The sequence below is a fragment of the Micropterus salmoides genome, unplaced genomic scaffold (assembly GCF_014851395.1).
Source record: "Micropterus salmoides isolate LMB-PRFRI ecotype aquatic unplaced genomic scaffold, ASM1485139v1 Ms_hic_scaffold_3, whole genome shotgun sequence".
Classification (NCBI taxonomy): domain Eukaryota; kingdom Metazoa; phylum Chordata; class Actinopteri; order Centrarchiformes; family Centrarchidae; genus Micropterus; species Micropterus salmoides.
The window spans coordinates 38,449,771-38,591,632 of NW_024042261.1; the positions used below are offsets into that span (position 1 = coordinate 38,449,771).

Consider the following 141,862-nt stretch of genomic DNA (forward strand, 5'->3'; position numbering starts at 1 on the left):
TTGTCTCTGTACTGGTTTTACTAGATCTTAGCGCTGATACCATTGACCATCAGACACTATTGCAGAGACTGGATAAGCTGCTTTAAGTCCTATTTACATTACATTACATTTAAGGGACTTACAATTGCTATACATGTCAGAGGTTGCACGCCTCTGGAGCAACTAGATCTTGTTCAGGGACACATTGGTAGATGGGTCACAGTGGGGAATTGAACCCGGGTCTCTCACACCAAAGGCAGGCATCTTATCCATGTCCTTGTCCACCCCCTATTTATCAGATCGATTTCAGTTTGTACATGTTAACGATGAGTCCTCCATGTGGGGAGCATGTTGAAATGCTATATTATGCCATCTTTATTTAAGATATCAGGGGCAGCGTATTCTGATAGACTAATGATGATTTAAAAAAAAAATTTTTTGATGTTACTGACGATCAGCCACTTTCTTGACGGCATTCCCAACAGCAAGGTTGCACAGATTTATGGGCGTGGAAACAAACCAACCTTGTGGGTCATACGCATGCGGAGAGCCGCTAAGTAGCGCATCTCGATAGGTAGCAGAAATCGACAGAACACCGGCAATACAGGAGCACTAGGCGCATTTGATGGCGCTCATATAAAGATAGACTTTTTTAATCTTTCATTTATTAATGTGTAGCCTATATCATAATGTATTATCTTGAAAATTCTTTATTGTTAAATGTGTGTTGAATATAAACTCCTCTTAGGAATTTCACCATTCAATGTGAATTTATCTGAGAATATTCTTAAATAATAATAATAATAATCCTTATTTGTAGACTTTTCAAAAACAAGTTACAAAGTGCTTTAACAAGTGTAAAGACAATAATACAAAAAAAAAAAACAATACAAGATAAAAGCATGAAAACATTGAAAAGACTAAAATACATAAGGAAATGTCTTCTGTGATTGGTCCTTAGCGACATCGTCATCCAAACCCTGTTTGCGGCACAGCAAAGTGTCGTGAATCAGCAGACTGACACTTAAGATTTAGTCCTACACTTCACTCAAATTGATGCTTGATAACTAACTTTTATGCTTTGAGCCAAGAATTTTTTTACTCTTAAGTCAGTTCTTAGCAGCGTTCGTATGAGTCATTCTGAGAAGCTTGATAAATACGGGCCGAGGTTTCTTGAGGATGGAGGTGACAGCTGCAAGTACAAAATGAGGAACAGTGGATTCATTTGATCATGACACCAGTTCCATATTAAACATGTACTGTAAAGTAATTAGCAGAGGCTTCCTCCGCGGTTTTCTCCCATGAACTCCATTCTTGTTTAGTGTTTGACGTATCGTAGAGTCGTCAACAGAGATGTTAGCATGTTCCAGAGATTTCTGAGAGTCTCCAGCTGACACTCTCAGATGCTTCTTAACCTCATAGAGGTTTTTTAACCCTTTCCAGCTTCATGCGAGTCAACAATTCTTAATCTCAGTTATTCTGAGAGCTCTTTTGTTTGAGGCGTGGTTCACATCAGGCAATGAGAAAAGCAAAATTTAAATTTGTGTGTTTTTTCAAAGGCGAGGCAGCTCTAGCCAACACCTCCAATCTCTTGTCATCGATTGGCTCCAATTAGCTTTTGGAGAAGTCATTAGCCGAGGGGTTCACATCCTGTTTCTTACCCTGCGCTGTGAATGTTTACAGGCTGTGTTCAATAAAAACATATAATTGTATGTGTGGTTTTAGTTTAAGCAGACTGTGTTTGTTGTTGTTGGGATTTAGATGAAGATCAGATCACATTTTATAACCAACTGCAGAAATCCAGGGAATTCCAAACAGTTCACTTAGTTTTTCCATAATCAAAACTAGACAAAATCAGAGTAACTAAATGAACATGAGCAAATGTACCAATTACTGTTTTAATGGAAAATCATGTGTCATGCTGTTTCGAGTCTGTCTGTGGTCCCCAGTGTTTTGGGGTGCATCCCCCTTTCCCTGTGTTCATGCCTTACTTGGTGCTTTACCTGCCTGCTGTGGTCCAGGACCCTCCCCTGCATTTTCTCCGTCTTCCTTGGATTCTCCAGCCCGGCCATGTGTTCATTCCACTACTCCTTTGTTTACAATAAAATTAGCGCTGGGCAATGATTTAAAAATGTAATGTAATGCAGAAGTGCAGTAACGTGATTTGCAAACACTTTATAAATAATGTGCTTTTCCCAGCAGTATTCCCTTTACACAGTAGCAATAAAATATTTCTGGTGAATCTACTTCAGCTAATCCATCTGTCAGCTTCCTTGGGTCAAACCAAAACCGACCGATGAACCGTCCTCATTGTTGTATATTTCTAGCAGGTGGTTACCATAGTAACATTAGCCCGGGGGTCAGGTGTCTAATTATTTTGGTCAAAACTTCAGTCAGTCTTTTTTTTTGTGAAACAGTCAAACTTGCGTTAGACTAGTTTATGAGCAAGTCTAAAATAGCTTTGTATGTTTGTAGCATCTTATCACCAAAGCAGGTTCCTCGTACTTGTATAACACTACTCGGCAATAAAAGCCCCTTCTGATAGGCTACAGCTGTGTAGCGGAGTGCTTTTCTCCTGATCACCAGAGGAGTGATTCGCTGTGGCCTTCGATCGCTTGTCTTACTTTTGTTTATCTGCTTCTCCCACACGCTGCATCCAACGTAGTCTGCCGAAACCTCCCTCCACTGCTGGTTTGCAGGCTGATCAACGTGATCCGCGGTTTGACTGGATGTGTATTCAGAGCCAGTGAGCAACGGACTTTCAAAATAATAAAAAACACGATGAAATATTGTTTTATGACAAGAAGTTGTAATATTTCTATAATAAAGTGAAAAATTTGAGAGAATTAAGTTGCAATATTACAAAAAACATGAGATTTCAGGAATAAGAAAACTGAAAATTTTACACTGCAAAAACTAAAACTTAGTCAGATTTTCTTAATTGAAGGCAAAATATACTTGTTTTTTGTCTGACAAGATATTTCTTCCTGCCAGGCGGTTTTTATGTTGGAGAATTTCACTTGTTTCAAGTTTTTTGGCCTTAACTAGCAAGTGAAATATTCTTGTTCTGTTGGCAGATAAAAAAAATTAACAATAGCAGAACAGTTATTGTAAAAAGTTGTATAAGAGTAACGTTTTATTTTATGAAATAAAATCATAATATTTTAAGAATAGTCAAGATTTTACAAACATTTTTGATGGTAATACTTGACAGATTAATAAGCAACTGCTTCTGCTCTTTATGTTTCAACAATTAATTTTCTTCCAGTTGATGAAAATGGAAGAACTTTCTGATAATGAACAAATACAAATCCACGTTTTGAAGTTTAATTCAGTTTTATTGAACCACATTAACAGCAAACTGAACACATTTAACTAACTCTACATGGAGCTGATCGATCCTTCAACACAACATGAACATAAATATCTTTTATCGCAGTATAAAAATAAATAACCACCACAGAGCGTGGAAGCAAAACTTCAACATTCAGCTAAACATCAAAAACACAAAGCTGATTTTCTGATTGATTAAAGAAACATGTATGGAAGTTCATTAACCACAAAACTGTTGAACAGAAAAACAAATGTAAAATCCCATCTGAGTGAGGACGGAATAATGATTGTCATCAATCTATTAATATTGATTATCTTTAAATGTCTTGTTTTAGTCACACCAACAGTCCAAAAACCAAAACTAATTATCAAAAGTGTTGCAGAATGATTTTCTGTCAGTCGACCAATGAATTATTCTTCTAATAGTTTCAACTCCAATAAGTTTAATGAGCTGAAAAGAAAAGACTTTAGGACATTAAAGCAAGGAACATTTTGACAACATACATAAATGTCTCATTATAACAACTTAATATTTAATAACGTGGAACATTTATTTGTGTAGTGAGACATTTATGATGTAACAAGGTAAAATTAGGTCACAACATAACGTTTTTTTTCTCAAAACTAAATTATTTCTTTGTAGTAATGATGAGAAAAATGAAAAGCATCTTGTTAAAATTAAGAAATTTTCTCATCTGTGGCAGCAACAGGCCGCCGTACATTTGTTTTGTTGCCCGAGTCATTTTGTCGTTAATTAACTTCCGTATAAAGTGAATTTATTTCAAGTCTCACTTAATTTCCATGAAAATACTTTTGTAAATACTTCACAGTAGTTGCTGCAGCATCTGTCCTGATAACCAATCACAACGAGAGGACACTACTCTTTGGTTGGACTCGTTTACCCATCATGCTCTCTGCTGTACGGTAACAAAGGAAGGACACACTTCAGACCTGCAACTAAATAGTTCGTAGTTTAATCTCTAACATGATCTTTATCGACACCACAGAGTGAAGCGGCGGCGGCTGCTCTAATTCGTCTACAACACACAACAGGATGTGACATCATCAACAGGAGGTACAAGGCAGGCGGAGCTAGACGCAGCGGCGAATCAGGTTGTTCCTCTCGGGCTCCAGGAACTCGTCCAGGAGGGCGGCCGTGATCCTCCCGAGCTCGTCCTCCAGACCGGACGCCGCGCTGCAACACAGACACACCGATGATGTCCTTCATGTGAAAGGAGAGGCGTAGCCACGGTAACGCCATTTCATCATCAGCATCACACTGTCATTAAGAGGTTGGTCGGATTTCTGACCAACAAAGGAAAACGAAAAAAGAAGAGAAGGGGTAGGAGGAGGAGGAGAAGGGGGAGAAGAAGAAGAAGGAGGGGTAGGGGGGGGAGGAGGAGGAGGAGGAGGAGGGAGAGGAAGGAAATGGGGTAGGGGGAGGAGATGGAGGGAGGGGGAGGAGAAGAAGAAGGGAGAAGGAGGAGGAGAAGAAGGGGTAAGGGGAGGAGATGGAGGGGGGGGGGAGAAGAAGCGGTAGGGAGGAGATGGAGGGGGGGGGAGAGAAGCGGTAGGGAGGAGATGGAGGGGGGGGGGGAGAAGCGGTAGGGAGGAGATGGAGGGGGAGATGGAGGGGAGGGACGAGGAGGAGAAGGAGGGAGATGGAAGGGAAGGGACGAGGAGGAGAAGGAGGGGTAGGAGGAGGAGAAGGATGGGTAGGGGGAGGAGGAGGAGGAGAAGGAGGGGGAGGAGATGGGGGGAGGAGGAAGAGACGGAGGGGTAGGGGGAGGAGGAGGAGAAGGAGGGGGAGGAGATGGGGGGAGGAGGAAGAGACGGAGGGGTAGGGGGAGGAGGAGGAGAAGGAGGGGGAGGAGAAGGAGGGGGAGGAGATGGGGGGGGGGGGGGGGGGAGGAGGAGACGGGGGGGGAGGGGGAGGAGGAGGAGAAGGAGGGGGAGGAGATAGGGGGAGGAGGAGGAGAAGGAGGGGGAGGAGATAGGGGGAGGAGGAGGAGAAGGAGGGGGAGGAGATAGGGGGAGGAGGAAGAGACGGAGGGGTAGGGGGAGGAGAAGGAGGGGGAGGAGGAAGAGACGGAGGGGTAGGGGGAGGAGAAGGAGGGGGAGGGGGAGGAGAAGGAGGGGTAGGGGGAGGAAGAGACAGAGGGGGAGGAGGAGGAAATGGAGAAGGAGGGGTAGGGGGAGGAGATGGGGGGAGGAGGAAGAGACAGAGGGAGAGGAAGAGGAAATGGAGAAGGAGAGGAGGGAGGAGGAGGGGGACGAGGTATTTCTGCTCCTCCTCTCGGGTGTTCTGACCTCACTGATCTCGACTGAACTCTAAATAATAAATGTTTTACTCCTTCTCTCTTTGACAGCAGGTGCAGGAGGCTCACCTGGTCCCCGGGGCGGCGCAGTACTCGGTGTAGTATTTGATTTTGGGTTCGGTGCCGCTGGTTCTCAGCGTGGCCACGACGCCGTTCTGTAGACTGAAGGTGATCATGTGACTGCTCCTCGTCACAGGAAGTACCTCCACAGGAAACACACAGACGGGCACATATTACTCAAGGACTAAATAAAGTTTGATCCCTGACTTTGCTCATGTGTTACTGAACCAAACCGTCTTACAGATCTGAGGTCGGGCTGGCTGCTGTCGTATCCTGTGGTGGCGTCTCTGACGTGGACGATCCGGACGCCGCCGCACGTCTTCGGGTACGATCCTTCGCCGTCAAAGTTTCTGATCCGGCTGAAGATCTTCTGGATGGTGGGGGGGTCGTTACAGACCACGTAGGAGGTTTTAGACACGTGATATCCATACCTGGAGACAGGAAGTCACAATAGAAACTATCAGAATAAGAAGAAACATCTTCACACGTAAAATAATTACTTTCTGCTTTTCAAGAAAAAGAAGTCTCAGCGCTGTATTTCTGAAAAATCTACATCCAACCTCAGCTTTAAAGTCCTGGAATGTTTCAAGGACCTCTAAAACCTCCTGAAGGACCGTCTAACCTAAGGACTACATGAACATCACAGACTCCGGTGGCCGCTGCCCTCTAGTGGTGGAAAAGATGAAGAACAGCCTGCAGCTGACTTTTGTAAATGTGATTTTAAAAATGATTATAAAGGTTTTAAAAGGTAATTAAACAGGATGAAACTCAACCTTTCAAATCTTCAGTATGTTTACATACATACACTGAACAAAATTATAAATGCAACCCTTTTGTTTTTGCCCCCATTCATCCTGAGCTGAACTCAAAGAACGAAGACTTTCTCTCTGTACACAAAAGGCCTGTTTCTCTCAAATATTGTTCAGAAAACTCTCAAAATCTGTTAGTGAGGACTTCTCAGCCGAGATAATCCATCCACCTCACAGGTGTGGCATATCGAGATGCTGATCAGACAGCATGGGGATTGCACAGGTGTGCCTTAGGCTGGCCACAATAAAAGGCCATTCCAAAATGTGCAGTTTCCCTGTCTTGGGGGGTCCGAAAACCAGTCAGTATCTGGTGTGACCGCCATTTACCTCATGCAGTGCAACACATGTCCTTCACATAGAGTTGATCAGGTTGTTGATTGTGGCCTGTGGACTGTTGGTCCACTCCTCTTCAATGGCTGTGCGAAGTTGCAGTCAGGTCGAGACCCTGATGAGCATGCAGATGAGCTTCCCTGAGACGGTTCCTGACAGTTTGTGCAGAAATTCTTTGGTTATGCAAACCGACTGTTGCAGCAGCTGTCCGGGCGGCTGTTCTCAGACCATCTCGGAGGTGAAGACGCTGGATGTGGAGGTCCTGGGCTGGTGTGGTTACATGTGCTCTGCGGTTGTGAGGCCGGTTGGATGTACTGCCAAATTCTCTGAAACGCCTTTGGAGACGGCTTATGGTAGAGAAATGAACATTCAATTCACGGGCAACAGCTCTGTTGGACATTCCTGCCGTCAGCATGCCAACTGCACGCTCCCTCAAAACATGCAACATCTGTGGCTTTGTGCTGTGTGATGCAACTGCACATTTTGGTGTGGCCTTTTATTGTGGCCAGCCTAAGGCCTTTTATTGTGGCCAGCCTAAGGCACAGCTGTGTAATCCCCATGCTGTCTGATCAGCATCTTGATAATGCCACACCTGTGAGGTGGATGGATTATCTCGGCAAAGGAGAAGTGCTCACTAACACAGATTTTGACAGATTTGTGAACAATATTAGAGAGAAATAGGCCTTTTGTGTACATAGAGAAAGTCTTAGATCTTTGAGTTCAGCTCATTATGAATGGGGGCAAAAACAAAAGGGCTGCATTTATAATTTTGTTCAGTGCATATAATTACAGTTTAGTCTCATGTCAACACAGTTAATTATTTTTACCACTCAGCTCAATACTTTTCATTTTGCTGATAATACTTACTGTAGTTAAGTATTTTCACGGTGTAAAGTAGTGAGTGTACAGCTTGTTTAACAGTGTAAATTTGCTGTCCTCTCAAAATAACACATCACCATTAATGTCTAAACCACTGGCAACAAAAGTGAGTACTCCCCTAAGTGTCATTTCTTTAGTGTTGTCACATATAAAGATATGATAAATTATTTACTAAAATGTGAGGGGTGTACTCACTTCTGTGAGATACTGTACTTTTACCTAAAGGATCTGAATACTTCTTCCACCTCAGATCATTTCCATCTCTTGCTCCCACATCCAGAACTTAATTTCTAACCCTCTGCTGACATGAAAACGTACGTCTGGTAGATGTTGTGCAGTTGCTGGTTCAGACTCAGGTTCTTATTTTGGAGGTAAGCGGCCATTTCAGCCACGACGGCCGCCGAGCTCACGCCGTCTTTCTCAGGGACCAAATTGCCGCACAGGAAACCTGAAGACGTCAAACACAAACACGTTTTTGTACAGTTTAACATCTCTTCGCTCTGCTGTTGTACGTTTCTGTTTGTCAAATCTGAAATCACATAAACCAGAAAATGTCTTCATTCCAGAAGGGATCAACTGGAACCTTCCAAATATCTAATATCTCGATTGTATCCTTTATTTCTTGTGTGCATTAATCTGAAATAGTTTTACTGTTCTTTTTATCACTTGACATGAATAAGGTGAGAAAGTGTCTTGGTTCTAGGTTCATTCATCCACTTTTCTAAAAAATCTAAGATATATTGTTGGTTGTTGATTTGATTTATGCCTTTTTATTACTCGTGACATTAAGAGTCTGATGTTTCCTAGTTAGTTTTTCAAATTTCTCTTCTGCTGAAGTCGACATTTATGTACAGTTTAACTGCTGTTCTGCTTGTTGAAAAATAAAATTGATGTGATTTTTACTTCTGTTGGTTAAATAAAGGTCCTAACCTTCAAGTCTGCACTGAGGGTTTACATCAGAAAGACTCTTAGAGCCAATCAGCTGACAGGATGATTGAGGAGTTTCTCTTTAAATAAAAATCAGTAAATAATCAACTTGGTTACCGATCGACTCCTCGAAGGCAAATATGACCGTGTTTCCTGTTTTGGAAAGTTCATGTATTCTGTTCCCGATCCATTTAAACCCAGGAAGAGTTTCCTGTTGAACAAGGACAGACAGGAGACCATCATCATCATCACCATCACCATCATCATCATCATCATCATCATAAAACGGACAGAATGATTAGTCCTGTTTCATTATCCTGATTTCCATTTTTAAACCCTCGGACCTCAAAGTGGAATCCCTCGATGCGAGCGAAGGCCTGCAGGATCTTAGACGACACGGTGGTGGCCAACATGAACACCTTCTGAACGTCTGCAGGATCTGGATGAGCCTCCTTCCAATTAAAGAACATCCACCAACCCAACAGGGCCGCCAGCTCATTACCCGTGAACACCTTCCAACCGCACCTGTAAATAGAAAAATACACGTCAACTACTCCCGGTAAGACCGGCAGATACAGGACAGGTCAACTACTCCCGGTAAGACCGGCAGATACAGGGCAGGTCAACTACTCCCCGGTAAGACCGGCAGATACAGGTAAACTACTCCCGCAACAAAAATGTCAGTTACCCGTCAGACTTCTCTGCGACAGCCAAACGGTCAGCATCAGGATCCGTTGCCAGAACGATTCGAGCGTTTTCCTCCTCGGCCAGATTAAGAGAAAGCTCCTGGAGAACACACAGAAAACAAAAATAATAAAATACTGACCATTAGAAATCAATTTGGAGAACTGCAATCTGTGTCTTACCAGCACTGACTCTCCCTCCTCGGGGTTGGGGCAACGGACGGTGGAGAAGTTGGGATCAGGGTCTTTCTGCTCAGGGACGGGGATCGGCGGAGCGAAGCCAAAGGAGTGGAAGGCCTGCTGGACAAAGGTGTGTCCGACACCGTGGAACGATGAGTGGACAAACTTCAATGGACAACTTCTGTTCAGATCCCTGTGAGACACATCAGAAGGTGGTGAACTTCTCACAATACATTAATTTGGAGGTTCGGTCCAAAGCAACGTATAAAAAGTGCATTCAAACTCAACATAAACAAGCTGGATGTCAAAGGTTTGAAGTGCAGCCCTCCCAAATGAACAGAACTACATCACAAGTGCTGGAAGTGCTAGCTTGAGGTGTCGAGGATTAGTGCTACGGCATAAAATATGCAGTGACTCTGTAATTCCTCTCACTGCCCTGTAGACCCTGTATCCTGTAGAGCTCCAGACGTCTGGGGGACAGCTCCTGAGATCCGTGGACAAGCTCCAGAGGTAGAAGGACTAGCTTGCGAGGACCAACTGTATAAGTCTATCACCCAGAGGTCTGGGTGCTGGTTGCAGTGTTCTGCATGCTAATCGCAGAGTCCTGGGTGCTAGTTGCAGAGTCCTGGGTGCTAGTCGCAGAGTCCTGGGTGCTAGTCGCAGAGTCCTGGGTGCTAGTCGCAGAGTCCTGGGTGCTAGTTGCAGAGTCCTGGGTGCTAGTTGCAGAGTCCTGGGTGCTGGTTGCAGAGTCCTGGGTGCTAGTTGCAGAGTTCTGGTTGCAGAGTCCTGGGTGCTAGTTGCAGAGTTCTAGTTGCAGAGTTCTAGTTGCAGAGTTCTGCATGCTAATCGCAGAGTTCTGCATGCTAGCTACAGAGGTGAGGGGACTCGCTTCCTTCTCTTACCTGTGGAAGCAGAGGGAGGTGAGCTCGTCCATGTAGCAACTGCCGATTTGTGCCAGGGGGTCGGTCCTCAGGGAGCAGCTCTCCACCAGCTCCTCATCCCAACAGGAGGCGCTCCATGGCTCCAGCTGCTCCTCGATACTCCGCAGGATCTCCTTGTCGTGAGGTGAGGAGATCTGAGCGCCGTTACACCAATACACCTGCAGAGGGGAATAAAGATACAGACCCGAGGCCTCTTATCAGTAAACGTCAGGAGGAATTTTGAAATTCACACAAGAAGAAATTGATTAACTTGAGTGTACAATTATGGTGAATTTAGACGCACTACTGGCCACGAGAGTCTCCCAGAGGGATTTAAATTTGGTGTAAAACTGAAACAGACAAACTGAACCTGTTTTTTTATAAACAGCTGCAATCGAAATGATTCAACCCTCATAACACAAGTGGGCAGTATATCGACTTGTTAGGGTATATTGATATATTTTCAAATGAGATATAGGATGAAAAATACACCGTTTATATTGATATAGTTGATGTTGCATTAAAATACACAAGCCGTTTCTTCTGTAAAGCTTCTCTCTCCCTCAGCGCGCAATCAAATTTACAGGTAAGAGACCATATTTTATTGCCAAAATATAACAGCACCTCATGTCTCTTAATTGCATCCTCATCTCCTTCACTTCGCGTCTTTTCCTTGTGTCATAATGCCCCCCCCCCACGGAGAGACCCAAGGAGGAGAGAAGAAACTGAAATATGTTTTTATAAATGAAGCGTTATAAAATCGGTGTTTCACCTGCACATGAAGAACAACCTGCATTTATACTGTGTCCTGCTCAGAGGCACAGGACCATTAATATTTATATTATAAATTATTTATTGATATTCAGATTGTGAATTCATTATTTAATAATCTTATCCTCTTACATATAATCTTTTATGTATGTTCTACTATTATTATTATTATTACTACTACTATTATTGTTACGTCTTATAGATATATGTATTGTGTTTTTTTATCCTTAACCTTTCCTCTCCTGTACTCCTTATGAGATTGTTTTGGTGTTTTCCTCTCTTGTTGTTCCTCTCCTCTCCTGGAATGTTCATTCAAGGCCGAGAGAGGATCTCTGTTCCCCAAAACATAGAAACCTAGACTGTGTAAATGATGATGCAGCCCTTTGCTCTGGGCCAAAGTTGGTTGTGCTCCTTTTGTTCTTCAGAGCTACAGTGAAAAACAGGTTTTAACCAGACAGTGGCAGAAAAGCGGAGGAAGAAGGAGAGCTGTACTTCCTGTCCGGTGTTTCCCAGCAGCCTGACTCGCGCTGCTTTCTCACCTTGTATCCGTTGTCTTCTTTAGGATTATGTGAGGCGGTGATCATCACTCCGGCCGCCGCTCCCAGCTTCTTCACGGCGTACGGCTGAAACAAACACACAGGTAGTAATGAAATGCTGCCGGCGTGGGCTCGGGGCAGCTGACTGCAGCAGGAAGTGATGCGCTAGTGCTTCCTCACCACGTACGGCGTCGGCACAAACGTGGAGAAAAGATGAACAGGAACGTCTCTGCTGAGCATCACGGCCGCCGTCAGCTTCGCCAAACTGAAGCACACAAACACAAAGAAAACCGAACTGATGGTTTTATATTCAGGAAAACAGCTTCCCAAAGTGTCCGACTGTAACGAGTGCCGTCAGCACCGATTCATGATCACCGTGTGTTCATGGTTACCGCTGACTGCTGCAGCCGCTCTCCTCCTGCCCTCTGGTGTCAAAACCCACAACCACTCCTCTGCTGCTGAAGTCTGCAAAATACCTGGACAGGTACGAATATAAACCCTGAAGACAGACACAGAATAGAGATTTAAAAAACAGAGGAAAAGGACTGTGCTGTGGGATCAATACAAAAACTAACGATTATCATTATCGGCACAGAAGGACATCAAAAGAAAACCCGTTCCATGTGCTGACAGTAAAATAAACACGAGCAGCACAAAATGGCTCATAAAACGAGATTTGCAGAACCGTCGAGACGACAGGAAACGATGGAGAGACGATGCAACAAAAAGGTGCAGTCCGGATTCCACCGGGTCGCATCTTCACCGCAGAGACTGAACTTTCAGGGTCGTGCAGCGATTAAAGTTCGTACCTGAAGCACTGATTCAATTCGATTTTATTTATATAGCGGCAAATCAGAACAACAGTTATCTCAGAGCGCTTTTCATAAAAGAGCAGGTCTAGACCGAACTCTGTGATGATATTTACAGAAACCCAACAGGTCCCACCAAGAGCAGCACTTCCTGCTTTCCCTTCCGCCTGCAGGAGGATTTTCAGATCGTAACCAACTTTAGAAACTGCAAACGACAGATTTAACCGATGTTTCATATTTTAATGTTAAGAACACTCACCAGACGGTTCAGTCCAGACAAGGGTTGGGTGTCTTTTAAAATTTTACAATACCAGTACCCATTAAGTGATCCAGATACTAATACTTCAATTTTATCGTTTTAGTTACATTTTTCATACTTTTGTTAGGCACATACGGGAAAGAAGAGCCGTATTACTTTCTCTTTCTTTCGGTCCGTTGTTGTTGTTTGTTTGGCTGCAATGTAAAAACCACACAAAGTGTCATTTTTTCCCCACAATCTGTTTACAAAAAGTATTGAATGAATGATGTTTTGATGCTGGTCTGTTTCGGTCGATACCTTAAAAAGGTATCGCTACTCGATACCCATCCCTAGTCCAGACGCAGAACCGCACATTTGGCGTTGGCCTTAAACTGCGTCAGAGTGGCGGTTCCGGAGACGTTGGGATCTCACAGAATCTCGCGGGATCAAAACGTGACTTCAGACACAAACAAACATGGAGGCAGACTGCCGTCGTCAGCTGGTCGACCGTTTATACACTTTATAATGTGAGCAGATTCACAAACTACAGGATCAGGACCAGCCGCGGGTCAATAAAGTCCTGAGATGGTCGGTAGGCGACTCGGCCCAGTTATCCTCTTGTGTGGCATCATCTGCAGAAATATTGATTATTATTATTACGATATAACGTTTGGTCTCCGATACATCGTTCCTACGATTAACACAAGTTACAGTTTAGAGCTGCCGCTTTTCATCATCGATGATTCTGCGGATTATTTGTTCGATTGTTTGTTCTGTCTGAAAGAACGTCCCAACGTGACGAGCAAAGTCCGTCTCCGGAGAAGCGGATGAAGATGACGGAAACAACAAATCGATTCTAAAATTAGCTGCTAATTAACTTGAGTTGATCGACTAATTGATTAATGGACAAACAGTTGCAGCTCTATCACAGTTAGTCCAGCAGAGCAGCGACACTTTCTACAATATAAAAATTACAAAATCAAATCTATGAATACAAATATCACTAATTATATTATTATTTTTCCCGGGAAATGTTCCTAATCAAAAACAACCTGCCGACCGTCTGTGAGCTGGACTGAACTCGTGATACTGAAGCGGTTCTGATCTGGTCTGACCTGTGTGGACTGGATGACGGTGAGGTCGTTAATCCGGTTGAATCCGGCGCCCATCGGCGCTCTGAGTCCCGCCGTGCCGAAGCTCATCCTGCTGCAGAGCCTCGTCCTCAGCTCGTCCACACGACCCGCCGCCACCAGAGACTCCACCTGAGCCCGAGTCCAGCGGTTCTGCAGGAGAGGAAACCCATCAGAGCCTGATCTCCCTTCATCAGCTGCTTCTATAAAACATTTAAACCCATCATTTGTTGACAGATTTACGTCTTCAGCAGGAACCAATGGGCTCGCAGCTGAGAGCCTCAGACAGGAAGTCAGACAGGGTGCTGGTTTGAGTCTGAACATGAGGTTTAATGACGATAAGAAAAATACAGATTAAACCCAAACTGATAGTTTAAAGAATGAATCCCTAGATGGTCTGAGCAGCTGGAAAAAAGAAAACTTCAACAACCATCAACAACAAGACATTGAGGTTGAAATAAGAAAAGTAAAATGTGTTAAAATTATTTGCATCGGTGCTTCGTTTTAATCCATGTAACTATACAGCGCACTGTTTCGCATGGGACATTTATTACCGTCGCACGTCGCGCCTACGCTGTGTGAACACGACGCGATGATGATGCCGCTGTTTGCAAAGTGGAGGAAGAGAGAAAATAGGAGGGACGAAGAAGAAAGTGTCTTAAGTCTGGGATCATTTCAAGCTAAAAGAAAACAACAACTCTGTAATGTCACAGTCGCCTCGGCAACAGCACGACGGTGTAATAATACGCCACCGCCAAGCAAAAGTACTTCTTAAACAATGAAACGAAGCTTCGAGTACTAAAATCATCGTTTGCTGCAACAAAAACCCAAATGAAGAAGTGTTGAAACAGTCGAAAGTTCATTCAGTTCTGAAAATCTGAATCCTATCAGACGGGGGGCCGTGGTCCAACGCGTGTCAGTTTAGGGGTCCTTGATGTAAAAAAGTGACTTTTAGATGTTTATTACAGAAACTGTGACCGAAACAGTCGTCCGTTCTGTCACTGCGTTACTTTTTTATTATTGTTTGTTTGAGAAGAGACAAATCTAATTTAAATTTAATCGTACCCGGGTTGGCCACAGGTTAGTTTGCATCGGCAGTCCCTTTGCCACATGTTGTTAAGGCTTCCTAAAATGATGTGTTTCACTAATGGATGGAAATGGAGTGAAAATAAATGATTCCCCTTTTTTACTGGGGACCCCCTGGATCCTCCTCAAGGACCCCTGGGGTTCCCCCGGACCCCACTTTGACAACCACTGCTCTACACGCCTCAGGTGTTTTCTCAGATTCAGACTGAACGACGTGAGACGAACGTTAAAACTTTCCTTTTATAGAGACAACAACTCACGGAGTGATTCAGAAAACATGATATTTATATATTACTTCATAATACTCGTGTTGACCGTATTCCTGATGCCTGTCTTATGGATTTTGGACAGGAGGACCGTGAAGCAGCAGGTTTCCAGATTAGAGTGGAGAAGAGACGGCCCGCTGAGCGTCTGTCTGGATCTTTTCCAGACTGCTGACATTTCCTAGCGGAGGTCAGCAGCAGCCGTGGCCTTTAAACACCACACAGCCCCGAGGTCACGGAGGTGTGCGTGTCAGCACGTCGAACACGTTTCATGTTTTCACATCAGAAGCTTCGGCCTCCACCTGGACTCTAACAAACAGCTGATCAGAGTCAGTTTACCCAGAGTTCAATCTTGTGCGTGAGTGGGGGGAAGAAAGAAGCCGTCACCGGTGGAGCTCCGATGGGATGATTCGCCATGGCAACGGGTTAACAAAAAAGGCCCGGGCGAAGAGATGCTGACTGTGCACATTTATCTTTAAAGAATCAGAGCAGGCGTCAACAAGTCAACTCAATAAAGCAGACGTACATTTAATAAATGATGAAAGAGCAGGAAACTGAGTGGGTGTTTATTTTAAATATATCTGTGGAGCTTTAATCATCGCTCAAAGACTCAAAGACAATCTGATCCAGCAGTGACGTGTTCGGTGATCTGAGGTTAAAAGAAAGGAGATTATAATTTTGGCTCAGCAGCGTTCGGCGGTTTATTTCAGCTGCTTCTTGTAGTTCATTCAGATCCTCCCTCTCTGACAGCGGCTGCACCCTGATGCTGCTCCCTCTGTTATATAAACATATATTATGTGCATTATTTCAGGAGTTATGGCGCACATCTGTCAGGTGTCGGCGTTATTAAAACGGGCCGTGGATCACGTCAATATCTTCCTGTTTCCCGTCTGAAATCTGTAACTGCTCCGGTATATTGATGGATATTTTATTTCCAATTCAATGACCCAGAACGTCAGCTGTCAGCCAATCACAGGGGAACTTTGTGAACCCTGACGTTTAACAGCTGCCTTGGTCATCAGTATGTTAAACAATAAGTCTTTATTTTCTTTTATATATCAGGATTGGCTCTGAACTTATGTTTGTTTTCTTTTGGTCTGTCTTTTAAATGTTTGTAAAATGCTTTGTGTATTTGCTATATTAATAAATGTCCCTTAGAGCTGCAACTATTAGTCTTTTAATTGGATTTGTTGTCAACTGTTAAATTCAATAAATTAAATTAAATGAATCCCTTAGAGACCTTTTCAAAGGAATGATGATTCCAGCTTCTTCAAAGTGAATATTTTCCGGTTTCCTCTGTGACTCCAGCTTGGGGAAACTTTTCAGGACAATTGATCCATTAATCGAGAAAATATTCGATAGATTAAATCGATCATTACTAAAAATAATGTTTAGCTGCAGCCTTGTTTTGCAGGACAGAAGGTCCACATGAGTCTGAGTTTACAAAATACATAAAGCACATCAGGGTGGACTCAGTGGGCGGTGAAGCCAGCGGGATGGTTGGGTGTTGGATCTGAACATCCAGCTGGTTCAAAGGAAAATATTTTACCTGGACGTTGAAAGAAGGCTGGTTGGCTGAAGGCATTTATATAAGCACATCATTAAAACACGAGTTACACCAACTGTGCAGGCATTTTTTTCTGGCTACTCGCCACCTATAAAGCAAAACAGCTGAGTCATGCTGCAGTTTAATCGCCTGATAACCCACATTGCTGATCTCCATCACGACCCAGAGAGCCGCTGGTGCTCCGCACTGCGGGCAGCACTGCCTCAGTCACCCCGGTGCCACCCCGCTGACCAACACACCTTTGCATCGACACTCAGAACTCCCATTTAAAACCCCGCAACTTTTAGATTTTCTTGCATCCTGACCAAATTCATTAAAATGATAAGCACGATTTGGTATATTTTCTTAAGTAGTTTGTTCCAGTGAAACACTCGGCATACATAACTTCAACCCAGACGCCCCTGTTTTAAATAAATGTCCTTTTTTTCTACCTGCTGCGCCAGCTCACAAAGTTTCTGTTTAGTGAAATAAAGGGCTATTTTAGTACGTAAATTATGCGCCGATTTAACCATTAATCATAATTATACATAATATACATGATCTTAAACAAGTATAACTACATCTGTCTACAAACACGCAACTGCGTTTTAAAATGCTAAATTTTTAAGGGAAGTTTTGTGTGACGTTCCCGTAACGCACCACCGACCGGGGCTTAAGTCCCCGGCTGCCTAAACATCACGCTGCGACAGACGGACCGACGCTCACCTGGTCCCAGATCAGCCACTGGTGCACCGCTTTGTCCAGCCGCGGGTCGCCGGTGCTCTGACACCGCAAGTTGGCGTTCAGGTCCCCGTTAAGTCCGTTATCGTCTCCCATGCTGACAGACAGAGCCGGGCTAGCTAATACACCTGCAGCAGGGCCATTTGACTGTCGGGTAAAGTAGCGAACAGCTAGCAGGCAGCCGGCTGCCGTGTGACGTGCTGCGGCGTTAGCTGATCGGCTCCTGGACACACATCTCCGGCTGGCGGTGAACTTACACTGTCGCACCGAGGCTAATGTTTGCCACACGCTAAACCTGCACTACAGACTCAGGGAGCCGACAGCAGCCAGCTAACCTGAAGCTAACAAAGAGTGTTACTCTGTAAAGATACTCAGAACTATTAAAACTCCAAACACGCAAAGTTCCGAGGCGCCACCAAACACGACATCCGGTCTACTTCTAAAAATAAAAGCATTTTCGTCTTTGGAAGAATTAAAAGCATTTAATAGTTTTATAATTCACGTGTTAACATTGATTCTGACCTGTAATATCTGATTACAGCAGACATTACGAACACTAATAAACGTTTGTCCTTCAAAAATTAAAATTGATGTGCTCAAATTTCAAGAACTTGATGCCCAACTTCCGGTCAAGCTAGCTTAACTTACAGTGAGTTAACCACGTTCAGGCCCCCAAAACAAACATAAAACCTGCATTGATTGAGGTTTTTGTCCAAAAATGACATGTTATCAGCTTATAAAGTGGTTGTGGCTAACATGATGAAGGTGAGTCCAGTGTTTTCTCTCTGTTAGCTTTGTGTTCTGTCTCCACCTGCTCCTGAGGGAAACATCTGGCTCTTTAGCTGCTAAATGCTCCAGTATGTTCACCAGCTGCTCTCTAAGTTTGTCTTTTGGATTAAAGTGCTATATAAATTCAGCAATTTAGCATTTAATCAGACTAGAATAGATCTAGTTTTAAATAGTAACCACGCAGAAAGCTCCAGGTCTAAAAAGTGAAGCCTTAAACCTGCATCCTCTCCTGCAGCCAGCAGGGGGCGACTTAAACCTGCGTCCTCTCCTGCAGCCAGCAGGGGGCGACTTAAACCTGCGTCCTCTCCTGCAGCCAGCAGGGGGCGACTCCACCGGCTGCAGAAAGAAGTGTGATTGTCTAGAAGTCTCTGAGAAAATGTTGCTACTTGTCAGCTGATTTATTCCCTCAGTAAACACTTTCCTGATGAGTTTATGGTCTCAGTCATTAGTTTCAAGTCTTCTTCAACACAGCATGATGTTCATTTAATAAATTATGGTCCTGTTTAGAGGAAAATAGACCATAAAGCAGGGGAGGCTTTAGGGCGGGGCTACAAACAGATTGAGAAAGCTTATCCGGAGTCGTCTGCTCATTTATCAGTACGTTTTGTTTTAATCCAGCTAATATCCCAGTTAACGTAATTTACAGATGCACCTTGCTAACCAAGCTAGCCAGCTCCTCCCTCTCGTCCAAATATGGTCACATCTGGTTCCAAAAACGCCAAACTGGAGGCTTCAAAACGGTAGTCCACAAACCAACGGGTGACGTCACGGCGGTTACGTCCACTTCTTTTATACGTCTACTGTCTAAACCGGATTTCTTAAATGTAGGCTGTTGAATCCATGTTTTAATGTTTTTTGAACAGGTGTAGAAAGAGAAAAGTACAGGTGAGGCATTGTGCTGTTAGTGGTAGTTATAAAGTGTTGTTTTCATCACCCTGAAATATTCATGATGATGTAATTAGAGTATTTTTAATGGAAAATTAAGGGGATAATTAATGGATTGTAATATAATGAGGTATTTGTGTGATTGCTTTTTGTGTAGTTTAAATGGTTTTTAATGGGCATTAAAATACCCTTAATTTTTACCCCTAAAGGCCTTAGTTTTTTTGTTGTTAAGATGTAAATGAGGGATACTTTTTGAGTGTTTATCTGTTGTATATCCATTGATGTATGTATTCATGTATTGGATAATGTATCCATTAATTAACCCCAAATTTGGGTGTAACCCTGTGAAATTAACCAAGTGACAAAATCAACCCCGAATCTGAACCTTAAATGAAAAAGAAAGGTAATTTAAAGGAGCAGTGTGCAGGATTTAGAGGCATCTAGTGGTGAAATGGCAAACTGCAAACAATTGGTTTGTCTGCTCCAGGCTACTGTAGCAACATGGCGATGCAACATGGAAGAGGACCCGCTGCTTCTACGTAACCAAACACCAGGATTCTTATTTTAAGGTGATGGTACACTACGGAAAACACACACTGCTGCCAATAGAGCCACCTAAATCCTACACGCTGATCCTTTAAAAGGTGATCCGTACACTGTAAAAGGCTTTTTAACCAATAAGATACAACATGTAAATCAGACAGATCTGGCTTAATGCATCCTAGAACTCTCTCTGTTCTGGACACAGAAGATGAAACTGACAAAAAAAAGTGTTCAAAAAGAACATGCGACATGTTTTAATCTATTTAATCTATAAAGTCAGTTTCTACGCTGATGATTCTCCACTGTCCTGATCAGTTTCAGGTGTTCGTCCATCTATCAGCTGACAGCTGAACTGATCTGTAAAGGCGTCCAGCAGGTGAGGGATGGTTTCCTCCACGCTGACGTCCCTCTGCAGCTCGGCGCTCACGGACGTCACTCCTTTACCTTCGATACCACATGGTATGATGTGGCTGAACCACGACATATCGGTGTTACAGTTCAGAGCCAAGCCATGAGACGTGATGTAGCGACCACAGTGGATTCCTAGAATAACATCAATACAGAGATCTCTGTTTCTAAAAGGTTGAAATGCAAACTGAATGTTTACTAACAACATGAAGTTACTGATAGCAGTAATCAAAACTACTTTACAAAACACATCAGGCCTCATGCAAGAACAACTCTTTCAAACTGATTTGTTCTTAAGCAGAACGTACAAGGGATTTGGAAGAATTGCTTGTATTCAATAATTTTATCTTCAGCAGTGATCCGGACCTGCATTCCAGCCATGTAAGTTTGACTCGTGATGACTTAATCTAATGAAAGGTTAGAGACTTTATCCTGTCAGTTTGTCTCTTTACAAAGACAAGTGTTGCAGTATGAGAGCACATCCTGTGGGAAACACTGAGGAAAAAGCATATTTTGACTATTTTAATTTATGCAATGGTATAAAAAGGCAAAATAAATGGTAAAAATGTGAATGGATTTTTTTCGGTATTCAGCAAATTTTTTCATTAAATTCGGTTTCGGCTTCAGGCTACAATTCTCATTTCAGTGCATCCCTAACCGAAATCCACTCAAATAAACAGGAATAACTAAATTAAAAGAAAGAAAAACTCATTTTGTTTAATAATATGTACTTTCTGCAGGTGTCTGTGCAGGTGAGCATCATCTGTTATAACACCTGGTCATTTTCGAATCGGGCGAAATTTCTGCCAAATCGGTTGCTGTTTGCTGATCAGTTTAACGACATTGTGATTTATTTCCTAAATGATCAACAATCTGGCTCTCGAACAATCAGTTGGAAATGTTGGTCGTCCGTCTGCAGTTTGAACAGTTCTACGGTTTCCCAACATGGCTGCTGTCCAAAGATCTGTTTAAAGCTGCAGTGAGCTTGTTTTAATGTTACTGCCGTAGTATTTTATTATACACGAATCAGTCCAACTTTGTACGCCGGTATGAAAAAACCTGACAGAGCAAATCAAGAAGTTTACAAAAGAAGTACAGAAATGCTCCTGCATGAGGCCCAGTGACAGAGAAGTCGTACCGATGGCACAGATCTTGTTGTCCCCGACCCAGACTCCGGTGTGGGGAGATGTCGACGCCTCGATACCAAACCTGCTGCAGACGGAGATGATGGTCTTCTCCAGCTCACAGACGTACCAGCGAACACTCTGCGGGACCAGATCAGACATGAAGACGCGTCCGCTCACATTAACAACAATAAAATCAAGAATAAATCAGGTCAGACCTTCTTGAAGCTGCTCAGGTTGAGGATCGGGTAGCAGACCAGCTGTCCCGGCCCGTGGAAGGTAATGAGTCCTCCTCGGTTGGTGCGGTGGACATCAGCCCCCAGCAGGCGTAGGCGGTCCAGCAGGGGGGCAGGGTAAGGTTTGTGCCGGATCCCGGTTGTGTAGACGGGCGGGTGCTGACACAGCAACAGAGCGTGAGCAGGACCGGACCGGTGCCGATCCACATAGACCTGTTGCAGCCGCAGAGCCTCCTGGTAGGAGACCAGGCCCAGACGGACCACCTCCACCACCGGCCTGCCGCCCTGCATCAGGACTTGAACCAGGACACAACACCCTGACATTAAAACACAAACCTTCAATTCAATCAGGAGTTTGTTGCCCTAATAGTAACATGAAGTGACCAGTTAGAGGTCTACGATTTGGACGGTTGGTCAACACCCCTTGGCGTTGTTATTCAACGTTTAGAAGTTAGTTAGTGCGCGTCTGTTAGCAATCTATTCAAGCTTCTATTTTTTGTGAAGGAACCAGCATGAAAGAGGAGATTTTCCCCTGTTTGGAAACACTTTGAGCTGATCTCACCTAATAAGGTATTTACATAACGTAGCGTAATATAAATAACAAATTGGAGAAAGACTGGAGAACCTCCTAAATGTATATCTTTTCTCCAGGGATGCACCGAATGTTCGGCCATCGAAATTAATCTGCTGAAAATAACAAAACAAGCACTTTTGGTGTTCGACCTAATCAGTTAAAAGACCGAAACATGTCGGCAGTGTGGAAGCATTTTAAAGAGGTGGTATTACGCTCATATTCACAGGTTTACATGGTTTAATTTTCAAAAAACCCCATATTTCTGTCCTACTGCACATTGCTGCAGCTCCTCTTTTCACCCTGTGTTGAAGGCTTCGTTTTAGCTATGGAGTGATGCATCTTGTCTCTAAATGATCTTTGTTGGGAGTTGCACATGCTCAGTTCCTAGTTAAGGACTACTAGCCAATCAGAAGCAGAGAAGGGCGGGTCAGCGAGAAGCCGGTAAACAGCTCGGGTTCAGCCGTACTTGTTGCCGACCAGCTCGGCAACATGGACTGGAGCGAGAGTTTCAGAGCGGTGAGTTATTAATCTGTATCCATAAAGTTTTAACTGAGCTCTGTCTCTACATCACAGGAACAACTTTATGTCCACTGACTGCCTGGAGGGTAGCTAGTGTTTGGAAGGGAGAGGAGAGCTGTGTGCTGCAGCTCGCTGTTTTTCCACTGGTGTTTATGAAACGTATTTTCATTATGACGTCACAAGAAAGGGAAGCGGCTGGACTACAAACCAGCTGTTTTCAGGCAGTTCAGAGCAGAGTTTCTGTGGGAGATGGGAACTCCCTTTGGGCTTTTTCACTTTGCAAACCTATTACATGCACAAAAAAAGATACAACTCAATAAAGAAGAGGGAAAAAGCCAAAAACCATAATACCACCTCTTTAAAGTGTCTGAGCCGTTTGCAGACGCTGTTCTGCTGAACTGTCTCCCTGCACATCCGCTCCATCTGTGGCTGACTTCTTAGATAAGAACCGCTTTGAGTGTTTCTGTCACTTGTCTGTGAGAAGGAGATTAAGCTAGCCGCACCTACATTCGGAGTGCACGCGTATTCCAGCCTTTATGGTAAGTGAACCGGCCCAGAGCGAGCCGACAGGCAGGTTAGAGACTTTATCTCTTTACAAAGACAAGTGTTGCAGTATGAGAGTCCTGCCTGAAGAGTAATTTATATAGACATAATTTATGTATTGGCATCACAAACATCATTCATTCATTTATTCAGTTCAAAGCTTCGCACACCAGAGCCATGGGGTCATTATAATCACGCTGCCTGTTTTTATTTATTGTCCACTTGGTGGCACACTAGAGCAAATGAAGCAAATGAGTGAACCAACTGGATGGAAAGATTCAGTGCTTCATGAAGCTTCATCTCGCCATCACTAGTTAAAATAACTACATCATATACGTCAGTTAACTTAAAATAAAATAAAAACATTCAATGTTGGTTTTTCCTTTCACATGGGAAACAAAGACCGGTCTCCTGGTTAAAAGTCCTGTTTTGTGGCCCACCGTCCAACCGCCTCCTTCCTCTGACTTTACTGTTAAATATCATAGACTGTAGATAAAATAAAAACTAAACACCAAAACATTGATTTGACGCCATCTCTGATCTCTTCACCATCATGTGACCCTTAAAAACCTTTAATTAATCCTCATTTTGCCTCTTTAAATGCACAAATACCTTAATCTTACTTGAGGCCTTTTTAAGATTCAGGGATTTCGGTTTACACGCTCTGATATATTTCCATCGGGAGTTGAGGCAGAGCAGCCGGAGGACGTCAGAGGGAAAACCAGGAAAGATTTTCTCCATAAAATTTGGGCCAGTTTTACCAAAATCTGTAAATATAGTTGTTTTCCGCCTTCTCCTCTTTTCCATTTTAGTGAGTTTCGGGTGCCAGTGCTCCTGTAAATTAATCTACATCCGTCCACAACCTGGAGGAGGAACTACGCTAAATTAAATAAAAAGCATAATGTTAATATATTAATATGTGTGTAGGTTACAATTTATCTGGCTAGTCTGCCTAATTCAACTGTTTGATAAATAAAACCATTTTCTGATATTTCACCACTGTGGTTGAGCTTCCACCAGGGCTGATGTTTGTGTATTCATTATAATTTCAGATAATAGTATACTATAAAACTGACCACTAGTATAATTCCAGTTACAGCAGGTTATTTTTTGTGGGTTGTTTTCATTCATTAAATCCTTGTGCAAGAAAAATGGTGGTGAGTCTCTAATTTGTTAATGTTAACGACTAACTGGTCAATAATCCTGCTTCAGTCCATGAAGCAGGATTTCTGACACAGAAATAAATGAGTTAAATTATTACTTATTCATATTTGTGTCATCTTCCTATATATATATATATATATATATATATATATATATATATATATACACACACACACATATGCAGGCTGTATCAAGATATTTAGGTTATAAATTAGGTTTTTCCTTTAAAAACTACAGATAATCCTTTAAAAATACGTTATATTACAATTACTAATATATCCATGCATCACTCCGTTACAGTCCCATTAAAAAGCCTCACCTGCATCATTACTAAAGGGTAAATTTATTAAGTTTACAGGTAACATATATATAAATAGATTAGGCTCAGTAAACGGATTCAACACTACAGCTCAGACTTAAATTACAGCTTCGTTTCTAAATCTGTTTCAGTTCAGGTGTTTTATTACCTTTTCCCCTCAGATGTCACGAGTCCTCCTCTACCTGCTGCTCTCTGCGCGCCGCCATTGTTGTTATTCGCTTCTTCCTCGAAGGTGGATTTCCGGTCTTTTTTCCTCACTCGGCTGCCATCTGCCGACCGGAAAACAAACCCTTAATTTAAAACCTAAATTAATTAATAGTATTCATCATAAATTAATAAGCCCCGTTTCCACGCTTACTTTGATTGGATTTATATTTTATTAATTTGATTTTCAAAATATTGTATTATGTGTAAACTTTTATTTATTTTTATTTTTTTCATGGTTCCCACTCGTCCTGGAAAACCTGGAAGACAGTTGACCATCTTTGCAGTAAAGTGTCCTGGAAAATCTTGTGTTATCCTGTGAAATTATTTTAACATTATGTTGCGCCAGCGTTGTTAGTCTGGTCACATGGTAGCAAAGGGTACATTTTACATTCACTTGTCAAGCACACAAGAACACAAAGGGCTCTTCAAAAGAATAAAAGAAAAATCTAGGGGAATATTATAAAAATGTGTATTTATAATAAGGAAACAGAGCATTAAAACAAGGCTAGATCAGTTTGTCACAGATAAGTCAAAGCCACAGACTGCACGTCTTTATATTCTTCAGCAGAGAGCAACACATTAGAAATATTAGTGTTATTAAATATTATATTGATGCTGATGTGATTCTGTTTGTCACACCAGCTAGATCATCACTGAAAATGATCTGTAGAAAAGAGCAGGAACTCTAATATAATATTTGTTTTGTTTTTTCAGTGAACTGTTCAATTATCTGGACGGAATAATGATGTTTGTGTTCGTTGATAAAATTCATTTGATTCGTTTTACTTTAAAACGGCCGTTCACAGGTGTCGTAAACGCAGCACTAAATACATAGGACATTGGTAAGCATCCGAATTTCCCGCTTGTCCTGAACGGAGCACGACTGACACATCCAGCACGGATGTGGGCGGGGCTAGATGTCCCGCCGGCCGCAGCCAGGACGAGTTGTCTCGGCGGCGGCAGGGCGGGGTTTGTTTTGAGAGCGGACCGGAGAGAGAAGACTCACCAGGGAAGATGGCGACCGCAGGGTCCGCCGAACGGCCGGGTAGACCGGCCAGCACAGCCGCCGGCAGGTACCGGTCCGGGCCCGGAGCTGGGTGCGGCTCCGGGTCCAGTCCGCCGGAGAACGAGACGAAGAAGTGCTCGGCGTGCGCGGAGGGGCAGTCCGGCGGCAGCCCGCCGAGCGGACACCCGGCCTGTCCCCTCTGCCGAGCCCAGAGACACTCCGGCAGCGAAGAGCGGCTCCGGAGGAGGAGTGACCCCGAGAGGAGCAGCAGCAGGCCGGGCAGGAGGAGCTGCGACAGCCGGAGAGGTCGGTGTGTTTACCGGGGAAACTACAGCTAACAGTCCGCTGTAGCAGCGCCGCCGCTGGGTGTTTGTTTTACAAACCAACCGCAAGAAAAACACAACCAGAGTTTACCAGCTTTTAGTCTGACTTTATTCTAACTTTAATGTTAACAGCTGAGGCCTGAAGAGTTTCCAATCGTCTGACAGGTAAAACTGACTGACTCCGATTCAGTCTACAGAAAATATAATGTGAACAGCTGGGTTAAGATAAGTTTTAGTCATATTATGGACTTTAGAAAGGCAGAATTAAAATGTGTTTTATTCTCGTATAGTTTGGTGAGAAGCAGAAACTGACCTCCAGTCAGCTGAGTTTGGGTACAGACCATTGAGAATATCATAAAAACAGGCGGGACATGGTTCACCAGCATGTTTACAGACCTGTTTCATTCATTTAAATGTGTAGACGTTGCAGGCAGCAGGTATAAACCGGGTTATTCTGTGGTTTTTGGTCAAATGTGTAACCAGGTCTGGTGTCAGAGGACTTGTCCGGACTTGTACAGCTGCAGGAAGTGCAGATACAGTACTACAGTACTACTACCTGTTGCATCATTTAGTCTCTACATTTTCTTAAATTATACTTTAACATTTTAAATCATTCACCAGTTAGGGTCTCCTGAATCCTTGTTATCCGTAGTGAACATAATCATTACTTTAGACAAGAGTTGGTGATATAATCACACAGACCACTCTGGGTGTATCAATAAATCAATAATCAGGACTGTGTTATGGTAATATTGGATTGTTATATCATTTGTGCATCACTGTGATGAAGAACTTTGATCTGCAGGTATTTAATTCACTAAATGAACCAAAAGAAAAGACGTGTCAGCTTATTTTATCTACAAACTCTCAATTGTTTTTCCCGAAAATTAATTCTAACATTAAATAAATGATTATACAGACAGTGATAGAAGATTTTATTCATCCACTCCTGATTTCCATGTCTGTGTTTATTTAAAATTTTATTTAAATGTTAACAAATGTAAAACGATCAGTTAAAAAGCCTCTCGTGTTCAGGTTGTGAACAGTTTGCGTCGGCTGCTGTTGTTACTCAGCAGGAAGTGACTCTGTCGTTTTGTCTCTGCAGAGTTCTTTGTCTCGCCTGCTCTCATCCCAAAGTGTTCAGACGTTCCATCGGGACAGACCGGCAAACACAAGGTGAGTTACAGACAGGGCGGGTCAGTGAACGCAGCACGAGGAGCTTGTTCTCAGACTCACTCTCCGTTTCAGCCGTTTGAGGACCGAGAGGAGGCGAAGAGGAGGAACTCTCTGACCTGTAAAGACGAAGCAGTCCGACACGTCGAGGAGCCGGTGAGTGTAACGGAGTAAAGTGATGTGAACAGTAAAGTTAAAGTGACGTATTAACACCTTCACAACCTAAAAACCTCCAGAGCACTTGATTCTTCGCTCGGCCAAAAAGGTTGTGAACTGCAGAATTTGCAAACGTTGACCTCTTGTGGCCTAGAAGCAGCTCATTCGGAGAGGAGGCTCTCTGGATGATGAAGACTCGTCTTAACGTTAAAGCCGTGTTACTTCACGTTATGAGCTGTAACGTTTTCTATACAGTTTCCCTCAGTCAGTGAATCGTTAATGGCAGTTAACGTAGCAAGTAATTATTATACTAGGGGTGTAACGGTACACAGAAATCTCGGTTCGGTACGTACCTCGGTTTTTAAGTCACGGTTCGGTGTATTTTCGGTACAGAGAGGGGAAAAAATGCAAACCTTAAATTGCTGCTGGTTTATTATGAACTTTTGTAAACATGCACATTAGTTTAAAATTTTTTAAACAAACTTCCAAATTACACATAATAAATAAATAAATAAATTATATAAAAGAAAAAAGAATAAGAAATTAAAACTGTTGCAAACTACTAACAGGTTCTCTGCTAAATAACATATTCTCAAAACAACACCACATATAGCTGATAAAATATAATAAAATATATAATAATATGGATTACAGTGCAGCATTCTGGTTATTTTATCCCGTCTATGAGCAGGATCAGTCCAGCCTGGAGGCCTGCTCAGGAGTCTAAAGTCTGTTTAAAAGCTGAAAGGCGTTTGCACTCTGCTCGTTTTGTTGCAGTGACGTTCTCCTTCGTGTGACACCATTAGTGAGTTAACAAGTTTGACGTGTTGCCAGAAACAAACCCGATGACTGCTGGGAAATGTCGGCCCGCTGCTGTCGTCTCACCGACTTGTCCGTGGTTGTATTTCACTAAGAAACCAAGTGTTCAGACAGAAGACCTTAACAATAAGGGAGGGTCTTCTCTGCACTGGCCGTGATGCTCAAGTCACTAGTTAGTGAGGGGCGGGGCTAAAGCGGCTGCTTATGTAGCGCCGCAAGGTGGAGATTTAGTCCGCCACTTAATATGTCCGTCTGGAAACTTGGAATTTACGTATATTCCACACACAAAACAAGCCTAATATTTAACGTTAAAGACTGCATTCTGAAAGTCCTGTACCGAAACGGTCCGGTACGAATACGTGTACCGTTAACGGTCCTGTTCACTTTACAGATGTGCCCTGACTTTACAATCATAAACGATGCATCGCTCATAGCGACGTTCCCAGCTGGAGAACGTGTTGCTGCTGAGTGCGCAATATCAGACAACACCGGACAGTTTCATACTTTCTTAAGAAATAAGAAAAGAAAACAGTTCTCCGGTCTGTGCGTGAGAGTTTTTGGCTGTGGGGAAATATCAACCTTTGAAACGCTGTCTACTGCAAAATCATTATTGTTGGTCCCCTCTTGTAAATTCGGCAGATGTGACACATGACGTTGTTCCTTTCTTTGTATAAATGTAGTGTCACTTTGTCCCGGCGTGTTGCAGTACCGTCACTAGACAGCAGATCAGCTGAGTGCTCGCACAGCGCTGAACATACAGTTATTTCTTACTGTATTTACCTGTTCGGTCCATGAAAGAACCTGATTTCAGTGGAACTTTCTGTTGCTGCATCAGAAACGTTCATTAAAAGATGTATTTTTGAAAGCAGTATTCATTTGATTGTCTTGTCTGTTACTTAGCATCTAAACCAACCTCAAGTTTAATTTAAAAGCTGATGACTTAAATGAGAGGCATTGTGTAATTTTGCGATTCATAATCCGAACAGTCGATTATTCGTTTCAGTCAAAATAGTCTCTAGTTTCAGCCCTAACAGAAAATGAAACCATGAAACTTCCCTGGTTGATGACTCACATTAAGACAATAATCTTTTTTATTACAGGTTTTCTGAAATGTTATGTTTAAATATGCAAATGAGTCAGTATCTAATGAAATATGCACTAATTTGCATCTGTTTAAAAAACTGAGTCAATTTCAAAAATATTTTTTTAATTTTGTTTGGATTTTGGATTTCCCTTTTTATTTCTTAAATCAGAAAATAATGTCAAAAAAGGCATAAAAAAACTGTTCTATAATTTAGGCTGTGAATTATATATGAACAAACCCCTCTGTGAAAACCTCCGGAATAAAGTCAGGAATGAAACTGGGAAAAAAACAGCCATTAAAGATATTTATTGTAAAATTCTGCACATTTTTATTGAAGATTTATATTTACAGAGCCAACATCAAGTCAAACTGAACAACAAAAATATAGAACATCAAAACACTGAGTGACAGCATGTCTGAACAGTCACTCATACAGAGCCACTCGCATAAACCTAAAGCAGGAAGTGTCAAAGGACGCCACGTGACACGTTTAAACTAATCATGCTGTCAGAAATCGACACTAGCCAATCAGATTTCGGTGTGCAGGAGAGAGAGAGAGCTTTCCAACGGTACCGGTAATCACACGGTGCAGACAGCGTAAGCGGGAGGACATGTAGCGTTAAAAAGCGAACTTTTAGGAGAATAACTGCAGGAAAATAAACTACCGAATAAGGCTGGACAATTAATCCTCCTTTAATTCACTGATTTATAGAGAGCCTATGTCCCTCCCCTTCCGGTGGACCACCATGGGATCTTATTTCGGAAAAATATTGTACGGTAGTCAATGGTGAGGGACAACAAATATTTTGATCCCGTTTGAATTGTGCCCTGAATTGTGAATTACACACATGATGTTTGTCAATTTAAAAGATACATATTAAAGTCAAGAAAGTTTCAGTTTGATGTAAAACTTTTTAGGTATAAGACTTTGAAAATACGTAATTACATAGACCACAAACCCAAAAGTCGCGTATGTGACGTCATAACTGTCTCTCTCAATGACTGAAGCTAACGTTTCTAAAGCTAACGTCAAAAAACTTGCGTGAGAGGATGATATGATAAAAGGACTGAGAGTCGTTGGATTAAACCCATTAAGTGAGGTATATTTCTGCATGGAACACAGCTTAGTAATCCAGCTAGTAGCAAACAAGCAACGAACGTTAGCTTAGCATTACCGCGCTAACATGTTTATGACGTATACTGTGTGAGACGAGAGATGTAGTTTGTTGAACAGTTTTCACACAAAACGACATGTAACTTTACTGTTTTACGACAAAATGCGACTTGACTTGCAAAATTATATTTTAAATTGACCAACTTCATATGTGTAATTCAAGGATCAATTCTAACGGGATAAAAAGATAAGTTGTCTCTCGCAATTCACTACCGTACATAATTTTTCTAAAATAAGCTCACATGACCTGGAAGTGGAAGTGAGTGACTTAGGCTCTCTATACTAACTTTAAAACTTTTAACTTTACTTTTAACAAAGATTTTTGCTTTGGAACTATATAAAATAAAAGCAAGTACTAAAAGCACAACTGTACACTAACAGTGTCTATTTAGAATAATAAAGCAACAGTCCCTTTCATACTGCTGCTGTGTTTAAAAGTGCTTAAAGGTTTTAGGCAATAACTCAGTGGAGAATGTTTTGTAGGCGACATCACGAGCCAGATGTTCCTTGATGTACCTTAAACCATTCGTCATTACTAATAACTTTTTAAAGCTGGGTCTCCGACATTGCCAGCGTTGTGTTGGACAGATTTGTGCTGCGGTGTTTATGAGAGTGAGAGAGAGGGACGAGCGAGAGGATGTGCTACAGCGCTGATCTGCAATCATTTTAAATAGGCCTAGTAAAATAAAATAGAAACAAAATCAGTATGTGGCAGTCAGCGTTGATATTCAAAATCCAAAAGAAACATCTCGTAATTAGCTCAGTAATGACATGCACTATTTTAGCTAACGTAACATAAATAAATATTTTTAGCGCCTTTTGCGTTCCGTCAACATTACGTTATCAATTACCATTCTAGGGTACTGCCCTAGAATGGTTTTAATCCTACCTGTCAAATGGGAAGTTTTGCGTGTCTGTAAACAACTATGTCTCTTCATTCTGTCCAGTTAAATATGGTGTGCCTCAGGGGTCAGTCTTAGGACCCATTTTGTTTTCCTTGTATCTGCTTCCCCTTGGACATATTTTCCATAAACATGGCATTTCTTTTCATATTTATGCTGATGACACACAAATATACTTACTTATACTTATAAGTACTCAGATCCACAGACCCTGGAATGCTGAGTTCAACTGCCTTTGTGAAGTAAAAAAAATGGATGTCAAATAATTTCCTCCAGCTGAACTCAGACAAAACAGAAATCCTGGTCATCGGGTCCCAGCAGATGGCAAATGAAATAGTGCCATCTGCTGGCTCCCTAGTAAATTACATTAAGAACCTTGGTGTTTGGTTTGATAGTAATTTAAATTTCGAGCAGCACACCACAAAGCTTGTTCAATCATGTTTTTATTAACTTAGAAATATAGCAAAAATTTGATCTATGTTAACTTTTAAGGACACCGAGACCATTTTACACACCTTCATCTCATCACGCCTTGATTATTGCAACAGCCTTTTCACCTGTTTAACCCAAAAATCTATTGATCGACTCCAGACTGTCCAGAACTCAGCTGCCAGTCTTTTAACCAGAACAAAGAAATATGACCACATTACTCCTATTTTAGCTTCATTACACTGGCTCCCAGTATGTTTTAGAATTGACTTTAAAATTCTATTGATCACTTTTAAAGCTCTTCATGGCCTCTCGCCTTGTTATATTTCTGACCTTTTAGTCCCATACGCACCAGCACGTACCTTGAGATCCTCGGGCAGAGGTCTGTTGTCTGTTCCAGAGTCTCGACTGAAAACTAAAGGGGACAGAGCGTTTGCTGTCAGGGCCCCGAGGCTCTGGAACAGCCTGCCCGAGGAAATCAGGTCGGCTGAGTCAGTGAACTCTTTTAAGTCCCTTCTTAAAACATACTTTTATAGGAGAGCCTTTCCCGATCTTATTTGACTTTATTTTATCCCTTTTATTTTATTGTATTTTACTAATTTTATATTTATCTGTATTTTAGTCTTTTCAATGTTTTCTTGCTTTTATCTTGTATTGTTTTTGTATTATTGTCTTTACACTTGTTAAAGCACTTTGTAACTTGTTTTTGAAAAGTGCTCTACAAATAAAGATAATTATAATAATAATATAATAATAAACATTTAAATAATAATTTTTAGACATTTGTTAATCGATTCATAATCTTGTAGTGTACATAGTGTAGTGCTCTCTGGGTGTTTTGTGTTTTTGAATCTGAGGCTCTCACTGAAAGCCGGGAGCTCAGATATCTGGAATCAAACTGATATCACGTGTTTTCCCGTAGACACTCAGCTGTCCGTTTGTATGTGAATGTGTTCGGTCTGCAGCAGCTCACATGTTTGGGTTTTTTTAAACCGTTCTCAGGGAGTTCTGTCTGACTCAGAGAACGAGGAGCCGATCAGCAGGAGGATCAGAAACATCTCGGCCTTCATCAGGAAAACCAAAACCTCCGCCGCCTTCACTGGGTGAGCAGGACCGACGCACAGGCTCAGAAGTTCTACTCGCTGACAGTAGCTGTGGAGCCGTGTGGTGACCTCTGACCTGTGTGTTTTTCTTCTTCAGTGGTTCCCAGAGGAGTCAGAGCTGCACTGACTCGGTGGAGGACAGAGGAGGGAAGCTGAAAGTCGTCACCCAGCCGGCCCTGATGGACAGAGTACGACCTGTGGTGCTTATATGTATTACAGTTATACCACAAACAGAACCTCAGTCCAGCCACTATTTTGACAGACTTTTTACAGCCATCGAGATCCTCATGAGACATTTTTACACAAACCTTTAGGTGTATAATGTCCTCAGAGTCAGTATCCTTAACAATAGGCAGCAGCTTTCCGTATGTGCACACAGCTGCTATGTTAACTTCATACTCATGTGATCCACCATTTGAAAGCTAAACTCCTCGTGATTCAACCAATGCAAACCATTTCAAGATACGATCACCACAGCGGGTCCAATCAGCGCTTTTGTCAGACCAGCCAGTACAAGCAAAAGTGACGCGACTCATCTATGAAGCCTCAAAGTAACTTAATCCACCAATCGATTATATTCCAACAAAACTGGTCTTGTTACGTTGTCAAAGGTCCAGATAATCCAACCCAGTAAAAACATTTAGTCCAAAACACATTATTCCATCAGTAAATCCCCAGGGACGGCTGCCGCACCGCTTCATGTTTGCCAGCAGACGCGGCTCGTTTGTCATTATAACCGTAATAACTCTGATTTGAATGTAAACAACTACGATAGCTTGTATTCCGCCGCTGAACTCTGACCTTTCGAGTGACAATACCGACCCAATAGGAGCTCCCATGTCCCTTTCACAGCCTACAACAGCCAACGAGAGCCCGCGCTGTAAGATTCTGCAAATAACGATATCCAGCTTTAAGTAGGAAGTTCATGATCTACCAGCAAAATAACATGTGTGCGTCGAGCTGCCGGCTGATACGGAGCGACGCAGCAGCAGCCGCCTGCCGCTAAGGGGTGGGGCTGTTATACGCTGTAAATACGCTAAGACATACCCTTAGAAAAACCTGTGGAAAATAGTCATTTTTCATGGTATTGGTATGAAATTTAAACTAGGACTAGGTAATGCATTATGCTGTGGTCCTACAGTTTCCAGCTAATAAGTCCCAGCTGTAGTTGTCTGCATACATTTGTTAGCAAACACTTTCAAGCGGGAACAAATTATACACACATTATACTTAAACTTATATTAATCAATTCCAGTAGCACTTCAGTAGCACAATCATTCTGACATTGAGGTTAGACACTCCAGAGTGTTATCTTTCAGAGAAGCCCAAAACCAGGAATATGCTCCAAATGGTTCAAGAACTAGATTTACTTTGGATCTGCCTTGAAGAGGTGCTTTGCATGAATTGTACAGGAATGTTAATAGGTTAATACCTTTCCCTCAAACTGCTGAATATATGGTGAAAACCAAAATGTGGTTTCTTCTTAAAGGATACGTTTGGTATTTTTAACCTGTCTGTTTCTCTCTCTTCCTTCACTTTGCATCAGCGCCCTCGAATCACGTCGTTATGTGTCAGACTGTCAGACCAGGTTTCTGACATCATCATTGGAAAGGATCCCTACGAGGGACTCCCGGTGACCCCCTTATTATTATTAAGAGGAAACTGAAAAGGGAAAAGTTGTTGCAGAAAGACGCCGGTGGAAACGAGGCAGAGGGGTCTGTTGCTCCGGTGTTTCCCATTAATTAATGAGACCATGGCGGCCCGCCACAGTCTTAATTTGCACCGCTGTAGTTTCAAAATGAACCGAAAATACTGCCGTGAGCTTCCTCTTCATGTTACGCTGTACGAGAACCACATACAACATGGTTTTCAAAATAAGGCGTCTATACAGGATGGAAATAAGATGTAAATGCTCCGTATTTGTATAGCGCCTTTCTAGTCTTTTCGACCACTCACAGCGCTTTCACACTACATCTGCATTCAGCATACACTGAGCCTAAGTGCTCAAACGGAAACTAACATTCACAGGGGCAATTTGGGGGTTCAGTATCTTGCCCAAGGACACTTCGACACGCAACCACAGGGAGCGCACCGCAACCACACCGGCGAACTTCCGATTAACAGCCAACCCACTCTACCTACTGAGCCACAGTAGGCTCAGTAGTGAACTGGATTATATTCACAGAACGTATAAAACATATTACATGTGTCCATTAAAATTTGATTTAATTTAGGGTTGCTGGAAAAACATTAAATAAAATAAACTTGTTGACTTTTGCAACCATTTAAAGCTCTACAATGGGTTTGTGATTAAATAGTTTACTAGAGCACAACATTGTGTACAAGTGTGCAAAGTTCTTCGTAGAAAGCCTCTTAATTTGCACCAAATGAATGCATTTAACATTAAAATGCCGGGAGATGCCAAGAGGGTCCTCCCACCAAAGTCTCCAAAATCCTGTGGGAAACACTGCCTTACCCTCATTTCCACCGGTGTTTCCTTTTTTGTACCTACAAACCAGGTTTAAAAGTACTGAGATGACCCTTTATCATGACAGATTTCATGTATCCAGCCTTAAACATTCAACGGGCTGTTTTTAGGAGCGAGAAATCTTCTTTGGTTCACGTATACGATTTAACATGTCATTGTTAAAGGGCAGGTTCTGTCTATATCCATATGAATGTAGAAACAGGTCTTTGGTGCTGTAAGTTTTGCTCCTGTTCAAACCGGACTTAAACAGATCTCTTCTCAAAATGTTTGCAGTGGAAGTGATGGAGAACAAAATCCACAGCTCTTGTTCGGTGTAAAAATATTTTCTAAAGTTGATCAAAAATGAATGTGAGGCTACAACAGAAGCTTTATATTCCACGCACCCCCAGGTCTTTCTATCATCTTAAACGCTCGCCTCTCTCTCTCTCTTCTTGTTTTTTAAACTTTATTTCTGTTCGTCTCCTCTCCGTCAGGTTGGTATCAGTCACAGCTACACTGCAGGAATCCTCCTCTCCTCTGAGAACAGCCGCTCGGTCTCGGCTCCCATCACCGCCCCGGACCGGAGGCTCACCTGGCGAGCTGTCCTCTCATCATCGTCCACACCTCTGGGCCTCCCTCCGCCCCGACCCGAGCGCTCCATCAGCCCCGAGAGCAACGACAGCATCTCCGAAGAACTCAACCACTTCAAACCTATCGTCTGCTCGCCGTGCACGCCGCCCAAACGTCTACCGGACGGCCGTCTGATGGAGCCCACCATCGTAAAGTCCACACCCAGGAATCTGACCCGCGGCCTGCAGAAGGCCACCACCTACGAGGCCAGTCCTGCCGTCCTGCAGAAGTGGAGGCAGATTGAACTCGACCGCCAGAGCCTGAAAGTGAACTCCAAGGCGACGCTCACGAGTCCCGTCAGCGAGCTCCACAACAAGACCGTCGGGAGGGAGGACAGTGGCGTGGGGGCCACAAAGAATCATCAATCCCCGGCAGGGCGGGATGGAGACGGAGTGAAGGCCATCAACAAGAGGAGGCTGCTGTTCGACCCTTCAGCCGCAGACACGGACAACTTCCAGAAACAGTCCGTAAAGATCCGGGTCCCTGCGATCCGCTACAGCAGCAACGCGACTTTCGGAGGAAGTTCAGACTTTGAGCCGTCAGTCGGCACTCCCGAATCCTGCAGCGGAGGATCCATTTTTAGTCGAAAACAGTCCTTCTCACCGTACACTAAGAACTCTGGTTTCCAGTCGTGTAAACTAGTGCCAAAGGACTCGCAGAGTCCAAGGAAGGAGTCCGACAGTAGCCTCCACAACCAATCTACCTCAAGGAGGGGCAAGAAGAGGGAACAGAAGACCAAACACCTGGACTCGGACCGGGACTCGGACCTAAAGAGGAGCCGGTCTGCCAGCCAGGAGGCTTTCGACGAGCGGTACATCCGTCAGATCCAGCAGGAGCGCCAGGACCGAGCACTCGCCCTGAAGCTGCAGAGACAGTTCGACCTGGAGAACCAGACCGTCAACCGCAGGAGGAGCCCCGACACGTACTTCCTGCGGTCCTGGATGTCCAATCAGAACCGCCGGAGGCGCGGCCTGAGGCGATCTCGACGAATCAACAAGAAGCACTAGGGAGTCGTCTGCTGACTCGGCACAAAGACTGCCAGGAAGAGGATCATATATGCAAAGTGACGACAGGTGAAGGTTTGATGAATGTTTTTTCATGACCGTCGTTTCAAACGGCAAACTGTAAAGACAGTCAGTGAAACGCTGAACACTTCTTCCAAACATTGTCTGATTTTCACATCTTTTCACCAGCAAATCACGGTCCATCAATGAAGACATCGCATCTGTGGAGGACAACAGATGGATGTTTGACTTTACTTTGAACGTTTATTAGATTTGACCAGTCAAATCAAAGCCATAAATGCTGTATAAAATCGACATCTGATGAACTTGTCATCGGGTCCCTGTTGGCCATCAGCAGACCCACAAACAGTCTTGTGCTGCAGGAACACTACCTGGCCCAGGTTTTCTGTGTGTCGCTTGGATTGTGTTAATTAATTATATGAACTAAAAAAAAATAAAGCTCTTAAAGCTGCTGAAACAGTGACAGTGTTATTGTGGACAGACAGTTGAGAGGCGTGATGACCCATTGGAGTTCAGATGAAATAGTCTGTAAAGTTATCTAATTACTATTCTGCCTGGTAGCAAATGTTTTGTGGCCTACTGATGGTCCGCAGTGCAGGGGTTGGGAACCACAGCATTAGCTGATAAATGAGGACTTCCCTCAGTTCATATTGTACCTCCATCAAACACTGTTTACATTCAGTAACCAGGGAACAGTCAAGTTTCTCTTCAGGCAGAGATAATGATCATCGCATGAAGACACGTATCCTCATATTCAAAATGTTAAACACAAAGTCCAAGTGAGTCGGTGTCCAAGAACATGACTGCTGCTGGTTTAACTACAGTTCCCGTGTAACCTGGTGACTGTAGAGCAAGTAAAACCTCAGATGCAGAGAGATGGTTTAAAACCTGCAGCTGATTGGACTGCGGCGGAAACAAAAGAAAAATAGCAGTTAAATTATGTGCAGCCAATTGACACACAGTGAACCTGAAGATGCAGGGGCCACCAGAGTTCTGAGGCATCGGAGCTCTGAGGCTTTGGAGGCCACCAATGATCTGGGGCTTCGGAGGCCACCAAAGGTCTGAGGCATCGGAGCTCTGAGGCTTTGGAGGCCACCAATGATCTGGGGCTTCAGAGGCCACCAAAGGTCTGAGGCATCGGAGCTCTTGAGGCTTCGGAGGCCACCAAAGGTCTGAGGCATCGGAGCTCTGAGGCTTTGGAGGCCACCAATGATCTGGGGCTTCGGAGGCCACCAAAGGTCTGAGGCTTTGGAGCTCTGAGGCTTTGGAGGCCACCAATGATCTGGGGCTTCGGAGGCCACCAAAGGTCTGAGGCTTCGAAGCTCTGAGGCTTTGGAGGCCACCAATGATCTGGGGCTTCGGAGGCCACCAAAGGTCTGAGGCTTCGGAGGCCACCAAAGGTCTGAGGCTTCGGAGGCCACCAAAGGTCTGAGGCTTCGGAAGCCACCAGATGTATGAGGATTGGAAGGCCACCAGAGAGGTAGAGCTTTAGGTGGAACCGGAGCTCTTGGTAATTTAGCTTTGCACAAGAGAAGAAGGAAAATGATGTGGTTGAATCCTCCCCAACGCGTCAGAGGAACGTCTGCATGTGCTTTATTTATAATGCTGACAGACTGTCCGAGATGCAGGACTCCTTTACAGAGACGTGTTCGGTTCTCCTCTGATGAGGCCTTTTCCTGCTTTTCCACCAAGACTTCATGTTTCTGCATCCTTCAGCGGCCAAGGAGTCGAGGACGTTTGAGAAAAATCTAGACCTTCTTTGGGCATCGACCACCAAGGTGTTGAAGCACTGGGTGGGCTCTTCTCTGTGAGCGCTGAGGCTCATGGGTACTGTAGTCTTTAGAGCCTTCCCACAGACTTTCTGCCTGAAGACCAGAACAGACCTGGACAGTCCGGGTCAAGAGACTGCGGCCCGCCTCGTTACTCGCTGAGGACCGCTGTGATTGGATGAGTTTTTATTAATGTTTGGGGTTCAAATTTTAAAATCGCAGCTTTCAGGAAGGAAACGGCTGGGCCCGTGAGAGAAGGACGAGTCGGTGTTTGAAGCCGTGTTCACATAGTGTCACAAGTCAGAATCTCTTTTACAGTTTTAATCATTCATCCCAGGATGAAAATAACTGTTCGTTGCTAAACAATGCAAACGTAAAACTATCTGAGACGAGAAATGATAAAAAATAACAAAACAAAATTGATAAAAGACTAACAAATAAAACGAACATGAATAAAAGTAATTAATAAATGATTAAATAAAAACAAAAATCAGTTATAAAACATTAAAAGAGGACCTCTTACGCTCACTTCCAGCTCTATATGTTTGTTCAGGGACTCCACTAGGGGCGGGAATCTCTGGGCATCTCACGATTTGATTACGATTCAGAGGGCTGCGATGCGATTATGAAATTATGATTTATCTTTTTTTATTTCTGGATAATTACTAAGCATTTTATTTGCACATTAAAATCCAAAAGAAACGTCTCCTCATTAGCTTAAAAGGACTAGTTTGCCTCCCTAATTTGTTTTACTAACCTCAGCTCCTCCATGGTCGCTATTCTTTCCTCTGCTACGCAAGTGTGCGCGTAGTTACCATGTGGGTAAAGATTATTAGCTGCACATAGATATTAATGATCGTGTGAAATTTCAGTAGCAGTGCTCATTCAGTCATTCAGCAGCGGCGGTGCGGCGAATACAGGGGGAACACTGGTCTGTGTTGTGTGCACGCCGCAGAGAACCGTTTATCCGTAAATTTCCACAGTGCCGTTGGTACGAGTCACTCTAGCCTGATTGATAGGTTGCCATGGTAACGATAGATAATCCCGCCCTAAAGCCTCCCCTGCTTCCTGGTCTCTGTTCCTCTAAATGGGACCATAATTTACTAAATGAACATCATGCTGTGTTGAAGAAGACTTGAAACTAGAGACTGAGACCAGAAACTCATCAGGGAAGTGTTTACTGAGGGAATTCATAGTTTTCAGTCACGTGACATGCGCGGTAACCTGGAGGGCAAAACAACATCAAAAGCAGTTAAATTTTATTTGGATCACCTTTCAACTTAAGAAAAAAAAGATATGAACACAAACTGCAAGTGTCGGGCATTTCCGATGCATATAACGTTAAAGCATCCGCTGCCGCATTTCTACCGTTAAAAAACGCCAGATCCCTGCCGCCGCTCGACTGCGGTATGTTTACGTTTACCTTGTGGGGAATCCCTCGCCTAACACAGCCCAAGCTTGGCTCCTCCTCGATTAGTAAATCCGAAAGCAACCCTAAACAACCATCCAGCATTTTGGCAACACAAAAGTATTAAACTCAAAGTACGGTGTATTACTTTCTTTCTGGTTAGCAGGCAGCGGAAAATATCTATGAATAAGTCAGCTGAGAAGTAGCCTCATTTTACTTCCGGACTTCTTTTTTCCAACCAGAAGAGTCGCCCCCTGCTGGCCGTTCGATGGAATGCAGGTTTAATGTACTTCCTCGTTCGCATTGGCAATCTTATAAAGACCTGTTTGCCAAAAATCGGCTCATTACAGTGTTAGCACAGCAACAATGTTCAACCTGTTTTAATTGAATATGGAACAGTCGCTCTAGAATTAAGGAAAATTTAGAACATTCTGAAAACAAGTTGAAATATTGCGACCACGTTGGTGGATTGATTTTATTTTATACAAGAAAAAAGCTTACGGTCTCAGTTTCCGACTAAAATCACTCGGGAAGATGTTTTTCATTCAGCCGTGCAGGTGGCATAGTAAATACTACAGACAGTATAAAGTAACCTGGAATGGAAATACTCGAGGTAGAAGTACCTTAAACTGTTTCCACTGTGAGTACGGCTTCACTCCATCGGCTGTAAATCATTTCTTTTCGGGTTTGTAGAAAACTTTCCTTCCTCGAAGTCATTTGATCACCTTGTTGTCGGTCAGAATGTTTCACGAGTGTTTGAAGAGTTTCTCTGAAGGGCTTATTCTGAAATGCACATTTTATAAAGTTGTGTTGGGGGGGGGGGGGGGTATGCTGAGTGCCAAATGATCAGAGACTGACTGATGATCACAGTTTATAATTCAGAGGTTTTGTATGAGAGGAGATCTGCTGATAACAAGAACAACCTGAAGGAGTCGACTCTCACCATGCGTCCTGTCGTCTTTTCATTCACTGTGTGCACTTTACATGTTAAAATCACATTATTATGCTTTCAGTTCAGGAACCACAGCCGAGCTCAAACTCTGTGAGAGGAAACCAAAAGCATCTGCTGTCATCGACCAACAGGGACGTCCGAAAGACAGCAAAGAGAAACCAAACATCTTTCAGTTCACGCTGTTTCAACTAGAGCCCGACCGATAAATCCACGTGGCGAAATTATCATCTGATATGAGCTAACTGCAAATAAATCTATCGTGTTAAGAACAGCTGATAAATGAACATTTAAAAAGAAGATCCTTCATGTTATGAGAGTTTAAATTATATATAACCTGCATTATGTCTTGTTATCTCGGTGACGTCTCATAACTGCACATAACACATGATAGGGAGTTGGCGATGTTACAGTGGTTAAGACTCCTTTAGTGTGGAAGACCTGGCTTTGATTGCTACGGAAGCCCTGAGCGGCCATTCATTTCTGTAATCTTGAGATACATCGATTTTAAGCCTGATTTGCTGACTGTGATCGGGGGTAAATCAGCGATCGATCGGCGGTCGCCAGTCATTATTTGTGAACTACTCAAGGACGCGTCAAAATGGCTCCTCGACACATCGCCGACTCCAGCCAGATATCTAGCACGCCAAATATCTGGAGGAGTCAGCCGACTCGACATCCACATCCAGCCAATGAGAGCAGGCAGCTACTTTTTCACCACAAAAAACCCTTTTTACTCCCCTCCAGCTCTCTCTGTAGCTCAGACGATCCCTTTCACACAGATTCTTTGTCTTTATAATCGCCATCTTTATAACAACAAAGAGCTGTTTTGTGTGCAGGATCACTCATTTCCCGTTTCACATTTCACGTGTGTTTTCTTGACCAAAGTGGTTTGGAGACCAGCGTCAGGTGACACAGCCACTGTCAGCTCCTGTAGTGTGTGACCTGTCACCCATCAGTCACGTAGTGTGAACGCCACAACGACTTTAAGACTCCCGTCACAAGACGGCAAGTTGTCTGAACGGCACGGCACGCTGAAAGTCGTGTAGTCTGCACGAGCCTTAAGTTGTTTCAGGGTAGTTTCAGATGGCCGTCAGTGTCCGTGGTTAGCTCAGTAGAGCGCAGAATTCTCAAACTTGGGGTGTTTGATCCCCACTTTGGCTGAATCTTATTATTATTATCCTCTTCAACAAAGTTCTTACAAACAGACCGTTATCGCTGGAAAAAGTAATGTTGGAACGGATGGCCGCTTAGGGCTCCCATAGATTCCCACTGCGACACATCGCATCCACCAGCGACCCAATCAAATGTCCACACTCAGACTTGGAGGCTGGTTCCCGGTGAGTCCGTGACGGTTTAGGGCCGTCGCACTGTCAGACATTTTTAGCCCTCTATGCACCACCTCTTAACTCCGCATCTCTGCCAACTGCCCGAGGGAATTACCCACAGTTCATTGCATTGTGACGTGAAACGCAGGTTACCAGAGGAAGCCCGGAAACCAGAGAAAAATCACAGCGGTGTCGCTGAAGAAAGAACGGTAAACGAACCCCAACGTAAACGTGGTTAGAAATGTATGAAACATGATCTCACCTCATTACTCACCTACTTTATTCAACTGTTTATTTCAGTCTTTGCCTAATGATGCAAATAGAAACAAATGTTTATAATTATTGACGATATCCTCTCATCCACACTGTAGGGCAGGAGCCTGTAAGACGAATAAATCAGGCAGTCAGAAAGTAAAAGGCGTGAAATAAAAAGTGATCATGATTCAGTGTTAACAGGATAATGTCTCAAAGTGCTGTCGCGTTCCTGTTTACAGTATTTTGAGTCTTTGCAGCCTCTCGCACTCAATCACTTACCAGGTGACGTCGGTAAAGTCTGGGAGGGTTCAGGGTTTAGGGGGGACGCTGAGATTGGGATCCCTGAGCAAGACACTTCACCCCTAGACTTCTGACACATAGATAGCAAATCTAAGTCGCTTTGGATAAAAGCGTCAGCTAAATGTTGAATGAATTTAAGTGTCTCTGAAAAGAAGAAGGAAAAAAAAGAATATCGAAATTTAAAATCCTCAAATATTAATTCATGTCATGTTATTAATGTTATAAATCTCGCATGGGTCAGACTCTAGTTTCAAAGCACCTTTTGGCGAAGAATTACAGAAGAATATTTAAATGTATGTTTATGTATTGGAGCTACAGCAACAGCTATTAGCTTTGATTATAGATTAAATCAGTTTTTCAGCCAAAATACAAAAAAGATTTGATGTTCCAAGTTTTCAGATTTGAGAGTTTGCTGCAGATTAAACGTCGGTGGCTGTCGGACGGAAGCTTCAAGAATTAAACATAATTACTACTATGATAACAAGCTACAGTGAAAAGTAACTAAGTACATGTGTGTTCTGTATATGTACTGGAGGTATATTTATCTGAATCAGAAGGAGCTTTACTGCCAAGTAGTATTTTTTACATGTATGAGGAATTTGCTTTGGTGATAAGGTGCTACACGCAGATAAACATACAGTTGACATAAATAAATGTAGAAATATATAAATATGGAAGTTATAAAGAATAATAAAAGAAAACCATGTGCAGAGAAAGAACAACATGGCAGATATTTACATTTACTCCGGCAGACGTGTTGCAACGGTAGAGTATTGTTGACAACGAGAACAACGATTAACAATTAACAACAAATATGTGCACTATGCCAGGTTTGTGCGTGATATGAAATGTAATAATATTTACATGTACAGAGACATTTGTATTATGTGCAAGGGGGGGGGGACCTGGTCCTTGTTGATGAGGCTGCAGACGGGAAGAAGGCGAAAGGTTTTGGTCCTGATGGACCGCAGCCTCCTGCCAGAGGGGAGAGTCTGAAACAGTTTGTGTCCAGGATGGGAGGAGTCAGGAAGTACATCCTCTGCTGGGCCTTCTTGGTGAGGGAGGTGATGTTCAGCTCCCACTTGAGGTCCTGGGAGATGATGGTGCCCAGGAAGTGGAAGGAGTCACACAGGATGATGGGGGAGGGGGGGGGTGGGCTCTTCCTGAAGTCCACAACCATCTCCACGGTCTTCAGAGCGTTGAGCTACAGATTGTTCTGGCTGCACCAGGTCACCAGATGCTCGATCTCCCACCTGAGATGAGCCCAATGAGGGTGGTGTCATCCGCAAACTTCAGGAGCTTGACGGACTGGTGACTGGAGGTGCAGCTGTTGGTGTGCAGGGAGAAGAGAAGAGGGGAAAGAACACAGCTGCTGATGGTCCTGGAGTCAGAGACATGTTTTCCCACCTGCAGGTGGAGTCAGACACGTTCAGCTGGGAGAGCTTGTCCTGCATCAGGGCCGGGATGATGATGGAGAGCTGAAATCCACCAACAGGATCCTGGCGTAGGTTCCTGGGGAGTCCTGGTGCTGGAGGATGTAGTGAAGTGAGATGTTTACTGCATCATCTACAGACCTGTTGGCTCTGTAGGGAAACCGCAGGGGGTCCAGGATCTGGTCTGTGATGGACTGAAGGTGGGACAACACCAGGACAACATCAGCTGATTATTTTCTCTGTTAATCGATTGTACTAAATCCTGAAAATAGTGAGAAATGTTGGCAGTTCCCTCAGTGACACCTTCACAACGCTCGTTTCGTCAGCCCAAACCTTAAAATGATTAAAATAATCAAGTAAAAGCAGCAAATCTTTGCGTTTGTGAAGCTGGAACCATGAAATGTTTTCACATGAAAAATGACTAATAGCAAAACAGTTAAAGCAATTAAATTTCTGTCAGTTAGCCTAACTGATGTAGTTCTACAAGCTGGACTTAATTTAATTTATACCAAAACGTCCTATTTTTAAACTCAAATACGTTTTGGGTGTAAAAAGCTTTTTTTTTTAAAGTAACTAGTAACTGAAGCTGTCAAATAAAGTAAAAAATACTATATTTCCCCTTGAGATGTGGTGCAGTAGAAAGCGGCATGAAAAGAAAACACTCAAGTTCAGTACAAATACCTTGTGTACTTAAGTAGAGTACTACTTTGTTACTGTCCCCGCTGGGCTCAGCTGTGGCTGCCTGAAACTAAGGAAAGGACCAGAGATGTTTTTCTATATTTAGGCTCTGACAGAAAGCTTTCATCCACCATGATGGTGTAAATGGCCGAGCCACAGCTCTTTAGAGGGAGCCCCCTCCCCCTGCTGTCACCAAGGTACTAAAATGTGCCACAAACAATTACAACATAAAACACCATTCATAAGCTGAAATATGTCGCCTACCCTCACACACAGCTTGGCAAACATGCGTAGGGCGAGTTCTGCCATCCTGCTGTAGGCCTATGTGCACAGCGCAGCTGCTCAGTGGGCTCGATTGGGGCCAAATTTCTCTTTAGTTTTGATACATTTGTAAATATATATATATGTATATATATACATATATATATAAAATAGTCTTTTATCAGATTTACCTATTGTTATTATAATTTCAGGTCAATCATGAACTATAAGTGAAATCTAACTGCTAGTAAAATCCTGAGAGAATTGGCTGGGGCCGAGGGGCCGCTGCTGCAAATATTTGAGTTGCTCCTCCACGCGCGTTAACTTACTCCAAACTTTGATAAAACTTGAGAGCCCTGTATATAGTACACATATATATATATTGAAGAATACAGTATGTACTCAACAAATACGTTATGATGTAATAGTATATAAAGATAAAGTTTGGATTATAATATTTGTTGGTTCTCTCAGTAGAAAATGAGTTAAAATCATTTTAAGTTCAGTTTTATTCTTTTATAAAATATGATGACGTTTGCATTTTGTTGTGAGCGATCACGTGGTCCGTCGTTCAAATGTCGGTGAGAGCCAATCAGAGGCGTCCAGATCACAGCTTCCGATTTACTTGCGGAAGAGAAGATGGCGGCCGCGAGGAACGGGAAGAGCGGACTGCTGGAGAAAGTAAGACACAAATTTTTGTTTCTTCTCCGGCCGTGAGTTAAAGTTCAGACCGGAGTTCCGACAGGCAGCCTGTTCCTGCAGAGAGCAGCTCTCTGTGAGCAGGCGGGTCTGCGCAGGCGCTGCTGAGAGCGAGCTAAGCTAACGTTAGCAGGCTAAATACATTAATTATTTTGTAATTAAACTTCAAGTGAAGAACGGAGTTACTAAAGAAGCGATGCTCTGTTTGTGTGCGTTATTAATCAGTCTGTTCAAACTGCAGCCCTACGTTCACTTTCCTGTTTCCAGCTGCTCAGTCTGCTGCACCAAACTCCATTCAGAAAACAGGCAATTTAAATAAATTTAGCCCACACAGGGTCAGACTGTGACTGCGGGAGCGCTGGTGTTGTTAACGGTGACTTTAAGCATTGGTTCATTCAGTCGGCCCTGGTTTTACACCTAGTGCATGAACTCCTGCATGAGTTTACTTCACAGAAAGAGAGTGATGGGGAAGCAGCGCAGCTCACCAGGCCGGATACAAGCAGAGAGGAGCACACATGAAAGTACCAGGCCTCAGATCTGGTTTATAACTGACTGAACACACGTTAGTGCAGAAATGTTTTACAGGTTTTAACTTCAAATGAATGGAACAAAGTCAGAACTGTGGAGTGTCTTTTTAAATGTAGATCTTTACAGAGTCACGTTGTGAGAGCAGCTGCTGCAGAAGCAGACTGAACATCTGTTAGTTTCCATGTAGCACACTTTGCATTTGACCGTTTCTGTTCTACATTATACTCTACTATATTATTTTAATTAGATATGCATTATTACATAATGTGTTGTATTTAAATATTAATACACAAATGCCAAGTATTTTCATCACGGTCTAGATTCTGGTGTATGTACTAAATACTAGATTGAGTACAGCACTGTGTAATGTTAATTTTCACCTGTTGCAACAGCTGCAGAGACAATAAATAAGAAAATACACATGAAAGAAAAATAGAAAACGATTCTGTATAACATTATGAATGCAAACATAGAAAATACAAATAGACTGGACATGAATTGATCAGAAAGCGTGATTAAAAGGTGATAAATGAATCCTCACGAGGTGATCTGTGTGTGCTTTAGTGGAGGATCGATGAGAAACCCGTGAAGATCGATAAGTGGGACGGAGCAGCTGTGAAGAACTCTCTGGATGACGCTGCGAAGAAGGTCGACTTTCATTCTTTTCTTCTGAAAGATCATCAAACTCCTGATATTAATCTTTACATTTATAGTTGTGTGTTTCTTCCTGTGTGACCTGCTGCTGCTGCGCCCCCTTCAGGTGCTGCTGGAGAAGTTCGGTTACGTGGAGAACTTCAATCTGGTGGACGGCCGTCTGTTTATCTGCACCGTCTCCTGCCTGTTCGCCATGTTGGCTCTGGTCTGGGACTTCCTGCACCCCTTCCCTGAGTCCAGACCGGTCCTCGCCTGCTGCGTCGTCTCATATCCTTCAACGAGCTGGTCGTGTGTTATTGATCGCTGATCTGTTAAGGCCAGTTTATACTTCTGTGTCTGTGCGGTGGATCAGTGAACACAGTGTGCAGATGTTGGTTTCCGTTGTTTGATAGGCTGCGTCCTTAAAAGCCCACGAGCGCCTCACCTGCCGCCGCCGCCGCCAACAAGGGACGCAACAATTACAGATTTTGTTGGTACGATTATAGTCCCAGGAATAGTCACAATTATTATGAATTAATTAATTTCACAACACTACTAATGACTTTATTATCGAGAACTTGTTGTAAGTTAGAACTGGTTCCAAATGCCCGCGACCCGTGGACTCATTAAGACCTCGGTTCCTGACTTCCTGCAGTGAGCATTTTACCGTCCGTCAAAGTGTCTCTGATCTGCCAGCAGCCGCTACGCCGACCTAACGTCACCTCACGTGTTCCGTAAACAAAGCGTGAAGAAGAGAGTCCTTCTGGTTCCGGTCCTGGACCGTGGCGGACCGCAGCAAACGCTCCAAAGTTTGACTCAGCTTCACTAACAAACTGCAGCAGCTGCAGTCAGGAGGTTCGGTGCGAGAGAGGAAGCAGCTCCGACGTGACGAAGCGTTTCCTTCAACACGGCGTGAATCTGAAGGAACGCTTCAGTGTTCAACGTGTCGCGCTCTCCCAGATCCAGCTAACGCTAACAGCAGCGACGCCTCAGGTGAGCCGACGTTCACCTTTTATACCGAAGGGAAACCGACGATGGCTACAGATTAGACGAGTCCCAGAGACGCCGCTCTAGGACAGAGACTCCTCTCACTTTAGAGACACGAAGGGGACGAGGAGCGAGGAGGATCTGTGGCGAAGGAACCAGAACCGAGAGTCCAGAAGTAGAATCAGAATAGATCAATTTGAAATGATACCAAACCGCAGCAGCGACACGATGTGGATCAGTTTGTGTCCGCGGTGGTTTTCCTTCCTTAACTGTCCCCCCTGCATCACGTACTTCATCATGATGGGCATCCTGACTCTCTACACCTCCTACCGAGAGAAGAACATCTTCCTGGTGGCCCTGCAGAAAGATCCAGCTGGGATGGATCCAGATCACACCTGGCAGCTCTCCTCCTCCCTCAAACGGTCAGTCTCTGTCTTTTACCCAGCATGCACTCAAACTCATTCTCACTCCGTGTACGGTTCCTTCTTTGGTTCTTTTGTTTCAAAACCAAATCGGAAAAAAGAAGAAGTTGTTTTTTGGTCTTTCAGATTTAACACCGGCGAGCTGAATATTAATGAATCATACACAGACTGAAAGGTTCGTTCAGCCTCTCGACACGGTTTCCACCTGACCTTTATTTTCTGAGATGGACAAATTTAGAATTTAGCCTCCAGCTGCAGGAACACACGGGTCACAAATCATGTTTTCAGGGGAGCTCATGTCTTAAGAGGAGCTGAAGCTCCCCTGTTGTTCGCTGATAAACATATTGGGGTATATTTCTTAGATCGCTGAGGTCACCAGCTGCTTCAGATCAGCCCAAAACAAAATGCTGCCTTCATGCCGACGTACTTAATCTAGAAATGGGAGAATTTTGAGTGCTTGTGGCAAAACCAAGTTCTCATATTTCTTTTTTCCTGTGAGGCTATAACAGGCCTGCAGTGCTCACTTCTACAATCATATTCACCAGCTGACATGAGATGCGACTTGAAACTAGGGATGCAACGATTCTAGATTTTGTTGGTACGATTATTGTCAGAGAAATAATCACGATTATTACGATTAGTATGCATTAATTAATTTTTAATATTTAATTACATTAACAATTATATTTCTATAATATGTAAGTATTATTAATATAAGAGGAATATTAACTTTAATCCCCCAGGGGAAATTGTTATAAAGGAGGAGGAATAAACTGAAGTATTAGTGAAAATGAGAGAAAGAAATTGAGTGCAGTGTTAACTGAAAGTCTGTAAGCTCCTGATGTTCTGTTCTGGCAACATGTAGCGTTAAATGTTCAGTGACTGAAGGTCTTGGGAGGACTACGTTCTTCCATAAAGGCCCTTTTTAAGAAAAGAAGCGATTTGCACCACGTGGAAGCTGCTCCGCACTAAAGTTGTACTGCTTTGACCGCGGCATGCGCGCGTGCTCGCCGTGCGGTGCGCGTTGCTCGACGCAGCAACAAACCAAGCCGTTGACTCTGAAAGTTTACACCTGCTACAGCATCGATTGTAAGTGACACGTTTATATTTAACTTGCCATGTTGTTTAATAAAATGTATTAGGCCTAAAAATCACAATTGTTTATTTCCGATTTGGTTTTGAAACAAAATAACAAAAGAAGGAACCACACACGGGTTCTTCTCCTTCCTCAGTGCTGGAGGAAGTACTCGGATACTTTACTGCAGTAAAAGTATCACCACAGCGTTTGTTCCTGACGGTGTTGGTTGTGTCTCTCAGGTTCGACGACATGTACACGCTCAGACTTTCCTTCGCCGACGGGAACTCGAAGAAGTGGAGGGAGGCCGAGTTCACCAAGTCGGTGTCGGTGTTCTTCGACGAGAGCGGCACGCTGGTGATGGACCAGTTCGAAAAGGCGGTTTCTAAACTCCACGACACGCTGGCCACGGACAAGAAGACCAAATAACACCCTGAATATCATCCTCGCTCCTCACAGCTCGTTGCTTTCACTTCATTTCCAACGGCAGAGAGAGAAGAACCCGCCACGCTTCCTTTATTCTGCTGGGGGTGCGTTCAGGGACGCTCGGAGATCTGAGTGGAACCAGCTGTTGTTAAATAATCTCCTGAATTGATTTGTTGTGAGATGATGATGATGATGATGATGTCACATTGAGAGTGATAAACAGGAAGTGATATATAAAATGTCTGTAAAACTTTTCTAAAAGCACAGAAACGTTTGATTTGACGAGAATTCTCACCTGAAGATGATCAGATAGACGGCGCTTTTTGTCTTCTTCCAAAATATAGGTCACGTTGGGTTTGTTGGGTCCTCCTGTGGGGCCTTCAGCGGGTCCCACTCTGGGGCCTTCAGCGGGCCCCACTCCGGGGCCCTGCTGCATGCCGCTCCCTCCGTTTCTCTCTCTGTAGGTAAATTTCCCTGAAATGAAGTGAAACCAACAAACTGTGAACAGGAAGTCTCTGTCAGGTTGCAGAGAGTTCGGGCCCCTGAGGCAGCTCTCTGTTCAGTTAAATGTTTTATTTGACGTTTTTCACCTGAAGAGGCGAACTGCTGCTTTTATTTTATACGTTTTTCTTTTGTCTTTTTAAAGTTTGAATTAGTTTCCGGTGGGGGGGGGGGGGGGGGGGTTGACGGAGACGTTTTTCAGCCGTGCGTTGGATCGTCTGTTTCTTGTTTCATCTGAGCAGCGACAGTGTTGGTTCAGGAGCTCGTCAGTATTTCTGTGTGGAGTTTTCCTCGCAGCAGGAAGTGGACTGAATGTTGACTGAACTTTCATTCTTCTTGTGTCCCATGATTCTCTCCTTCTTCTCTGTAACTGCTCAAACATTAAAGATGGATTTTGTTCCCAGAAGACTAAAGAAATAAAGTGTTGGTGTTTATCAGACGCTCCAAACAAACGTCTTCAGCAGAGTCCAGCTGCCCCTGATTTAACCCTCCACAGTTCAGCCAGCAGGCGGCGCTGCTGCTCTGATGGAAGCGTATGCAGCTGATTTATCAGCTTCCTCCGTGAAACCAAACTTCAAATCACAGGTGGAGCTCAGGCCGCCAGAGTTGGTCAGTGTTTCAGCCACAGCACAGACTTAATGGGCTTTGAGACTTTCCACAAATAGTCCCCTGTACACAAATTTTACATCGTATCCACAAATACGTGTGATCCTTTCAGGTGAAATGGATTTTTACACATTTGTGACTTCCCTTTTAAACATTTGTAGAATTATTTTGTCCGCAGAGATCTGTAAAGTATTTTTACATTTGTGGTAAAAACGATTCACCCTGCTCACACGCAGTGTAGTGAGATGTTTGTGGTGAAACCAGACGGGTCCGGCTGAGGAAGCAAAATGTTCCTGCAGCAGCTCCTCCCCTGCGTCCAAAGAACTGCTTTCATTTCTCAATTTGTTCTTAAAGGTTTTCTCAGCGGCTTTGGTGCATTTCTGGAATCATGCTTAACATTTCACAGCAAAGCAGTACAGCAAGAGAGCTGTTCTACTCTCACTAGCACGCACGGCATCCATGGGTTAAATATCCAGGGCAAGAAGAAGGAAACGGTGCCATCACTAAAGGAGAGCTGTGATGGGACAGAAGAAGAAGAGCACAGGACGTGCATGTCAGAGGTCAGACGAAGTGTTCTCTGCAGAGTGTTCAGGAGCTTCTTGAAGTCAGAGAGGGACGCCGCTGCTCTGACGGCGTGCGGCAGCTCGTTCCACCATCGTGGTGTCGCAGATGAGAACAGGGACTGAGATCGCTTTGTGTGATGGGATGGCGGAGCCAGGCGGCGTTCGTTGGAGGAGCGTAGAGGCCCAGAAGGAACGTAGGCTTGGATTATGGAGTTCAGGTAGATGGTGCAGACCCAGGAGTCGCTCTGTGTGCAGCATCAGGGACTTGGTCTGATTCTGGAGGCCCCCGGGGAGCCAGTGTCCCTGAGCACAAGCTGGAAGAGCTATGGCTACGGTTTGGAGGACATTGATGCACAAGGCTGCACATATTTCTGTGTCTGTGTTTGAGAGATTGTTTGCAAAAGATTCACAGTTCTGTTTGTACTGGAACGTGTTGACAGGGCAAAGAAAAAAGCTGTTTACTGTTCTGCACAGCACAACGAGGAAATGACAGAATCAGAAATGTAAACAGGGGAAACGGGTTGATGCTCGTGTCAGTCGGGCCTCAGATTCTCCTCCGCATCACAAAATCTTCATCAATTCAGAACACGTTTACAAAAACAGACGTGTAGGAAATCTGAAAATCAGAAAATAGTGAGAAATGACTTTTGTGATGGAGGCTGAACGAGCAGCAGTCTGAGAAAAGAACCAAAGCCGCTGAGACAAACTGGAATCGTGTGCTGTCGTCATCTGGACACTGATGAAGATGTTTTCACACAGGAACCGACTTCTTACATTATTTCACTCAAAGTTTTCTGCATGTTTATGGTTTTTAAATATGTTTTCTTTTGATTTAATGCAGCTTGGTAATCTTATTTCTCAGCTCACAATAAAGACTTCTCTCTGTCTGGACTTTGTCTCTTTGAATCATTAAAGGTCCGACTCTCGACCCAGCAGGCAGCTCAGAACCTGCAGGGGATGTTGGACCACTTCTAAATCCAGACCCGTCTCGCTCTTTTATTTTACTGCTTTGAGCACACTGACACTGAATCGGAGGATTTTACGGATTAATTTCACACGCTGAAACGTCCACCAATCAAAGAGCAGGGGCGGGGCCAGCTGCTGGGGGCGGGGGCGGTATATACACGTGGGCGGGGCCCTGCAGGGTCAGTGCAGTGATCAGATGTGTGTGAGGGAAGCTCAGAGTCTCAGTGTTGCTGTCTCTCGGCCATGGCCTGTCTGATGGCCGCCTGGTCCGTCCACAACCCCAGCGTCACCAACTCCATCATCATGGTGAGTACTGACCTCACGCTCACTATTAACCAACTTAAACTGCTTCCAAATGGCAGGGAGTTGGGTTGAATGATTAGTTCAGATGAACCTCAGGTATGAAATCAGCTGAGTTCAGTGAACTCTGAAGTTAAATCTTCTGCTGCTCCTCGTTTAACACGAAGAACTTCAAACTGCTGCGGAGTCAGTTCAAGGCCAACATGGCTGCAGGACTTTAAGTGGACTTAAGGACTGAATTTGGGTCATCATGGTTCACATGAACAGAAACAACCAGGACTTCATGTTACATTTAATAAATCCTGTTTTCTGAAGAGTCTGAACTCTCAAACAGTGCATGCTGGGAAATCTGCTGAGATGGTGAATCGTGTTTCTTTAAAAAAAAAACTTAACTGAGTCGAATCAACTGAAATTTATAAGATCTGAAGCCTGAAAGAACATTTTTAAGTTGAGTTGACTTGAAACTAATAAACTTTTATATATTTAGTGTTGAATTAAAGAGATTTAGTTGATTTCACTAAATTCCCGTCGCATGTTTTTTCCAGTGTGAAGAGACTCTGTGAACATGTGGTGAACGTGTGGTGAACTTGTGGTGAACGTGTGGTGAACATGTGGTGAACACGGCAGCTCGTTCCTCTCAGAGGTCACAGGTGTACCTGTTAATGTTAAGGGGCACCTGTTGGGCTTTTACACCACCGGGCCAAAGTTTTAGAGCACCGCCATGTTTGTAGTTCTTCACTAAATCTAAGTAGAAGTGAAAAACCTGAAATGTACCAAAGTTAAAAACGACGTTTACGACATTTTCAGATGTAAAACGAACATTTAATGAAGTTTGGTTCAATATTTCACAGTAGGATCAACTGATGACCAGCTGCTCCGTCTGCCCTCATTAATATCATATGGAATATTTATAATACAAGGTAGTTTATTAGTCATTATACAGCACAAGGCTGCATAACAAAACGAATTTTGTAGTTCCTTCGTGCTACACACACAATAATAACAATAATAATAATAAGTCCAAACAAAGCTTCTGTATTAACAGGCTGTTCCAAGGTGCTTACTGTAGAAATGTGTTTTTCTTCATTTACTTCCACTGCTGCACAATTTAAACAACACTTTAGTTAATTTTAGTTGTGTTTTTTGGACAATGCACATTTGTTTCTTCTATTTCTTTCTATGTAAATTGCATGTTTTCTTATTGTGCAAAAAAAAACTTTCTCAAAGCAAACTATTTTTCATAACATTTTTAACAAATACTTTCAGCATCCCAGTCCCCTGTATGTATGTATGTATGTATGTGTGTGTGTGTGTGTGTGTGTGTGTGTGTGATGTATATTAATGAACGAAGACGGAGCAGCTGGTCATCGGTTGATCCTACAGTGAAATAATGAACCAAATTCCTTCATTTAAATGTTAATTTTAGATCTGAAAATGTCGTTGTCTGTAAAGATTCTCCGTCATCCAGGTCATAGTTATCCAAAGAAGGTTAAAGTCAGCCGGACTTGGTTGAAGATACTGGAAGACGTTTCGTCCCTCATCCAAAGGACTTCTTCAGTTCTGACTGACTGGCAGGGAAACTCAGCTATTTAACCTCAGTGGGGTCGTTGGCCCGGGTCATCGATACCGCTGGTTCGTTAGTGTTCCTGGTTGCTGTGACGACAGTCGTTACAGTCGTTAAGACTACCTGTGGCCAAGACTGAACGACCATCGTTGGTATCTTCACCTGAGGCCAATAGGTTACGTTTGTTGAGTTTCCTGGGAAGTGATGAAAGGACAGCATTGTAAGTGGGGGATAAGTGGTGGCGTAGACCCCCTCCCCTGTTCAATGACGGCTTCTCCACCCTGGTGTAGATGCTTCCTTGACACCTCTTTCAAACCATCCATCTTCTCTGTCTAAAATGTGCACCTGGTGGTCCTCAAACGAGTGTCCTCTGTTCTTCAGATGTAAGTAGACTGCAGAGTCTTGACCTGAGGAGTTGGCCCTTCTGTGTTGAGCCATGCGTTTGTGTAGTGGTTGTTTAGTCTCCCCAATATACAGGTCTGTGCATTCCTCACTGCATTGGACCGCATACACTAGATTGCTTTTCTTGTGTTTGGGTGTGCGGTCTTTGGGGTGGACCAGCATCTGTCTTAGTGTGTTCTTGGGTTTAAAAAACACAGGGATGTTATGTTTGTTAAAAATCCTCCTGAGTTTCTCTGATACTCCAGACACGTATGGAATCACAATGTTGTTGCGTTTGACCTTCTTTTCCTCCCCTGTAGTTTTGTTCTTCTTGGATCTTGTGGCTGTTTTCACAAAGGTCCATTTAGGGTCTCCACAGGCTGTAAGTGCCCTTCAGGTGCTTCTGTTCCTTCTCTCTGGCTTGGGCGCTTGTTGGTATGTTTTGTTCTCTGTGTGGGGGTTTCCTCTCTCTCCAATTGGAAACGTTGTTTTTAACTTTGGTACATTTTAAGGTTTTTCACTGGACTTGAACTACATAGATTTACAGAAGAACTACAAACATGGCGGCTCTTCTAAAACGTTGGACTGGTAGCGTACATATGCTGCTTTCAAACTTTTCTCCGACTTCCCGAGTTGTTCAGGGGGCGTTTGCGTGAATTTTTTCGATTATTATGTGACGTTACAGTGTCGGATGTTCAGACTTTACGTTTCCACCTGCTCTCAGAGCGCTCTGCTCACAGGAGTAAAACAACTGTTGCCAATAAATTGAAAATCTGTGTGAGGCTGATCTTTACTGACATAATAAGAAGTAAACACTGTGACAATGACACAGCTGAACACCACCTGCTGCTGCCGGGAGGACTAACTAGTCAGTCAGAGAAGTTTAAACAGATGCAAACATCCAGCTTCCTCCAATCACAGTGCAGGAAGCACAAACAGACCTGCTGAGAAAAGGAAGCCAAACATCCTGAATGAAAACATTAAACAAATAACAGAAATAACTTTGAAAGAAGGCATGTGGGCAGGTGGTGTTGATGGAGGCGGTCTGGAGCTCCTCTGGCCGAGCTGTGGAGGACTGTCCTGCTTGCTTTTAGCTCAACCAGTAAAAGCCAGTCTGATGTTTACTCCTGCTCGGTCACTCTCTCTCTCTTTTTCTCTTCCTCCAACGTCGTCTTCTGTCTCTTCGTGGCCTCTGTCATGATGCCCACGCTGAGAACACCGAGCAGGCTTCTTCCACACAGCTCACGTTGTACATTATGTACTCGTTTCTTCTTCTTCTAGCTTTCTGAAGAGTCGTGTTGGTGCTGTAAAGCGTTACGTGGTTGTCGTGTGTGTGTGTGATGGCACATTGTAAAGCACTTTGAATAAGAAGCAGCCATTTCTACATGTTTTGTGTCGGACACCAAAATCTGTGCGAATTAACAGATAGTTTCTCTGCTGCACACAGAAACACAACATTTGAGCGTTTTATTGTGAAAAACAGAAGGAAAGCAGCATTTTTATTGTTGTGGGCGTGAGAATTTTCTCTGGACTGAACTTAAAAACATCAGCTTTTAAATCCTGTGAGCACATACAGCATTAAAACTGTGGACTTCTAAAGAAATCAGGGGTCTCTGATTTAACCCTCAGAACACCAACGGGCCCCCGGACCTGATGCTGGACCCCCGGATGGTGTGCGTTTGTATGGACGAGGGGCTCAACAAGCGGCCGGCGGGCAGCCAGCAGACGCCGCTGCTGCAGGGACACCTGAAGAAGGTGGACAACAACCTGACGGAGGCCCAGAGGTTCTCCTCGCTACCGCGGAGACCGGCGGTCAACATCGAGTTCAAAGACGTCTCGTACTCGGTCAGGGAGGGACCCTGGTGGAGGAAGAAAGGTACTGACACACACCTGATCCAGAATCTGCATCCCTTTGATCTGACAACACGAGATTTTAACCACAGCTGCAGCCAGTCATTATTATTTATCAATTTATTGGAGTTGACGGAGGAAAAAATGAAATGCCAGGAAGTAAAAGTACCTCAGAATTGTACTGTAACAACAGTACTTGAGTAAATGTACTTAGTTACCTTCGACTTGTTTTCTGTTCTATTTCAGTGGTCAGTGTTTCCTCCTAGAGCTTCGGTACACTATTCCCATCAGAGTGTGTGTGTTGGATTATCAGGCTGTAATCTCTTAATCCCAGTCAGGGTCTCCTGCTGTAAATAGCTGTAGGTCAGATTAGAAGCGCCGTGAGAAAGAAAATACAAACACCTGGTAATGTTTGTGACCGAAGACACGGCGCTCCTGTCAGTCTGAGCGAAGGGTTTACTGCTCCTCATGACCTACATGTCACCGTCCTGTACTGCTACTGTAATCTGTTAGATTATAAACCACATCACGACATCCTCCGCCAACACAAAGATCATGGACGAGGCTCAGTCAAAACTGTCACACTTCAAAGTTTCCATGTTTAATGTTTGAAACCACAGATCTGATTTATGCTCATAAATATATCTGTAAATTAAATATAGTTTACATTTATCTCACCACAAACTGTCTCAGGCCTGAATTAAAATAAGTATGATCTGCGTCTGTACTAAAACATGAAGCGGATGGTCTGTTCCGTAGTTACAGAAGATTTGGCCAAAGAATAAAATACTGCAGAAGAACAACCGCACCAGATGTTATTTTGCATGGACCAATAACGAGCTGGGACTGTGACTGAATGGGACACGGGAGTTAAAAGATGACTGAGAGTCTTTGCAAAGTAAATACGGTGACATGCGCAGTCCGAGTGTAGGCTGCAAGTGTTATTTACACAGAACAAAATATTTTAATAAAATACCAAATCAAAAACTTATAAGAGCCAATCAGAGAGCCAATCGTGAGCGTCTGCGTCATCGATTCTAAAGTCCTCAGTTTTTGCCCGTCGGCACTAAAATGCCAGCCAGAAATTTAAATTAAATTAAAACAAAAAATGGGGTTGGCAGCGTTTTCAAACTTCTCCTTTTTAGTCTGGACGGGAGGAGCAAACGTGACAAAAGTAACGTGGACGGGGCCCAACAGAAGTGGACGTTGGGTCGTGGACCGCTGTGACCAGACGTCCTCGTTGTCTGGAGCTGTCCCCAGAAATGTCCCCGTTTTTAACTGTGTTAATGTATTAAGATGTTAACAGACCTGATCGCCCGGTCTCTTTACGTCTACAGCTGCTTTTATCTGGATCAAACAGACATAACGTGCAAACAAACATCACTTTATGTCCGTAGTAACAGCTTTTAACAGAATAATCACAATTGTGGCCAAATAAGTGTTGTTTAAAACGTAACCGGGCCCGATATTTACGTGATTACAGGCAATAACTGAAGCCTGTTGTTGCCGACGGATTATGTGTTTGGTAGGTTTATGTCTAATATCCTAGTTTATATTTGGAAAATAAACTGTAGCCTTTTAATTAACACGACTTACTGCTGAGTTATAAATAAAGACATGATCTCTTTTTGCTAAGCCACGCCCCGAACACGCAGCTGGCCAATCACAGCACAGTATAGGTCTCGCTCTAACTGAGCTCCGACACTTTCATGGCTGCGCTCCATTGACTCTGATGCAACAAGAGTCATTTTCCAGCTTTTTCTGGCTGTATTTTTCTCAGATCTGGTCAAACGCTGTTGTAATAGTTACAGCAGCTACCAGAGAGGCTGAAAGGAGAAGGACGATTTATTCTCTTTCCAAAAACCTGAAAGGCTGTGGATTGTTCCTAACGTAATGTTAGTTACAGTCGTCAGAGAATACGGTGGTTCACTTTTACTCTGTGATCGATAGGCTTTGGCTTCTGTCTTTTTTTCATGTCAGTCTGACAGTCTGAATAAAAATTATCCAATATTTCTCCGGCAGCTACAGACAGTGGCGGCGCCGTGCTGAAAGTCAGACTGCGCCGACAGTTTGTCAGACTTAGCAACGGTAACTAAGGGGGGGCGTGGCTTAGCAAAGGTTCAGGTCAGTTATCCTTATGACTCTGCGTTATTTAACTTGCTGTGTACCAACAGATCCAGGCCTTTTTACCTCTTAAAATACCTTTAAACGGCCAAAACAACACATAACATGCAGCATTCTGCCTGAAAGTGACTGCAGCCTCTACTTTATTGACTGAAAGTTAGTTTCTGCCTCAAAATGACTTGATTTCCTTCAGAAGAGTTCAATTTGACATAAAACTGAAATCCTCCCCCGTTTTTAATTCATATATAATATTATATATATATTTTTTTAAACCTGTCCTGCCCAGCAGCCTGGTATAGAGTATAATGACCTGGATAGACAGACAGATTTTACTTTAACAAGAGTATTAAAATACTCCTTTGTCTGTTTTATTATTTATTTAATTATGTATTGATTTGTCATTGTCACATTATATTTTTTTAATGACGTGATGACCACCAAATCAAAATGTCCCCAGTTTTCATTTCAGAAATCTGTTCATGTTAGTTTGGCCGTCGCCATCTTGGTTTATTGGAACCAGACATGAGCATATTTTGACGAGAGGGAGGAGCTATCTAACTTTGTTAGCAAGGTGCATCAGTAATTTATGTTAACTGATTTTAACCAGGATGCTAGTTTTGGTTAGCGACAAACAGGCTTAAAACAAAACGTACCATAAACTCATCAGGAAAGAGTTTACTGAGGGAATAAATCAGCTGAGAATTTTCTCAGACTGCAGCCGCTGGAGTCGCCCCCTGCTGGCTGCAGGAGAGGACGCAGGTTTAAGGTGCTTCAGCGCTGGAAGTTCCTGCTTGTCTCTGAACATAAAGTTTATTTTAAAGGCGTTAATGTGTATTTTAAATACTTATGTATAAGGTGTTGTTCCTTTATATCAATTATACATTACGCTCATCTCATATGTGTAAAAAGTTTCATGGTTCACACGCTGGACTGTTAATCCACCATGTGCTAAGTCACATGTGAACTGTAGTTGTTGGAAAGACGAAACTAATTGTTTCTTATATCTTTTGTTAAAGTTTAGAAAAATAATTTAAGTGGAAATGTTTGAACTCAACAGACAAATAAGAAACACAAGTAAAAGAAAGGAAATTAAAACTTAACAACTTAAAAAATTAATATTTCAAAGCGCTTTTTAAAACCGTGCACTGATTTGTCTTTGAGCAGCTGTGACAATTAAACCACGTTTAGTGAATCGGGACTGAAAAGCTCGGATCACGTTTCAGCTTTTCAGGACAAAAGAAAGGAAAGAGTGAAGAACACAAAGAGTTCAGTCTGCAGACAGGAAACACGATGAGTTTGTGCTCAATTCTGCTGTTTATGTAACACGTTTCAAAAGAACCAGAACTGCATTCAGCCCTTCGTTCAACAGGAAAATGTCCTCAAACAAAAAGTCGAGTCATGTTTGCTGCACAGAATTAGAGCACACCGATTTGGCTCAGAAGAAATCTGTGTGTGTGTGTTTTTATAAGAAATGAAATATACTGTATGTATTCTTGAACAGTTTTACAAGCTAAGTAAATTTGATGTCTTTCCATCAGGCTTCGGATTCAGTAGTTAACATGTAGTATCTGGGCCGGCTGACCTCGTCCCTGAGGCGTTTGACTTGCAGTACATTAACTGCACTGTTAGTATTTGTACACGCTGTACTGCAGTGTATATACAGGATAATAATGAATGATACTTGAGTATGAATTTACATTCCAGACTAAGCTGCTGTTTTGTTGTTTGAAGTCTGTAATGAGACGCCGTGAGACTCTTTAACAGCTCAGGTTTCCTCAGAGTTTCACTGAGAACCTGCTCAGGTGGGACAAACGCTCGTCCTCACAATGATGATTACTAAAGTTTGAAACTCTGGAACGGCGTAAAATGATGGATGAGTTGATGTGATGGACAGGTAGTGGATCCCGATGCATCATGGGAATTCCTAGAGTGCAGGCTGACTGACTGTTACGGAGGTAACTGCAAGTCGTCGACACTAATCTGCTGCTAATCGTCCAAACTGAAGTTCAGTAAATGTTCCTGACCTGACAGTCACTACTGAGGGAGCAGAGCACAGCATCTTTGCTGTCACCTGTTCCCATGAGCCCGCAGGCTTCTCAACGGTTGATACTGCTGCTGTGAGGTCAGCTGAGTAAGAAGAAAACTATTGAGCTTGAAAGTTTATTGCTGACTCCGGAAACTGCGCTTTGACCACATTACCGGTCCGTTCTCACTCCTGATTCGTCGCACATGGACGCAGGTACCAAGGGCGTTAAAAAAAGCGATGCCACAGGTACTTCCACATGTGGCGAGTTGGGGGAGAGAACGTGTTGTCATTACACATCTAAACTCACGGTGCACTTACTGTGTTTATCCTCCTCAGTCCCCATATAAGACGCGTTATCACATGACCGAGGCTCCGTACTGCAGGGACGAGCCCTGATGCTCTGCTCGGGGCCACGCTTTGGGAGAAGCATCATGAATGAAGAAAAGACTTTACCAAATGAAAGAACTCACTTATCGCTGTAGATAAAATCAACATCTGGGCTGTAATCCCATTTGTCTGGTGCCCTGTTGCGGCTTCTGGTCATCAGGTCAGAAACTGTAGAGCACATTACGTAACGTTTGCTAACGGGCTCGGAGTTAATTTAGTGCGGGCGTATTACCGTTAAGCTAACGAACCGCTGTCACGTATGCGTAAGAAGCTTCAGTCAGTTATACATCTAGCATAACATGAACATAACTTGCAAGAAATTTTATTATTATTTCGAAATGTACCTTTATAAACACAAGATTACACCGGAGGCTCCATCACCCGTCCTCATGAACTATAAGTGGTCTGCACATTCAGCACCATTAGTCCATGGGCCAGGCCAGAGTTTGGTACCACCTAATGAGGCAAAATCTCTTTGGTACCGGCTTGTTTGTACTTTTAAAACACAATAACCACCAGTAGCTTCACTAATCGTCCAATCAGCCTGCAGTGTCTGCACAGTAGGTCTGTGTGAAGTCTGCTGAAAGAGGGAACCGTACACGCTACATGCTGATTTTTCCAGAACAGTTGGGGCTATCCAGATCTGCCATCATTTAACACGTAGGTCTCATTTACACTGGCGGCGCTGGGGACATGTCCTCAGCACTTTTTAAAGCATTAAAAAAAAAATTCTGAAATATAGCTTGCAGTTAGATAACAAATAAATGCTTTTAGAAAGGTTTAGTTGCACGTTAAGGAAACAGTCAGACTCGACAGTGATCCTTGCTGCTTACCAAAGAACCAGCAGCTCTTTCCCATTTTAGATGTGTCGTTTGTGTTTTAGCTGATTCAGGCTAACACTGCTGCTCGTCTTTCTGCCACTCGGTGAGCGTAACTGCGTTCTGTGACGTCACGTGCATACCCTTTGTTAAAAAAGACCTATAGAAGAAACAAATGTCCAAAAAAAGTAAACGAAACAAGCTACTGATAATAAAACAACCCCAAAACGTGCAGCACCGCTCAGTAACTTGGTTTCCTTTTGGGCCAAGTTTTCCGTTCTCTCGCTGTGAACGTGACAAAAGAGGAGCGAAGACTGAATCAGGCCTCCGCAGGGAGGATGTTACAGGAGAAAAGTTGATCTGCAGGAGAAACCGATCTGAAAGCAGCACAGAATAACTGAGAGCTGCACTCACTTAGATTCTGTTATACTTGCTACCTGAATTTCCTTTTTACATAAATAAAAACATTTCCACCCTAAATTGGTGCAGAGACTTTCACTAGAATGCAGGAAATGAACCCAGAGACCCCCCGCTCATATATGCTATCTCGACATAGATTAAAACAGTGTTTAAGGATCTTTTCGTCTCCTTCTGTGTTGTTGCGTATCGTGATGTCTTGCGAGCTAAGTGTCTCTTCACAGCCCTAATCTGAGCGCCTGTGTCCCCACCACTTTTCAACACAAAGTGACGCCCGTGATTTAACATATTACTTGTATACGTTTTATAGAAATCAGAAATCTTTCATTTGTTAATGCAGCTACTAACTCGCTAATGTTGGTAGTAATTTGTCAGTAATCGCGGCCATTCATGCAAAACAACAAGATGAACATTTCAACTTTTTCTTTGTAGGACACGTCCTGTTCAAATAAAGTGACATGATTTTTCAAGAAAGACCCCATGGTCCATCCCACAGTGACGTAATGACCCTTCATGGTTTTTTAGTTTCCTTCCCTAAAACCCATAAATTATTTATTAAAATTATTTTGCACTTTATCTTCCCTCGTCTCAAAGTCATTTTCCTTTTTGAATGTGTTTTTGGTCAGATGCCTGAGATGAGGTCTGCGGACAACAGAATCTTTCATGTGTTTTTAAAAGAGCCCAGCTTGAAGACAGGAAGTGCGGCATGTTTGATGGTTGAAATCCAGGGCAGCTGGACTTGGTTGAGCTGAAGAAGCCTCTTAGATGAGAGGCGAATGTCTTCAAGACCCCTCAACCAGGTCCAGTTGCCCTGGATTTCAACCCACCGTGGACATCTGTGACCTCGATGAGAATCTTCACAGACAACTTCTCCCTGTAGACTTACGTTGTGAAAGAAGCTGCTGTAAAATGGTGGATATTTATTTTCCCCCGCAACATGAGTTAATGCGTTCGGTCCGATATGGAAAGTCCAGAGGAGCAGCACGATTAAATCATTTCATCCCCTTCAAGTAAACTGAGAGCTAAACTGCGAGTTAGCTAGCTCGGTGGGCCGCCATCATGGGCGGGGGGGTAAAGGAAAGATCTGGGTAATTTTATGCCTGGAAGTCAGAACTTTTTGGCTTCGTGCTCCGCTGAGTAGCTTTATTGAGTCGGCCACAGAGTTTAAGTCCTGCAGAAATCCAGTGGAAAATGCCAGTAGGCTTTTTGTCGAGGGAACCGGGGAGATGCTAACATCTGACCGTTTCTGACACCTGACCTTTGACCTTTGACATGTGCTTGTAAGCTTTGGAAAAAGTTAGTAAGTTAATTTTGAAAATGAAGAAAAATACATGAACACTTTATTTCACAGGTCCATCATTTAAAATAACAAAATAATAATTCAGCTGTGTCACTTCAAATGATTTACTTCTCTCTGAAACCAGCGGATCAATAAAATATGTTAAATGCATGCAGAATAAAGGTTTTAAAGTTGAATGACGAATGAAAAATGAATATTTACAGAAAGAGAAATTCAGAAAATCTTAATAACTAAATTTTCTGTCAGAACTTTTCCTCCATTTTTCCTGAAATTACTGTTTGTTGGATAATTACAGGCCGCTAAATTTAAATAACTGCAGGATTCCCTCTGAGCTGATACGACCCAGCAGCCTAAATATTACTGACATTAATAAACTGGATACTATTTACTTCTAGACTCCAGTAGAGTGTGTATACAGGGGGTATTACTGCAGTATTTGTGTATACAGGGGGGTATTACTGCAGTATTTGTGTATACAGGGGGGTAGTACTGCAGTATTTGTGTATACAGGGTGTAGTACTGCAGTGTATTTGTGTATACAGGGGGTAGTACTGCAGTATTTGTGTATATGGGGGGTAGTACTGCAGTATTTGTGTATACGGGGGGTAGTACTGCAGTACTTGTGCATACAGGGGGTAGTACTGCAGTATATGTGCATACAGGGGGGTATTACTGCAGTATTTGTGTATACAGGGGGTATCCCTGCAGTATTTGTGTATACAGGGGGTAGTACTGCAGTGTATTTGTGTATACAGGGGGTAGTACTGCAGTATTTGTGTATACAGGGGGTAGTACTGCAGTATTTGTGTATACAGGGGGTAGTACTGCAGTATATGTGCATACAGGGGGTAGTACTGCAGTGTATTTGTGTATACAGGGGGGTAGTACTGCAGTGTATGTGTGTATATAGGGGGGTAGTACTGCAGTGTATGTGTGTATATAGGGGGGTAGTACTGCAGTGTATGTGTGTATATAGGGGGGTAGTACTGCAGTGTATGTGTGTATATAGGGGGTAGTACTGCAGTGTATGTGTGTATATAGGGGGGTAGTACTGCAGTGTATGTGTGTATACAGGGGGTAGTACTGCAGTGTATGTGTGGATACAGGGGGTAGTACTGCAGTGTATTTGTGGATACAGGGGGTAGTACTGCAGTGTATTTGTGGATACAGGGGGTAGTACTGCAGTGTATTTGTGGATACAGGGGGTAGTGGAGGTTACTGTCGGTCAGAGAAGATTAAATTGGATTCGATCAGATTAAAACTGATAATCTCATTAAAGCGCGTTCGGCCTCCATCAGCAGATAAACACTGCAGCGGTTACTGCAGGACATCATCTTCATCATCATCATCTTCATCATCATCAGACTCTCTGGTTCCCCCAGTTGTTGGGTCGGAGTTTTCTTACCCGGACCTGGTCCAGGTCTCTGAAACGTCGCAGTCTCAATCACTTGTTTTAATTTTGAAATAAATCTGTAAAAACATTGAATGAAAAGTTTGTCCTCTTGAATAAAGTTAGCTGAGTGAACATCCCAGAGTCCAGGTGAGTCCAGGTGAGTCCAGGTTTGTGAAATCGGGCGGGGGGGGGCTCTGAAACCTGACTCCTGGACTCAAGGACAAAGACCATTTCTCAGAGCGGCTGGGAACCTGCAGACTCATTGTTTCTGTTCTTTCTCAGGTTACAAAACTCTGCTCAAAGGGATCTCTGGGAAATTCACCAGCGGGGACCTGGTGGCCATCATGGGGCCCTCAGGAGCCGGAAAATCCACCCTCATGAATATCTTGGCCGGGTACAGGTGGGTGTTAGCAGTTTCTATCAGCTCATATAAATTTGAATTATGAAGAGCATGTGACACGACGAGGTCGTGATGTTTTTGACTGACAATCACAGCTCCTCAGTTTAGCAACAGGGATCGCTTTCTGAAACAAACAGGAAGTGGATGTCATTTTTACACAGTAGACCGTTTGTAGGAGTTTATTTGTACCAACTAATTACATTTTTTAATAAAATCAATAAGCTTTAATATAACTTTCAAATATAACACTTTTACAATTACAGGGGCAAAATATGTAATAAACCTGACAATGTTTTATTACAGTGAGTGGGATGTGGAAAATTATAATTAGGGGTGTGTGTGAATTTTCCCCTTATCGAATCTTAGCCTGGGATATTACATCATATTTTGAATTTGAAAAGTAACAAGTTACTAACATTTTACTTCAGTAAAGTACCTGAGTAAATGTACTTAGTTCTGTACAAAAAATAATATTTAAACAAGAAACAACAAATGGCTTTATCTTATATTATCTGACGTTCTCATTATAAAACAGAACAACATCTTGTTTATAACACAAAGTTGGATTGTTGTTGTAAAACTGTAACTGAATTTAAACAATGGCTGCTTTACACTGTTTGATTGTTGTTTGTAGTACTAACATGATAAATATCTTGTTATAACATGAAAATGCTTTTTGGCGCGGTGGCAGCAACACGCTGCTGTCTGCAGGTCCGTTCATTCTGTTGCTCCTGAAATCTTTTAATTTAAATATGAAGAAAAGTGAGTGGACTTCAGCAGAAAGACTGTGAAAACCATATGAGGTGTTAAAACACCCTCTAGAGGTAGAGTAGATAACTGACCCTGCTGCACAGTAAGGACACCACGGAGAAAAAGAACTGTGGATGACGGGCAGTAGTGAGAAGTAACTTAAGCACAATACTGAGGTACTTTGCTTGAGTATTTCCATTTTATGCTACTTTATACTACTACTCTACTACATGTATGAGATATCTAAAATTACTTTGCAGATTCAGATTCTATAAATGTTAATGCAGGACTTTTACTTGTAACAAAGTATTTTTATACTGTAGTATTGTTACTCTTAGTGAAGTAAATTACTTCTTTGTACCACTGAATACCACCGTGCAGTATCAGATGAGTCCAGTACCAGTCCAGTCTCAGAGTTCGTTTCTGTCTTTATGAACAGGGAGACGGGGATGAAGGGCGAGATCCTGATCAACAATCAGCCCAGAGACCTGCGCTCCTTCAGGAAGGTTTCTTGTTACATCATGCAGGACGACATGCTGCTTCCTCACCTCACCGTGCAGGAGGCCATGATGGTACTTTACTCTCACCACCATCATCATCATCATCACCACTAACAGCTGCAGAGTCACATGACTGTCATTAACACATCTGTCATGTGACACAGACAGCTAGATCACGCACTGACGCACCGAGTATTAAAGTCAGCAGTGGAAGAAGTATTGAGATTCTTTACTTTAGTAAACGTTCAGAAATATTAGGACATCGTATTTCAAGGATCAAGTGAAAGTACTCATTATGCAGTTAAATGTCCCTGGTGTGTTAAAGTATTATACATAATCCTATTATTACTGATTCATTCATGTTTAGATACACACATGCACATATAGTGTACTTTTTAAATCTAAGTACCTGAAGCTGTCAGATACATGTAGTAGATTTAAAAGTACAATATTTCCCTCTGAGATGTGGCGGAGTAGAAGTAGAAGGTAACATCAAATGGAAATGCATAAGTTACTTTCGATCCCCACCATATAAAAACATTTCACTGCTGGGACACCACAGAGGACGGTCTAGTCTGGACAGTGAGACAGCAGTCAGGTCTGATGCCCTGCAGTCTGCTGCAGGTCTGGACTCTGTAAACCAGGATCAGTGTCTCTCTGTGCTGCAGTGATGAATCTTGTTTCTGCAGGTTTCAGCCAACCTGAAGCTGCAGATGAAGGTGGAGGCTCGCAGAGAGATGGTGAGTTTGGACCCCTGGCTACTTCTTGGTCCTTTTAAAGAGTTCTGGTTTCTGGTCTCGGATGTTAAAGCATTCTGATTTTTGGTATGTGCGTGTGTGTTTTCAGGTCCGGGAGATCCTGATGGCTCTGGGTCTGCTGGACTGTGCTAAAACCAGGACGTCTCATCTGTCGGGGGGTCAGAGGAAGAGGCTGGCCATCGCTTTGGAGCTCGTCAATAATCCACCGGTCATGTTCTTCGATGAACCCACCAGGTCAGAACCAGCCTGTGGACCTCATGTTCATTCAGAGTTCGTTTTAGTCTTTTGACAACGATGCTTTACAGGTGAAAAGATCAAAGTAATTGGTTAAATAAGAAAAGGAAGGAAGTTACCTGGGGAATGCAGAATGAAAGATGGCAGGGTGTTTGACTGGAAGAGATGAGGGCATGGATGAGTATGCTGTTCTTGAGGTGGAAGAAGGCTGTTTTTGAGGCGCGAGAACGAGAGATGATTGTATGTTGTACAGATTGTAAAACCTTCTCTAGCTCCATAAATAATCCTGACTTGGCTGCTGTCTGAGCAGCTCACACTCAACAGGTGTGTCCTGAAGATCTCTTTTTTGTTATGGTTCTTGTTCAATTATCAGTCAAATAAGACTCAGGTCTTCTTCTGAGACACTAAAGGCTTCATACTACTATAAAACATATGCAGTAGGTTTCCCCAACACCTGGAAACACCTGGAGACACTCTGAGGTGAAAAGTCACTGCGGTTGAACTTTAAGCTTGAAACTGGAACAATGCCTGTGTTCTGTGTTCAAAAGCAACTGTGACACACAAAAACCCAACTTCCTGTGTGTCTCTGTGTCTCAGTGGTTTGGACAGCTCGTCTTGTTTCCAGGTGGTCTCTCTGTTGAAAGCTCTGGCTCAGGGAGGGCGGACCGTCATCTGCACCATCCACCAGCCCAGCGCCAAACTGTTCGAGCTGTTCGACAAGGTGATCACACTGCACTACATTACCCAGCAGCACCAGAGGGACAAACTCACTGATCTGATCAAATTTTTACTCAAGTACAAGTTTGAGGTACTTGTACTTGAGTATGTTCTTGTCATGCCACTTTACACTACATTTATCTGACAGATTTAGTGAGTTGTTACTTTACAAATTCAGAGTTCAAATAAAAAACATATGAGAAACTTTTAAAATACAACACGTGCTAGATTTACACCAGTTGCTCAAAACTGTTTTGACCTATGAAAATCAGGGACAATTCACGTCTCCTCGTCGTGTTTTAGATGACAGTATAGTTGTTAAAGAGCTAAAGTAATAAAATCCTTCAAACTAGCTAACTGTGTATAATTTAAAACCGAATCAGGGATAATGAGATATTTTACTGCAGAATACATTTGCTGCTGGTACTTTATTAACTCAGCCTGTTCTCACTGGAAAAACGACCGTATATGTTGTTTGTTCATCAGCTCATTACGACCATACAGTCTACGATTACGACTGATGGCTACGTTCGTTGTTAGTGGCCGTGTGGTGGTAGGAGCAAGTCAGGTGACGTAGCATAGAGAGTGAGAAAGTCTTAGGTGTTTGAGTCCCATGTGAAATCAAGCAAATGAGGATGAGTTCTTTAGAATTTTAAGTTAAATAGCGTTGCCGACTTTCGTCACGTGAAATAAGTCACTTGATTTTTGTGACGAAACCCAAATCATGGCCTTTTCATCAACCTAAACAAGTGGGTTTGTTGCATAAACGTAACCAAACTACCACCATTTCCAACACGTTCTCACTCCCGACTCGTCACACATTGACGCTTGGTCGAGACCCTTTGTTGTCGCCTTTTAACAACCTGGGTACCCCTCATGCATCATTTATTGAACTTTAGGACTCTGCGGTCAAGTTAGCAATGCTTAGCAACAACAAATATGCAATGTCTGGTAAAGTTAGCGACAATAAATATGCAACGTCCGGTTTGACTTTCAAAATAAAACGCAAACATTTCAAAACATTGCCATTTTAAACGGCGCATTATTAAAGTCGTGAAACGTTGCAGTTTGGTTAGGTTTAGGCAACAAAACTATTTGGTTATGGTTAGGAAAAGATCATGGTTTGGGTTAAAATAATTACGTACCGAAGTTAACTAATGTCACTTATGTTAAGTAACTTGCCTAAATAAAAATATTTAATGTTGACTATTTGTTTCACACGGGACACAGACCCGGTCTCCTGGTTCAAAGTCCGGGTTCTGGCCCTCCATCTACCCCAACCACCTCCTTACTCAGTCTTTTCTGTTAAATATCATGAACCTGCCTTTACCGTCAAAAACCGACGCTACAGGGTTTCCCCCACTGCGTTGAACTATGACGCTATAGGGATCCCCAGTGCGTAGAAACTGAAGCCAATGGGTCTTGACCATGTGTCCATATGTGACGACTTGGGAGTGAGAACGGGTTGCCATTTCACAATGTTAACCACGTGTTAAACGTCACCTGACTTACGTAAGGTCCGGTACGCCTGTCACTGGATTGGTACTTTCCAGTGGTTACATTTGTCCTTTTTGGAGGCTTTTACATAAGACCTATTTTGTCATAGATGAATCAGATAATACTTGTGTACTTCCAGTGCTGATACTTAACTCCTCTTCATCCTTTCAGTTTGGTGGTATTCAGTGTTGACTCGCTGCATTTGTGTGTTTCAGTTGTATGTGCTGAGTCAGGGTCAGTGTATCTACAGAGGGAAAGTCTCCAGTCTGGTTCCCTACCTGAGAGACCTCAGACTCAACTGCCCCACCTACCACAACCCTGCAGACTTCGGTAAGAACCTTATGTCCATGTGTCCAGGAAGGTTTCAGGAGCATGTTTAAGCCTTTGTTTTTACATTTATCTGCTGAACTCACATTAAATCTCGGTTTAACATCTGGACGTACCTGCAGGATTTATGACATCACAACTAGTCTGGAAGCAATCAGAGTCAAGTATGAAACCTCAGGTTCATCAAAGTAGGAGACCTCTTGTGAGCTTTTAAACATCTGAAATAGACAATGAAACATTTTTTCTATGAGGGAGAAAGGGGTGATGTTGTTTTAAATAATTTTTTACTTTAATTGTTTTGAAGAAAAATAACATTACATTTACTCATTTAGCTTTTATCCAAAGCGACTTACAATTGCAATATATGTGAGAGGTCGCACACCTCTAGGGATAAAGTGTCTTGCTCACGTGCACATTTTGTCGCCATGGGAATCAAACCAAAGACATGTGCCTTATCCACAGTCCCATTACCACCACAAGTATCAGTAAAGTAAGAGATCTACAAGTGACAAAATATACTAGTAATGGCAGTAATAGCCCTAACCCTACTAACACATTCGGCATCAATGGGGTAGTAAGTAAGCATTAACGAATAGTGCGTCAATACTAGATAATTGTGAGGGGACAGAAGAAGAAGAGCACAGGAAGTGCATTTGCTTCTTGAAGTCAGAGAGGGGCGCCCCTGCTCTGATGGCATGTGGTAGTCACAGATGAGAACAGGGACTGAGATTCCTTTGAGTGAAGAGATGGCAGAACCAGGCGGCGTTCGTCGGAGGAGCGCAGTGGCCCAGAAGGAACGTAAGCTTGTATTATGGAGTTTAGATGGTGCAGACCCAATAGTCTCTCGGTATGCAACATTACTGGAGGGACATGAGTCCTTTTGGGCTGATCAAAAACCAGACGCGCTGTTGTGTTCTGAACCATTTGTAGGGGTTTCACTGCACAAGCTGGAAGACCTACTAGGAGGGCAGAGAGATAACCATGGCCTCTAGCAGGAGCTGGGTGGCGTACTGAGTGACGTAGGGCTTGATTTTTCTTATGGTGTATAGACCACACCATACGGAGAGACAGCTGCAACATGGTCTGTGAAGGACAGCTGGTCATCAATCCATGGAGAGATGTTTGAGAGACAGTGGTGTTGTCTGGCGGGAAGGTAGAGTTGCGTATCGTCTGCATAGCAGTGTTAAGAGAAGCAATGCGAGTGATTGATCAGCCCCAGTGAGGTGGTGGTGCACATTGAGAAGAGAAGGGGCCTCAACACTGAGCCTTGCAGCACCTCTGTGGAGAGGCAGTGAGACGAGGACAATTGTCCAAGCATATAACATATAACACATGAAGTCGGGCCTGAAATTATTCATACCCCTGGTAAATTCGGACTTAAAGGTACTGTTATTCAACCAGCAAGTTGTTTCTTGATTAGAAATGACACAGGCGTCTCCCAGAAGATAATAAGACGATGTACAAGAGGCAACATTGTGGAAAAAATTATTACTGATCTTTTATTAACATTTGAACAATTTCGTGCTTGACTGTACATATTTATTATATATTAAAACCTGTCTGGAGGGGAGCTTTATGTACATTTTGAGGTACTTTTATGTCACATAAGTCTGTTACTTTATACTCTTCCACATTTTGGAGGGAAGTATTGCATTTTTTCACATTACATTTATCTGACAGCTTTGGCTACTTAAATTGTTAATAAATCAACGAATAATGATGAGCTATTATTACACATGAAGCTACCAAAGCTACCCAGCAGATTATAAATTCGGTAAAATGAGTTACATTTATTACCAGCTGCAACATTAAAGTAACAAACGCATTACTGCATCAATAATTAAAATTCAATAATAATATACTGAAATGATTAATTTTACTTTTGGTACTTTAAGTTTATTTTGAAGCTAATACTTTTGTAAATTTACATAAAGGTACAATGTGTATGACATGACCACAATTTTGGTTTAAATATTCAAAAATGAACCAACATGATCAACAGGATGTGAAGAAGTAACAGTTCTGATCTGGTATGCAATATACTGCCCCCTATTTTTTGGAGTATGAATTGGGGAGCTGTAACTGAGCGCTTCAATCCTGCCTCTTTGCATGGAGAACTGGTTTCTCTACGCTGCTGTCTGCTGGAATGGTACAGTGTGTAACCGCCTCTGCTTCTCACAGCAGCAGGTTTTATATTGTTTTGCAGTTTGTTTGTTTTTTTTCCCTCCTAGTGAATATAAGGTAGAGTCCAGTCTCTGTGCGCACCTGATGGATTGTGACCCATTAGTGAGGTGTGGGCTTGTTAGTGATTAGCATAGATCACATACTTCTTCACCCTTATCCCACTGGGATTGCCTTAGAGGATCTGCAGTTATGGTACACAAGGTTGGCGCCTATTCATTTTGAATGATAACAGCCAAAGGGGAAACTCCACCAGGCAGTCAAGAAGTCACAGACGTTGCTGCAGTTCAGTCAGAAAAGGATGTTTGTAGTCCCTCTCTTCTCCGGCTGCAGCATCTAGTGGACGCTAGAAGAACTGCAGCTGAACACACGGACTTCCTCTCATGTGTCTCTGGAAAAAACAGAGAACCGGAGTTGTCCTAATGTGTTCCTGTCCTGTCAGAGGAATGTGATCATGTGATCATGTGTCCTCAGTGATGGAGGTGGCGTCTGGAGAGCACGGCGATCAGATGGTCAGACTGGTGAAGGCCGTCCAGGACAGGAAGTCTGAGAAGGATAATCAGACTGAACTGAACGGAGACTCAAACCTCCACCCGCTCCTGTGGCAGCGCACAGAGGAGGTAAAAAACAAACGCACACCGTCAACACTCAGCTAACACACAGGAAACTTTCCTTTTACACGAGATCCAACTCTTCAGACCGCCCTCTGCTGTTCTATTAATCTGGGCAAGGCTTCTTTCCAAAGTGAATAAATTAATTAGACCTCCACTCCACTTAAACAAACCACTGAGTACATTAACATTAAAAATATAATACACCATATACATAAAAGTACTTGTAAGCACCAGTTTAATCAAATGGGGAAAAAAGAAATATCACATTTAGGGAATTTTCTTCTGATAATGCAAATATTTAGAATGTAGTGGCTGTGAACTGTCTACAATTTATATTTTAACAGTTTGAATTATATTAACATCAAACTGCACATCAGCCTTCAAAAACACTGGAACAAAGAACTTTTACATTTATGATAAAGACTATAAAAATAGACAGACATGGATCAACATCAAAGCACTTCATCACGTTCAGTCTTGACTATTGATTGGCTCACAGCAGAGATGCTAAAGTTCACCATCATGTTGTTCTACTCCTTGACTCGCTGTGTTTCTCAGGAGAGTTCGTCGTCTGAAGGTTGTCACAGCTTCTCTGCCAGCTGCATGACCCAGTTCTCCATCCTGTTCAGAAGGACTTTCCTCAGCATCCTCAGAGACTCGGTGAGAAACCACAGCGACGCCTGCTGGACACCTTCAGCAACTGCGGCCAAGAGAGACAACCAGTAACGCATCCGTGTTCTCATTGGTCGAGCAGGTGCTGACTCACCTGAGGATCTCCTCTCACATCGGGATTGGCGTTCTGATTGGTCTGCTGTACCTGGGCATCGGGAACGAGGCCAAGAAGGTTCTGAGTAACTCGGGGTTCCTGTTCTTCTCCATGTTGTTCCTGATGTTCGCCGCTCTGATGCCCACAGTGCTCACATGTGAGTCCACGCAGACCTCATGTCAGTTCCCCGTAAACGAACACCGAATAAAGACTCAGAAGAAGAAACATCACAACACACTGCACCATATGAGAGGCAGCGCAGTTATTTTACAGTAGGGAAGAAATGTGATCGTGTTCAGCCGTCATGAGATTCAAACCACAAGAGATGATTCCCACTGATTACTATTGCCACCATCAGAATAATAATATCATCATCAATTCATGCTACTTTCTACTTTTACATTTATCTGACATCTTTGGTTACTTTACACATTTTTTACACACAAAACATATGAAGAAGAGGTTATACAATATGTTTTGTTATAAATGAATCTCCCCAAAACTCCAGTAACATTTGAATTTATCAAGATATTAATAACGAATAAAAGCATAAACAATGAATAAAACTATACTGTGTTACTTTTCATTCTGGGGTCTGACGGTGTGTTTGTGCTTCAGTTCCTCTGGAGATGGGAGTTTTTCTCAGGGAACACCTGAACTACTGGTACAGTCTGAAGGCATACTACCTGGCCAAAACCATGGCTGACGTTCCTTTCCAGGTAACACTTGATCCATCCTGCCACACGGTCCTCATCAGGTTTACTGTGTCTGTGGTGGGTTGTTGTCCCAGAATGCACTTGGAAGCCTGAATCTTTGCCCTGAGCTGAAAAAGTTCAAATTAAATCAAACATCTTCAGAAAAACATTTCTTTCTCTTTGTAAAGTTTGATTGGCAGACAGCACACAGTATTACATCATTTCCTGTTACACTGCAAAGCAACATAGTGTGTATATAAATATTTGAATATATGTGTACAGCTAAACACGTGCATCTAAAGAAATATTGTAAAAAGCTCATTTTCTTCCGTAATATAATTTAAAAAATGAAACTTTCATATAATCTAGCTTCCTTACACACACAAAGTGAAATATTTCCACTTTTCATTTTAATCTTGATGATTTTCTGCATTGTCTTTTCGCCAGCTAGGATTCCTGCTGGTGTACTTCACTGTCCTGTACCATCTATCCTCTGTACAGGTAGTATTCCCGCTGGTGTACTGCAGTATTGTGTACTGGATGACCGCTCAGCCTCCAGATGCCGGGCGGTTCTTCCTGTTCCTGTCTCTGGGGGTTCTGACCTCTCTGGTGGCCCAGAGTCTGGGTCTGCTGATCGGAGCCGCCTCCACTTCCCTGCAGGTCAGCTTCTCTACCCTCACCTGTGTGAGCTCACAGACGGGTGTGTTCACCTGATGACTTCACTCAGGTATGTTTGTTTCCTGCAGGTGGCGACGTTTGTTGGTCCGGTCACAGCGATCCCTGTTCTGTTGTTCTCGGGGTTCTTCGTCAGTTTTGACACCATCCCCTGGTACCTGCAGTGGATGTCCTACATCTCCTACGTCAGGTGGGGGAGCTGTTTGATTATAAAACTACAACTCTGAAGGCGAGAGAAGACGACACTGTGGTTGTATATAAATATTATATACCTTATCTTTACTTAGTCACAAGGCCAACACTGAATTTCCTTGAAGAATTTGGTAATTTCAAGGTATCCTTCATAATAATCCAAAAAATTAAAGAGCTTGACTCCTTAAAATCCCCCAAAACCAAGACTAATTAAAATAGTCTGATGGCTTGTCAGGTTTGAGTTTTGTCCCTCTTCTGTAAACTAAACCAGCTGAATACAGGATGGGCTGCTGACTAGCTGGTTAGCTCAACATGTAAATCCTACACAAATCCTTATGTAAATCCTTTTTAAGCATAATTGCAGGTCAATGTCACGTTTTGTAATATAAGGAAGATGGTCAAGGAGGATGGTTGGGTCAAATAATACTACCGGTGTTTCCCGTGTGTAATAGTCAACATTGACTTCTTTTTAACTGTGTAACGTACAAGTAGATTTGGCAAACTGTAAGTGGTTCACATAGTTAACCATGTCTTTTATTTTGAAAATTCAACCGGACAAGCATATTTATTGTTGCGGAGCCCTGCACATCCAGAAATGATGCTAAAGAGGCATCCAGTGTGTTAAAAAGTGAAGCCAAGGGGTCCTAACAAAGGGTCTAATCTTTTTTATATACAGTCTATGGTCTAATGTGACGACTGAGGAGTGAGAACGTGTTGATCAGACTGACTTCGAATTGACTTACAGTTCAAAAGCTAACTTAAGCTTCTAAATATGAATCAGAGGTTGGAGCTGGTTCTAACTGCTTTATATAAAGTTAGCTTGTTTTAACCACTTAAATGAACAGTTTTGTAGTTTTAATTGATGTACAGCAAGCTTGTTTTATCTTTTACAGTTAGCTAGTTTTAAATGCTCTGTTACAGTAAGCTAGTTTAACGGCTTTTTGTCCAGAATGCTAGTTTTTTTTTTCCTTTTTTTATTTACAGTTTGCTTGTTTTAACTAACGTTACTTTATGTACAGTTTGCTACTTGTTTCCTTCTTTATATACAGTTAGGTAGTTTTAACTACTTTATGTACAGTTTTGTAGTTTTAATTGATGTACAGCAAGCTTGTTTTATCTTTTACAGTTGGGTAGTTTAGTCCACCGGTTCCCAACCTTGGTGTCGGGCCCTTCCAAAGCGTCAGCAGATAAATCTGAGAGTTGTGAGAGGAAAGAAGAAGAAACAAAGTTCTGTCACCCAAATCTGTTTTTCCTTTTCTGGACTTTTCTTTAAATATTTGAATTGAAAGAAACAGTTTCAGGTCCTTTATCCACCGGGTTAATGGAGAGTCTCATCTTTAGTTAAATTATTATCTCAGTTTAATTTGTATCATGGTGTTAAATAAATCTTCCTCAGCTGAGCACATCATAAATTCGTCCTGTGTTGTGTTTCAGGTACGGGTTTGAGGGCGTCATTCTGTCTATTTACGGTCTGGACCGAGAGGATCTGCACTGTGATGAAGACGACACCTGTCACTTCCAGAAGTCTGAGGCCATTTTGAAGGAGCTGGACATGCTGGATGCCAAACTCTATCTGGACTTCATCGTGCTCGCCATCTTCTTTTTCTCCCTGAGGCTCATTGCTTACTTTGTCCTCCGCTACAAGATCAGCGCTGAAAGGTAGACCAGGACCAGTGCCAGGAGGAGGACCAGGAGGATGATTTTACAGGAGGAAGGTCTGAGCTGCAGCGTCCAGTGTTTAGGACAAAACCTTTAGGCCAAAGTTAGCCTGTAGCTGTGGAGTTTGTCTACACATGGACACTGAATCTACTTACGACACAGAGACGAGACGACATGAGATTTGATTTGGACAAACGGAACAGCGGTTAAATTTCTCAGAGTGTCATTAGAGGACAAGGTGAGGACATATATATCAGGTCCTGCAGGGACGGGGAGCTGGTCTCCTAATTCCTGAAGGTTTTACTGTGCCCATCCTGATGGACCACAACAAACAAACACAACAGGAGCGCTCCTGATTTTTATTTACAGTTTCTCAAAGTAGAAGCCTCTGCTGACAGACTTTGGATGCTCATGATTCAGTATATTTTCAAAGAGTCCCCGGATGAAGACGACATTTCTGTTAATTTAGTTTATCTCTGAAGCAAGGAAACATGGGACTCTGCCCACACAAACAATATGTATCTCGGACTGTTTACGAATAAAGTAAAGACCAATTATTTCCTGAATAAAGACTTCATTTACTCCCACATTAATGAAAGGCTTTTTAACAACACTGAGCTGGTATGGAACCAGACTGAGTGTTTGCAGCCATGATTTTGATTTAGGTTACAGTTATAAGCACAAACTACATCCTCCAAAGTGATCAAACAGTTGACGTAAAGAGTGATGAGAGTGTCTCTTAATTTATTGGTCTACAATGTTTGGATTGAACTTGTATAACTTATATGAAGTAATATTGGTTTTCATTACCCGCATATACTGCAAACATATGAAGCTGGTATTAGTAGTTAAAACTTTTGACTGTAAACAAACAATTTTCATGCGGTTATTAATTCTTCTCCAATCTAAAAACAAAATTGCAACCCAGGTGTGATCAGTTGTTCGTACCTCAGAGAAAATTGGTTCTCTTAAATCACTTGTCGCTGCCACAGTAGTTCTTGGGGCAGATTGTCTCCATGTATAAAATGAGCTTCCAGATGCTGGACACTATGTAAAACATCTGAGTTATTATCTGGAGTAACGTTTAAAGATTAAACTATCTAACGGAGATGGCGTAGATCACCAGGTGAGGCTTGAACGCCTTTAGTGCCTTATTGGTTCTGCTGCTTTCAGACCCGTGGAAGCTTATGGTGGGGATCTTTATGTAACAGCTGAAAAGGCCAGACGACAACGGCACTGCAATACCATGATGTGAAAGACGAGTGAGGGATCTGCTGTCACCAGTGCTGGAAGTAAAGAGCCTGTTGTGAAGGAGCTGGAAAGCATCTCCCTCAACAAGGTGAAAAGGGATTCATGCTCATCGACTGTCAAGTCCGACCAAACAGATTAATGCAGGAAGTTCAATTTGTGTTATGTTTTTTTTATTTTTTATTTGGGAATTCCTACTAACCACTCTCTCTTTGAGGTCATCTCCCAGGGACGTGACGTCATGGAGTACACATCTGAGAACCAAGCGGGAACTTCCGGATCTGAAAGGTGATGCCAATGCAGAAGTCTGTGTTTCGTCTAAGAGCTTGGACCGGTTAAGTTTGTAACATTTTGGTCGCCTAAAAATGTCTTGTTACTAGTCAAAGTCACAGAACACAGCACTAGAAGACACAGACAGACTAAGAGATGCGCTGCACAGCTAACATTAGCAAGACAGACTAGAGAGAGAGGCACTGCACGCTGGCTCATCATCATCTTAATGTTACCGTTGTTTTCTGACATCAAACGTGAAGCGAACACACGATTACCTGATCATTTCTGCAGTTAACTCATGGTTGCTCCAGAAGCGTGCGACCTCTGACATGTATAGCAATTGTAAGTCGCTTTGGGAAAAAAAATGAATAAATGTAATATTATTCATTGGGAGTCCTATTATGCGATTAAATTTCAAGATCTCAGCATTTGTCAATCAATCAATGGCAACAAGCAAAGTCTGAAGTGCTTGTTATTGCAGACTTGCATAATGCTGACGAGCACTTCAGGGTCATCACAGTATGTTATGATCAGAGTCTGTGAGGGTCCAGGATTCAGCCCCGGATTTGAATCCTGGCAGTGAATCGTCAGTGAACAGCAGTGTGTGAGGTTGTTCTACCCGGTAGCCGCCTCTCACGGAGGCCACTTGAGGTGTGTTTGATTCATTGATTTTGTAGATTCAATCCCATTTTCAAAGACTGCAATTATTCTGATGACAAGAGGAAATATGTTACATTAACAAGCTGTACAAAAGGTTTGTGAACATTTACTCTGCATCCACCACCTTCAGCTGTAGAAGAAACTGTCTCAACGCAATTTTAGTAAGTTGTAGTAAATTAATCTGTGAGTTGTCCAAGATACCTTATTCTTCGTCCAGCCGTATCTGATTGTTAATGATTATTATTATTATTATTAGAGAATTGCAATTTTAATTCAATTCAATTTTATTTCTATAGCGCAAAATCACAACAACAGTTATCTCACAGCGCTTTTCATAAAAGAGCAGGTCTAGACCGAACTCTATGATGTTATTTACAGAAGCCCAACAGTTAATAATTTTCTAACTATTCATTTGTTCCCACAGTTCTGACAGGCAGACCATGTTTTGAGCAGCAGCTTGACCAGACATGACATGAGCTGGAGCCACAGCACCACAAGAGCTGACTCTACACTCTTGGTAAGTATAAATATACATTAAATGCGCCGTAAAACCCAAACTGGAGCTAAAAGAGCCTTAAAAGCTGCAGAATTGCTGAGAATTCTTTGTGGGTTCACAACATAACACACAGACAATTGATTGTTAATCATAAAATCATAACTAGAGCTTTAAAATTCTATCAAACAATAAAAAGTAATGCTCATAAATAAAAACTTTTGCACTAACTAACCCACCCTAACTAATGAAAACCTCTCAAAGGCTGCCGTGTCCTCGGGGAACGTGGGAGGTTAGATCACTGTAGCTCATTATGAAGTCCCTCAGGTCAAAGGTCATTCCAGCCTGTCAACATGTTTGTCCTAGAGACCTCTTTAGCCACAGTTTCCACGAATTCCCTCTGAAGCAAATTACAGTCAGAGCTGTTAACCAGTGAGACCAATCAGCCTGAGCAGACCTCAGCGCTGGTTCCACTGGTGCACAGAGGGCTGAGGACGATAATGACCTCCCCTCAGACTCTGTGACAACAGAATGGACAGACACACTGACGTTTTGTCTAACAATAGAAAATATTACTTTTACTGGGCAGTAAAACAATGTTGGGTATGATGGTGTGTAGAGTTTGAGGACACAGAGCCAGTGGCGTGAGGTAGTAACAATGGGCCCCAGTGCAGTCTGTTATGAACCCTATATTTCTGTGCCTTGTTTTTCTACGGTTTAACAACTGATGAGATTAGATGCGTAAATACCTCATTTAAAGCTCCTTAAATTGATTTCTTTCCATATTAACATATTAAATTCAGTCTCTCTCCAACACACAGACACGCTGCTGCAGCAGCTGTGTTGCTGCGCCTGGACGCAGCAGACTAAAGTACCATCGTGTAATGGATTTTAGAGTCGGACTGTGTCACCTTGACTTTTGTATTTGCAAAGTACAGAAATCAAAGAGAAAGGTATAAGGAGCGCATGGCCGGTTGCCGTCACTGTCAAAACCCTTGAAACGTCACTACAAACAGCTGAGTGCAGGTGGTGTCCACTGCGGTGCTTAAATGACGCAGACTTTTTCGGGCAATTTCAGTATAATAACCTCCTGAATCACAACAACCACGTTCCTCTTCAACAGAGAGGAAAGACATTATGGTGAATAAGAAAAGTGGCCTACTCATAACACAACACCATGTTCTGAAAACGGACCGTTACGGCAGATTAATACCCACAAACACGTCCTCACAATTAAACGGGTAGGCCTACTCAGCGGCGAGCTGACCCCGAAATGACGCACCAAATCCACTGAAAAAGCACTTGTAAAGTTACTTCAGTATTTGAAAGGCACCGACGAGCCTGCTTTGAGGGAAATCTTTGACAATGTCCTCAGTAATCCAAAACAATCTTATCTGGGAGCTTTGCGACCCTCTGGAACTACTTTTTTGTGTGAATGAATGACTGCTAGCCTGCACGTGTGCTCCGCTAGGCTACTGGTCAGATTTTGCATTTCACCTGATTTCTGGAGTCTTGTCATCTTGTCACATGATCAAATAGAAACTTAAGATTGGGCATTCATTTACATATTACCCAGCAATCACCACTGCATTTGTGGGCAATGTGTCACGAATAGCAAAGAAAATAAGGCTGTTGAATCTGTGGAATAAATTTTTTTTATATCTCACCATATACCTGATAGCCTACTGCTTGCAACAGACTTTTCAAAACACTCTGGTGTCTGACACCACAGCGAAAGGGGGAAATGCACATATGAGTGTGTGTATATACCACCTGATCGCCATAAAACAAAATACAAGATGAAACAGGTGTTTAATATTGATTGACAAGATATGATGCATTTTTACTATGTAACTGACAAAGACCAGCCCCGTCAAGGGCCCCCAGTACAGTGCGGGCCCCAGTGCAGCTGCACTGTCTATACCTACGCCCCTACAAAGAGAAGAAAACAAAGACAAAACACATCCCACAAACCCAAACCCGTGACAGTACCCCCCCCCTCAAACAACGACACCCGGCGTTCCAAAAACAACCCTATCCCAACAACAGAAACTAACACCCCACCCAAAAGACAAACCAGGCTGAGGGAGGACAGGAGGAGGGCCAGAGTCCATGAGCAGGAAAAAAAACAAAACCATCCCCCAAACCGAAACAAAACACCACACCCCCAAAACACAAGTCCGAACCAGGGTGGGAGGAGGGATCCCTGGAACACAGAAACCAAAAAAGTCTCTGGTGGACGGCCAGAGAACTCTGGTTCAACAGGAAACCTCAGGCAGGCGGCCTGAAGGCGGGGCAACGGGGAAACCAGAGAGTTCAGGGGGACGACCCGGAGGTCGACCCAACAGGCCGAGCAGGTCAGGAGGCCTACGCGGAGGTAGGCCCTTCAAACTGAGGTGGTCAGGAGGTCGGCTGAGGGGCCGGGGACGAGGGGGAGACCTCTCCGGAGGCGTCGGGATCCGCGAGACGCCACTTGAGGTTTGTTTGATTGAAAACTCCTGTTATAGCGAGCCTGTTTCCAGGCCAGGGATCTATATCTACAACCTGATGGTAGCAGAGTGAAGAAGGTGTTGAGAGGATGACTATTATGTGTGCTTTCCATAAAATGGCTTTCCTATTAAGGTCAGCGAGGTTGGGGGTGGGGAGACCAATTATTTGGAGGCATTATTTGTGATGTGTGTAAGTTTGTTCCTATTGGACACAGTGAGTATGTTGAAATAACAGGTTGAACAGTAAAGAAGGTTGGGTGCTACTGAAAGGGATTTGAAGTCTTTGTCGGCAACGTTTGAAAGTGTCTGTAGTATGTTGATTTAATTCAGTTTATTGGCCAGAGTAAGTCCAAGGTATCTGAAGCTCTCCACCCTTTCAACAGCTTCGTTACTGATGCATTTATATGTAGTATTAACATGCTAGGCTAACAGTCTGTCAAACACCGTAAACACATCTTTGCCTTTAATGGGCAGCTAATAGTGAAGAGGCAGACTAGAAACTAGGGAGAGAAAGGAGTATGATTCCATCTGTAGTCTTTATTCCCCGTCAAACTGGTCTGTTTCCAACCACAGAACCTGTGTGGGCTTTGTCCTCAACAAACCGTTGGGATAATTATTGACTCAGGGAAACATTTAACCAGGGGGAAGACATTGCTGAGAACATTAAAGCCTTTAAAAAGGTCTCCTTAATGTGTGATATTAGGAGAATATTGAGCTGGGGACAGTATGCTCCCATCTGGGACCACCTTTTTACCTTTTTGACTTGTGACTCTTTAGAGCCAGTGAATGCCTGCTGGAAACCTCGTCACAGGTTGTCCATAAACTGTTACCAAAGACTGATGTTTCCTTTCAGACTATTTATTTTTTGTAGTGTTTAAGGCCCTTTTCAAGATCTTAAACTCTAGTATTTGACAGAGATGGGGAAAAAAATTATGTATGTATAAGTGTTTAATAATCACATGTTCACCCCCCCCCCCCCCACCCCCCACCAAATCAAACCATACTCTTAATTAAGTGTCACATTTAACATATTAAGAAGTTTTGTTTTGAAAGTAACCATGAAATGAAGCGGTGTTGCTAACAATAATGACGTAGGACTGGCCTGTTGCTCTGTTAAGGTATAAGTCAGAAGAAGTTTCTGCACCTGACAGTTAGAGGTGACCACAGCAGTCTGGCGGGGTAAGTTTAGGCTGCCTGTGATACTGTAAATTATTTATTCTAGGATAAGTAATGAGAAGAAACTCTTTCAGTATTTGCACACTTTGTAGTTTGTAGTTTTGTCGCTTAAAACAAGAATGATGATAAATTCAACTTTATCAAGTTTATCTTATTTTATTCTTGGAGCTTATTTGCATGTTGGAAACTTAAGATACTTTTATTTCCTGATAACTGCTTTGCTTTACATTGTAATTGTTGCAGTCAACACGTCTCTCATTGTGGTTATCTGTATGAACAGAAGCTTACATGAACCTATGTACCTTTTTCTGTGCAGCCTGTTTGTAAATGAGCTGTATGGTAGTACAGGGTTGTTTCCATTCCTTCTGCTTCAGATTCTCTCTGACATTCACACTGTTTCTGCTCCCTTTTGTTTCCTGCAGATTTTCTGTTTATATACTTATGGAAGTATAGAATTTAGTAACTTAGCCATCATGTCTTACGACAGATATCTTGCTATCTGTTGTCCTCTACAATATAACACACACATGACTTTGAACAAGGTGTTTATCCTTATTTTTGGGGTATGGTTGTACTCTTTTGTGAAATTTCTAATGACTTTGTCCTTAAACATCCGGTTGACACAGTGTAGAAACATCATTAACAGTTTATATTGTCAGAACTACCTAGTAGTTAAGTTGGCGTGCTCTGACACAAGACTGAATGACATTTATGGACTTGTTGGTATTGTTTTCTCTGTTGTAATCCCCCTGCTTCTAATCTTTTGTTCTTACATAAAAATTCTTAAGGTTTGTTTTGCTGCTTCCAAACAGACCAGACAGAAAGCTGTCAGTACCTGCACACCTCAGCTTGTGTCTCTGTTGAACTTTTCTTTTGGCAGCAGCTTTGAGATGATTCAGAGCAGATTTGATATGACCGGTGTTCCCAGTGTGCTGCGTATCTTTCTCTCTCTGTATTTTCTCACCATACAACCACTTTTGAATCCTATCATGTATGGAATGCAAATGTCCAAAATCCGAAGAACATTTAAGCATCTGTTCTGTTTTAAACTGTTCACTGGTCAGATTGATACCATGTAAGTGCAATAAAAAAGTGTCAGTAAATTATTCATAACATCTCGCATTGAAATGTGCTGACTGAAAACATGAAACTGAATGGGGGGAAAATGTGAAGAGAATTCTTGTGAGCTTGTCAGACCTCATTACTGGTTTAGATATGTGTAACCACTGTATTGGATATTGAACTCTAATGCTAACCTATGTCATGTTGTAATTTGTCACATGTAATACTTTCTAAAGTTTCTAAACTTTCTGTCTGTCTGAAACAAGCTAATCATGACCTTGGGTTGCCTTGGAGAAAGTTTAAGTTAAATTTATTACTTTGGAAAGTTACAAGCTGTGACCTTTTTTTGCTCTGTAATGACTCTAATGTGATCTAGAGAGACCCTGTGTGAAACTTACATGCCCTTTCTCATTAAGTATTTCTTCACAGACCAATAGAGATCAACATCAAAGAGAGAACAATATTGCCATGTTAGGTCATACACCAAATCATTCCAAAGCTATGAAAGGAGTAAATACTGATTAAACTTGAGTGCAACAATTAGTTAAAACAGTCTATTAAGCACTTCACGTTAATATCTCAAAGACTAATCTAACCAAATTTGATCAAAACACTGGCAAAGCAATAAAATGTCGTGAAAATTAATAGCAACATAAAAAACTGAAAACAGTAACTTGGAACTCATAAAGGATTCATCAAAAGTCCATTGGTACATCTTTCTCAAACAGCACATTATTGTTGTGCAATTTAAATGTATAAAAATCTGTAAGGGGCACCACACATCAGTAATTAGGTCTCTCTTTCAGGATTTTCTATCGATCAAACACTGTGTTTTAGATTAGTTTATAAAAAGACTGTAATTGTTAACAACTCAACTAGGTGAGAACCCTCGCTAGCAAAACTTGAATCATCAAAGAACGAATAAAGAAGTTACAATAAAATGTTTGTCTTTGTCTATTTATTAAAAAGAGGAACAGGGCACGTTAATTCAGCTGAAGGAAAGAGCTCTAAACACCGTGGTGTGTTCAGAGAGTCTGACCAAGACATAAGATAACTGGTATCATTTAGTGCTATTACATAGACACGGAGTCTGGGGAAGAAGGTCTCTTTCTCAGTCCTGAGGGAAACTGAACCGGAATGGAATCCTTCTGATTCTCAATGAGACAAAACAATCTTAAAGGAATTTGTTGTACGAGAACACATGGGCCCTTGAGGGGAAATAAAGCTCAACTAAGCAGAAGAAGTCTAGAGCATTATAAGAATATAAGTACACATAGGACAATGGTTAATTTTGCCCTTACAATTAGTAATCTTTAACAGCGAATACTCATCATTTCTGCTCGTATAATTGTCCCAAAAATAAAACAAATACTAGAGGATTCTGAAGACCCCAATAATACTATAGGTCCCCTATTGGATCAAATGTATGTACTTTATGGAATTCAGCATACTAAATCGGCCACTGTCCATCCATCGTAGGGGCTGAATCCAATCCGGGGCGGGGTACACCATGGACAGGTCGCCAGGCCACACATAGACAAACAACCGGTCAAACTCACAAATAATTTAGGGCAGTCACACTCACCGAAGGACAATTTAGGGGCACCAATTAACCTGTCTCTGGCAGCCAGAGTACATTATATCAGAAAAAATAAAGATATTCATAGATGGACAACTAAGAAGTTGGTGATTATTATTATTATTAGTAAATTATTTTGGTGGTACTAGAACAATTATAATTTCCTAAATTCTATTTAGTCTATTCTACTATGCATGAGCCATGTAGGAATCATTCAACAGAAAGATATAATTTATGATCACACAAAATGGTGTTGAAATCTTAAGCTATCAGGAGAACATATCAGATCTACATGTTAATATGGCTTAATTGCACACTTAAGGAATACTGTCTAGACTATACGGGTTGTTCAAGTGGGAGATGGCATCTTCTGGGTTATCAAATGGGCACCCTCTTTCCTCGATGTTTCGCTGATAGGCCCACGACACCTCCAGTGGGTCCAGCAGTGATTCCCGGTGTCCCAGGCTCACCCCCTAGATACCATCTCCTCACTTGAGGGGCCCAAGTTGAGTCTTTTCTCTTCACCAAAGCCACTGACAGCCATTTTCAGCAGCTCTGGGGAGCTCAATTTTGGGGGCCTAAACATACTCAAACTCACCAAACTTTGCAAACATGTCAGAACTGGTGAAAAATTCCGTATTTTATGGGTTTCGCGCATGGGTGTGGCAAAATGACTCGCTAGCCCCACCTAGAATATTGGAAAAGATTAGCCCCTTGTTCACGTTCAACCTACATGTACGAAATTTTCTGGGGACATGTATCATATCAAGACGCACAAAAAAGCCTCAAGAACCCATAGCCTAAACTCAACAGGAAGTCGGCCATTTTGAATTTTACGGCCATTTTTGGATGATTTACACACTCTGTACTTAAAGAACTCCTCCTAGGGATTTAGTCGGACCGACTTCAGATTTGTGCTGTGCCTTCTAAAGGCATTGACGATGAAAATTTGTGCTATCTGTGAGTTTTCGTCGATGGGCGTGTCCGTGGCGTCAATGATCAACTCTTCGCCATGACACAGGAAGTTGTTGTAACTTCAGTGTACATGCTCACATCTGAACAAATCTTTACGTGCTTGATAACTGTCCCGCCCCAATCTATACGCCTATATTCATTTCTAGTCATAGCGCCAAGTGCTATGTAACGCCACAAAGGGGACACAGGAAGTGACGTATGACGCCTTCATGCAGCGTCCGAATCGTGTAGCAAATTCACTGCCACACCGGTGGAGCTCCAGAATATGCAGCGTGGCAGCCTCACACCCCGACGCACTACAGGTGCGAGGGCCCGGCCAACGCTGCCTGCAGCTTTAATTCTCATCTGTAACTTATGGAAGCCTCTCAAAGGCTGCCATGTCCTCAAGGAACATGGAAAGTTAGGTCACTGTAACTGTATTAATTAAGTCTCTCAGGTGAAAGGTCATTCCAGCCTTTTTTGTCCTGTCTCAGTCGTTTGTCTATCTGTATCTATAAATGTCTCACCCATATGTTTATGTAGTATTAGCATGCAAGGCTAACAGTGTGTTAACTGTTACTTTAAATACACGCTGTGACATCTTTTGGAGCACAAAGACACTGTAAACACACCTTTTATCTGCCCAGCATGAAGCTGTTAAACCTAAGCACTGCACCTTTTGTGACGTCAAACGTGAGACATCAGAACCTGGCCCTGAACCTAGGAGCATAGATACACTTCCATCTGGGAACACTAATCATTGGTCCTCGTTGGCAGCTTAATCAAGGCTGATATTCCCTTTCAGATTGTTTAATTTTTGTAGTTGTTGAAGTACTGAGATGCTGGTTAGCTCACATGGTAGAGCATGTGCATCGTGTAGAAGGTTAAAGTCCTTTCTGCAGGGCCCTTGGCTTGATTGGGATTCTTTGCTGCACGTCATCCTCTCCCTCTCAGCTGTCTTCAGCAATAATGAATTTTTCAAGAATTTTAAAGACAAGGACAAAGCTAACAATTTGAGAAAAGCCCAAAGGAATTAACAAAATGTTACATTTTGTGTAGAAGTATTCTCCCTTATTAATCATCACCTGATCAGCAACATTCCCAAAAATCAAATCATACACTTAAATAGGTATAACATTAAACATATTAAGAAGTTTTGTTTTGAAAGTAGCCGTTCAAACGAGGCTTTACTTTCTCCAGTTGAGCTGGTGCTGCGAACAATAATGACATAGGACTGCCCTGTGGGACTTTTCTGTTCTGGAAACGTATAACACATCAGGTGTTTCTGCACCTGACAGAGGTGACTGCAGCAGTCTGGCTGGGTAATTTAAGGCTACCTGTGATACTGTTAATTAAACAAGTGAATTATTTATTCAGTGAAAAGTGATTAGACGAAACTTCTTCAATATTTGCTCACTGTCAACACGTCTCTCATTGTGGTTATCTGTATGAACAGAAGCTTACATGAACCTATGTACCTTTTTCTGTGCAGCCTGTTTGTAAATGAGCTGTATGGTAGTACAGGGTTGTTTCCATTCCTTCTGCTTCAGATTCTCTCTGACATTCACACTGTTTCTGCTCCCTTTTGTTTCCTGCAGATTTTGTGTTTGTACTCTTACGGAAGTATTGAATTTGCCTGTTTAGCAGTCATCTGTTGTCCTCTACAATATAACACACGCATGACTTTAAACAAGGTGTTCATCTTTATTTTTGGGGTATGGTTGTACACTTTTGTGACTTTTATGGACTTTTTATTGTTGTTCTCACCATTGTAGTCCCTCCGTTTTCAATAATTTTGTCTTACATGAAAATGCTTCCGAACGCTGTCAGTACCTGCACACCTCAGCTTGTGTCTCTGTTGAACTTTTCTTTTGGCTGCAAAACAACTCTTCGAAGTACAAGTTTATTGTCATAGTACAGCATAATAATTGTGCCCTGGCTCTCTCATCCTTGAGATAAATGCAGACTATCTATAACATAACAATTACAGGTAAGTTATACGATTCTACATGTCCTTTTGTCAAACTCAGAGAATATCTAATTATGGCTCTGTAAATGGGAAACACAGTGGTTACACAGCACTGTTCCAGCCATGATTTAAGAGTCTGTAACATTAAATGACTTGCCCACAGACATATAGGGTTAGGCGTTAAGGTTAAAAACGTCGGACTTGCCAGGAGGGTTGACTGTCTTTTAGTTAGTGAAGTTTCTAGACTCCAGGACTTCAGTTCATTTATTTTGTCTAAGAAAATATGAAGATGTAAAAGATGAGATCTCAGCTCCTGTAAATTGATCTAAACTGCCTCGGGTAGTCCTAACGACCAAAATGACTGTCATTACCACAGCCAGGAACACTAACGAACCAGCAATATCGACGATTCTGGCCAACGACCCCACTGAGGTTAAATAGCTGAGTTTCCCTGCCAGTCAGTCAGAACTGAAGAAGTCCTTTGAATGAGGGACGAAACGTCTTCTAGTATCTTCAACAAAGTCCAGTTGCTCTTGACTTTAACCTGCTTTGGATAATCTAAACTGCTGTAAAAATCTCTCTCAGTAAACCTGTAATTTCATCTACTCTCATCTGACACATGACCTGTGAGCAGGATTTCAATTTTAATGCTGAAGTCATACATTCATTAAATCAAACCAAAGTTACTGTGAATCTTTTTAGATTTTTAATGCAGCTGTAGAGGAAACCTGGAAAACTTTTCTTGCCAGGTGGAAGCACTTTTACAGTATTTGAGCTTTTCACCATCAGTCAGGCTCGCAAAAATACGACGGCAATGTAAAGTAGACGAGACAGCTGATCTGTTTACTGCAGGGGAGTAAGAATGGCGGGGCTGGAGAATTATAAAGTGCGGAGTGCAACCCCTATCTGATGTATGTAAACCTTTATATGTAGCCTAGGCTATCTAACCTATATTAAAATAACAGCACCACAAATAGCCTGATTAACAGTAGCGGGAGTAGGCCTAATAATGAAATAATAGCAGCATCTGAAATATGAGCCAGTTAAGGGAGCAGTCTAATAACAGTAGGCCATGTCAACATAAATGTGCCTATTTAGCAATAATACTAGGCTATATCAATATAGTAAATGCTCGGTTCAAAGTAAAATTCAATAAGCTGAGTGCAGCAGAGCGTAAACAGCCATGGCTCAAAAGTAACGGAAGGAGAAAAGAATTACGAGAGAATGCAAAACATATTGCGAGGGAATGCAAACGTTTTGTGAGGGACACAAAACATATTGCGAGGGAGCGTAAAACATATTGCGAGGGGATGCAAAAATATTGTGAGGGATGCAAAACATATTGCGAGGGAGCGTAAAACATATTGCGAATGAAAGAAAAAGTATTGCGAGGGACGCAAAACATATTGCGAATGAAAGAAAAAGTATTGTGAGGGACGCAAAATGCATTGCGAGGGGATGCAAAAGTATTGCGAGGGACGCAAAACGCATTGCGAGGGGATGCAAAAGTATTGTGAGGGACGCAAAACGCATTGCGAGGGGATGCAAAAGTATTGCGAGGGACGCAAAACGCATTGCGAGGGGATGCAAAAGTATTGTGAGGGACGCAAAAGTAGTCCTCAAAAAAACATACTCTTGTTAGCCTTCAGAGCCACCGTAGAGACTACATATTGCCCGTTTAAGTGTCACATTAAACATATTAAGAAGCTTTGTTTTGAAAGGAACCATTCAAAGGAAGCTTTACTTGAAATGAAGAATTGCTGCTAACAAAAATGACGTAGGACTGACCTGTTGGGAATTGTCTGTAAAGGTATAACACATCAGGTGTTTCTGTACCGAACAGTTAGAGGTGACCACAGCAGTCTGGCTGGGTAAGTTTAGGCTGCCTGTTATTCTGCATATTTAATTAAGCAAATTAATTGTTCTTGGATAAGTGATGAAAAGAAACCTTTTCAGTATTTCCACACAGTTTGTAATTTTGTCTGTTAAACAAAAATAATGATAAACTCAACATTATCAGGTGTATCTTATTTTATTCTTGGAGCTTATTTGTATGTAGGAAACTTAAGATACTTTTATTTCCTGATAACTGCTTTGCTTTACATTGTAATTGTTGCTGTCAACACGTCTCTCATTGTGGTTATCTGTCTGAACAGAAGCTTACATGAACCTATGTACCTTTTTCTGTGCAGCCTGTTTGTAAATGAGCTGTATGGTAGTACAGGGTTGTTTCCATTCCTTCTGCTTCAGATTCTCTCTGACATTCACACTGTTTCTGTTCCCTTTTGTTTCCTGCAGATTTTCTCTTTGTATTCGTACGGAAGCATAGAGTTTTGTAACTTAGCCATCATGTCGTATGACAGATATCTTGCTATCTGTTATCCTTTACAATATAACACACGCATGACTTTGAAAAAGGTGTTTATCTTAATTATAATGGTATGGTTGTACTCTTTTGTGAAATTTCTGATGACTTTAACCCTAAACATCCAGTTGACTCTGTGTGGAAACATCCTCAACAGTTTGTATTGTCAGAACTATTTAGTAGTTAAGTTGGCATGTTCTGACACAACGGCGTATAACGTTTATGGACTTTTTCTTGTTGTTCTCACCATTGTTGTCCCTCTGCTTCCAATCCTTTACTCTTACATGAAAATTCTCAAACTTTGTTTTGCTGCTTCCAAACAGACCAGACAGAAAGCTGTCAGTACCTGCACACCTCAGCTTGTGTCTCTGTTGAACTTTTCTTTTGGCAGCACCTTTGAGATGATTCAGAGCAGATTTGATATGACCGGTGTTCCCAGTGTGCTGCGTATCTTTCTCTCTCTGTATTGTCTCACCATACAACCACTTTTGAATCCTATTATGTATGGAATGCAAATGTCCAAAATCCGAAAAATATTTAAGCATCTGTTCTGTTATAAGCTGTTGACTGGTCAGAGAGATACCATGTAAGTGCAATAAAAAGGTGTCTGTAAATTATTCATATCTTGCATCTCACCATCATCACCTTTCACCGTTAATGTGGACATCTGTGTACATTTAAAATATTATTATTATTAAATATTGAGAAGTTAACATAGGGTATTGTAATTTTAAATTATCTTATTGACTAACCCTGTTGTAAAATGACAAATAAACCTACCTTTTTTATCGACATGCTGCCCAGTACTCATGACCAAGAAAGAAAATTTGTGTTTACGCAGAGCAACACACACCTATATAATAAAAAAGTTAAAATGTTCATTTAGATTTTAAAGCAGAAATAACTAGTGGCTATGTAGTTAAAGTGGCAAAACAACTCTTCAAAGTTCAAGTTTATTGTCCCAGTACAGGGAAATGTTTGTGCCTTGGCTCTCTCATACTTCTGTACATAAATACATAGACCATCCATAACATATCAACTAAAGGTGGGTTATATGATTCTACACGTTGGTTTTTTTTGTCAAACTCAGTAAACATCTAACAATCTGGTGTTTGTACACATCAGGAAAAAAAAGAAAAAACACAGTGCAGAGCATGCAGGGTCAAAATGGCGGGTTGTCAGGGACAGAAAAGAAACGGGGAAACTTAAAGCAGGTTGCCTGAAGGCCGGGCAGAGAGGGAACAGGACAGTTCAGGGGGACGACCAGCAGGATGACCCGACAAAAAATGCCTCGTTGATGTCAGAGGACAGAGGAGAATGGGCAGACTGGTTCAAGATGACAGAAAGGCAACAGTAACTCAAATAACCACTCGTTACAACCAAGGTCTGCAGAACACCATCTCTGAACGCACAACATGTCGAACCTTGAAGCAGATGGGCTACAGCAGCAGAAGACCACACCGGGTGCCTCTCCTGTCAGCTAAGAACAGGAAACTGAGGTTACAATTGACACAGGGTCACCAAAACTGGACAATAGAAGATTGGAAAAACGTTGCCTGGTCTGATGAGTCTCAATTTCAGCTGCAACATTTAGATGGTAGAGTCAGAATTTGGTGTAAAAAACACAAAAGCATGGATCCACCCTGCCTCATATCAGTGGTTCAGGCTGGTGGTGATAGTGTAATGGTGTGGGGAAGTTTTTCTTGGCACACTTCGGGCCCCTTTGGGCCAATTGAGCATCGTTTAAATACGACAGTCTACCTGAGTATTGTTGCAGATCATGTCCATCTCTTTATGACCACAGTGTACCCATCTTCTAGCAAGGTGTACATAATAAACTGTCCAGTAGGATACGCCAGGGTTTGAGTGTGTATGAACATATTTTAAATTGTTGTCTTCTATTTGCCAGTGCAGTCTTTCACAGAGTGGTGAACCCTTCCCCATCTTTACTGCAGAAAGACGATTTTCAAATCCAATCATGTGACTGACTTGTTGCAAGTTAACCTAATTAATTATGAGATGTTCCACCGGGTGTTTTCTTTTAGCATTTCAAAAATTTTAGGCAAATAAACAGATTTCTCAGTTTCACTATTTGAAAAGCTGTCTTTGTGCTATAATTATGAGGTTTCTATTTAGATTTTTCACAGAGTGCCAACCTTTTTTGAAACTGGATTGTGGTATTTCACAAGGACAAAGCAAAAGAATTGAGAAAAGCCAGAAAGAAATTAAATAATTTACTGTAGAAATAATGGTCTTCCTCTTTCCTTTCTTCACGAGATCACCCCCCCCAAACATGAAACCATACTCTTAATTATCACATTAAACATAGTAAGAAGCTTTGTTTTGAAAGTAGCCATTCAAATGAAGCTTTACTTGCTTCAGACACATCTTCTGACTGTTGTCAAGCTGGTGCTGCTAACAATAATGACGTAGGACTGGCCTGTTGGGACTTTTCTGTTCTGGAAAGGTATAACACAGTAGATATTTCTGCATTCCACAGTTAGAGGTGACCACAGCAGTCTGGCTGGGTAAGTTTAGGCTGCCTGTGATGCTGTATATTTAAACAAGCAAATTATTTATTCTAGGATAAGTAATGAGAAGAAACTCTTTCAGTATTTGCACACTTTGTAGTTTGAAGTTTTGTCGCTTAAAACAAGAATGATGATAAATTCAACTTTATCCAGTTTATCGTATTTTATTCTTGGAACTTATTTGTATGTTGGAAACTTAAGATACTTTTATTTCCTGATAACTGCTTTGCTTTACATTGTAATTGTTGCAGTCAACACGTCTCTCATTGTGGTTATCTGTATGAACAGAAGCTTACATGAACCTATGTACCTTTTTCTGTGCAGCCTGTTTGTAAATGAGCTGTATGGTAGTACAGGGTTGTTTCCATTCCTTCTGCTTCAGATTCTCTCTGACATTCACACTGTTTCTGCTCCCTTTTGTTTCCTGCAGATTTTCTCTTTGTACTCTTATGGAAGTATAGAATTTGCCAATTTAGCCGCCATGTCTTACGACAGATATCTTGCTATCTGTTGTCCTCTACAATATAACACACGCATGACTTTAAACAAGGTATTTATATTTATTATTGTGGTATGGTTGTACTCTTTTGTGAATATTCTAATTATTTTATCTTTAAATATTCGGTTGACTCTGTGTGGACACATATTAACAGTTTGTATTGTCATAACTACCTAGTAGTTAAGTTGGCGTGCTCTGACACCAGACTGAATGACCGCCCCGAGCAGTTGGGGGTTCAGGCCCAGGAGGTGAACTGGCGCAACTACTCTGGTCCGAGTGGACTCGAACCGGCGACCCTCGGGTTCCAAACTAATCTTACGGACTGTACTACTGCTACCTCAGGGGAGTTCTGGCTGAGGTTTCCTTTGTTGTGAATGACTGTTCAGTCAGAGTTAACCTCCCGTAGGTCGTAGATGAACGTAGATGGCCAATGCTGAGCTAAACATGTTTACTAACCTCAGGTTTCTAACCTATTTTGCATTCCACACTTCTTTGTTTGGGCCTTGTTGTATGAAGTTTTAAAGCCAAAGTGTATGATGAATGGCACAGCTACTGCTGGTGTTTGTTGTCCTCTCTCACGTGTGGCCGCGCACAGCAGATATGTACTATGTGTTACGTAGGTAATATAGATAACGCAGGGAGGGGACAACAGCAATCTCATCAGACATTTCCTAAAAATAATCCTTGTTCACGAGTCCGAATCAAGTCTGAAGTCTTTTGAGAACAAGTCTAAAGTCAAGTCTGAAGTCACTGTGTGTGTGACTTAAGTCAGATTCCTCAGTAGAGGTCAACAGCCTCCCATCCTTACTGTACGCATCTTGGATGGTTCCCCTTTCTTCCACATGAGGTGGCGGACGGTTTTCCAGAAGCACCTTGGTGCTAGTCCTTCTCCATTGCTTCTCTGAAATTCTTCCCATACCCACTGCTTTGCCACTTTCACGACAGAGGCTGAAGCCTTTTGGGCCTGTCAGTACCTTGCAACCGACTCCTTCTTCAGTCAGACAGCTACCCCAACCACCGGTGTTCCACCACAAGGTTTGAGGATTACTGCCCCCTGAGGCATCGAAGACCTTGAGACCACAGCTCCCTGCTGCAACTTCAGCAATGGAAGCTTTGGACATTGACCACTCAGTATCATCACCATCACCGAGCTGGCCTTCTTTGCCAGCTTGCCCAGTTTGTTGGCTCCACAAGATCCAATGCCACCTCCCCAGCACACAGTAGCAAAGAAGATGACACTGGCCACTACAGACTGTTAGAACATCTGTAGCAGCCTGTTTTTGGTACCATCCGACCACACTTGTCTAGTCAGAATGACCTTCCAATGTCGTTGCTGTAGATTCTGGTAGTGTAGATCACTCGATGTCTTGTTCACTCCTGGCATATAGCTTGTTGTCATCCATGTAGAGGCTGTGACTGATGGTGGTTCCACTTTGGAACTACTATCCATAGTCAGTCTTTGTGATGATCTGGCTGAGGGGTTCAGGCCTATGCAGAACAGCAGCGGGGATAATCACATTGGTATATGGTGACTTGTTCAATTGGCTTTGTGTTGGCTTCCAGACTTGTTTTCCACAACCCCATTGAGTTCTTGATGAAGGCTATTAGTGTCCTGTTGATCTTGTACATTTCCAAGCATTCCAGTATCCATGTATGTGGCAGTGAGTTGTAGGCTTGTACCTTATCAATCTCTAGTTGTGATAGGAGATGTCCGAGCCGGTATGGCTCTTGTATTTGTGGTTTCACTCATAACTGAGGTAGACAAGTAGCATTAAGGACCTTGCCTAGTTCAAAGTGAGCATCAGAATGGGGAAGAAAGGCGATTTAAGTGAGTCTGAACGTGGCATGGTTGTTAGTGCCAGTCAGGCTGGTCTCAGTATTTCAGAAACCTAGTGATCTACCGGGATTTTAATAACCATCTCTAGGTTTTACAGAGAATGGTCCGGAAAAGACAAAATATCCAGTGAGCAGTTGTGTGGACGAAGATGCCTTGACGTCAGAGGAGATTGGGCAGACTGGTTCGAGATGACAGAAAGTCAACAGTAACTCGAATCACTCGTTACAACCGTACGCACAACATGTCGAACCTTGAAGCAGATGGGCTACAGCAGCAGAAGACCACACCGGGTGCCTCTCCTGTCAGCTAAGAACAGGAAACTGAGGTTACAATTGACACAGGGTCACCAAAACTGGACAATAGAAGATTGGAAAAACGTTGCCTGGTCTGATGAGTCTCAATTTCAGCTGCAACATTTAGATGGTAGAGTCAGAATTTGGTGTAAAAAACACAAAAGCATGGATCCACCCTGCCTCATATCAGTGGTTCAGGCTGGTGGTGATAGTGTAATGGTGTGGGGAAGTTTTTCTTGGCACACTTCGGGCCCCTTTGGGCCAACTGAGCATCGTTTAAATACGACAGTCTACCTGAGCATTGTTGCAGATCATGTCCATCTCTTTATGACCACAGTGTACCCATCTTCTAGCAAGGTGTACATAATAAACTGTCCAGTAGGATACGCCAGGGTTTGAGTGTGTATGAACATATTTTAAATTGTTGTCTTCTGCCTCTCCGTTCCCATTGGAAGTGGAGGTTTGAAGGCCACTGTATGAGGGAGCATTCTCCCAGCTTTACATGTTATGTTTGTCCTCTGATACTGCCCTAGGTAGCGCACGTCTGAATCCTTTTTGCACATCCTTGTTTCATTCTTCCTTTAATAAATACTGAAAGACAACAGTTTGATATAATCCATTTTTTTGTTTAATTCTGCTCCGGGAAATATACAATTTCCAAGACATCCCCTACAGAATCCTGTCTGTTTTTTAAGCAGTGCCATCTGAGGGCCGGAAGGTCACGGCTATCCAGTATTGGTTTTGGCCTTGACCCTTGCGTACAGAGATTTCCTCTGATTGTTTGGATCTAGTGTTAATTTTGTGAGCCTTTTTAAAATTTAGTCTTAGTCCTGTGTCAAATGTCCTTGTTAGTTTTTGTCATATTTAGTCCACTGTTTACTTTTTTTTTTTAATCAAGTTTTAGTTGACTAAAAGTCCAGGTATTTTAGTCATTAACCATCATTTTAGTCTCTTCTAACTCATTAGTAAAATTTTGATTAGTAAAAAAAAATGGTTGTTGACGAACATATTTAATTTGGTTTCGTCTGACGAAAGTAACACTATTGGAATCTTTATGATGTAATGTAGACAATGAAATCCCCAGATTCTTTGCATTTTCTTTGAGAAACATTATTCTTAAATTGTTGAACTATTTGCCAGTGCAGTCTTTCACAGAGTGGTGAACCCTTCCCCATCTTTACTGCAGAAAGACGATTTTCAAATCCAATCATGTGACTGACTTGTTGCAAGTTAACCTAATTAATTGAGATGTTCCACCGGGTGTTTTCTTTTAGCATTTCAAAAATTTTAGGCAAATAAACAGATTTCTCAGTTTCACTATTTGAAAAGCTGTCTTTGTGCTATAATTATGAGGTTTCTATTTAGATTTTTCACAGAGTGCCAACCTTTTTTGAAACTGGATTGTGGTATTTCACAAGGACAAAGCAAAAGAATTGAGAAAAGCCAGAAAGAAATTAAATAATTTACTGTAGAAATAATGGTCTTCCTCTTTCCTTTCTTCACGAGATCACCCCCCCCAAACATGAAACCATACTCTTAATTATCACATTAAACATAGTAAGAAGCTTTGTTTTGAAAGTAGCCATTCAAATGAAGCTTTACTTGCTTCAGACACATCTTCTGACTGTTGTCAAGCTGGTGCTGCTAACAATAATGACGTAGGACTGGCCTGTTGGGACTTTTCTGTTCTGGAAAGGTATAACACAGTAGATATTTCTGCATTCCACAGTTAGAGGTGACCACAGCAGTCTGGCTGGGTAAGTTTAGGCTGCCTGTGATGCTGTATATTTAAACAAGCAAATTATTTATTCTAGGATAAGTAATGAGAAGAAACTCTTTCAGTATTTGCACACTTTGTAGTTTGTAGTTTTGTCGCTAAAACAAGAAAGATGATAATTCAACTTTATCAATTTATCTATTTTATTCTTGGAGCTTATTTGCATGTTGGAAACTTAAGATACTTTTATTTCCTGATAACTGCTTTGCTTTACATTGTAATTGTTGCAGTCAACATGTCTCTCATTGTGGTTATCTGTATGAACAGAAGCTTACATGAACCTATGTACCTTTTTCTGTGCAGCCTGTTTGTAAATGAGCTGTATGGTAGTACAGGGTTGTTTCCATTCCTTCTGCTTCAGATTCTCTCTGACATTCACACTGTTTCTGCTCCCTTTTGTTACCTGCAGATTTTCTCTTTGTACTCTTATGGAAGTATAGAATTTGCCAATTTAGCCGTCATGTCTTACGACAGATATCTTGCTATCTGTTGTCCTCTACAATATAACACACGCATGACTTTAAACAAGGTATTTATATTTATCATTGTGATATGGTTGTACTCTTTGTGAATATTCTAATTCCTTTAACCCTAAACATCGGTTGACTCTGTGTGGACACATCATTAACAGTTTGTATTGTCATAACTACCTAGTAGTTAAGTTGGCGTGCTCTGACACCAGACTGAATGACATTTATGGACTTTTTGTTGTTGTTCTCTCCATCGTAGTCCCTCTGCTGCCAATAATTTTCTCTTACATAAAATTCTTAAGGTTTGTTTTGCTGCTTCCAAACAGACCAGACAGAAAGCTGTCAGTACCTGCACACCTCAGCTTGTGTCTCTGTTGAACTTTTCCTTTGGCTGCAGCTTTGAGATACTTCAGAGCAGATTTGATATGACCGGTGTTCCCAGTGTGCTGCGTATCATTCTCTCTCTGTATTTTCTCATCATACAACCACTTTTGAATCCTATCATGTATGGAATGCAAATGTCCAAAATCAGAAGAACATTTAAGCATCTGTTCTGTTTTAAACTGTTCACTGGTCAGATTGATACCATGTAAGTGCAATAAAAAAGTGTCAGTAAATAATTTTTAATATCTCGCAATGAAATGTTCTGGTTGAAAACATGAATGGAATGGAAACAAATGTCTTTCTATTAATGTTAATGTGAAGTGTGGTACATTTAAAATAACAAAGTAGAACAACATTAAAATGTTAACATAAGGTATTTATTGTGGCCATTATGAAATATTTATCCACATGCATCCCAGTACTTATGACCCAGAGAGAAAGTGTTTGTCACCTCATGTTTACCCAGAGCAATACACACCTATATATTAATAGAAGTAAAGACTTTCGGTTAGACAATGTGTGTGTGAATGATTTTAAAGCAATTTACTATTAACTATGTAGTTAATGTGGCAAAACAACTCTTCGAAGTTTATTGTCATAGTACAGCATAATAATTGTGCCCTGGCTCTCTCATCCTTGAGATAAATACAGACTATCTATAACATAACAATTACAGGTAAGGTATACGATTCTACATGTACTTTTTGTCAAACGCAGTGAATATCTAATTATGGCTCTATAAATGGGAAACATGGTGGCCACACAGCACTGTTCCAGCCATGATTTGAGAGTCAGTAACATTAAATGACTTGCCCACAGACGAAAGTAAATAGAAAAGGATGAAACAATCCACATGTTATATATCATTTTAGTATTGTTTTATCAATGGGGTTTTTGCAGCGCATTGATACTGTGAAGTCAAGATCACTGTAATCAGTTTAACACATTGCTCGCTTCAACGTTACATCTACTTGACTAAGTCCCCCTCCTTAAAGGTTAAATTATTTATATTTAATTATATCATAACAATTTAATAATGCATTGCATACAAACAGCACTTTTAACACCAAAAAAGCAATATCAGAAGCCTACTGGTCCTACCAGGCTGGACATGTAGTCTGCCAAAATACGTATCCCCATCCAAAATGCACAGATGATGGCCTACTATCAAGTATTTAATTTTGGACTAATAAAAAGGATGAATATGGAGACGTTTGTTGTTTCCTAGCAAAAGTTACAGTGGGATACAAAATATAAACTGGGATCCAGTGAATTTCTAGTACACTAGAACTTAATTCTGTTCATTAAGCCTTAAGAAGTGTTGCATGTACTGTAACTTGAGCTAAATAATATAATTTAACAAAACTATAACTAAGTTATTGAAACATACTAAAACATTGCCTTATATACTAAACAAGAAATTTTGAAAGCTTGAACATTGCCTTTGTGTCCATTGGCCCAGATTGAATGTGCCCCTCTGAAAAAACAACTGGCCCCAACGTGGCCTCCTCAATTAAATTGGTCTAGAAAAACCATTGCAGTCAGCTGATATTAAAGTTTATCTGTTAGTCAGACACATAGACGGAAGTGTGTCCAGGTTACACTTTTAGACTGTGGACTAGTCCACGTGGACCTGCTCTCAGTAGATCTTATTTACCAAATAAAATATTTTAAGTGGTTACTGGACTGGATCAGAATCAGGATTATTGCCAGGTACATTTTCACATACGAGGAATTTGCCTTGGTATATATTGGTGCTCACAGTACACATGCACATAAATATATAAAAAGTAAGGAGATCAAAACATACAGGAGATACAAAAATTACAATAATACTATAATACAATGCTGACATCCATCCATTCATCCGCTTATCCAGGGTCGGGTCGCGGGGGCACCAGCTCCAGCAGGGCACCCCAAACTTCTCTTTACCGAGCCACATTAACCAGCTCTGACTGTTGGATCCCGAGGCGTTCCCAGGTTAGTGTGGAGATATAATCTCTCCACCTATTCCTGGGCCTCCCCAGAGGCCTCCTCCCAGCTGGACATGCCTGGAACACCTCCCTAGGGAGGCGTCCAGGAAGCATCCTTACCAGATGCCCAAACCACCTCAACTGGCTCCTTTCAACGCAAAGCAGCAGCGGCTCTACTCTGAGCTCCTCGCGGATGGCCGAGCTTCTCACCCTTGTCTCTAAGGGAGACACCAGCCACCCACATGAGGAAACCCATTTCGGCCGCTTGTACCCGCAATTTCGTTCTTTCGGTCATGACCCAGCCTGACCGTAGGTGAGGGTAGGAACGAAAATTGACCGGTATAAATTGACACGGACATACACCTTCTCCAGATCTACAAAGCGCATGTAGACTGGATGGGCATACTCCCAAGCCCACTCTAGGATCCTTGAAAGAGTAAAGAGCTGGTCAGTTGTTCCACGACTGGGATGAAAACAGCGTTGTTCCTCTTCGATCTGAGGTTCGACTATCGGCCGAACCCTTCATTCCAGCACCTTGGAGTAGACTTTGGACGGGTCCCCGCTTCCCCCTCCTGAGATGGTGGACAGTTCTCCACAAACACTTTGGTGCAGACCGAAAGTCCTTCTCCATGTCTTCTCCGAACGTCTCCCACACCTGCTGCTTTGCTTCTGCCACAGCAGAGGCTGCAGTCCTTCGGGCCTGTCAGTACCTTGCAAACGCCTACGGAGTCCTCTGAGGCAACAAATCCAGGAAGGCCTCTTTCTTCAGTCCGACGGCTTCCCTGACCACCGGTGTCCACCATGGTGTTCGAGGGTTACCGCGCCTTGAGGCACCCAAGACCTTGAGATCACAGCTTTCCGCTGCAGCTTCAGCAATAGAGGCTTTGAACATTGCTCACTCATGTTCAATGTCCCCAACCTCCACAGGAAGGCCAGAAAAACTCCGCTGGAGGTTTGAGTTGAAGATCTCAGAGACAGGGGCCTCCTCCAGACATTCCCAGTTCACCCGCACTACCCGTTTGGGCTTACCAGGCCCCCACCCCCTGACCCAATGCTGACAAGTATGTGTAAAAGTTCACAACATGAGCATAAAGTTGTGTTGTTGTAAAGTGTGGGGACAGGTGTGTGTGTGTGTGTGTGTGTGTGTGTGTGTTTAGAGAGGGGGGCATGAGAGTCAGTGATAGTGGGGACCCGGGCCTTGTTGGGGAAGCCCACTGCCATCGGAAAGAAACAGTTTCTGTGGTGAGAGGTCTTGGTCCTGATGGACCGTAGCCTCCTGCCAAAGGGGAGTGTCTGAAACAGTTTATTTCTGGGATGGGAGGGGTCCGCCACAATCTTTCCTCCACACCTCAGAGTCTTGGAGGTGTACAGGTCCTGAAGAGATGGAAGGTGACAACCAATCACCTTCTCTCTGAAGAGCGAATGATAGACTGCAGTCTGCCCTTGTCCCTGGCGGTGTCAGCAGCGTACCAGATGGTGACGAAGGAGGTGAGGATGAACTCCATGAGTGTTCGCAGGCCGAACTTCTTCTGTACATCCTCGGCTGGACCTTCTTAGTGAGAGAGGTGATGTTTAGCTCCCACTTGCGGTCCTGGGAGATGATGGTGCCCAGGAAACGGAAGAAGAAGAAGACATACTTTATTAATCCCACAAGGGGAAATTCATTGTTCTTACTCTGGTGTTATTATTGTTATTAGTATGCACACAGTCTGAAATACACACACGCAACAACACACAGAGATGTCAGAGTGACGAGTCGGCCGCTCAGTGCCGCCCCGAGCAGTTGGGGGTTCAGGGCCCAGGAGGTGAACTGGCGCAACTACTCTGGTCCGAGCTGGACTCGAACCGGCGACCCTCGGGTTCCCATCCTAATCTTACGGACTGTACTACTGCTACTGGGGAGTTCATGGCTGAGGTTTCCTTTGTTGTGAATGACTGTTCAGTCGGAGTTAACCTCCCGTAGGTCGTAGATGAACGTTAGATGGCCAATGCTGAGCTAAACATGTTTACTAACCTCAGGTTTCTAACCTATTTTGCATTCCACACTTCTTTTGTTTGGGCCTTGTTGTATGAAGTTTTAAAGCCAAAGTGTATGATGAATGGCACAGCTACTGCTGGTGTTTGTTGTCCTCTCTCACGTGTGGCCGCGCACAGCAGATATGTACTATGTGTTACGTAGGTAAGTTATAGATAACGCAGGGAGGGGACAACAGCAATCTCATCAGACATTTCCTAAAAATAATCCTTGTTCACGAGTCCGAATCAAGTCTGAAGTCTTTTGAGAACAAGTCTAAAGTCAAGTCTGAAGTCACTGTGTGTGTGACTTAAGTCAGATTCCTCAGTAGAGGTCAACAGCCTCCCATCCTTACTGTACGCATCTTGGATGGTTCCCCTTTCTTCCACATGAGGTGGCGGACGGTTTTCCAGAAGCACCTTGGTGCTAGTCCTTCTCCATTGCTTCTCTGAAATTCTTCCCATACCCACTGCTTTGCCACTTTCACGACAGAGGCTGAAGCCTTTTGGGCCTGTCAGTACCTTGCAACCGACTCCTTCTTCAGTCAGACAGCTACCCCAACCACCGGTGTTCCACCACAAGGTTTGAGGATTACTGCCCCCTGAGGCATCGAAGACCTTGAGACCACAGCTCCCTGCTGCAACTTCAGCAATGGAAGCTTTGGACATTGACCACTCAGTATCATCACCATCACCGAGCTGGCCTTCTTTGCCAGCTTGCCCAGTTTGTTGGCTCCACAAGATCCAATGCCACCTCCCCAGCACACAGTAGCAAAGAAGATGACACTGGCCACTACAGACTGTTAGAACATCTGTAGCAGCCTGTTTTTGGTACCATCCGACCACACTTGTCTAGTCAGAATGACCTTCCAATGTCGTTGCTGTAGATTCTGGTAGTGTAGATCACTCGATGTCTTGTTCACTCCTGGCATATAGCTTGTTGTCATCCATGTAGAGGCTGTGACTGATGGTGGTTCCACTTTGGAACTACTATCCATAGTCAGTCTTTGTGATGATCTGGCTGAGGGGTTCAGGCCTATGCAGAACAGCAGCGGGGATAATCACATTGGTATATGGTGACTTGTTCAATTGGCTTTGTGTTGGCTTCCAGACTTGTTTTCCACAACCCCATTGAGTTCTTGATGAAGGCTATTAGTGTCCTGTTGATCTTGTACATTTCCAAGCATTCCAGTATCCATGTATGTGGCAGTGAGTTGTAGGCTTGTACCTTATCAATCTCTAGTTGTGATAGGAGATGTCCGAGCCGGTATGGCTCTTGTATTTGTGGTTTCACTCATAACTGAGGTAGACAAGTAGCATTAAGGACCTTGCCTAGTTCAAAGTGAGCATCAGAATGGGGAAGAAAGGCGATTTAAGTGAGTCTGAACGTGGCATGGTTGTTAGTGCCAGTCAGGCTGGTCTCAGTATTTCAGAAACCTAGTGATCTACCGGGATTTTAATAACCATCTCTAGGTTTTACAGAGAATGGTCCGGAAAAGACAAAATATCCAGTGAGCAGTTGTGTGGACGAAGATGCCTTGACGTCAGAGGAGATTGGGCAGACTGGTTCGAGATGACAGAAAGTCAACAGTAACTCGAATCACTCGTTACAACCGTACGCACAACATGTCGAACCTTGAAGCAGATGGGCTACAGCAGCAGAAGACCACACCGGGTGCCTCTCCTGTCAGCTAAGAACAGGAAACTGAGGTTACAATTGACACAGGGTCACCAAAACTGGACAATAGAAGATTGGAAAAACGTTGCCTGGTCTGATGAGTCTCAATTTCAGCTGCAACATTTAGATGGTAGAGTCAGAATTTGGTGTAAAAAACACAAAAGCATGGATCCACCCTGCCTCATATCAGTGGTTCAGGCTGGTGGTGATAGTGTAATGGTGTGGGGAAGTTTTTCTTGGCACACTTCGGGCCCCTTTGGGCCAACTGAGCATCGTTTAAATACGACAGTCTACCTGAGCATTGTTGCAGATCATGTCCATCTCTTTATGACCACAGTGTACCCATCTTCTAGCAAGGTGTACATAATAAACTGTCCAGTAGGATACGCCAGGGTTTGAGTGTGTATGAACATATTTTAAATTGTTGTCTTCTGCCTCTCCGTTCCCATTGGAAGTGGAGGTTTGAAGGCCACTGTATGAGGGAGCATTCTCCCAGCTTTACATGTTATGTTTGTCCTCTGATACTGCCCTAGGTAGCGCACGTCTGAATCCTTTTTGCACATCCTTGTTTCATTCTTCCTTTAATAAATACTGAAAGACAACAGTTTGATATAATCCATTTTTTTGTTTAATTCTGCTCCGGGAAATATACAATTTCCAAGACATCCCCTACAGAATCCTGTCTGTTTTTTAAGCAGTGCCATCTGAGGGCCGGAAGGTCACGGCTATCCAGTATTGGTTTTTGGCCTTGACCCTTGCGTACAGAGATTTCCTCTGATTGTTTGGATCTAGTGTTAATTTTGTGAGCCTTTTTAAAATTTAGTCTTAGTCCTGTGTCAAATGTCCTTGTTAGTTTTTGTCATATTTAGTCCACTGTTTACTTTTTTTTTTTAATCAAGTTTTAGTTGACTAAAAGTCCAGGTATTTTAGTCATTAACCATCATTTTAGTCTCTTCTAACTCATTAGTAAAATTTTGATTAGTAAAAAAAAATGGTTGTTGACGAACATATTTAATTTGGTTTCGTCTGACGAAAGTAACACTATTGGAATCTTTTATGATGTAATGTAGACAATGAAATCCCCAGATTCTTTGCATTTTCTTTGAGAAACATTATTCTTAAATTGTTGAACTATTTGCCAGTGCAGTCTTTCACAGAGTGGTGAACCCTTCCCCATCTTTACTGCAGAAAGACGATTTTCAAATCCAATCATGTGACTGACTTGTTGCAAGTTAACCTAATTAATTGAGATGTTCCACCGGGTGTTTTCTTTTAGCATTTCAAAAATTTTAGGCAAATAAACAGATTTCTCAGTTTCACTATTTGAAAAGCTGTCTTTGTGCTATAATTATGAGGTTTCTATTTAGATTTTTCACAGAGTGCCAACCTTTTTTGAAACTGGATTGTGGTATTTCACAAGGACAAAGCAAAAGAATTGAGAAAAGCCAGAAAGAAATTAAATAATTTACTGTAGAAATAATGGTCTTCCTCTTTCCTTTCTTCACGAGATCACCCCCCCCAAACATGAAACCATACTCTTAATTATCACATTAAACATAGTAAGAAGCTTTGTTTTGAAAGTAGCCATTCAAATGAAGCTTTACTTGCTTCAGACACATCTTCTGACTGTTGTCAAGCTGGTGCTGCTAACAATAATGACGTAGGACTGGCCTGTTGGGACTTTTCTGTTCTGGAAAGGTATAACACAGTAGATATTTCTGCATTCCACAGTTAGAGGTGACCACAGCAGTCTGGCTGGGTAAGTTTAGGCTGCCTGTGATGCTGTATATTTAAACAAGCAAATTATTTATTCTAGGATAAGTAATGAGAAGAAACTCTTTCAGTATTTGCACACTTTGTAGTTTGTAGTTTTGTCGCCTAAAACAAGAAAGATGATTAATTCAACTTTATCAAATTTATCTTATTTTATTCTTGGAGCTTATTTGCATGTTGGAAACTTAAGATACTTTTATTTCCTGATAACTGCTTTGCTTTACATTGTAATTGTTGCAGTCAACATGTCTCTCATTGTGGTTATCTGTATGAACAGAAGCTTACATGAACCTATGTACCTTTTTCTGTGCAGCCTGTTTGTAAATGAGCTGTATGGTAGTACAGGGTTGTTTCCATTCCTTCTGCTTCAGATTCTCTCTGACATTCACACTGTTTCTGCTCCCTTTTGTTACCTGCAGATTTTCTCTTTGTACTCTTATGGAAGTATAGAATTTGCCAATTTAGCCGTCATGTCTTACGACAGATATCTTGCTATCTGTTGTCCTCTACAATATAACACACGCATGACTTTAAACAAGGTATTTATATTTATCATTGTGATATGGTTGTACTCTTGTGTGAATATTCTAATTCCTTTAACCCTAAACATCCGGTTGACTCTGTGTGGACACATCATTAACAGTTTGTATTGTCATAACTACCTAGTAGTTAAGTTGGCGTGCTCTGACACCAGACTGAATGACATTTATGGACTTTTTGTTGTTGTTCTCTCCATCGTAGTCCCTCTGCTGCCAATAATTTTCTCTTACATAAAAATTCTTAAGGTTTGTTTTGCTGCTTCCAAACAGACCAGACAGAAAGCTGTCAGTACCTGCACACCTCAGCTTGTGTCTCTGTTGAACTTTTCCTTTGGCTGCAGCTTTGAGATACTTCAGAGCAGATTTGATATGACCGGTGTTCCCAGTGTGCTGCGTATCATTCTCTCTCTGTATTTTCTCATCATACAACCACTTTTGAATCCTATCATGTATGGAATGCAAATGTCCAAAATCAGAAGAACATTTAAGCATCTGTTCTGTTTTAAACTGTTCACTGGTCAGATTGATACCATGTAAGTGCAATAAAAAAGTGTCAGTAAATAATTTTTAATATCTCGCAATGAAATGTTCTGGTTGAAAACATGAATGGAATGGAAACAAATGTCTTTCTATTAATGTTAATGTGAAGTGTGGTACATTTAAAATAACAAAGTAGAACAACATTAAAATGTTAACATAAGGTATTTATTGTGGCCATTATGAAATATTTATCCACATGCATCCCAGTACTTATGACCCAGAGAGAAAGTGTTTGTCACCTCATGTTTACCCAGAGCAATACACACCTATATATTAATAGAAGTAAAGACTTTCGGTTAGACAATGTGTGTGTGAATGATTTTAAAGCAATTTACTATTAACTATGTAGTTAATGTGGCAAAACAACTCTTCGAAGTTTATTGTCATAGTACAGCATAATAATTGTGCCCTGGCTCTCTCATCCTTGAGATAAATACAGACTATCTATAACATAACAATTACAGGTAAGGTATACGATTCTACATGTACTTTTTGTCAAACGCAGTGAATATCTAATTATGGCTCTATAAATGGGAAACATGGTGGCCACACAGCACTGTTCCAGCCATGATTTGAGAGTCAGTAACATTAAATGACTTGCCCACAGACGAAAGTAAATAGAAAAGGATGAAACAATCCACATGTTATATATCATTTTAGTATTGTTTTATCAATGGGGTTTTTGCAGCGCATTGATACTGTGAAGTCAAGATCACTGTAATCAGTTTAACACATTGCTCGCTTCAACGTTACATCTACTTGACTAAGTCCCCCTCCTTAAAGGTTAAATTATTTATATTTAATTATATCATAACAATTTAATAATGCATTGCATACAAACAGCACTTTTAACACCAAAAAAGCAATATCAGAAGCCTACTGGTCCTACCAGGCTGGACATGTAGTCTGCCAAAATACGTATCCCCATCCAAAATGCACAGATGATGGCCTACTATCAAGTATTTAATTTTGGACTAATAAAAAGGATGAATATGGAGACGTTTGTTGTTTCCTAGCAAAAGTTACAGTGGGATACAAAATATAAACTGGGATCCAGTGAATTTCTAGTACACTAGAACTTAATTCTGTTCATTAAGCCTTAAGAAGTGTTGCATGTACTGTAACTTGAGCTAAATAATATAATTTAACAAAACTATAACTAAGTTACTGAAACATACTAAAACATTGCCTTATATACTAAACAAGAAATTTTGAAAGCTTGAACATTGCCTTTGTGTCCATTGGCCCAGATTGAATGTGCCCCTCTGAAAAAACAACTGGCCCCAACGTGGCCTCCTCAATTAAATTGGTCTAGAAAAACCATTGCAGTCAGCTGATACTAAAGTTAAAGTTTATCTGTTAGTCAGACACATAGACGGAAGTGTGTCCAGGTTACACTTTTAGACTGTGGACTAGTCCACGTGGACCTGCTCTCAGTAGATCTTATTTACCAAATAAAATATTTTAAGTGGTTACTGGACTGGATCAGAATCAGGATTATTGCCAGGTACATTTTCACATACGAGGAATTTGCCTTGGTATATATTGGTGCTCACAGTACACATGCACATAAATATATAAAAAGTAAGGAGATCAAAACATACAGGAGATACAAAAATTACAATAATACTATAATACAATGCTGACAGCCATCCATTCATCCGCTTATCCAGGGTCGGGTCGCGGGGGCACCAGCTCCAGCAGGGCACCCCAAACTTCTCTTTACCGAGCCACATTAACCAGCTCTGACTGTTGGATCCCGAGGCGTTCCCAGGTTAGTGTGGAGATATAATCTCTCCACCTATTCCTGGGCCTCCCCAGAGGCCTCCTCCCAGCTGGACATGCCTGGAACACCTCCCTAGGGAGGCGTCCAGGAAGCATCCTTACCAGATGCCCAAACCACCTCAACTGGCTCCTTTCAACGCAAAGCAGCAGCGGCTCTACTCTGAGCTCCTCGCGGATGGCCGAGCTTCTCACCCTTGTCTCTAAGGGAGACACCAGCCACCCACATGAGGAAACCCATTTCGGCCGCTTGTACCCGCAATTTCGTTCTTTCGGTCATGACCCAGCCTGACCGTAGGTGAGGGTAGGAACGAAAATTGACCGGTATAAATTGACACGGACATACACCTTCTCCAGATCTACAAAGCGCATGTAGACTGGATGGGCATACTCCCAAGCCCACTCTAGGATCCTTGAAAGAGTAAAGAGCTGGTCAGTTGTTCCACGACTGGGATGAAAACAGCGTTGTTCCTCTTCGATCTGAGGTTCGACTATCGGCCGAACCCTTCATTCCAGCACCTTGGAGTAGACTTTGGACGGGTCCCCGCTTCCCCCTCCTGAGATGGCGGACAGTTCTCCACAAACACTTTGGTGCAGACCGAAAGTCCTTCTCCATGTCTTCTCCGAACGTCTCCCACACCTGCTGCTTTGCTTCTGCCACAGCAGAGGCTGCAGTCCTTCGGGCCTGTCAGTACCTTGCAAACGCCTATGGAGTCCTCTGAGGCAACAAATCCAGGAAGGCCTCTTTCTTCAGTCCGACGGCTTCCCTGACCACCGGTGTCCACCATGGTGTTCGAGGGTTACCGCGCCTTGAGGCACCCAAGACCTTGAGATCACAGCTTTCCGCTGCAGCTTCAGCAATAGAGGCTTTGAACATTGCTCACTCATGTTCAATGTCCCCAACCTCCACAGGAAGGCCAGAAAAACTCCGCTGGAGGTTTGAGTTGAAGATCTCAGAGACAGGGGCCTCCTCCAGACATTCCCAGTTCACCCGCACTACCCGTTTGGGCTTACCAGGCCCCCACCCCCTGACCCAATGCTGACAAGTATGTGTAAAAGTTCACAACATGAGCATAAAGTTGTGTTGTTGTAAAGTGTGGGGACAGGTGTGTGTGTGTGTGTGTGTGTGTGTGTGTTTAGAGAGGGGGGCATGAGAGTCAGTGATAGTGGGGACCCGGGCCTTGTTGGGGAAGCCCACTGCCATCGGAAAGAAACAGTTTCTGTGGTGAGAGGTCTTGGTCCTGATGGACCGTAGCCTCCTGCCAAAGGGGAGTGTCTGAAACAGTTTATTTCTGGGATGGGAGGGGTCCGCCACAATCTTTCCTCCACACCTCAGAGTCTTGGAGGTGTACAGGTCCTGAAGAGACGGAAGGTGACAACCAATCACCTTCTCTCTGAAGAGCGAATGATAGACTGCAGTCTGCCCTTGTCCCTGGCGGTGTCAGCAGCGTACCAGATGGTGACGAAGGAGGTGAGGATGAACTCCATGAGTGTTCGCAGGCCGAACTTCTTCTGTACATCCTCGGCTGGACCTTCTTAGTGAGAAGGTGATGTTTAGCTCCCACTTGCGGTCCTGGGAGATGATGGTGCCCAGGAAACGGAAGAAGAAGAAGACATACTTTATTAATCCCACAAGGGGAAATTCATTGTTCTTACTCTGGTGTTATTATTGTTATTAGTATGCACACAGTCTGAAATACACACACGCAACAACACACAGAGATGTCAGAGTGACGAGTCGGCCGCTCAGTGCCGCCCCGAGCAGTTGGGGGTTCAGGGCCCAGGAGGTGAACTGGCGCAACTACTCTGGTCCGAGCTGGACTCGAACCGGCGACCCTCGGGTTCCCATCCTAATCTTACGGACTGTACTACTGCTACTGGGGAGTTCATGGCTGAGGTTTCCTTTGTTGTGAATGACTGTTCAGTCGGAGTTAACCTCCCGTAGGTCGTAGATGAACGTTAGATGGCCAATGCTGAGCTAAACATGTTTACTAACCTCAGGTTTCTAACCTATTTTGCATTCCACACTTCTTTTGTTTGGGCCTTGTTGTATGAAGTTTTAAAGCCAAAGTGTATGATGAATGGCACAGCTACTGCTGGTGTTTGTTGTCCTCTCTCACGTGTGGCCGCGCACAGCAGATATGTACTATGTGTTACGTAGGTAAGTTATAAATAACGCAGGGAGGGGACAACAGCAATCTCATCAGACATTTCCTAAAAATAATCCTTGTTCACGAGTCCGAATCAAGTCTGAAGTCTTTTGAGAACAAGTCTAAAGTCAAGTCTGAAGTCACTGTGTGTGTGACTTAAGTCAGATTCGAATCCTAGTCTCAAACTCGAGTCCCCATCTCTGCCACCTCAGTAGAGGTCAACAGCCTCCCATCCTTACTGTACGCATCTTGGATGGTTCCCCTTTCTTCCACATGAGGTGGCGGACGGTTTTCCAGAAGCACCTTGGTGCTAGTCCTTCTCCATTGCTTCTCTGAAATTCTTCCCATACCCACTGCTTTGCCACTTTCACGACAGAGGCTGCAGCCTTTTGGGCCTGTCAGTGCCTTGCAACCGACTCCTTCTTCAGTCAGACAGCTACCCCAACCACCGGTGTTCCACCACAATCCTCCTGTTTTTTATTAACCCTGTTACAACGTTTTTGATACGTGTGGCTGGCATCAAAAATTTAAATCATTTTCCAAAAATATCAGCTTTCTCAGTTTCTACATTTTGAAAAGCTTTCTATTATTATTAAACCTTTATTTAACCAGGAAAATCCCATTGAGATTACTAATCTCTTTTTCAAGGGAGTCCTGGCCAAGACAGCGGCACAGATCACAACAATTCAGTACATTTCAGACAATTTCATAACAATTTCATAAGACTATTTAAAAACATTTACAAACCATAGATTTCATTTCCAAACCTTTGAGCAAGAGTTTAAATTGGCCTATTGAAACCAGTTCCTTTAATTTCCAGAATTTTTGTAAATTGTTCCATGTTGTGGGGGCAGAAAAGTGAAATGCCACCTTACCAGCTTCTGTGCTTGGTACAGACAGTAGCAGTGAGTCTTGTGAGCGTAAAGAATACAGTCCAGCCCCTTTTGGTTGAATATATTCACACAGATATGAGGGGAGCAGACGCAGAATACCCTTATAAATAAACATATACCAATGACTGAGTCTACGATTTTCCAGTGCTGGCCAGTGTTATTTTAAATTAATTATGGGGTTTCAAAGTTTTGCACATCACATTTTGTTTCTATTAACATTTTTCACAGAGTGCCAACCTTTTTTGAAACTGGGTTGTGGTATTTCACAAGGACAAAGCAAAAAAAATGAGAAAAGCCAGAAAGAAATTAATTAAATGTTTGATTTACTGCAGCAGTAATGGTCTTCCTCTTCCCTTGCTTATTAATTATCAAGAAAGTGTCACTTACAAACGTTAAGAAGCTTTGTTTTGAAAGTAGCCATTCAAATGAAGCTTTACTTGCTTCAGACACATCTTCTGACTGTTGTCAAGCTGGTGCTGCTAACAATAATGACGTAGGACTGGCCTGTTGGGACTTTTCTGTTCTGGAAAGGTATAACACAGTAGATATTTCTGCATTCCACAGTTAGAGGTGACCACAGCAGTCTGGCTGGGTAAGTTTAGGCTGCCTGTGATGCTGTATATTTAAACAAGCAAATTATTTATTCTAGGATAAGTAATGAGAAGAAACTCTTTCAGTATTTGCACACTTTGTAGTTTGTAGTTTTGTCGCTTAAAACAAGAATGATGATAAATTCAACTTTATCAAGTTTATCTTATTTTATTCTTGGCGCTTATTTGCATGTTGGAAACTTAAGATACTTTTATTTCCTGATAACTGCTTTGCTTTACATTGTAATTGTTGCTGTCAACACGTCTCTCATTGTGGTTATCTGTATGAACAGAAGCTTACATGAACCTATGTACCTTTTTCTGTGCAGCCTGTTTGTAAATGAGCTGTATGGTAGTACAGGGTTGTTTCCATTCCTTCTGCTTCAGATTCTCTCTGACATTCACACTGTTTCTGCTCCCTTTTGTTTTATACAGATTTTCTGTTTGTATACATATGGACATGTACAATTTAGTAACTTAGCCGTCATGTCTTATGACAGATATCTTGCTATCTGTTGTCCTCTACAATATAACACACTTATGACTTTGAATAAGGTGTGTATCCTTATTTTTGTGGCATGGTTGTACTCTTTTGTGACTTTTCTAATTGTTTTATCCTTAAACATCCGTTTGGCACTATGTGGAAACATCATTAGTAGTTTGTATTGTCAGAACTACATAGTAGTTAAGTTGGCATGTTCTGATACAAAAGTGAATAACATTTATGGACTTGTTGGTATTGTTTTCTCTGTTGTAATCCCCCTGCTTCTAATCTTTTATTCTTACATAAAAATTCTTAAGGTTTGTTTTGCTGCTTCCAAACAGACCAGACAGAAAGCTGTCAGTACCTGCACACCTCAGCTTGTGTCTCTGTTGAACTTTTCTTTTGGGGGCTGCTTTGAGATACTTCAGAGCAGATTTGATATGACGAGTTTTCCCAGTGTGCTGCGTATCTTTCTGTCTCTGTATTTTCTCCTCATACAACCACTTTTGAATCCTATCATGTATGGAATGCAAATGTCCAAAATCCGAAGAACATTTAAGCATCTGTTCTGTTTTAAACTGTTGATGGGACAGAGAGATACCATGTAAGTGTAATAAAAGGTGTCCGTAAATAATTACTAATATCTCGTTGAAATAAGATGATTGCAAACATGAAACTGAATGGAAACAAAGATGTCTTTCTATTATTGTTGATGTGGTGTGTACTATATTTAAAATAACATAACAATATTGACATTTTGTGTTTATTGTTGTGATTTTAATATATTGTATATCCACATCTATCCCAGTACTCAAAACCCAGAGAGAATTTGTGTCTCCTAAATGTTCACACAGAGCACGACACCTAGTACTTGTTAGAACTTTAATTTAAATAACATACATAGAAATGATTTTAAAGCAGAAATAACTAGTGACTTTGTAGTTCAGGTTTGTTGTGACAGTACGGTGAAATGTTTGGTCCTGGTTCTCTCTGTAAATGCACAATCCACCCATGATTTGTGTGTAAGGTAATGTTAAATGACTTGCCCACAAACATTCAGCTTTCTTTCTAGTTTAGAGACATGCTACTGTTATGATGTAAGTATAAACATAAATACTGTTCATTCTTACGTAAGTCTTTCCTAATTGTGATGCTGCATGTCTGAAACAAAGGCAAATAGTCTGTGTTTGACAGAAGCAGAATGTATTTAGGACTTGGAATGAGGGTTGAATGTCTTTTAGTTAGTGAAGTTTAGTTTTAAAGACTTGAGGACTGCAGTTGATTTATTTTGTCTTAGATAATATGAAGATGTAAAACAAACAAACTGTAAAACTGCTCTAAACTGCTGACCTTTTACCAAATTTCAGTCCAAAATAATAAATCAAACTGATGTTTTGTGGAAGTACGTGACACTATAGGCCTGTTTTCCTGCTGCGATTACAAACACGTAAAGAAACTTCAGCAAAACACTTTTCTGTGCTTTGACCTTTTATTATATTCTGGATTACAGATTAAGATTCTTTTCCCCTCTCATGCACGTGATGTTGAATTTACACGGTTTGATTTAACTGTAATTTTTGCTAAGAAGATTGCCTCCCATTTTGTCGGTTCATATTTTTAACATTCAACTGATACTGAAGCTAAAGTTTATCTGTTAGTCAGACACATGGATAACACATGGATAAGGCCAGACTTTTAGACTCTGGACTGGCCTATGTGGACCTGCTCTCAGTAGATCTTAAATATAGAATAAAATAGCTTCAGTGGTTGCTGGACTGAAGTATGGAGTGACTCAAAGATCTTTTCTCTGCCCTTTCTTTTATGCATCTTCTTTTTTATACCACAGGGTATTTTAATTTGACATTTTAACATAGAGTAAACATAGAAGTAAAACACTATCTTTTATATGAGTATTTATCTTTGAGAGACCAGGTGTAGTAGAATTTTCTCAAATTCATTGAATACAAATCGGAGATCCTTCGAACAGACCTTTAGGTAAAATCTGGGATGGGCTCCACCCCTGCGTTGCCAGAATCTTATGGCTCTTGATATAAACTAACGCTGTAAGAGAGAAAGAACTCAAAGAACTTAACGTAGATGGACATTTCAAATACATTTTAAATGGTTAAAATCCGTTCAGTCCCTGTGTTGCCCAAAAATTTGAAGGCGTGGGTTTTGAGGTGTGTAACATCAACAGGAGACTGTATAAGCTTACCTGGGGGAGAACAAAACTGATGGGGATGGTATTGGGGTTAGTTTGTAGTAGCGTTGACAGCGCCACCTAGGGGATTTTCACCCCGAGCAAATTCTTAGGAAATGTAACCACTTAGGTACTCGGAGAGGTTCAACAACACTTGACCAGAAATTTATTTTATTAACAATATTTCTTTTTAACAAAAAAGGGAAGGTAGGTGACCCAAATCCCAACAACATCCCCGTCTAGAGCTCATTCATGTTTCCAACAGTTAACACCCACAATTTCAATAATCCAATCACAATCCCCCAAAAACCTGACATACGGCACTTACCCGAGGCATCTGGTCTTGTTTCTCTGGAGTCTGTCAGGAGGAAGGGTAACCCACTGGATGTGTTTCCCAGTTTTAGGACCTCCAGGAGTTGCCGATCTTGGCAGAATTAAGGCCGACGCTGCAAACCAGACCGATCTATGGTACCGTGAGTAACATTGTAAATAACCTGGTCACTGTTATTGAACTGCGATAACACACGCTGAACTGTTGTGATCTTTCTTTGCTGTTTTGGCTTTGTGGGGACCCACAGTAAAAATACGGGTCAGAGTTTGGAGTTGTCATATTTGTGGTGATTGTGAACTGGATTGGACTGAACTGTGTTAGGGTTGTGAGAGACACCCAACAGACTTTATGTGGATTGAACTCACTCTCTCACACACACACACACACACATACACACACACACACACACACACACACACACACACTGCTGTGTTAGATTTATGAAAACATGCACACGGAAAATGGGCTGAGTTGTGGTCTATTTAGTTTTGTGCAGTAATTGTTTTGGTGATGTTTATTTGTTGGCTATTTGCTATTAGTTAATTGTTTTGTATAGTTTGACTAAGCTATTTTTGTTCCATGCAACTGGTTTAGTTTCTGGTTTGCAACCCATACTTGTTTATTACAGCAGTGTGTAACATCACTATGCTTGCCGTAGCCTGGTTTATTCACTCCAAACCAGCTGATTGAAAAGCAATCTAATTGAACACACCTTTGTGGGAGATAATCCACAAACCACCCCATTGCCTGGTCAGATAAACCAATACTGTTCAACCTCTGTTTCAAAATAAGATGGTCAACAGTATCAAAAGCTTTTTGGCTGAATTGGCGGCCGCTGGCAACATCCGCCTGAAGCAACCTCCATGTGGTCCAGCATATAATCTAATATTTAACAACAAAAGTAAACTACATGTATAGTGAATGGAAGTTGCTAAAGAGTGAGTTTAATAAGCATAAACACGCAAAACATTATGTTTTAATCTGCTCAGTCTCTCATCCACCGCAGCTGTGTTTTGGTTTTACACAAGCACAGTGCTAGTTCAGATAAGAGCTTATTGTTACAAACAAGCTAAAGTGAAAGCTGTCTGTCTTTAGTAACTGTTCAGCTTAGTTTGCCACTTACATTAAAATATGGCACATTATAAACTCAGCTGGTGGCTGAGACAGACCCTCCTCTCTTCCAGCAGAAGCAGAGGGACTGAGCTGTTCATTCTTTCTAAACTTCACTCAGGATGTTGATGTCAGGAATAGGATTTATTTTACTGACCTGTTAGATTTATTTCCAGTGAGCTATAAGTGATTAAAACATTACATTATATACTAAAGAAGACATTTTGAGAGCTTGAACATTGCCTTTGTCTCTTTTGTCCTGGATTGAATGGGCCCCTCTGACAAAACAACTGGCCCCAGCCTGGCCCCATTAATAAAATTGGTCTAGAACCGCCACTGGACTTTCCTCTTTGATAAAGCTTATAGTTAGGGCTGGCTCAGGTGAGTCCTGAACCCTTAGTTCCCTTAGTTATCCTGCTATAGGCCTAGACTGCCGGGGGATTTCCCATGATGCACCGAGCTCCTCTCTCCACCTCACTAGCTTGTTACTAGCTCGACTTCTTCTCTTTCCTGTATTGGGCTTTTTTGTCCCTCTCCTCTCTCCACAGAATTTAATGGTGCTGCCCAGTTCCCAGTAGTCCTAGTGACAATTTAGTGTGCAGGAAGAAAGGAGAAAACCTAATCTGCCACGCTGAGAACATAAAATCTTCAGTAATGTGTCATATTAAGAGGATATTGTGCTTGTGAACATACATACCCTAACATTTGGGACCACTTTTTAATCACTGGTTCCTAATCTTTTTGGCTTGTGACCTTTTAGAGCCAGTTAATGCCTGCTGGTAACCTCGTCACAGGTTGTCTATAAACTGTTAGCAACTTCACCAAAGTATGATGTTTCCTTTCAGATTGTTTTTTTTCCCCCCAACACGTTAAACTCTAGTGTTTAACTAGGACAAAGCAAACAATTTAAGAAAAGCCACCAAAAATTAACGACACCTTCCAAAATAAAACATTGTCTTGGTTAAATGTCACATTAAATTTAAAAAAAATTTCATTGCCTTACTGTCAGTGGGCTCAAAACTCACTTGAAATGAAGCACACGCCTGTTTCCTCCGTTGCTTCCATCAGCCACTATTCTGCTTTTAATGTGAGGTCTCCGGGTGGGATTCAGCCCTGTGCGCTCCCGAGCCTCTCAGACTACAGCGACAACACGGCAGCTCACGACATGCAGTCCACTAACAGCATAAAACAACCGGCTCCCAGCAAAACACAGGCTCCACGTAAGGATCCAAAACTACAATAAAGGTTCAGATGATGTCCAGTTAGAGCAAAGTGAGCATTAGTAAAGCTGCAGAAACACAGAGAAAGTCACGTTAGCTCATCGGCTAACGCTGAGCAGGTGCAAAGTTCTATCGCTTTCCACATTACTTCACCAACTAACACCACCAGTGTTACTATCCTGTGTACCACTGTTGATTTAGCCTGAAAGGATGTAACGGTGAAAAGCAAATGTGGAGCGATTTGTTTAGTAACGTTAGCTTATAGTGATGCAGCCAGCTAACGCTACAGCAGCTCGACCTGCCGCTGTTTGCTCCGTAACATTCAGTTTGTTTATTGTGGTTTTACCGATACTCAGGTACACAGCTGCTCCACCTCTCCGTTGCTGTAACTAACGTGACATAACATAAAACACTGCAACAAAACGGCCACAATAACACAGAGAAAGAGCCATCCGCTAACACTACTTACAGTAAAGTTACTGACTGCAGTCTGACTTTTATAAAGTGTGATGCAATCTCGTTAAAATATCCAGTCAAGCTCACTGTTTCATTATCATCCAGTACATGTAGCTGTACTGACAGTGCTGAGCCAGATTCACAGATAGTAAAGATGGTTACTGAAAGCAGCCGGTGAGCTAACGATGTAGCAAGTCAGCTAAATGCAGTAAATGTACCGTGATCATGTAACGAGCACGGATTATTACTGGAACGTTGCAGTGGGAGTTTCCCTGAGTTTCCAGCTCTGTCTGTTCTCCCTGTCTGTCTATAGCCGCTGTCACTCTGCCTTTTTCCGGGAGTATTGAGCCAATATGTGCACTGAATGAAAAGGTACGGCGCCGGTGATGATCTGCCTCTGAGATGATCGAAGTAACAGAGCCTGAACATGTCTGGTGAAAAGCCACAGCCTGCATGCTGGTGTTCCTGCGTTTATTGTGGTATTTCTGTAAGAAAGTGGTTTGTGTTTCGGATTATGCTCGCTCATGAGTTCAAGCGAGCACACGTACGAGCACACACCTGGTTGCAATATTAGACCCGCACCGCTAGTGGCCGCTGGAAACTCCATAATGCCCCTTTAAAGTTATTAAGAAGCTATGTTGTGAAAATAGCCATTCAAATCAAGCTTCACTTGAAGGAGCTCTGCTAACAATAATGATGTAGGACTGGCCTGTTGGGATGTTTCTGCTCTCTAAAGGTATATATCAGCATGTCTGACAGTTAGAGGTGACCACAGCAGTCTGGCTGGGTAAGTTTAGGCTGCCTGTGATACTGTACATTTAGACAAACTAGTTATTCTGGGATGATTGATGAAAACAAACTTTTTCAGTATTTGCACACCCTGTTTGTAGTTGTTTTGTCTTTTAAAAGGAGAAAGATGATTAATTCAACTTTATCAAATTTATCTTATTTTATTCTTGGAGCTTATTTGCATGTTGGAAACTTAAGATACTTTTATTTCCTGATAACTGCTTTGCTTTACATTGTAATTGTTGCAGTCAACATGTCTCTCATTGTGGTTATCTGTATGGACAGAAGCTTACATGAACCTATGTACCTTTTTCTGTGCAGCCTGTTTGTAAATGAGCTGTATGGTAGTACAGGGTTGTTTCCATTCCTTCTGCTTCAGATTCTCTCTGACATTCACACTGTTTCTGCTCCCTTTTGTTACCTGCAGATTTTCTGTTTATATACATATGGAAGTATAGAAATTAGTAACTTAGCCATCATGTCTTACGACAGATATCTTGCTATCTGTTGTCCTCTACAGTATAACACACACATGACTTTGAACAAGGTATTCATCTTTATCATTGTGGTATGGTTGTACTCTTTTGTGAAATTTGTAATTATTTTATCTTTAAACATCCGGTTGACTCTGTGTGGACACATCATTAACAGTTTGTATTGTCAGAACTACCTAGTAGTTAAATTAGCATGTTCTGACACCAAACTGAATAACATTTATGGACTTTTTAGTATTGTTCTCTCCATCGTAGTCCCTCTGCTGCCAATAATTTTCTCTTACATAAAAATTCTTAAGGTTTGTTTTGCTGCTTCCAAACAGACCAGACAGAAAGCTGTCAGTATCTGCACACCTCAGCTTGTGTCTCTGTTGAACTTTTCTTTTGGCAGCAGCTTTGAGATACTTCAGAGCAGATTTGATATGACCGGTGTTCCCAGTGTGCTGCGTATTATTCTCTCTCTGTATTTTCTCATCATACAACCACTTTTGAATCCTATCATGTATGGAATGCAAATGTCCAAAATCCGAAGAACATTTAAGCATCTGTTCTGTTATAAACTGTTGACTGGTCAGAGAGATACCATGTAAGTGCAACTAAATAATTCTCAATATCGTCACATATTGTTGAAATGTGCTAACTGAAAACATGAAACTGGATGGAAACAAATGTCTTTCTGTCACTGTTTATGTGGAGTGTACTACATTTAAAATTACAATATAACAACAATATTGAGAAGTTTAACGTAAGGTATATGTTGTGGTCATTATAATATATTTGAATAATCTCAGTGTATAACACTGTTGTAAAATGACAGATAAATCTATCTTATACTTTGTACCTTATGTCTACAAGCATCCCAGTACTCCCAGACAGAAATTGTGTCAACTTCATGTTTACACAGAACAATACACACCTGTGTGTGTGTGTGTATGTGTATGTGTGTGTGTGTGTGTGTGTGTGTGTGTGTGTAAAAAGGTAAATCTTTAATTTAGACTATAAACTATATATAAATTCAGAGCAGAATTAACTATTGCCTATGTCATTAAAGTGGGAAAACAAGTTAAAAGTTCAAGTTTATTGTGACAGGACAGTGAAATGTGCCCTGTCTCTCTCATACTTCTGTACATAAATATATACAGACCATTCATAACATGATAACTAAAGGGGGGTTATATGATTCTACACATCATTTTGTCAACATCTCCTCACAGTCCACTAGCTGTCTGCTCTGTGTGTGCACAGAAATCAGTCCAATGATTGTCTTGAAGAAGAATGTGAAGAAGAAGAATACAATCTCTGCTACTGTAAACCGTTCTAAACTGCTGTAAAAAGAATCGCATTGTGGTATATTTCATAATTGTATATTTCCTTGTGGGTAAATGAACAAATAAAGAGGTAAAATTTATTAAAGTGAGAAAAGCAGACAGTTACACCAGCAGGGGCAGAGACCTCACACACCTAAAGACGAGGGTCTGACTCAGAGAAACAGAAAACTAAAACATTTAACGGTGGGAGATAATTGTGGAGTCTACAAGAAAAGCCTTGAGCAACAGTGGAAGTTCCTTTCTCCCAGGAAAGGGGTCTTCCTAAGATAAAACAGTCTCCCAGATGCTCATTCTATCCCACACACTGATACAGTGTCATTATAATAAGGGGCAAAGTACATAAGTTAATGATACAGAAGTATATACATGTAAAATCACATTTTTGCACAGCACACCTGTAATTTCATCTATACTAATCTGACACATTACCTATGAGCATGATTTCTTGAGGTATAAATCACACACATCTTTAACTTTATTTAGGAGCACATACTGAATAATAATAAGAAGAAGATACTTTTACACATGTTGCGAAATTCATTCCCTGCACTTTAACCTTGAGGCACTTTAACAACAAACTGGATATTTGACTATGATTAGAGTTAAGCATTCGCTGATATAAAGTGATAACAATAATACTTGTTTGTGTTTTCAAACAGAAATAAGCATTCACCCGTGAGATTTAACTGTAATGTTTGCTAAGAGATGCCTCCAATCCAGTCAGTTTATACTTTTAACATTCAACTGATACTGAAGTTGGAGTTTATCTGTTAGTCAGACACATGGACGACTCAAGTGTGTCCAGGTTTGTCAGGTGGGGGTATGGTGAGCAGGTTGGTGGACCCAAATACAGGACACAGAGCGGAGCAGGTACTGTTCAAAAGGTTTTATTGTGGCAACACAAAGCGAGCACTCTTACAAACATAGTGGCTGAGTCCAAGTAATAGCAGGGAAAACAGAGACAGGCAGGCAGGGACAACAGGGGGCAACAGAGAGGCAGGCAGGCAGGCAGAGTGATAATTGGTGGAACAGATGGAACACTTGACAGGCAGACATGGGGAAAAATTAATAACCAGCACAGACAGAACACGTTACAAAATACCAGACAAGAATCTAACTTCAGACAATAACAGAAACCCATGTAAACAGACAAACACCGACCAACTAGAACACAGTACAGTACTGAGCAGACTAAACCAAAATGATGCAGAGAAAGAACTAGAAGCAAATACTACAGCATGAACTAAGGCACAGGACCATGAATAAAGACATGGAACTAAAAACCAAACTCCTCAACAAGACACACAGACAGGATCATGACCTCCCACAAGGTCCCCTGACGTCCCTAAACCAAAAACCCACCCAAAAAAACAAAAAGTCCAAGACCCAACCAGGGTGGCCAGAGGGAGGACTGGAGGAGGGCCAGAACAAACAAAAAAAACTGCCGGTCCAGGGCGCAAACAGGGGGGCCAGACAGGGAATTCTCAGGTGGATGGCCTGTGGGCAGAGCAGGGCAAGGGAACAGTTTGGGGGAACGAGCCAACAGGCATATCAGCACCAGGGAACGGGACAGGTTAGGCCCTCGGCAGTCAGACTTCACCTGGAAGCTCCCTAAAGCTATGAAGACAAAGACAGATAGCCTCTATCACAGACAGATGCAGCCATTCAACTAGATTATTGAGCACTCTCAGATCTGATTGGCAGACAGCTCAGTATCATTATAACATAATAGTGTGTTGCAGTACTGGGGGAACAAATTACATGTTATCAGCCTTGTGAAATGGGCAGTAAGCAAAAAGGCTGTTTGAATTGAAATGGAGTGATCAGGCTTGTTGAACATGCACATGTTGAGCTTGTTTATTATAATTTGTAGGTGTGATGTTTAGTTTTGAATAAGAAATGCTTTGCAATGGGGAATACATATAGTAATTGAGTGGGGAAAATTATATTTCCTGTGTTACGAAAGGATTGAAAAGTGAATGACATGCTGGAATCATTTGTGTCGACAGAGGAGGTTGGATATTGGTTGTAGTAGGGTGAATGCTTGATAATGGCTTACAAAATAGTTTACAAAAGGATGAGCACTAAGGTATGCGGCATTCAGACCAAACACAAATTTAATCCACGCAACGCTTTCCTTGCGGGGGTTTTATCGCTGAACAACTGCTGAGTGTTCACACACAACGCGATAATGCGAATAAACACAGCCCGCGATTACTCCAGCTGTATGAACCCAAAGTAAACATTTTGCTGTGATTAAATAACAATAAATAGATCAAACTGATGCTGAAATAACTACAATATGATGCAGATTTGTTAAACATATCAATTCATGCTTTGTCAGGTCTGTCAGCAGGACCGAAACTTCTAAAATGTTTGTTTTCTGAAAGGAGTTCGGATCGATCAGGGCTATGCTAACCTGTTCACAGTAAAATACAACAATAGAATCAGAATCAGACATACTTTATTCCCTGATGGGAAATTCTTTTGTCACAATTTGTCACACTTGTCAAAAGTAGATAAATAAAGAGTATATAAATGATACGTAGAGTATAAATATAAAATATAAAGACAAATATAAAATAAATATACATTATTAAGAGTTATTATTGTGAACCAAAAAGTGCTAATGAATAAATAGCAGCAGAGAACATTGCACATTAATTATTAAACCGATAATATTGCACAAAAATAGATAATACAGTCCAGTTTAAAAACTAAGTATCCAAGTGTCTGATACGGATGTCAGTGTCCGTTTGATGGCCACAGGCAAGAATGACTTCCTGTGGCGCTCTGTGGTGCATTTTGGGGGAATGAGTTTTGCACTGAAAGTTATCCAGTGTTTGAGCAACACGTCATGGAGTGGGTGGGAGACATTGTCCAAGATGACATGTAGTTTGGACAGCATTCTCCTCTCTGACACCACCGAAAGAGTCCAGCTCCACGTTACTGGCCTTGTGGATCAATTTGTTGAGTCTGTTAGCGTCCGCTAACCTCAACTTGCTGCCCCAGCATGCAACAGCAAACAGGACAGCACTGGCCACCACAGACTCATAAAACATCCTCAGCATCGTCCTGGAGATGTTGAAGGACCTCAGCCTCCTCTGAAAATAGAGACGGCTTTGGCCCTTCATGTAGAGGTCTTGCAGTCCAGTTTATTGTCCAAGTGCACTCCCAGGTATTTGTAATCCTCCACAATGTCCACAGGGACCCCCTGGATGGAAACAGGGGTCACTGGTGCCTTTGCTCTCCTTACATCCACAACCAGCTCTTTAGTCTTTGTCACGTTGAGCTGCAGATGGTTCTGTTCTGTGACAAAGTCCCCCACCACAGCCTCGTCACCCTGCTGATACATCCAACCACAGCAGAGTCATCAGAAAACTTCTGAAGATGCAGGACTCTGTGGTAGTTGAAGTCCATGCTGTAGATGGTGAAGAGGAAGGGAGAGAGGACCGTCCCCTGCGTGGCCCCGTTGTTGGTGACCACGCTGTGTGACACACAGTGTTGCAGGCGCACATACTGTGGTCTGCCAGTCAAGTAGTCAACAATCCAGGACACGAGGGGGGCATCCACCTGCATCGTTGTCAGTTTCTCACCCAGCGGGGCCGGCCGGATGGTGTTGAAAGCACTGGAGAAGTCAAAAAACATGACCCTCACAGTGCTCGCTGGCTTGTCCAGGGGGGCGTAGGTGCAGTTGAGCAGGAAGATGATGGCGTCCTCAACTCCCAGTCGGGGCTGGTAGTCGAACTGGATGGGATCCAGAAGAGGGCTGACCATGGGCTGCAGCTGATCCAGAACCAGTCTCTCCTGGGTCTTAATAATGTGGGAAGTCAGTGCCACAGGTCTGTAGTCCTTTGAGCCACTAGGAAGTGGCGTCTTTGGTACAGGAACGAGGCAATATGTCTTCCACAGCACAGGGACCCTTTGGAGACTCAGGCAGGTTGAAGACATGGTGAAGGACTCCACATAGCTGGGGGGCACACGCTTTGAGCACCCCGGGACGGACACCATCAGAGCCTGCCGACTTATTAAGCTTGATACTCCTACTGCGTAGGGTCTATGTGCGTACCCTACAGCGTAGCTACGCACATAGCCATGCATTTATACTTGTGCGTCCGTCAATCTGCAATTACACCCCCAAACGCTAGTTGGCAGTAGCGCTCCAACGTCCACTGTATTGACTTTTTGACATTTTGGGGTTGGAGGTGTTTGAGGGCAGACAGCAGCTGAGTTAGTGGGGGGATGGGCAGGAGCACAGTATCAAATCTGTTAAAGAACAGATGAAGTTGGCCCTGTCCAAGCTGCCTTCAGCACCTCTGCTGCCAGTCGGTCTGAAGCCAGTGATGTTCCTCATGCCGCTCCAGACCTCCCTTGTGTTGTTCTGTTGGAGTTTACGATCCAGCTTCCTCCTGTACTTCTCCTTACCCTCCCTGATCTTCACCTTCAGCTCCCCCTGAATGGCCCTCACCTCCTCCCTATTAGTATCTCTGAAAGCCCTCCTCATAGCATTCAGGATGTCCTTGATGTCCTTTGTTATCCACGGTTTGTTGTTTGGGTAACAATGGACAGTTTTTGCTGGGACCGTGCAGTCCACACAGAAGTTGATGTAGTCTGAGATACACTCAGTAAGCCCATCTACGCCCTCTCCATGTGGCTCACAGAGTGCATCCCAGTCTGTCACCTCAAAACATCCCTGAAGTGTCTCATAGGCCTCCTCCGACCATCTCTTCACTGTCCTTGACTGGCTGCCTTTTCACCAGAGACACATAGCAGGGATTGATGTGAACCAGGCTGTGGTCTGACCTGCCCAGTGGGGGGGGGGCTGTATGCATCCTTAACGTTAGCATACAGCAGGTCCAGGGTCCTCTCCTCTCTAGTATGGCAGCTCACATACTGGGTGAAGTTGGCAATACATTTGCTGGAATAAAGTTACATACACGTTTTCTGAACTCACCAGGTAGTTCTACCTCCTCGCTTTCTTTTCTCCAAATAATGTCCAGTTTTGTCTGGTTTTTATATAAATATGAAGTGTTTATTTGTCCAAAAGCAGCAGCGCTGCTCCTCTCCTCAAAGTTTAGCAGCTTTCAATCGCCCGCTCTTCTTGGCCCTCTCCACACAACTGCCAAAAGCCATCGGTGACGTACGGACTATCGCAACGCTGATAGGCTATCGACTATCATGCGACTTTCTCGCTTTAGTAGAAAATATTCAACTTGCGAATTCCTTTGCGTCGCCGGCAGCGCCCCCTTCGCGACGTCTCGCGCTGCCAACAGGAAATCACGGCTCTACGTGTCTTTGAATTGACTTTGTATGTAAACTCACCAACCCTTGACCCACGCTTTGCTTTTGGTCTGAAAGCACCTTTATAGTACCATGTTTAAACCACTATGCAGCACATCCCCAAAGCGTTGTCCACAATTCCATTTTATTATTATCTTTACATCTTTGTCATTTTTAGTTTTTCAAATCCTTTTCAAGAGGTTAAACTTTTTAGTATTTCACAAGGAGAAAGCAAAAAATCTGAGAAGAGCCAGAAAAAATTGTTAACAATGTTACATTTTGTGAAGCAGTAATGATGACCTTCTCTCCTGTCTTGCTAATCATCACATAACCCCCCAAAATCAAACTATACTCTTATGTAAGTGTCACATTAAACACATAAAGAAGCTTTGTTTTGAAACCAGCCATTCAAATGAAGTTTAACTTGCTTCAGTCACATCTGACTGTTGTCAAGCCTTTACTGCTAACAATAATGACGTAGGACTGGCCTGTTGGGACTTTTCTAGTCTGTAAAGGTATAACACAGCAAGTGTTTCCGACAGTTAGAGGTGACTGTTTCACAGACAGTCTGGCTGGGTAAGTTTACGCTGCCTGTGATACTGTACATTTAGACAAACTAATTATTTATTCTGGGATAATTGATGAAAACAAACTTTTTCAATATTTGCACACCCTGTTTGTAGTTGTTTTGTCTTTTAAAAGGAGAAAGATGATTAATTCAACTTTATCAAATTTATCTTATTTTATTCTTGGAGCTTATTTGCATGTTGGAAACTTAAGATACTTTTATTTCCTGATAACTGCTTTGCTTTACATTGTAATTGTTGCTGTCAACACGTCTCTCATTGTGGTTATCTGTATGAACAGAAGCTTACATGAACCTATGTACCTTTTTCTGTGCAGCCTGTTTGTAAATGAGCTGTATGGTAGTACAGGGTTGTTTCCATTCCTTCTGCTTCAGATTCTCTCTGACATTCACACTGTTTCTGCTCCCTTTTGTTTCCTGCAGATTTTCTGTTTATATACATATGGAAGTATAGAGTTTTGTAACTTAGCCATCATGTCGTATGACAGATATCTTGCTATCTGTTGTCCTCTATATTATAACACACGCATGCCTTTGAATAAGGTGTTCATCTTTATTTTTGTGGTATGGTTGTACTCTTTTGTGAAATGTCTGATTGCTTTATTCTTAAACATCAGTTTGACTCTGTGTGGAAACTTTATTAACAGTTTGTATTGTCAGAACTACCTAGTTGTTAAGTTGGCATGTTCTGACACCAAAGGGTATAACATTTATGGACTGTTGGTGGTTGTTCTCACCATCTTAGTCCCTCTTCTTCCGATCCTTTTTTCTTACCTGAAAATTCTTAAGGTTTGTTTTGCTGCTTCCAAACAGACCAGACAGAAAGCTGTCAGTACCTGCACACCTCAGCTTGTGTCTTTGTTGAACTTTTCCTTTGGCTGCAGCTTTGAGATACTTCAGAGCAGATTTGATATGACCGGTGTTCCCAGTGTGCTGCGTATCATTCTCTCTCTGTATTTTCTCATCGTACAACCACTTTTGAATCCTATCATGTATGGAATGCAAATGTCCAAAATCAGAAGAACATTTAAGCATCTGTTCTGTTATAAACTGTTGACTGGTCAGAGAGATACCATGTAAGTGCAATAAAAGTGTATCTCGTGTTGAAATGTGCTGATTGAAAAAAATTGAATGAAAACAAATGTTTCGGTCACTGGTAATATGGAGTGTACTGCATTTAAAATAAAAAATTATAATATAGAAAAGTTAATCATTTATATATCTATTGTGGTGATTATAATAAATTAGATATCCACATGTATCCCAGTACTCAAGAGCCCAGTGACAAATTGTTTCCAAGCTAAATGTTTACACACAGCAATATAAACCCATATAATAATTAAAAGTATAAACTTTCATTTAGACTATACTTTAAAATAATATATCATTTTAAAGTAGAATTAACTGTTGTCTAGTTGTGTCGTTGTAAGTGGCAAAACAACTCTTCTAAGTTCAAGTTGATCGTCATAGTACAGTGAAATGTCTGTGCCCTGGCTCTCTGATAAATAAATAAAGGTAGGATCCTACACATTTTTTTGTGTTAAATGGGAAACAAACAAAGTGGCCACACAGCACTATTCCAGCCATGATTTCTGTCAATAATGTTAAATGACTTCTCTATGGACATTCAACTTACTTTTTATTTTGCCAAGACATGTGGTTGTTGGGATGTTAGCAAAAATAAATTAATAGTATTCACTTTTAAGTAAGTCTTTCCTAATTTAAGGACTGCATGTCTGAAACAAATGCAAATATTGTGTGTTTGACTGAAGAGGTTTGAATCCAGAAAGGCAGGGTTAGGGTTCAAATGTAGGACTTGCAATGAGGGTTGTCTTTTTGTTAGTGAAGTTTAGTTGCAAGGCTTATTCTGTCAAAATATGAAGATGTAGTAAAAGCTTAGATCTCACCTACTGTAAACTGATGTAAAACAGAAGGCCATCTCTCACTGCAGACAACAGTTAATTCTACTTTAAAATGATTTATTTATATATATATATATATATATATATATAATTTAATGCCATTGAAAAAGCTTATTAGGAGTCGGCTGTTCACTTTCTCTGTTGAGTACATTTAATTTTAAGACTGTTGTTCTCTAGACAAAGTTATCAGCCCTGTTAAAATGACAGTGAATGTGAATTACAGACGCACCTAGCTAAGCTAGCTAGCTCCACACATGGCTGTTAGCTCCACTGTCTCGTCCAAACATGGTCACGTCCGGTGCCACTGGTTGTAAAAACTCAACATGGCGGCGCCCTCTGGGCCAAACTGGAGGCTTCACAAACCAACGGGTGACATCACCATGACTACGTCCACTTCTTCTATACAGTATATGCACATGACCTGTGAGCAGGATTTCATGCACCTTATTTCAAGGATCAGTTCTGGGTCCTTTGCTTTTTATCCTCTATATAAACAATGTCTGCAGTAAGTTTAAACACTCACAGTATCATTTGTACAGGTGCTGGTCATATAATTAGAATATCATCAAAATGGTGATTTATTTCAGTAATTCCATTCAAAAAGTGAAACTTGTATAATGTATACATTCATTCCACACAGACTGATATATTTCAAGTGTTCATTCCTTTTAATTTTGATGATTATAACTGACAACTAGTGAAAACCCCAAAATCAGTATCTCAGAAAATTAGAATATTGTGAAAATGTTCAATATTGAAGACACCTGGTGCCACACTCTAATCAGCTAATTAACTCAAAACACCTGCAAAGGCCTTTAAATGGTCTCTCAGTCTAGTTCTGTAGGCTACACAATCATGGGGAAGACTGCTGACTTCACAGCTGTCCAAAAGACGACCATTGACACCTTGTACAAGGAGGGCAAGACACAAAAGGTCATTGCTAAAGAGGCTGGCTGTTCACAGAGCTCTGTGTCCAAGCACATTAATAGAGTGGCGAAGGGAAGGAAAAGATGTGGTAGAAAAAAGTGTACAAGCAATAGGGATAACCGCACCCTGGAGAGGATTGTGAAACAAAACCCATTCAAAAATGTGGGGGAGATTCACAAAGAGTGGACTGCAGCTGGAGTCGGTGCTTCAAGAACCATCACGCACAGACGTATGCAAGACATGGGTTTCAGCTGTCGCATTCCTTGTGTCAAGCCACTCTTGAACAAGACACAGCGTCAGAAGCGTCTCGTCTGGGCTAAAGACAAAAAGGACTGGACTGCTGCTGAGTGGTCCAAAGTTCTGTTCTCTGATGAAAGTAAATTTTGCATTTCCTTTGGAAATCAAGGTCCCAGAGTCTGGAGGAAGAGAGGAGAGGCACAGAATCCACGTTGCTTGAAGTCTAGTGTGAAGTTTCCACAGTCAGTGATGGTTTGGGGTGCCATGTCATCTGCTGGTGTTGGTCCACTGTGTTTTCTGAGGTCCAAGGTCAACGCAGCCGTCTACCAGGAAGTTTTAGAGCACTTCATGCTTCCTGCTGCTGACCAACTTTATGGAGATGCAGATTTCATTTTCCAACAGGACTTGGCACCTGCACACAGTGCCAAAGCTACCAGTACCTGGTTTAAGGACCATGGTATCCCTGTTCTTAATTGGCCAGCAAACCGGCCTGACCTTAACCCTATAGAAAATCTATGGGGTATTGTGAAGAGGAAGATGCGATACGCCAGACCCAACAATGCAGAAGAGCTGAAGGCCACTATCAGAGCAACCTGGGCTCTCATAACACCTGAGCAGTGCCACAGACTGATGGACTCCATGCCACGCCACATTGCTGCAGTAATTCAGGCAAAAGGAGCCCCAACTAACTATTGAGTGCTGTACATGCTCATACTTTTCATGTTCAAACATACTCAGTTGGCCAACATTTCTAAAAAACCTTTTTTTGTATCGGTTTTCAGTAATATTGTAATTGTCGGAGATACTGAATTTGGGATTTTCATTAGTTGTCAGTTTTAATCATCACAATTAAATGAAATAAACATTTGAAATATATCAGTCTGTGTGTAATGAATAAATATAATATCCAAGTTTCACTTTTTGAATGGAATTACTGAAATAAATCAACTTTTTGATGATATTCTAAATATATGACCAGCACCTGTATGCGGATGATACAATTATGTATTCTTGTGCTCCTTTACCCGAGACTGCCTGTGCAAAAGTTGTCATTACAAGGCAATCATTACAATCTGCCTTGTTTGATTTGAAGCTACTTCTAAATACAAAAAAGACAAAGGCGATGATATTTGCACCTATATATATATACTGAAAGTCCCAGCTCTTGCTGTAAGATGAAGCCATTGAACTTGTTGATACTTATAAATACTTGGGTATCTGGCTGGACAAAGGTTTTACCTTTTTAAAAACATATTGAAACTCTTGCTACAACAGTTAAATTTACTCATTCTTATATAGATTAAAATCTTACTTTTTAGGACCACAAAGAAAAAACAGGTTGCAGGATTATTCCTGTCTCAGCTAGATTATGGTGATGATATCAATTTGCATGTACATGTACTCTGTCAAAAGCTTGACCCTCTATCATGCGGCTCTCAGGTTCATCACAAATCAATGCATCTTATACAGTAGGGTAAATTGGCCATCACTCAAACTGCACAGGATGCTACATTGGTACATTTTTATTTATAAAACTATTTTAGGTCTTTTGTCTGTTTTAAAATTTGTTCATATGCGAAGTACATATCATTTAGATCTAGTGACGGACTACCAAGAATGAGGACCGGAGCAGGAAAGAGAAGTCTGTCTTACTATGGCCCTTCGTCCTGGAATGAACTACAGTCGAAGCTATCCTTAGTTGCTTTTAAAAAAGAATATCAGACATTCTGACAGACATATGCACTTGTTTGTTGCACGGTAGGTAGATCTCTAAATTTAGTCCTTATTTCATTTGTTTATATATTTTAAACTCGTTGCATTTTTGTCTATGTAAATATTTTTTAAACTTTGTGTAAATCTGTATTGTATTTTAATTTACATAATGTATTGTTTTTCAGTTCATGGTTGAAAAATCGTGTTTTATTTGTGCTATACAGGAATCCCTTGTAAAAGAGACTGTGTCTCAATGGGACATTTCCTGTTTAAATATTTTTATTATATATATACTACAATCACCAACTGATTGAGGTCTTGATTCAAAATCACACCCAAAAAAAGAAATAAAAAAAAACTTACTGTGACCGCCCAGGGGCACAATGTGGCGCAACTTGATGCCATCAAATGCACTGATATATAACGTCCCAGAGGATCTCAAATGGATTGGGGAGGCCTGCAGAATAGACCTCCCCAATCCATTTTGCATCAGTGCCTTTATCATCAAGGAACTGCCTAAGCACTCTGGCCACATGAGGTCAGGCATTGTCCTGCATTTACATTTAGCTTTTATCCAAAGTGACTTACAATTGCCATATACACTCACCTAAAGGATTATTAGGAACACCTGTTCAATTTCTCATTAATGCAATTATCTAATCAACCAATCACTTGGCAGTTGCTTCAATGCATTTAGGGGTGTGGTCCTGGTCAAGACAATCTCCTGAACTCCAAACTGAATGTCAGAATGGGAAAGAAAGGTGATTTAAGCAATTTTGAGCCTGGCATGGTTGTTGGTGCCAGACGGGCCGGTCTGAGTATTTCACAATCTGCTCAGTTACTGGGATTGTCACGCACAACCATTTCTAGGGTTTACAAAGAATGGTGTGAAAAGGGAAAAACATCCAGTATGCGGCAGTCCTGTGGGCGAAAATGCCTTGTTGATGCTAGAGGTCAGAGGAGAATGGGCCGACTGATTCAAGCTGATAGAAGAGCAACTTTGACTGAAATAACCACTCGTTACAACCGAGGTATGCAGCAAAGCATTTGTGAAGCCACAACACGCACAACCTTGAGGCGGATGGGCTACAACAGCAGAAGACCCCACCGGGTACCCTTCATCTCCACTACAAATAGGAAAAAGAGGCTACAATTTGCAAGAGCTCACCAAAATTGGACAGTTGAAGACTGGAAAAATGTTGCCTTGTCTGATGAGTCTCGATTTCTGTTGAGGCATTCAGATGGTAGAGTCAGAATTTGGCGTAAACAGAATGAGAACATGGATCCATCATGCCTTGTTACCACTGTGCAGGCTGGTGGTGGTGGTGTAATGGTGTGGGGGATGTTTTCTTGGCACACTTTAGGCCCCTTAGTGCCAATTGGGCATCGTTTAAATGCCACGGCCTACCTGAGCATTGTTTCTGACCATGTCCATCCCTTTATGGCCACCATGTACCCATCCTCTGATGGCTACTTCCAGCAGGATAATGCACCATGTCACAAAGCTCGAATCATTTCAAATTGGTTTCTTGAACATGACAATGAGTTCACTGTACTAAAATGGCCCCCACAGTCACCAGATCTCAACCCAATAGAGCATCTTTGGGATGTGGTGGAACGGGAGCTTCGTGCCCTGGATGTGCAGCCCACAAATCTCCATCAACTGCAAGATGCTATCCTATCAATGTGGGCCAACATTTCTAAAGAATGCTTTCAGCACCTTGTTGAATCAATGCCACGTAGAATTAAGGCAGTCCTGAAGGCGAAAGGGGGTCAAACACAGTATTAGTATGGTGTTCCTAATAATCCTTTAGGTGAGTGTATGTCAGAGGTTGCACGCCTCTGGAGCAACCAGGGGTTAAGTGTCTTGCTTATGGGAATTTAACCCGGGTCTCTCACACCATAGGCATCCATCACCACCCTAGCTGCACCAGGAGGAACGCACCAGGAGGAACCCAGGGCCCACTGTACCAGTGTAATGGCTGACAATGGCTATGAAGATTTCATCCTGGTACATAATAGCAGTCAGGGTACAGTTAGCTAGCAAGTGGTGGTCTTTGCGACCCTCCAAAAATATGCCTCCTGCCTACCATCACCGACCTACTGCCAAACTGGTCATGGTGGATGATGTTGCAGGCAGCATAACATTCACCACGGCATCTCCAGACTCTTTCACGTCTGTCACATGTGCTCAGTGTGAACCTGTTCTCATCTGTGAAGAAAAAAGGCACCAACGGCGGACCTGCCAATTCTAGTGTTCTCTGGTGAACGCCAATTGAGCTGCATGGTGCTGGGCTGTGACCACAAATCCTACAAGAGGATGTTGGGCCCTCAGGGCAAAGTTTGGTCAGAAACATCCACACCAATATCTCCGCCGAAGGTCATTTTGTAGAGCTCTGGCAGTGCTCCTCCTACTCCTCCTCGCATAACGTAGCAGATACCGGTCCTGCTGCTCGGTTGATGCCTTTCTACAGCTCTGTCCAGCTCTCCTCATGTAACAGCCCACATCCTGGTATCTCCTCCATGCTCTTGAGTCTGGTGGGAGACGCAGCTTGAAACCTGGGTCTGCAGTTGGGTCACTTGGTGGAGCATATGTCACATATGCAGGGCTGGGTCCTTATTGTGGCGGCCCGGATTCAGGTCCAGCCTGCGGCCCTTTGCTGCATTTCGCCCCCTCTCTTTCTCCTGCATTTGCTGTCTCTCTTCAGCTGTTCTTTACAAATAAAGGCAAAAGTCGACAAACATATCTTGAAACAGCAACACTTTTTGTAATGGCACGTATGGAAGAGCTGGACTACCTGTGCAACCTGAATGGGTTGCAGGTACCGCCTCATACTACCAAGCAGTTACAAAGATACTATCAACACGCAAAACTAAAGAACAGTCAGTCAGGAAGGATATGGAGAGAGCAACTGTCTGTGGCCACCATCTGCCAAATGTGGAGCCACTTACCCTACGCTGTAGTCTGATGTGCACCTTCCCAAAAATGACTACGTCGGGCGATGCAGCCTGGAAAAATTGTGATTGGTTGGCTTGGTAGCATTCCCTCAGGAAGGGATGGCTGCTGGGGAGTGCAGATACGCCCCATCTGGGACTACATTTTAATAACTGGTTTCCAACCTTTTGGCTTGTGACCTAACCATTCAAATAAAGCTTTGCTTGCTTCAGTCACATCTTCTGACTATTTTCAAGCCAGTGCTGCCACCACTAATGACGTAGGACTGGCCTGTTGGGATTTTCTGTTCTGTAACGGTATAACAAGTCAGGTGTTTCTGCACCCGACAGTTATACCAAAAGTCCACTATTTTGTTCCGTCATCTGCCCTACATCAACTTCCACTGGAAGCACCTCAGACACATTAGCCTGCCCCAGGTTATTGAGTTGTTGTTAATTTGTAATTTTTGTGCTTCTACTACCTTCTTTACACCTTTACCTTCTCTGACCCCGTTTTGTTCCATCTTCTGCATGGCTGCATATCCCACAGGGAGCATTTCAGAATGAGAGCATTTTGCCTGCCTGATTTTGCTGACCTGTTTAGATTTTGTTGATTTGGTAATCAGTAGGCAATGTAGTTAAGCCATTGATGTTTTATGATCGGAAATCTGCAATGGGTGTTTAATTTCGAAAATTCTGTGTCGGGAAACCTGGGCGATGTTGTGGAACTGCTAATCCACATGCTGAATTACTGCAAGCTTTATTTCCTACTTTGTTTTGGGATCCAAGGTAAAAACCTGGAGTGGACTTTTGAGTTGTCTTTGTTGGTGATTGTGAACTGAATTGGACTGAAGTGAGTTGGGGTATTGGGAGAAGACTGAACCGACATTTAGTCGGAGGACTAACAACCAACAAACCTTAATCACTATAAATAACAATTTTATTTATATAGCACACTTAAAACAACCAAGGTTGACCAAGGTACTTCACTGGTTAAAATACAACAAGACACTACTTACACAGTAAAAGTACAGCAATAAAACATTATAATATACAGTATACGGTATATAGTGATATTAAAATTGCCAGGAATAACAACAGACTTAACTCGAAGGAAATGTCAAAGAAAAGAGATGTGTTTGAGAGCTGGGCCGTTCTGATATGGACTGGCAGGTTGTTCCACAGGTTAGGGGCAGCTACACTAAAGGCTTGATCGCCTCTGGTTTTAAGTCTGCTTCTGGGTACATCCAGGAGGAGGAGATGGGTGGATCTCAGCACTCTAGATACAGTATGAACATGAAGAAGCTCTGTTAAGTACAATGGAACCAATCCATTTAGGCATTTAAAAGTTAAAAGTAAGATTTTAAAATCAGTCCTGTAATGAACAGGAAGCCAGTGGAGGGAGCGCAACACAGGTGTGATGTGGTCCCTCTTCTTCTTTCCTGGCAGGAAGAGGACAGCAGCATTTTGGACTAACTACAGGTGCTGAAAAGATGACTTGTCTAAGCCCACATATAAGGATTTGCAATAATCAAGGCGGGAAGTTATAAAGGCATTAATCACCCTCTCTATATCTTTAGGAGGGAGATAGGCCTATACCTTGGCTATAGTTCTCAACCATAAGCGGAGGTAGCGTGGGTGCATGGGGGCGGCCGACCCGGGGCCAACACCGGTAGGGCACCCATTACGTGGACTATGAAGTTTAGCTCAGCTGATTATAGTGGACACAAACAATCAACAACAATATGCGATGATATACTTGACCAGGAGAATTCAGCAGCTCTTATCAAATGAAAGTCTCTTCACTCATGGTTTCAATGGCAAACCACCACAAGAACGACAATCACCAACAAACACACTAGATTATAAGGAGACATGTTTTAATAAACATAAATCATAAAGTAACATTTGCATTTCAAACAAATGACAAACTTATTAGCACATTTTAACAAAACTCCCGTCACCCTCATGCATCATGGGAATTCTGAAGGAGGGGCGTAGGCTGCTTGTGCGCAGTGGTGTTTATTTACGGCGTCAAAGTCCACTGGAAGCCTCTCAGAAGCATTTTAGCAGCGCAGCGTGCAGCCTGCCCCACGTTCATGACTTGTTTTTAATTGTCCTTTTTGTGCTTCTACTACAAGTTTTCGTTTCTTGTCTTGACTGGTGCATCTAGCAACTACCACAGGGAGCATTTCAGAATAAGAGCGTTTTACCTGCCGGACTTTGCCGACATGTTAAGATTTTGTTGATGTGGTGATTAGTGCTTGCTTTTTGTGCTTCTACTATGATTAAGTAGCTATGTAGTAAAAATGTTAATTTTTTGTCTGATTTAACTGTGTTTATTGTTGATATACGATCGGAAGTCTGTAACAGGTATTTTACTTTGAAAATTGACCGTTTCTCTGACATTTCTGTGTCTGACTTCCTGCCCGGTTCATCTGCGTTGTGCTGCTCGACACTGCTTGACGCTGGGACGATTACTGGACGCACTCAGTCTATGGACGCACTGAAATGTGAGCATTTAATGGGATTGAAACCACCTAAGTGCAGTACCTTTGATTCCCACACAATTTTCCAACCGTGACAAGAGGATTGAGTGGTCAACAGTGTCAAAGGCAGCAGTGAGGTCTAAGCACTAGGATGGCAGAGACTCCTGAGTCAACAGTTAAAATCAAGTCATTAAAAACTCTTAAAAGTGCCATTTCAGTGCTGTGACGGGGTTTGAAGCCAGACTGGAACTTTTCATTAACATTATTATTAATTAAAAAGGTTTGCAGCTGGGTAAAAACTACTTTCTCCAGGACTTTAGATAAGAAAGACAATTTAGAGATGGGCCTGAAGTTAGAGAGAACAGAGGGGTCGAGCGGACGGAACATAACCAGAGACAAGACAGGTACTTATCAGTGACAAAATACATGATCCAACAGTATCAAAGAGTTGTGTAATCAGACGAGAGGGAATGCTGTCTGAGGGACAATTTGTGGGCCGCAGATGATGGACCACCTCAGTTAGGGAGGAGATTGATATGGACTCAAATTGATCTAGGACTGCAAGGCACTTAGGAGGAACAGAGGGATCATGGTCAGAGGATGTGGTTACACAAGATCGAAGAGCAAAAATCTTCAGAACAAAGAATTTTAGGAAAGAGTCACAGAGGTCCAATGTAGGTGTAATAGAAAAGTAAATTAAAAAGAACTTGTGGCCTGTGACAGTTGTTGGCTACCAGCTTAGAAATAAAATCAGATTTTGCAGATTTTACAGCTCTCTAGTCCAGATGTTTGTGCAGGTTAAATGAAAAAGAGTAATAAGCTCCATCAGCTCCAGTAGCATCACCTCCATCCAAGTTATAGAGCACAGTCTTTGAAAGCAGCAGAGAACTGTGCTGGGGTTTGACTGTTAATTACACGACAGCAGCATGCAAAAGGAGATTTGACCACAGAACATGGGACTGTAAATCCAAACTCTCTGGTTTTGAGGCCCGCTGCAGTGTGCGCAGATTAGCCATATTCACACCACATCGACAGTCTGGCCGAAGTTTCTTCACCGACGTCGGGTTTCCCAGCCCGGTGTCGGCCTTCCCAGCCCGCGTGTCAGGCCGGGAGGAAGGTGGAACAGCGTCGGAGGAACAGCACCCGAACCAGACGCTGTCACCAAGGCAGCAGATGCTTGACCTATCGACAGATGTTGTGAAGCCAAGTCGGCAAGAAGCCCACAACAGGCAATGACACAACAGCAGTCGGGCGTGGGAAGACAAGTCGAATCCATCCTCTGAACACCGGCAGCTACAGACAGCGGGGTGAGGCAAATCCAAGGACCTCAGGTAAGCCTTGAGGCGAACAAGCACTCCGGCACGCTTTCCACGTCTCCTGTGGCGCTTTTTCCGGGGAGGATCACACGGGACACAGCGCAGGTAGTCTGGGATGTTGGACAACCATGGGGGAGGCCTCCAGCCTGTTCTCCCAGACCATCTCTAGACAGCCCCAAAGCCTCACAGGACGCTAGGATGTCAAACAAAGTTTGGCGATCATAAACGAGAAGGCTAGTTTCATCCCGGCAGCAAAAACACAGAAATAAAGCAGCAGCAAACAAAAGGCAGATGCAGCGTGATGCTGACAGACGGCTTGCCTTACACACTGGCGCCATCTGATTAAAGGGATAGTTAAGGTTTTTTGAAGTGGGGTTGTAAGAGGTACTTATCCACAGTCGGTGTATTATGTGCAGTAGATGGCGGTCGGCTCCAGTTTGGAAAAGCAGAGAGTTGTACCAGCACAGAAGCAAAGCAATGTACTGCTGTGGAGAGGGTCAGCAGCAAAACATATTTTAGCCACCTATAAGAAGGCCCGCTGAAAAAAAACAATCAGTTCAAGTGTAGGCTGCGTGTTTAATACTTTCAGCCATTATTTTTGGAACCACATTTTCTCAACCGTAGAACTTCAGTATTCCTATGCGTAAGCTAAACTTGACTCGCAAGGTCAGCTGTTTGGGTTGGACTTTCAGCAGTTTATAAAACAGACAACAAAAGAAAATGAGTGCCTATGACATCAACAACAAAATGCTGTTCACTATTGAGACAAGGGGATACCTTTTCAAACCAGAGTATACAGAAGAAGAACTTGGAGACTGAAAGAGAGAGAGAGAGGGGAAACATTTCTTTACTAGTTGTTTACTAAGTGTGGTCATATCTTAAAAAGCTCATAGTACCTTACTACTCGACCAGAACACTGCACTCCCGGAATGCACCTGTGGTTCCTATGGTCTCCAAAAGTAGACTAGGAGCCAGAGCATTCTGCTATCAAGCTTCTCTCCTGTGGAACCAGGTTCTACTTTGGGTTCAGGAGGCAGACACCGTCTCCACATTTAAGAGTAGGCTAAAGACTTTTCTCTTTGATAAAGCTTATAGTTAGGGCTGGCTCAGGTGAGTCCTGAACCATCCCTTAGTTATGGCTCTGTAAATAAAACACAAAGAATGTGGCTCAGTGTGAGCCCCAGAACATTGTTCCAGCCAATCAGCAACAGGTGGAATAAGTGATTGTGCATATTAGTAGTGGGAGAGAGAGTTCAATACACTGGCGCATTGGAACATGCTGATACTCATTATGTGACACTAGGCACTGACAAGAAGGAGAAATGGCTGAGAAACAGCCAAAGAAGAGAAGTTGTGAAGAGTACAAATTAAGTTATTATAACCAAGCAAAGGGAAGACCCATGTTAACATTGGTGAGGCATTTCAGTGCTGGGGAACCCTCCAAGATTTGAAAGGAATGAAAACCAACGTGGAGCTCGCTCCGTTTCTGTGAGTAACGTTAAGCCTGATTTATACTTCTGTGTCAAGTCTACACCGTAGCCTACAGCTAAGTTACGCATGTAGCCATGCATTTATACTTGTGCGTTTATGTCTGCGTTGTTCTGCCATTACATCACAGCACTATAGCACCCACTGTGTTGACTTTTGCTTGCTGAGCTAGCTAACTTCAGGTTTAGCCCTCTGCTAACTTGAAAGGGGTTAAAATGAAAATTACCATACACATTTTAATTACCATGATAACCTGGTATGGTTAACCGCGCTGTTATAATCTCACGGCAAACACTGTCCAGCGTCTCCCAGTAGCAGGTGCCCATGTGCAGAATGCAACGTGGGTTTGTTTGGGTCAATGAAGGTGGAAGACAACGCTGCAGAGGTTTTTCAGTCAATCTGAAGTCTGGTCGTATTTTAGTTTTTATGAGAGCGCTGAGGGAAACTAGATTGAAGAAAATAACCCTATAGTGAACGCAGGGTGAGCTAACTTTTAGCTTTGGTTTGTCTCTCTGACTTGCTAACAGCGTGTAAACTGAAGCTCTCAGTGTTGCTGCTCTTGTAAAAACGTGCGTCGTGTGTCGGCAGAGTCTATTCGTCCACTGCACATGAGAACACGTTACGCAGTTCAGTCAACCAACCAGCATATATAGAAACGCTACAGACTCCTCTGTATTTATGGCTCATTACAGTTACTATCACTGTCTTCTGAAGACTTGTTTTCATGTAATTGTGCACAGGGTCATTGTATTACCTATAGAATATAAAATATAAAGTCTTGATAATGCACACAGATGATTTTCATGTGTTTACAAAAGGTATTTGATGTTATTTTATTTTTTATGCAAACAAAATGGCAATTGTATTTGTAGTTTTCAATATAAAACTTGTTGAAATGGTGTCAGTGTGTGTATCAGTACATTTTAATCTTTTTTGGCACATTTGTACAATACAGTGATAATACTGATAACCGTGATAATTTTGGTCACTATAATCGTGATATGAAATTTTAATACCGTTTCATCCCTACAAACGATAGGTCAGTACTGTCTTGTCTATTTGATAATGTCTGTGATGGCTGATCCCAACAGGTTAGCTTTGTTAGCTTTGCCACA

At 42.3% G+C, this 141,862-nt stretch overlaps 11 protein-coding genes and 1 pseudogene across 13 annotated transcripts; 10 read left to right on the forward strand and 2 right to left on the reverse strand.

Moving 5' to 3' along the window:
• Positions 1 to 3,296: 3,296 nt before the first annotated feature.
• pgm2l1 (phosphoglucomutase 2-like 1) lies at positions 3,297 to 17,936 on the reverse strand. The gene is made up of 14 exons (XM_038693646.1): positions 17,524 to 17,936; positions 13,888 to 14,055; positions 12,118 to 12,224; positions 11,906 to 11,990; positions 11,729 to 11,812; positions 10,401 to 10,597; positions 9,502 to 9,691; positions 9,324 to 9,421; positions 8,980 to 9,160; positions 8,753 to 8,846; positions 8,027 to 8,156; positions 5,932 to 6,121; positions 5,700 to 5,833; positions 3,297 to 4,507 (listed from the first exon to the last, which is right to left on the reverse strand). The coding sequence occupies exons 1-14, from the start codon at positions 17,632 to 17,634 to the stop codon at positions 4,405 to 4,407; spliced, it is 1,872 nt and encodes a 623-aa protein (XP_038549574.1). The 5' UTR covers positions 17,635 to 17,936; the 3' UTR covers positions 3,297 to 4,404.
• Positions 17,937 to 19,154: 1,218 nt separating this feature from the next.
• lipt2 (lipoyl(octanoyl) transferase 2) lies at positions 19,155 to 24,911 on the reverse strand. 2 transcript variants are annotated; one of them, XM_038692826.1, is made up of 4 exons: positions 24,791 to 24,911; positions 21,506 to 21,819; positions 21,302 to 21,428; positions 19,155 to 20,298 (listed from the first exon to the last, which is right to left on the reverse strand). In XM_038692826.1, the coding sequence occupies exons 2-4, from the start codon at positions 21,812 to 21,814 to the stop codon at positions 20,039 to 20,041; spliced, it is 696 nt and encodes a 231-aa protein (XP_038548754.1). In that variant the 5' UTR covers positions 21,815 to 21,819; positions 24,791 to 24,911; the 3' UTR covers positions 19,155 to 20,038. The 2 variants fall into 2 exon arrangements, with proteins under 2 accessions (XP_038548754.1, XP_038548755.1); XM_038692827.1 differs by having other exon boundaries at positions 21,506 to 21,840; positions 24,791 to 24,904.
• An 890-nt stretch (positions 24,912 to 25,801) lies between these two features.
• rnf169 (ring finger protein 169) lies at positions 25,802 to 37,574 on the forward strand. Of its 2 annotated transcripts, none has more exons than XM_038692824.1 (6): positions 25,802 to 26,161; positions 27,284 to 27,354; positions 27,427 to 27,507; positions 32,918 to 33,018; positions 33,116 to 33,218; positions 35,980 to 37,574. In XM_038692824.1, the coding sequence occupies exons 1-6, from the start codon at positions 25,864 to 25,866 to the stop codon at positions 37,120 to 37,122; spliced, it is 1,797 nt and encodes a 598-aa protein (XP_038548752.1). In that variant the 5' UTR covers positions 25,802 to 25,863; the 3' UTR covers positions 37,123 to 37,574. The 2 variants fall into 2 exon arrangements, with proteins under 2 accessions (XP_038548752.1, XP_038548753.1); XM_038692825.1 differs by having other exon boundaries at positions 25,804 to 26,161; positions 33,116 to 33,206.
• Positions 37,575 to 46,160: 8,586 nt separating this feature from the next.
• On the forward strand, positions 46,161 to 51,248 carry spcs2 (signal peptidase complex subunit 2). Its single transcript, XM_038693415.1, has 5 exons — positions 46,161 to 46,202; positions 47,313 to 47,396; positions 47,509 to 47,669; positions 48,656 to 48,790; positions 50,108 to 51,248. The coding sequence occupies exons 1-5, from the start codon at positions 46,161 to 46,163 to the stop codon at positions 50,292 to 50,294; spliced, it is 609 nt and encodes a 202-aa protein (XP_038549343.1). The 3' UTR covers positions 50,295 to 51,248.
• Positions 51,249 to 53,111: 1,863 nt separating this feature from the next.
• Positions 53,112 to 78,041, forward strand: abcg1 (ATP-binding cassette, sub-family G (WHITE), member 1). Its single transcript, XM_038694063.1, has 15 exons — positions 53,112 to 53,233; positions 56,802 to 57,048; positions 65,771 to 65,888; positions 67,078 to 67,210; positions 67,828 to 67,878; positions 67,985 to 68,130; positions 68,728 to 68,851; positions 70,560 to 70,674; positions 73,327 to 73,472; positions 74,025 to 74,126; positions 74,221 to 74,389; positions 74,851 to 74,951; positions 75,429 to 75,587; positions 75,674 to 75,792; positions 77,229 to 78,041. Exons 1-15 carry the CDS (start codon positions 53,171 to 53,173, stop codon positions 77,455 to 77,457), a joined length of 2,022 nt encoding a protein of 673 aa, XP_038549991.1. The 5' UTR covers positions 53,112 to 53,170; the 3' UTR covers positions 77,458 to 78,041.
• Positions 78,042 to 83,883: 5,842 nt separating this feature from the next.
• Positions 83,884 to 85,460, forward strand: LOC119883562 (putative olfactory receptor 8G2). The gene has a single exon (XM_038694270.1). It carries the CDS (start codon positions 83,912 to 83,914, stop codon positions 84,869 to 84,871), a length of 960 nt encoding a protein of 319 aa, XP_038550198.1. The 5' UTR covers positions 83,884 to 83,911; the 3' UTR covers positions 84,872 to 85,460.
• A 5,894-nt stretch (positions 85,461 to 91,354) lies between these two features.
• LOC119882510 (olfactory receptor 11A1-like) lies at positions 91,355 to 92,311 on the forward strand. Its single transcript, XM_038692548.1, has one exon. The coding sequence runs from the start codon at positions 91,355 to 91,357 to the stop codon at positions 92,309 to 92,311; it is 957 nt and encodes a 318-aa protein (XP_038548476.1).
• A 6,459-nt stretch (positions 92,312 to 98,770) lies between these two features.
• Positions 98,771 to 99,721, forward strand: LOC119882511 (annotated as a pseudogene).
• Positions 99,722 to 107,068: 7,347 nt separating this feature from the next.
• Positions 107,069 to 111,350, forward strand: LOC119882512 (olfactory receptor 51E1-like). The gene is made up of 3 exons (XM_038692550.1): positions 107,069 to 107,952; positions 110,043 to 110,079; positions 111,066 to 111,350. The coding sequence occupies exons 1-3, from the start codon at positions 107,069 to 107,071 to the stop codon at positions 111,348 to 111,350; spliced, it is 1,206 nt and encodes a 401-aa protein (XP_038548478.1).
• A 2,228-nt stretch (positions 111,351 to 113,578) lies between these two features.
• LOC119882513 (olfactory receptor 51E1-like) lies at positions 113,579 to 114,535 on the forward strand. The gene has a single exon (XM_038692551.1). The coding sequence runs from the start codon at positions 113,579 to 113,581 to the stop codon at positions 114,533 to 114,535; it is 957 nt and encodes a 318-aa protein (XP_038548479.1).
• Positions 114,536 to 120,160: 5,625 nt separating this feature from the next.
• LOC119882572 (olfactory receptor 10A6-like) lies at positions 120,161 to 121,222 on the forward strand. Its single transcript, XM_038692659.1, has one exon. It carries the CDS (start codon positions 120,161 to 120,163, stop codon positions 121,115 to 121,117), a length of 957 nt encoding a protein of 318 aa, XP_038548587.1. The 3' UTR covers positions 121,118 to 121,222.
• A 6,622-nt stretch (positions 121,223 to 127,844) lies between these two features.
• LOC119882514 (olfactory receptor 10A3-like) lies at positions 127,845 to 128,801 on the forward strand. Its single transcript, XM_038692552.1, has one exon. It carries the CDS (start codon positions 127,845 to 127,847, stop codon positions 128,799 to 128,801), a length of 957 nt encoding a protein of 318 aa, XP_038548480.1.
• The last annotated feature ends 13,061 nt before the right edge of the window (positions 128,802 to 141,862 follow it).

Coding starts and splice junctions, on each gene's coding strand:
- LOC119882512 (XM_038692550.1), top strand. CDS start 107,069: ATGATTAATTCAACTTTATCAAATTTATCTTATTTTATTCTTGGAGCT. Junction 107,953..110,042: donor ATCATGTATGGAATGCAAAT/GTCCAAAATCAG, acceptor CACCCACATGAG/GAAACCCATTTCGGCCGCTT. Junction 110,080..111,065: donor CTTGTACCCGCAATTTCGTT/CTTTCGGTCATG, acceptor GATGGACCGTAG/CCTCCTGCCAAAGGGGAGTG.
- LOC119882510 (XM_038692548.1), top strand. CDS start 91,355: ATGATAAACTCAACATTATCAGGTGTATCTTATTTTATTCTTGGAGCT.
- LOC119882514 (XM_038692552.1), top strand. CDS start 127,845: ATGATTAATTCAACTTTATCAAATTTATCTTATTTTATTCTTGGAGCT.
- LOC119882572 (XM_038692659.1), top strand. CDS start 120,161: ATGATTAATTCAACTTTATCAAATTTATCTTATTTTATTCTTGGAGCT.
- pgm2l1 (XM_038693646.1), bottom strand. CDS start 17,634: ATGGGAGACGATAACGGACTTAACGGGGACCTGAACGCCAACTTGCGG. Junction 12,225..13,887: donor CCGTCATCCAGTCCACACAG/GTCAGACCAGAT, acceptor GTCTGTCTTCAG/GGTTTATATTCGTACCTGTC. Junction 9,692..10,400: donor ACCTCCCTCTGCTTCCACAG/GTAAGAGAAGGA, acceptor TGTGTCTCACAG/GGATCTGAACAGAAGTTGTC.
- spcs2 (XM_038693415.1), top strand. CDS start 46,161: ATGGCGGCCGCGAGGAACGGGAAGAGCGGACTGCTGGAGAAA. Junction 47,397..47,508: donor TGGATGACGCTGCGAAGAAG/GTCGACTTTCAT, acceptor CGCCCCCTTCAG/GTGCTGCTGGAGAAGTTCGG. Junction 47,670..48,655: donor CTCGCCTGCTGCGTCGTCTC/ATATCCTTCAAC, acceptor CCCCTGCATCAC/GTACTTCATCATGATGGGCA.
- LOC119882513 (XM_038692551.1), top strand. CDS start 113,579: ATGATAAATTCAACTTTATCAAGTTTATCTTATTTTATTCTTGGCGCT.
- lipt2 (XM_038692826.1), bottom strand. CDS start 21,814: ATGCAGGGCGGCAGGCCGGTGGTGGAGGTGGTCCGTCTGGGCCTGGTC. Junction 21,429..21,505: donor ACCTGAGCAGCTTCAAGAAG/GTCTGACCTGAT, acceptor CTGGTCCCGCAG/AGTGTTCGCTGGTACGTCTG. Junction 20,299..21,301: donor CAACAAGATCTGTGCCATCG/GTACGACTTCTC, acceptor ATGTTATTCTAG/GAATCCACTGTGGTCGCTAC.
- abcg1 (XM_038694063.1), top strand. CDS start 53,171: ATGGCCTGTCTGATGGCCGCCTGGTCCGTCCACAACCCCAGCGTCACC. Junction 67,211..67,827: donor CCGTGCAGGAGGCCATGATG/GTACTTTACTCT, acceptor TTGTTTCTGCAG/GTTTCAGCCAACCTGAAGCT. Junction 73,473..74,024: donor TGTGGCAGCGCACAGAGGAG/GTAAAAAACAAA, acceptor TGTGTTTCTCAG/GAGAGTTCGTCGTCTGAAGG.
- LOC119883562 (XM_038694270.1), top strand. CDS start 83,912: ATGATGATAAATTCAACTTTATCAAGTTTATCTTATTTTATTCTTGGA.
- rnf169 (XM_038692824.1), top strand. CDS start 25,864: ATGGCGACCGCAGGGTCCGCCGAACGGCCGGGTAGACCGGCCAGCACA. Junction 26,162..27,283: donor GAGCTGCGACAGCCGGAGAG/GTCGGTGTGTTT, acceptor TTGTCTCTGCAG/AGTTCTTTGTCTCGCCTGCT. Junction 33,019..33,115: donor ACCTCCGCCGCCTTCACTGG/GTGAGCAGGACC, acceptor TTTCTTCTTCAG/TGGTTCCCAGAGGAGTCAGA.